This window comes from Labeo rohita, chromosome 21 (genome assembly GCF_022985175.1).
Source record: "Labeo rohita strain BAU-BD-2019 chromosome 21, IGBB_LRoh.1.0, whole genome shotgun sequence".
Classification (NCBI taxonomy): domain Eukaryota; kingdom Metazoa; phylum Chordata; class Actinopteri; order Cypriniformes; family Cyprinidae; genus Labeo; species Labeo rohita.
The window spans coordinates 5,812,641-5,956,819 of NC_066889.1; the positions used below are offsets into that span (position 1 = coordinate 5,812,641).

At 35.8% G+C, this 144,179-nt stretch overlaps 5 protein-coding genes and 2 long non-coding RNA genes across 10 annotated transcripts in view; 2 read left to right on the top strand and 5 right to left on the bottom strand.

The window, feature by feature from the left end:
* Positions 1-14,143: 14,143 nt before the first annotated feature.
* LOC127152995 (uncharacterized) lies at positions 14,144-31,437 on the top strand. Of its 2 annotated transcripts, XR_007825158.1 has the most exons (5): positions 14,144-14,338; positions 22,628-22,826; positions 26,677-28,234; positions 29,914-30,015; positions 30,096-31,437. It is a non-coding gene; the product is annotated as an uncharacterized LOC127152995 (long non-coding RNA). The 2 variants fall into 2 exon arrangements; XR_007825159.1 differs by lacking the exons at positions 14,144-14,338; positions 22,628-22,826 and having other exon boundaries at positions 26,590-28,234.
* Positions 24,643-26,336, bottom strand: LOC127152996 (uncharacterized). The gene is made up of 3 exons (XR_007825160.1): positions 25,976-26,336; positions 24,888-24,959; positions 24,643-24,708 (listed from the first exon to the last, which is right to left on the bottom strand). It is a non-coding gene; the product is annotated as an uncharacterized LOC127152996 (long non-coding RNA).
* Positions 31,438-36,616: 5,179 nt separating the features above from the next.
* traf4b (tnf receptor-associated factor 4b) lies at positions 36,617-56,259 on the bottom strand. Of its 3 annotated transcripts, none has more exons than XM_051093905.1 (7): positions 55,843-56,259; positions 52,533-52,579; positions 41,762-41,856; positions 39,971-40,132; positions 39,681-39,842; positions 39,439-39,594; positions 36,617-37,483 (listed from the first exon to the last, which is right to left on the bottom strand). In XM_051093905.1, the coding sequence occupies exons 1-7, from the start codon at positions 55,983-55,985 to the stop codon at positions 36,824-36,826; spliced, it is 1,425 nt and encodes a 474-aa protein (XP_050949862.1). In that variant the 5' UTR covers positions 55,986-56,259; the 3' UTR covers positions 36,617-36,823. The 3 variants fall into 3 exon arrangements, with proteins under 3 accessions (XP_050949862.1, XP_050949861.1, XP_050949863.1); XM_051093904.1 differs by having other exon boundaries at positions 41,762-41,866; positions 52,533-52,584; positions 55,843-56,258; XM_051093906.1 differs by having other exon boundaries at positions 52,533-52,584; positions 55,843-55,905.
* Positions 56,260-57,268: 1,009 nt separating this feature from the next.
* aldh3a2b (aldehyde dehydrogenase 3 family, member A2b) lies at positions 57,269-67,482 on the bottom strand. The gene is made up of 11 exons (XM_051093903.1): positions 67,323-67,482; positions 66,051-66,213; positions 65,709-65,940; positions 64,695-64,780; positions 61,000-61,208; positions 60,801-60,918; positions 60,560-60,701; positions 60,242-60,408; positions 60,056-60,155; positions 59,673-59,911; positions 57,269-58,259 (listed from the first exon to the last, which is right to left on the bottom strand). Exons 2-11 carry the CDS (start codon positions 66,210-66,212, stop codon positions 58,242-58,244), a joined length of 1,473 nt encoding a protein of 490 aa, XP_050949860.1. The 5' UTR covers position 66,213; positions 67,323-67,482; the 3' UTR covers positions 57,269-58,241.
* Positions 67,483-78,057: 10,575 nt separating this feature from the next.
* Positions 78,058-95,988, bottom strand: vtnb (vitronectin b). Its single transcript, XM_051093907.1, has 9 exons — positions 95,822-95,988; positions 95,608-95,727; positions 91,583-91,801; positions 91,354-91,493; positions 86,074-86,230; positions 80,443-80,592; positions 80,135-80,363; positions 79,896-80,053; positions 78,058-78,452 (listed from the first exon to the last, which is right to left on the bottom strand). Exons 1-9 carry the CDS (start codon positions 95,874-95,876, stop codon positions 78,331-78,333), a joined length of 1,350 nt encoding a protein of 449 aa, XP_050949864.1. The 5' UTR covers positions 95,877-95,988; the 3' UTR covers positions 78,058-78,330.
* An 11,665-nt stretch (positions 95,989-107,653) lies between these two features.
* Positions 107,654-121,035, top strand: slc13a2 (solute carrier family 13 member 2). Its single transcript, XM_051093910.1, has 12 exons — positions 107,654-107,822; positions 109,689-109,817; positions 112,424-112,560; positions 112,648-112,880; positions 114,656-114,839; positions 116,454-116,576; positions 116,681-116,890; positions 116,986-117,116; positions 117,208-117,353; positions 119,877-120,038; positions 120,186-120,323; positions 120,434-121,035. The coding sequence occupies exons 1-12, from the start codon at positions 107,721-107,723 to the stop codon at positions 120,569-120,571; spliced, it is 1,833 nt and encodes a 610-aa protein (XP_050949867.1). The 5' UTR covers positions 107,654-107,720; the 3' UTR covers positions 120,572-121,035.
* Positions 121,036-123,485: 2,450 nt separating this feature from the next.
* Positions 123,486-144,179, bottom strand: part of unc119b (unc-119 homolog b (C. elegans)) — a 25,221-nt gene continuing 4,527 nt past the window's right edge. Inside the window, exons 2-5 of the mRNA XM_051093908.1 lie at positions 131,621-131,734; positions 129,365-129,464; positions 128,096-128,268; positions 123,486-124,559 (exon numbers count right to left, since the gene is read on the bottom strand). Of these exons, the coding sequence (XP_050949865.1) occupies positions 124,447-124,559; positions 128,096-128,268; positions 129,365-129,464; positions 131,621-131,734 (500 nt within the window). The 3' untranslated portion in view covers positions 123,486-124,446. The remainder of the gene's footprint in view (positions 124,560-128,095; positions 128,269-129,364; positions 129,465-131,620; positions 131,735-144,179) is intronic.

Below are 144,179 nucleotides of genomic sequence, written 5' to 3' on the forward strand. Positions count from 1 at the left end.
TAAATATGTGATTTTACAGCAGTTTAATGCTGTCAAAAAAAAAAAAAAAAAAAAAAAACTTGAGCTTCTTTAGAAAGCAATATTATTTACACACTCACACCACTGGACTTTTATTAATAAAATAGCTGAATCACTACATTATCTTTCTCAGCAACAAGAGGGCAAAAGTCGCTGTTGACTAATATTAAATGATTTCCAACTTTCATCTTACCTCCCTGTCTTTTTAACGTTGAACTAATACTTTGTGATGAATTCACGCTCTGCTTCTGTGAACAGTAGAACCCGCCTACTTTTTTTTTATCCTAACAACAAGTGCTGCATAATGAAGTGCATCAGATAAGTGCAAGAATTTTAAATATTGGTGGTTATGTCCCTTATAGGTCACAATATAGGTCACGTGTGATTCGACCCGGAAGCTAATCAGTACTGCCAAGTCTGTGCTTTTATATATATAACGTGATACTTGGCTCCTGAAATGCGAATTTTGCCAGGGGAACACTGACAAAAAAACACGTATTTTACCGGGAGAACCCCTAAAGGGCAATTGGGCTAGTTTTGGGCTACGTTTGAGTAGGAATTGTTTTGAAAACCTGGAAATCGTGGTTAATATTTGTTTCCGGTTGGTCGTAGCTACGACACCAAGTTATTTTTCAACAACAGTGTTCATGATAATAGCTGATTAATTGTTCTTTTACAACATCTGTTATTAAACAGTTTGGAACACATTGTTGACACAATGGTAAGGCAAAGCTTCAAGTTTTTTAAAAGATCATTTGCGTTATAACATTACATATTTTATATACTCTAAACTCTAAAGTTCTTTTACGATAATAAAATAATGCTTCTCATTAAATAAGGGCAACATCTGTTGCATATTTGCTCAAGAAGACTCTGTGGACAGACGTACTCTCTTGACACAAGAGGCTGTGGCTGATGAACTGTCATCTAGTCAATCTCAGGTATATCATTATACATTTTAGGAGTACGAAAAATGCACAACCTCTTTTAATGCCTGTATGAATGTTTCAGATTTCCATCCAGTGTACAGAGAATCCTCAGGGTCGAGACGGAATAGTGCTGTTTGACACGGAAGCCTTTCCCATGGTCAGCATCCTCTGTCCGATCAGTGTAGAAGATCTTCCTGACAGATCTTCCTGAAATTAACAGCAGTAGATCTCTGCAGATCCCCTCATCAGTTAATCAGGGATATTTTGAATTTGAAAGCTTCACAAAAAGTTGTTTTCTGTATAATTTGGTCATGAAAATGTTGTGAAAAATTTAATAAAGACATCTTTTCTGCTCAACAAGGCTGTGTTTACATACATAACATAAAACACAGTAATATGATGAAATATTATTTCTATTAAAAATAGTGTTTTTCTATTTTAATATACTTTAAAATAGAATTTATTCCTGTGATGTAAAGCTGAATTATCAGTGTCATTACTCCAGTCTTCAGTGTCACATGATCTTCAGAAATCATTCTATGCTGGTTTATTATCAATGTTGGAAACAGTTGTGTTGCTTAATATTTTTTTTTTGGAATCTGTGTTTATTTTTTTTGTTTGATGAAAAAAACGTTAAAAAGAACAGGATTTATTTCAAATAGAAATCTTAACAATATTCACTACTTTTCAAAATTTGTTGTCAGTAATTTTTTATTTTTCTTTCTTTGTTTTTTTTTTTTAATAAATGCTGTTCTTTTTAACTTTTGATTCATCAAAAAATTTTGAAAAAAGTATCACAAGTTCCAAAAAAATATTAAGTAGCACAACTGTTTCCAACACTGACAATAAATCAGTATATTTGAATGATTTCTGAAGGATTGTGTGACACTGAAGACAATGACTGATGAAAATTCAGCTTTGCATTCCAGAAATAAATTATATTTTAAAGTATATTAAAACAGAAAACTGTTATTTTTAATAGCATTAATATTTCATAACATTGTTTTTCTCTGTATTTTCGCTCAAATAAATGGAACTTTGATGAGCATAAGAGACTTCTTAAAAAAAAACAAACATCAAAAATCTTAGTATTCCCGAACTTTTGAACGGCTATATATATACAGGTGCATCTCAATAAATTAGAATGTTGTGGAAAAGTCAGTAATTCAACTCAAATTGTGAAACTCATGTATTGAATAAATTCAGTGCACACAGACTGAAGTAGTTTAAGCCTTTGGCTCTTTTAATTGTGATGATTTTGGCTCACATTTAACAAAAACCCACCAATTCTTTATCTCAACAAATTAGAGTATGGTACATGCCAATCAGCTAATCAACTCAAAACACCTGCAAAGGTTTCCTGAGCCTTCAAAATGGTCTCTCAGTTTGGTTCACTAGGCTACACAGTCATGGGAAAGACTGCTGATCTGACAGTTGTCCAGAAGACAATCATTCACACCCTTCACAAGGAGGGTAAGCTACAAACATTCATTGCCAAAGAAGCTGCCTGTTCACAGAGTGCTGCATCCAAGCATGTTAACAGAAAGTTGAGTGGAAGGAAAAAGTGTGGATGAAAAAGATGCACAACCAACCGAGAGAGCCGCAGCCTTGAGAGGCTTGTCAAGCAAAATCGATTCAAGAATTTGGGCGAACTTCACAAGGAATGGACTGAGGCTGGGATCAAGGCATCAAGAGCCACCACACACAGACGTGTGAAGGAATTTGGCTACAGTTGTCACATTCCTCTTGTTAAGCCAGTGGTTCTCAATCCTGGTCCTGGGGGCCCCCTGCTCTGCACATTTTGCATGTCTCTCTTATTTAACACACCTGATTGAGATCATCAGCTCATTAGTTCAGTTCATGGATCTCTCTCCTAATGAGTTGATGATCTCAATCAGGTGTGTGAAATAAGGGAGACATGCAAAATGTGCAGAGCAGGGGGCCCCCAGGACCAGGATTGAGAACCACTGTGTTAAGCCACTCCTGAACCATAGACAACGTCAGAGGCGTCTTACCTGGGCTAAGGAGAGGAAGAAATGGACTGTTGCCCAGTGGTCTAAAGTCCTCTTTGCAGATGAGAGCAAGTTTTGTATTTCATTTGGAAACCAAGGTCCTAGAGTCTGGAGGAAGAGTGGAGAAGATCAGTCCAAGTTGCTTGAAGTCCAGTGCTAAGTTATCACAGTCTGTGATGATTTGGGGTGCAATGTCATCTGCTGGTGTTGGTCCACTGTGTTTTTTGAAAACCTGCACCCGTTTACCAAGAAATTTTAGAGCACTTCATGCTTCCTTCTGCTGACCAACTTTTTAAAGATGCTGATTTAATTTTCCAGCAGGATTTGGCACCTGTCCACACTGCCAAAAGCACCAAAAGTTGGTTAGATGACCATGGTGTTGGTGTGCTTGACTGGCCAGCAAACTCACCAGACCTGAACCCCATAGAGAATCTATGGGGTATTGTCAAGAGGAAAATGAGGTTCAAGAGACAAAAAAAAAAAAAATGTAGATAATACATAAAAGATATTTACAAACAGTCCACAAGACCAAAAAATAGCTGAAATTATTAAATAACCCCATTTAAAAGTTTGTGAATCCTTGGTTCTTAATACTTTGTGTGGTACCTGGATGATCTACAACAGTTTTTTTGTTTTGTGATGGTTGTTCATTAGTCTCTTGTTTGTTCTGAACAGTTAAACTGAGCACTATTCTTCAGAAAAATCCTTTTGAAAAAAACATTTGAACAGGATAAAGATGTCCAATTTTTTTCTTATTTGTTGAAATATCTTTTTCCCCCATTTAGTACTGCTCTTCGGAAGCAACAGAAGATATTTGCATGTTTCCCAGGAAGACAAATTAAGTACAATTTACCTTGATCTTTAAATTCAAACAGTTTTCACCCCCGACTCTACCAAACATAAAAAATGATTTTGTTAGGGCAGCTGAGGCACAAACCTTACACTGGGTGTAAGGCTAATTATATTGTTAAGCTCAAACACAACTATTAAAAAAGGTTCACTGATACTCCAGAAGGAAACATGATGTATTAAGAGCTGGGGGGTGAAAACGTTTTTAATTTTTCTCCCGGGAAACATGCAAATATCTTCTGTTGCTTCCGAAGGGCAGTGCTAAAAAAAAAAAAAAAAAAAAAAAAAAAGAAATATATATATATATATATAAAAATTGGACATTTTTATCCTGTTCAAAAGTTTTCACCCCCTGTCTCTTAATGCATTGTTTCTCTCTAATATGTATGAATATTGCATAGTTATTTAGAGTCAGTTGTTTTATTTGTGATGATAATAATGCAATGAAACATGCCAGTTTGTGCGGTCATAATTTTTTGCTATGCTGTCATACAAAGAAATTATAAACACATGAGAGGGACAAACAACATAGAATGTAATCAGTTTTTAGCCATTTACATATTTTTAAGACACTGAAAAAAGAACAAATGTCAGGGCATGTCAAAACTTCTTCAGGGTCCCAAAACACCCTCAGACCCCAGAGGGTTAAGAGCTGGGAGGTAAAAACCTTTTGAATTTGTCTTCCAGGAAACATGCAAACATATTCTGTTGCTTCCGAAGGGCAGTGCTAAATTAAAAAAATAAAAATAAAAAAATAAAAGTTTTCACCCCCTGTCTCTTAATGCATTGTTTCCCTCTAATATGTATGAATTATGCATAGTTATTTAGAGTCAATTGTTTTATTTGTGATGATAATAATACAGTGAAACATGCCAGTTTGTGCGGTCATAATTTTTTGCTATGCTGTCATACAAAGAAATTATAAACACATGAGAGGGACAAACAACATACTAATAACAGATTATGTTATAATCAATATGCTAATATTGCCAATTTAATGATTTTGTCACTAGATTTAGTAAAATATAAATATAAAATATAAATACTTGAACTAAAAAAAAGTTTATATATATATATATATATAATTTTTTTTTTTAGTTCAAGTATTTTTATCAGTACTGTGTGCCTTTACCCCATGCTGGTGGGCCTTTTACCCTGTGTGTGGGGTTAAATGCCCCCCTTGCCACCTCATACATTTATGAGATTTTTTAACAAAATAAACAACTTGTATGATTTATTTTCACACAAAATATGTTGCTCCATAAATGTTCAATACTAACATATGTATTTTTCTGCAATTATTATTAAAGTTCAATAAATTGTATCCATTTGGAAAATTACTAACTTCTCATTGGTGGGCCACAACTGAAAGTGGGTGGGTCCATGCCCACCCATAGTTTCGCTACTGATTGCAGTCTTTAAAAAAATGACTGAAAACAGCTCTTCCTGTGCCATTTGATCAAGTAGCCTTTTTGCATTTAAAAACACACAACTACACTAGTTAAACAGTTGTTGGACCCTATTGACTTCCATGGATAAAAAATACTGTGAAAGTCAGCTGTTTGGTTTTACAGATTCTTCCAAGTATCTTTGTTTGTGTTCCGTATGAGAACATTACAGTTCAAATTCAGTTCCTAAATGAAAAATAATCTCTCTCCCCTGCTCCTGAATTATCTGCACAGCTATTTAGCATAGTTTTAACACTGGATGCCCTTGACACAGCTCAGCACTGAGAGTGCACTAATTCATGCTACCCCAGTTGAAGCAACCATACAAAAGGTTTAAATAATGTTTGATGTTTAACAAGCTGTGTATATGATGCAAAGAGTGACGCATTAATCATATAAGCAAACCAATATGAGAATACGCATTTTGTGATAACATGTTATAAGTGATAAAAGGGATTTTACATAAGCTACATTTACTTTTCAGTAAACAATTCATTTCATGAGGTTTGGGAGGAAATCCACAACCATTTTATCTGGAGGCTGATGCAGCTAAGACAGCACACGCATGTGGTTTTCTGTTTGTTCCACTCAATCAGCATAACCATACTTTTGGACTGGCTTCTCTGAATACTGCATTTCAAACCACTCTGTGGTTACTGGGGGTTATATTTTACATATCTAGCAGTTTGCAACACACATAACTTCTGTTATGGCACACTACAGGCACACGCACTGAAGTGCACATTTCTAACAAGATAAGTGTGAGCCATATTGGCTCAGGCACACATAACTTCTAAAGGTCATTCGTTAAATTAACCTAAGGCTAAGGCATCCAGTCAAACACTGCTAAGCCACTAGCTAAATAATTCTGTTAGACAAGAATGGGTGGGTGTGGCCTTCTTGAGGTGTCATCCCACACTGCAGTCTTAGGGCACTATGAGTGAAACAGACAGAAAGATGTCATAAAAGGTCTTGATACTGTGCTGGATATTGTGACATTCATATCTTACTTTAAAAGAAGGGTTTTTTTGTTTGTTTGTTTAAACACTTTTGCGTTTGCACTTTTTCCAGCCTTGGTTCTTGGTTCAGTTTTCCTATAGGGATTTTTTATTAAAAGGCTTTGCTAACAAACAAAACCTACCATATATGACATGAGTCAGAACATTATTACAAACTTTGATTTGAAGCAAAAACATGTTTGATAGCGTTGATGAGGGAAAGAACTACAAGAACTACAAGATTTGCAAAAGACTATCAAATTGTGAATGTGACTTTTACTTCCAGGACCCAGCTGTTGCAATCTATAGTATATTTTTTTCCTCTGTATTTTTTCTTCAAATCATAATAATAATAATAATAATAATAATACATTCTAAACTTATGATAAGTTTAAATCAAGGAGTGAATTTGGGAAAACTTGAATAAATTATGACAATTGAAGAAATTAAATCCTACGTGTCTACTTTAAGACTGCTTGGAAAAAATGTGACTTTGGCTCTCTAACTGATTAACTAATGTGAAACCGAACTGTCTGTGACATCCACAATGACGCAGTATGTGCTCAGCTGAGAGAAAGGCTTGACATTAGAATCAGCTATCAGAATATGTTTGCTGTTTGAGCGTGCCGAAAGGGGTACTAAAGAGCTCAAAAGAGAGGCTGAAGTGCGGGGGTGAGCACGCTATTAAGTGCAACAAATGCCTAGCTTTCAACAATCGCTGCAACTCATGCAACAGGTGGAATCACTTTGTCAAGTGTTGTAGGTCTAAGCCTCAAAATAAAGGTGGATGGATGGCGCCATCTAGTGGAGCTAGCGAAAAAAATCTACACAGAGTAAATTAAGTGAGGTCCACCAAGAGTATTTTCATTGTAAACGTGTGGACCTGCTTGCAAACAAATGAGAAATTTCACCACTCTCTCAACAACCAGTAATAAGCAGGTCAAGGTCAATAAGCATAGTGGATAGAAATGTTAAAAGTTTGTTAGGCTTACCTGACAACATGAGGTTAAATCTCATACAACTCAGCCCCGAAGTACATGCTGTACAACAGCAGGCTCCCGAGATGAGTGATTATGAGGATTTGTATTGTAGCTTCATGGGTCATGTATCACATGAGCCTGGATGAATCAGTGCGTCCTGCTGTGTGCCCCCAGAAGGATTCCACTGGCTACTGGGCATCATCTCACCAGTGGAGGAGGATACCACTTGTGTGTCTGCCATCTCAGCTACAGTCAAAAAGGATGGTACGATACACATATGCATAGACCCTGTGCATCTTAATAAGGCTGAGGCCTCATCACCTGTTAAAGACTGTCGAGCAAGTGATCGCTGATATGCCACAGGTCTTCAGCATTTTTTAAGCAAAATACGGATTCTGGCAGATTTCTCTGGACAAGGAATCATCGAGACTCATAACTTTTATGACATCGTTCAGAAGGTACACATTTCTAAACTGGAAGTGAAGTCTTTCAGAGATGTATGGAACAGCTCTTCTCTGGGCAGCCTTGTGAAATAGTCATGGATGACATCTTGATCTGGGGCTCTTCTGTTGAGGAACACAACAAATGCCTTAAATGTGTGCAAGACCATGTCACAGCCATCAACATGCAGCTGAATCCGACAAAATGTTGTTTCAGGGTCGCAGAGGTGCCGTACGTAGGCCACCTTCTCACAGGCAGAGGTGTCAAGCCTGACCCAGAAAAAACCAAGGCCATCCACCAGAAGTCAAAGTGTGCAAGTGACCAATTAACTTTCAAAATTCATACACCGTTACAGTGAGATAACAGCTCCCCTTTGTCAACTTCTGCATCAAGATGCAGAATGGCATTGGACTGAACAACATGCTGCTGCTGTGGACACACTCAAGGGACACCTGACAAGTTCACCTGTCTTACAGTATTTTGATGTGCACAAGCCAGTGACTGTCTTCAGGATGGCAGGCTTGTTGCACTCACATCGAGATCTCTCACTGACACTGAAGCGCGCTATGCACAGATTGAGAAAGAACTCCTGGGACTAGTCTTTGCCTGTGTAAATTTCCATGATTATATCTATGGCCGCCCAGTGACTGATGAGAAAACCTTTGCAACTTCACCAGATACCAGACAGTCCATGGTCTATCACAGCAGCTGACATATTCGAGTGGTCAGGCAAGCATTACCTTGTCTTAGTGGACTCATACTCTGGATGGTGGGAGTTCGATGCCCTTCTGAATCTTTCCAGTAACATTGTGATCAGGCAATTGAAATGGCACTTTGCTGTTCATGGGATTTCCCACCAGCTGATGACAGACAATGCAACATCATTTTCAAGCAGGGAATTCAAGAATTTTGCTCACCTGTGGGACTTTCAGCATGTCACAAGCAGTCCCAATTATCCGAGATCCAGTGGATTGGCAGAGAGCGTGGTGTCAGGCCTGTAAAGTATCTCCTTGGGAAGTGTGCACGTAATGACTGATGCAGCCTTGCTTAACCTGCACAACACCCCTAGGGATGGTTTGCCTTCCTCAGCGCAATGTCTACTGTCCCAATGCACCAGGTCTCTGATCCGCATGACACCATCCCAGCTCACACAGAGAGTTGAGCTTAATGTTCAGGCATTTTTTTTGCACTCTGACAAAAAGGGAAGATAAGCCATGAGAAATCTGCCAGATGCCTTTCACTTCTGGAGCCTGGGCAGACAGTAAGGATGGAAACAACCTGTGGGTTTGACAAACTGGCCACAGTTTCTGGAAAGGCTCTCCAACCCAACAGTTATATTGTCCAGTCTAATGGTAAGGCTTAGGTGAGGAACTGTCGCCACTGACAGTTCCAAGCAAGAGGATCCAGACTTTTTAGGTTCAAAGAATTTGTCACACACTGAGTGTTTATGCAGCATGCCATGTTCGTGGCCTAATGATTAGAGAGTTGGACTTGTAACCCAAAGGTCATGGCACCCCCAACTGCTCCCCCGGGTGCTGCAGCATTGGCGGCCCACTGCTCCGGGTTTGTGTTCCCAGTGTGCGTGTGTTTTTTCACTTCTCACTGCTGTGCGTGTGCGCTTGGATGGGTGAAATGCAGAGCACAGATTCCAAGTATGGGTCACCATACTTGGCCATACATCACGTCTTTTTTTTTTCCTTCTTTTTTCCTTCAAAAGTTAAATGTTACTGATGTTTATTTCTATGCTGCACCCTTTTCTTTATTTTCACTGCTTTATGTTCGGTTTCTGTTTGAAAAAAAAAAAAAAAAAGCTGAAGGGAACGCAATCACGATTATTTACACATCATTATGGGCTACTTCACTGATGACCTCTGTGATATTCACAAGTTACTGCACCATTATAAAGTATGTTCAAATCACTCAAATATTAAATTATATTAATATGATCTTTGATAACTAAGCCAGCTGCACTGAACATCTACTTCTTTAACAACTTTCCAAATGATTTTATTACATTCCTCAACAAAGTTTATCTTCTCAACATCAGGTTCAGTACATTAATTAAAGGGTCTGTATCCCTGTTGTTGTATTGAACTTATATATATAAGTTCAATACAAAATGTAAAATGTAAAGTATAAAATGTAAAAAGTTTTTTAAATCCTGGGTTAGGTTAGGGAGTCCTGACCTTTAAAAGTTTACTTAAAGTGTATCACCAGAGCATTAAACTGGGGAACATAGGAGCTTTTTATGTGTTCCTTATATGCCTTATAAATCTGGGGAACATACTGTGAGACCCTGGGAACATATGCCGGGTATGCTTCAACTGCCACCAGTCTGCCACTCAAATAACTGCAATATTGGCTGACACATAAAAACAGTCAGTGACTCACTCATTTTACTACTGGTGTAACAATGTAAATCCCAGTGTTGTTGGACAGTATACAGTGCATCCGGGAAATATTTTTTACATTTTGTTATATTACAGCCTTATTACAAAATGGATTGAATTCATTATTTTCCCACAAATTCTACAAACAATAACCCATAATGTCTATGTGAAAGAAGTTTGTTTGAAATCTTTGCAAATTATTTAAAAATAAAAAACAAACAAACAAGCAAACACATGTACATAAGTATTTGCAGCCTTTGCCATGACACTCAAAATTGAGCTTGGGTGCATTCTGTTTCCACTGATCATCCTTGAGATGTTTCTACAACTTGTTTGGAGTCCACCTGTCATAAATTCAGTTGACTGGACTTGGAAAAGACACACACCTGTCTATATAAGGTCCCACAGTTAACAGTGCAAGTCAGAGCATAAACCAAGCCATGAAGTACAAGGAATTGTCTGTAGACCTCCAAGACAGGATTGTATCGAGGCATAGATCTGGGGACGGGTACAGAAAAATTTCTGCAGCATTGAATGTCCCAGTGAGCACAGTGGCCTCCATCATCCATAAATGGAAGAAGTTTGGAACCACCAGGACTCTTCCTAGAGTGGGTCGCTCAGCCAAACTGAGAGATCAGGGGAGAAGGGTCTTAGTCAGGGAGGTGACCAGGAACCCAAAGGTCACTCTGAAAGAGCTCCAGCATTTCTCTGTGGAAAGAGGAGAACCTTCCAGAAGAACAACCATCTCTGCAGCACTCCACCAATCAGGCCTACATGGTAGATTGGCCAAACAGAAGCCACTCCTCAATAAAAGGGACATGACAGCACACCTGGAGTTCACCAAAAGGCACCTGAAGGACTCTTAGACCATAAGAAACAAAATTCTCTGGTATGATGAAACAAAGATTGAACTCTTTGGCCTGAATGACAAGCGTCATGTCTGGAGGAAACCAGGCCTCCGCTCATCACCTGGCCAATACCATCCCTACAGTGAAGCATGGTGGTGGCAGCATAATGCTGTAGGGATGTTTTTCAGCGGCAGGAACTGAAAGAGTAGTCAGGATCGAGGGAAAGATGAATCCAGCAATGTACAGAGACATCTTTGATGCAAACCTTCTCCAGACCGCTCTGGACCTCAGAATGGGGTGATGGTTCATTTTTTAACAGGACAAAGACCCTAAGCACACTGCCAAGATAACAGAGGAGCGGTTACAGGACATCTCTGTGAATGTCCTTGAGTGGCCCAGTCAGAGTCCAGACTTGAACCCTCTTAAATATCTCTGGAGAGATCAGAAAATGGCTGAAAACCAATGCTCCCCATTCAACCTGATGGAGCTTGAGAGGTCCTGCAAAGAATAGGAGAAACTGCCCAAAAATAGGTGTGGAGTTGGTGCCCAAGGTGCTTCAACATAGTATTGAGCAAAGGCTATGAATACTTATTGAATGTTCATGTGATTTTTCTTTTCCCCTTTTTTTATTTTTTCATAAATTTGTGAAGATTTCAAACAAACTTCTTTCACATTGTCATTATGGGGTATTGTTTGTAGAATTTTGAGGACAATAATGAATTTAATCCATTTTGGAAGACTGTAACATAGCAAAATGTGGAAAAAGTGAAGCGCTGTGAATACTTTCCGGATGCACTGTAATTACCCTTCTTCCATCCTCTTTAGGATTCAGTCTTTTGACTTTCCTTTGAATCAGACTAATTATAAAATGTGTACATTAAATTATTGAACATTAATGATCTCTTCAATACATTTAAGTTGGTTCTGTTTTGTTCTTGGTTATCATTGCACTTCCTGCTCTTTTCAATGCCGGACTGCACTGATGCGCAGGGAGTTCAGAACAGAACCATACCACCAATCCAAACTGTAGGGTAATTGTCAGTCATCTTTGACGATAGTGGTCCTGACAGAAATCCATGTTCAGTAGTGTGGAAGCAAAATATTTAACAGGTACTTTTGTTTGAAGTAATGTGAAGAATTTGACATGAAGGAATAAAGCAAAGCCAGTATTAATGTCCACTAAATTACAAGTTATAAATTAAGTTACCTAATTAGATTTTTTGGCACAGTTAAAAATTAGGTATATAATTTTGGCACCACTAAATTCCCCAAACAGAACTGTAGAAATGAGTAGTGTAGTTTAGTACAATTACTAAATGGAAAGCTGTTATTATGCTAGCTTTGTCTGATGCTAATGTGAGTATATTGCTAAAAGATGACTGAATGAATGACCACTGAAACGAAGATGAACGATGTCCTTTTTTTACAGCTTTTTATTTGTTACTTTTGGACTGCTCTCTTGGTATTTTGACCTTCTGCCTGATTTCTGGATTTCGCTACTGTTTTTGCCCTGGATATTGCTGTTTGTTTGGAGAGCAACCCTGCCTGTCTGACTACGTTGTGTTTAATAAAGCTCGCAATCGGATCTACTCACGCTTCTCACGAGTCCCGTTACAAGCTGCTTTATAGCAGAATTTAATTTTGTTTGCATTGACACAATATTTTTCTGTTTAACACTGTAAAGCTGCTTTGAAACAAACTGTATAAAGCACTTTTTAAATAAAGTTGACTTGACTTGACATACTCCTGACATACTCCTGTCCAGTTCTCTAGAATGTCTATACTGTAATGCTATAGCATTAATATTTTTAATGAAAGGAATTCATTAGGAATTCAAAGGAATTACCAAAATAACAAAATCCATACATTTGATTTTATTGTGGAACCTGCTAAAAGCAATTGCAGTTTAACAAATCATGTCTCATAGCTGTGACATGAGCTAAGGGACAAACACGTCCAAATGTGACCTTGGACCACAAAACCGTTTATAAGGGTACATTTTTTGAAATTGAGATTTGTTATCTAAAAGCTGATAAATAAATAAGCTTTCCATTGGTTAACAGCATCCATTGGTTAAATAAGCTGTACGACTGTAATGGTTTGTTAGGAAAGGACAATATTTGGCCAAGATACAACTATTTGAAAATCTGGAATCTGACCCATACAGTGTATTGTTGGCTATTGCTACAAATATACCCGTGCGACTTACAACTGGTTTTGTTGTCCATGATCACATATGACAAATCCTGCCGTATTCCACAGCAGCACCATCAGTCAAAAAATAATCACACTATACAAAAATACTGGACAGTGCAAAACAAATAAATAAATGAATGAGTGAGTGAGTGAGTGAGTGCATGCATGCATTACATTAAAGTACCAGTAAGAATTCCAGAAAAAAATCCTTGCATGAAGTAGTGATAGATTGGATAAATGTATGGGATGATGAGATGCTACTGTCTGAAAGCATTAGCTTGGACAGAAACAAACCAATTCAAGTTTATTTGAGCAATTAAATGTGATTATACAAACCTCCTACAACAATAACCTTTTTTTTTTTTTGGTGATTTTTTTAAAATAGTTGATCAAAATTTTTTTGACTCTCCTAATATTCCAAGGAAAGCATGTATGACTTTTTTTCCTTTATTTGAACACAAAAACATAAGTGAAGACTGTGATTTTTCCATGCTGAAGCTTTTAAACTTTTTTAACTTTTAAATTTCTCCGGATTTTAGTCAAGTACTTTACCATGATTACCTTTGTTTTCTAAAATAAATGAACGAATAAATGAAGAAAAAAGAAAAGAAAAGAAAAGAAAAGAAAAGAAAAGAAAAGAAAAAAGAAAAGAGGCTTTATAGTGATTAGGACTATATTAGACCTGGATTAGTTTATTTATAAATTGTTCAGTTTATTTCGTTAAGTTTATTAACCCTGTCCCTGGAGGAACTGAGAATTGATGAATGCTTAGTTTCAGTTGGCAAGAACACATTTTTGGGCATTTCCAGTATTATTTGTCTGAGTTTTGTCATGTGTCTATAACCATCATGTCTGCAGTTTTCTCTGCTCCAGTCACTTTTTTGAAAATCAGGTCTTCTTCTATAATGAATCATCACTTCATAGGAAAGTGCTGAAAAGCTTTTGTGAATGTGGTTTACCAGTGCTCTATATAAGCAATGTGGTTTTGCTTATGCTGTTCCAACCTACTTTTCAAATCATATCAAGTCGTTATTGTTCAGAGGTTTCTAGAACGAGGGAGAACTGTAGACTTGAAAATGAGACAATGAGACTAAAGACTTAATTTCTATAATTTTCCCTATTTTCACAAATTTCTATTATGGATTTGAACTGGATTAAAAATAACTAAATGGACTACTGTTTTGAACCCAGAAAAGACAGCTGGAACATACAACCTATGGATTTTGGCGGTAAGTTCAAGCAGACATAATGCATTTTCAGTCCTGCTATTTCGGAGCAAACTGACTATAGAAATAATTGAAAATTATATGTCAGATTTGATTAATCAGTGTTAGGCATATAGAAGAAGAACCAGTATTACATTAAATTGTGAATTAAACACAGGGGATTTTACAACAATTTAATACTGTGAAAAAAAAAAAAAAAACTTGAGCTGCTTAATAAAACAGGCGTAAGATTGAAAATAATATAAATGTTAGAAATTCTCAAGAAGGGCCTTAGTTCTTTTATTTGTTTTGCATAAATTTAAAAGGGATCAACAATGCCTTAAGTCCCTACAAGGAAAATGCATGTTTTGTCAAACTAGGGCTTGTGAATATCTATATCCTTGTAATTTGTTTTTTAAATATTACATCAATCGATTTTGACTGGGCAATAATTGTACAGTAATCAAAATTCTGTTTTACTTGTTGCTCTTAGCTGGTATGATGTGTTATAATTTATAGGCCACTTTATCATACATGTACTGTGCAATTCACATGTGCTGACTCTGAAGGTACCAAGGTACAATAAGCCCATCTTGTGACTTTACAGTTTGTTTTCCATTTTGTTAAGGGTTTTGTTTTGTTTTGTTTTGTTTAGGTTTTTTTTTTTTTTTTTTGGTTTTTTGGTTTTTTGGTTTATGATTATATTAATTTATTTTCTGTAAAGCACTTTGAATTACCATTTTGTGGTAATTCGCTGCTCTATAAGTACAGCTGGCTTGCTATTGTTGCTTTTAGATGAATAGCTGATGAAAAGTATTAATTCATGAAAAGTTTCTGTCAAGCATACGCCGATCTCAATGTTTTAGTGAATTTCACGTATGGACAAATCCACCCAAATCTTATTGGTCACAAAATAGGTCACATGTGCCATTCAACCCGGAAGGTTAATATTTGTTTCGTTTTGGTCAGTGGCTACGATCGAAGACAAGCAACTAAATAAAAACACCAAGCCATTTTCCAACAACAGCGTTCATCATAATATTTAATTAATTAATTGTTCTTATTCAACATCTGTTATTAAACAACTTGGAACAGATTGTCAGCACAATGGTAAGGCAAAACACTGTGTGCTGACCTGAAGTGTTTTTAAAGAAAATTTGCATTATGACATTAATATTTTATAAACTCTAAATTCTAAAGTTCTGTTACGATAATAATAAAATAATGTTTCTCATTACATAAGGGCAAAATTTGCTGCAAATTTGCTCAAGAACACCCAGTGGAAAAACAAAATCTCTTGACGCAAGAGGCTGTGGTTGATGAGCTGTCATCTAGTCAAGCTAAGGTATATCTTTATATATCGTTGTACAGAATTATTTTAGGAATCTAAAAAATCTCTACACAATCTCTACAAATGCCTGTATGAATATTTCAGATTTCCATCCAGTGTAAGGAAAACTCTGAGGGCCAAGATGGGATGGTGCTGTTTGACACGGAAGCCTTTCCCATGGTCAACATCCTCTGTCCTACCAGTGTAGAAGATCTTCCCGAAGGCCAAAGTTAACAGCAGTAGATCTCTGCAGATCCCCTCATTAGTTATTTTGAGATATTTTGAATTTAAAAGCTTCACAGAATCATTTCTACAAGACTTGTTTTTTTCGCCATAATTTGGTCATGAAAATGTTGTAAAAAGTTGAATTATTAAAAGTTAAAAAGAGCAGTTGGTTATTTTTTTGCAAACCTGCTGTTTTAGTTTGTTCTCAAGACTAGAACTCATATAAAACCACACTCACAAGACACAGTAGTATTGGTGGGCTTCCATCAAACACCATCATACCTTCACAGAGGCCTGCAGCACATCTAAGAAAGCTCATAATTTTATTTTAATTTTAATTTAAATAAATGTAATGAGATTAACAAAAATTAAACCTGACAAATAAATAGAATGAGATCCACATAAATCTTTCACAAAGTTTCACAAGCCTGAATTAAATTCACAAATAAATAAAATGAGATTTGGAAATTAAAAACATCAAAAATCTTTGTGAATTGCGTCCTGTGCATTTGTAGATCACTGCATGCATTTGTGGAACGCTTGCTGTACATTTGTGAATGGGTTTGTGAATAGGTGAATTTGTGGATCGCTACGCACATTTGTGGATTTTGAAACATTTCTAGTGTCAAGATGCTGACAATCCACAAACTCCACCCAAAATGACTTCACTAACATCTACTAATGTAAATCAGATAACAGCCACATTTCTCTGACCAATCGTAACATGTTCTCGCCATAGCCCAGTGGTTCCCAACCACGTTCCTGGAGGCCCCCCAACACTGCATGTTTTCCATTTCTCCTTAATCCAACACACCTGATTCAGATCATCAGCTGAATAGTGGAGACTCCAAGACCTGAAATGGGTGTTTCAGACAAAGGAGAGATGCAAAATGTGCAGTGTTGGAGGGCCTCCGTGAATGTGGTTGGGAAACACTGCCATAGCCGATCACATTTTGCTTTGCAATCAGGGCGGGAGCAGATTCATTTTGCACCCCTGTAGGAAATTGCATTCTATGGACACTCCTATGCACTTATATGGATGCTGAAGTGCTGCTTGTGTGGTTAAAAAAATCCTGTTTCCAAAAGACTGTCGGAGTGTAGGGCTTCTTTATATCTTCGTCAGGATCAGTATTGAATGAGGATAAAGTCAGGATTATACACAATATATGATCATTCACAGATACTGAGCATCATCAGTAATAACCTTGTGACGCGCCCAATGAAAATAGAAATGATTATAATCAGCGATTTTGTCTACACTGAATGAGGCACCGCAACACAATGAAGGACAAAAGATTTGTACATTTTGTTTGATGCGTCCCATTGCAGTTACATCACAGTGTGACAGCGAACAGGAAAGACAGCCCAAGACATGGCACAGTGGCTTGTTTGGGCTTTTAAAGCACAATCATGGTGATAAATATAGGGCCTAATAACATGTACAATATTAAATATGGGCTCAAATGATCATCTAGGTGCCAGCCAGCATCACTCTAAGCATGTACTGGGAATTTGTGAATGGATGATGTAAATAAAAATGTGCATTTACTTTGGATGCTGTTAAGTAACTTTTACAGTCCAGCTAGTAGTTGTGGATCATAATCTATTTTTTTGTCTCACAAGCCTCTTAAAAGTCCTCCTCCCTACTCCTAACACTGTTTGACCCTAAGAGCTTGTAAGGGAAAATACAGTTAAACCCAAAGGGTAGGTGTGTGGAAATGAAGACCAGGAGTCAGAGAGGAAATCAATCGAAGAAGAATTTACTGAAGAAAATAGTTTGCAGTTTCATCAGCAGAAGTCAGCTTCAACACTCTCAGTGGAGTTCGTAGGCTGCTCTGCATACACTCTCAATACAACAGTACTTATACTCTAACAGAGGCCACTAACTACGTCACCACTTAGGTAAAAATTATTCTGGTTGGTCGAAGCATAGATAAACTTAGAAAATCTCCAAACAACATAAGCATATCTTCAGTGATTATTTAGGTGACAAGCAATCAGAGGTCAGAAGCAATAGGTCTCTCCAGGGACCTATTTCTGACCAGCTCTGCGACAGATGACGAACTTCTCCAGGACAGTCTTCTCATCTGAACTCAAAGACAGATACTGACACACACATAGAACACTTATCTGTAGGTTGTCTAGCTCTGGCAAGAATCTTTTCAGTATGGTTTGTCACACATACTATGCAGTCAGCATCTTAGAGGGTAGATACAGAATAAAGGATTCACTTTAATATTTATTATGAAGACACATAAATATCACAGATGTCCTGATCACTCTTCAGTCATGTAGACAGGAGGTCCCAATGACCCCTTGTGACCTGGCACTATGACCCAGAGGAAAAATAGAGCTCAGCGTGTAGAAGGACACTGTTACGCATTCCATTCTTACCATAGTCTATCACTACTAATATGTGTTAAACCTAGATAACTTTATTCAATTATCAAACAATCTTGGAGGTTAATAATAACACAAGAACTAATAATTCATATTATTATGAAGTCCAAGTTTGATCGAGAATTCCACTCCTTCAAGCTCATTTAAAGGAGAACTCCACTTCCAGAACAACAATTTACAAATAATTTACTCACCCCCTTGTCATCCAAGATGTTCATGTCTTTCTGTCTTCAGTCTTAAAGAAATTATGGTTTTTGAGGAAAGCATTTCAGGATTTTTCTGCATATAATGGACTTCATTGGTGCCCGAATTTGAACTTCCAAAATGCAGTTTAAATGCAGCTTTAAATGGTTCTAAATGAGCCCAGCCGAGGAAGAAGGGTCTTAGCAAAACGATTGGTCATTGTTTTCGAAAAATAAAAATTTGTATACTTTTTAAGCACAAAAGCTTGTGTAGCACAGGCTCTCGGATGCATGTCCACGGGTCGTTCTTGAACGTTTTGTTCATTTTGAACGAATCTTTAATGTGACTCGGCAAGAACGAGTCGTCTCTGGGAGTGATTCGTTCAGTCGCACATGCGCAACATCCTATTAGTTTCTGTACTGGAATTAGTTCACCTGTTTTGAGTCTTCGGGTTTTTCGAGTTGTTTGTTCATCTTATGGGGCTGTCACGTGATGCTGATTTGCTAAAATGAACGAAATGACTTGAAAAAAGATTTGTTCATTTTGCTAAACGAGACTCAAAGGTCTGAGTCGGTAAAATGATCCGAACTTCCCATCACTACTACGAATCAAGTCTTCAAATCACCACAAGTTCATCGTCTGTGTACTCCGGCTCAAAAAGGTAGAATATGTCAAAAAACTCCATGTTATTTTCTCCTACAACTTCAGAATCATCTGACATCGTTGTAACTTTTTGTTTGTAAACAGTGTTTGACTTACTTGCACTTTCTTAGTCTTTGCACGTTCACTTTGTAAACACTGAGTCTGTGGTTCCGCCTACGTTCCCCATGACCTTTCGACATGATTCAATAATACGTGAACGTGCATCCCAGAGCCTGTGCTACACAAGTTTTTGTGCTTGAAAAGTATACAAATTTTTATTTTCAGAAAAAAATGACAGATCGTTTCACTAGATAAGACCCTTCTTCCTCGGCTGGGATCGTTTAGAGCCCTTTGAAGCTGCATTTAAACGACATGTTGGAAGTTCAAAATCGAGGCACCAATGAAGACCATTACATGGAGAAAAATTCTGAAATGCTTTTCTCAAAAAACATAATTTCTTCATGACTGAAGACAGAAAGACATGAACATCTTGGATGACATGGGGGTGAGTAAATTATTTGTGAATTGTTGTTCTGGAAGTGGAGTTCTACTTTAAGGGTTAAGATGCTTTGTGAATAACTTTTATCTTTACTAGTATCATCTCTTTAATCTAAAATGAAAACACCCACTTTTCTACAAATTTTCTTAGAATTTTGTCACTAGGAGCAACTCTTTACACTATGAATCTTCAGTCATCTCCTTCAGTGGCTGCCAATATCTGCATCAAATGCAAAGCTCTAATGCCCACAGGACCACTGCTGTCTGCACCCTCTAACATAAGCTTGCTCCTTCAGATTTTCAATTCCTTGTTGTCAGTCAGTGAGCGACTCCTCATTGAACCATGTAGCGTTTGGGCCAATCAGACACACAATTGTTCATTCACGAGTTCACCCTTACATCTAATCTGGTTAAGTAAACAGTAAGCATATTTTGGCGTGCTGTCCTGGGGGAGGGCTCCGAGCCCGGAATATGGCCCGAACCCAGAGAACTCCCCCCATCCCAAGTATAGAATGAGGATAGATTAAGAGTGAGGAGTTGGGGTGAAGGGGGATGCCAAAAAACAGTTGAATGATAGAGGTAAGTCAGCTGTGTGCATATTTATGACTTGTGCTAGTTTGGATGATTAGCTAGACGAGTTGCACCTGTGCCAAATTAGTTGATTATCTGATTGTACTCCTCCCGAATTTTGTTATCAAACATCATTTAGATTTACCAAATCAATTATTCATTAGATTAACAAATCACAGACCCCCTCACCCAATCCACCACACTGGGTGCTAGGACCCTGGTTATTATGGCAACCAGGACACCTCAGCCAGACTTTAGGACTTTTATGACCTAAAAGTATGTAGAGAGAATCTCCCCCTACTTAATTCTTATACTGCTATAGGAAATGACTGCTTTCCTTAATTCTTAGACAAACCTTTCTGTGAATGAACACACATATCCTCAGGTCATTGTGTATATAATTACTGTTCTTCTGTATTGTCTTTTGTATTGTATACTGTTTTATGCATGTCTTATGATAGATAAATAGTTAGTATAACCCCACATATACCATGTTTGGTCTCTTTGAATTCATATTTTGATGATCTAAAAGATGGTGTATATTATATGTTGATATCTATGCAACATGTTAGTGTTTTAAGTAGTTTTGCATCAACACCCAATTGAACTACATATGCAAAATACCATGCTCTGAGACAAAGAGTCGTAAACTTTCCCTCCAAAAAAGAAAGTCACCATTGGCTCTGTGACCATGAGTGACCCGCCTCAGTTAAACATCTTCACAAGCCTTCGCATAACCTTCAAACAGAAGAATCCTTTACAGCAGGGGCGTAGCCAGAAATATGTATTTTTGACAGTACAGTAGAAGACTGGGCATTGTATGTAGAGAGAGTTGAACCAGTACTGTGTAGCCAATGACATCAGGATTAGGGAAAAGTGACCATACTCTTGAGTGTAATGGGGGTGGCACAGTTTAACTGCCCTAGTCAACCCTGCTGAAAAAAAAAAGGCTAAAACTGTTGTGAATGAATGAGACATTTGTCCATGTTTCACTCCATCCCAAATCATGCTAACGGAAAGTGCTTGAGAAACAGTGTCTCTTCGGGAACGGTGTTCCTGCACAACCGGAGGCTGCAGTTTCAGGACCACATTTCTAGGACCCTATAGTTTTTTTTTTTTTTTTTTTTTTTTTGTATTATTTTATTTATTCATTGTATTTATGTATGTATTAGCTTCTTATACTATTTAATAGAGCTTGCTATTGTGTATGTTATTATATTTTAAAGAAATATGTAGTTGGTTAATTGTATACACTTAATTATTGTCCTAACCAACTCCTAACCCTTAACATACCCTTAACATTGGAAATCTGATTGAAATATTCAACCTAATTTATTTAAATATATTCTATATATATTCTGGTTTTAAATTCAGTTTTCTTGTAAAGAAAGACTTGTATCTTTGCGAGACTTCAGTTCATTAGCTGCAGCACAGCCATTCACGTCTGATGTGTGACACGTATAAAGTGCAGTAAACGGTAAAACAATTGCGCTACAAATTAGTGTGTTTATTGGTACATTAATAAATGTAAGATAACTTGAATACAAATGCTAGTTTACAACATTCAGCAGAACAATGAACTGTTTTGCACAGCTAAACAGGCTAAATGGAGATTGCTGACACCGCCTCGAACACAAGTTCACACCAGGTCTTACATTAAAAATAAGATGGAAAGATAAAAAATGAATAGTTTTTGTTTTATGCTTGAATCAGGTCTCCTCTAGATGGCGCTGTCACAAAAAAATAGGGTCTTAGAAGTGCGGTCCTAGAAGTGCGGACCTGAAACTGCAGCCTCCGGTTGTGCAGGAACATACTAGTGGTCTCTTCTGCAGTTCAGTGTGCTTTTAAATAATTTTTTTGTATCGAGCAAGAGACTATACCATGCAGTGTTTCACAACCTTTTTTCTACAGCGGAACAGTTTTGATAAGTAAAAAAAATCCCACAGCACACCACTACAGAAAAAAGAAAGAGAAAGAAAAAAGAAAAAATTCCCCCAATTAAACAAAGCATTGTCAGAGTTGGTATTCTGGCTTTATATGTGATCAGACACTTGCACTCAGTATTTTCAAAATTGATGAATCAAATGGATTTAAGGAGGTTTTTGACGAGCGAATGATGGAGATGTTTTGTCCGTAATTAAAATGGCTGCATCAGAGGCAGTAAATTCAACACAATGCATTTTCATCAATTTAATTGTTCTACAGTTTATTGTAGCAATATGGGCTTTTAGATATTCTTGTTGTTTAGCACATTTGGCCAAAATCTCATGATATGAAAAATGAACATCTATGCACAGGACATTTAAAATGAACAACAGCATATTGGCTACAGCTAGACGGCAAATGCTAAGACTATTCTTTGCTCTTCAAACACACCAAACCATTAGCCTTTACAGTGTTTATAAGTAAAGGAAATGCTGTACTTATTCAAACATTCGTTCTTTCTTTACCCTTGCATTGTGAAGAAGTAGACGTAGACGCCTATCTTTAAGTGGAGTGGAGTGTGTCAAGATGGAACTTGACACAGGACCGGCGCTGTCAATAATATCATCACTACTGTCAACTGTTGAATGAATTAGTGTCCCACTTGTTTACTTTCGAACCTGAAGATGCTCCCACTTTTGACGCAAGGCTTCATGGGACATAGGAAACTTGTGGATACAGGTGAGAAAATTGCACACACTGAAAAACTTATCTTATCAGACAGTAGCATCTAATTTTTCAGAGAAAAATGTGAAAACAAAAGGCAAGTTTTGGATCTGTATGTGCTGAAAAGGGGTGGAGTTCACTTGTTGGATGGGAATGGCTTGGGAGCATTCATCCATATGTTGTATTTGCACACTCTAGTGTTCATGTGATAATTGCAATAGTGCAGTAAAGACGTGTTCAAAATAAGCTCCGATCTGAATGTCGTACTGTTGTGTAAGTATAAAAACATAACATTCTTTATTAATTTTAGAAAACACATTTTAAGGTAACCAAGTTAAAGTACTTGATTAAAATCCTGAGAAATATAGCCTTAAAACTGTGAATGAATTGTTCTTTTGAGATGAATCTGTTCAACAAATCATCCAGTTAATGAACAATTAATTTCTAAATCAGACATCACTACATTTTTTCATGAACTCTCACGGAGGGCTGGAGTGGATGTTTGGATTTACAGTAAACAGTGACTTAGATTTAGATATTGTATGACTTGGAATGAGTCATGTATACCATTTAAGTTACTTTTATGATGCTTTTTGAAGTTGAAAAGCTTCAGCATAAAAAAAACACAGCCTTCATTTTTTGATCTTCGTTTTTGATGAACTATTTTAAAAAATGACACCCAACCCCTTTATTGCCAAGTGTACTTACACACAAGGAATTTGTCTTGGTGACAGAAGCTTCCAGTGAAAAGACAGGATGACAAGTGACAAGACACAAATAACAAAAATAAACAAATGATTAAAAATAAATCTCTTTTAAAAAATACACAATACACATAACCAAACCATTAAAATGCTTAAATAAACTTTAATTGGTTCTTTACTGTCCAAGATAATGTTATCAGACAGTAGCATCACATCATTCCATACATTTATCCAATCTGTCAACACTTCATGCAAGGATTGTTTTCTGCATATTTTCTGCATATTGCAAGGATTGGTAATGTATGGTTGCACTGTTCATTTATTTATTGCACTGTCCAGTATGTAAAGCAGCTCTAATCATCTTATAGCAGTATAGGCCTACTCACATTAGCATCAGACAAATCTAGCATTATAACAACTTCCCATTTAATAATCATGGAAACATATACCCTAATCACTTCTACAATTCCGTTTGGGGAATTTAGTGGTGCAAAAATGATATACTTCATCTTTAACTGTGCAAAGAAATCTAATTAAGTAAACTTCATTTACAACTTGTAAATGAATGGACATTAATACTGGCCTTACTTCATTTCTTCATTTCAAATTTTTCACATTACTTCAAACAAAAGTGTCTGTTAAATATTTTGTTACTGAACATGGATTCTGTCAGGACCACTATCGTCAAAGATGATAAGAGCAGGGAGCGCAACGATAACCCCCTAGCATAAACAGAGCAGAACCAACATAGATGTAATGCTGGTACCATTAATGTTCAATAATTTAATGTACACATTTTAGAATTAGTCTGATTCAAAGGAGAATCAGAAGGCCGAATCCTCACTGGACAAGAGGGGGAGCTGAGGATGGAGGAGGGTAATTAGCTATTCATCTTCCTCCATGTCAACTACAATGCCTTCATCATCAAAATCTGGCTCAGCCTGAGGTTGGAGATGGATGGGGTATGACACCTCATCATGCACAATTTGCCCATGTAGGCCTCTCTGGTTCTCCATGCATTGCACTGAAAGCTGAAAATGCATAATCATTAGTAATAAATCTTAATTCATTCAGACTAATCATTATCCAAGCCCTCTTCTCATTACCTTTACAGGATGATCGATAAATGTATTATCGTCCTTAAAAGTGTCTTCAGAAATCCCTTCTTGGTTGTCCACATACTGGACAGAAACCTTAAAATATCAAATAAGAGAAATGTTTAAAATCACTTCTACAGAATTTCACAACATTTGAGCAAATACAAATTAATTTTAAGATGGCTATCAGTAGACTGAAATTATAAATAACAAGGCAAATAATAACATGGTAAACTAATAATATAACAGAGCACACGCAGGTATAATTTACTTACTCTGAATGTGTTTGTATTATCAAAACCAGCTTCAAGGCGAATCTCTCCACCGTTTTCTGCTTCTGTCACATTCTGTAACACATCCAACAATGATTGAATGATGTTTCTTTAACTTAAGTAAGGAATTACATTGATAAAAACGCCTTTACAAGTTCATACATGCTATGCTTTTAAATGTAAACCCTCCGTCATAATGAGTTACACACTTAACTAACTGTAAAAGGTAATAGAGTTAAGCTAGCTGTCTTTATCACAACTGACAAACTAGATGATGACAGTAATGTTTTCCCTTAATTCACATACCATGGCTTCAGCGACGGAGATAGCGAAAACTGGCACCTAAAACTGCCTTCGATCAGTCAATGTCAGTGTTTGGATCTAAAAAGTTGATGTATCTGACTCTTATCCTTGGAAATTCACATCTATTCAACTTTTACTAGTTTGTAATCATTCTAAATTGTAAAAGCCTCTCTTGGTCCTGCGCCCCAGAAAGTGCGAAATGGCGCCAATTTCATACGACGTCTTTGCGTGTTTACGTCATACTACGTCATGTACGTCATGTCTTCTACATCATGTAGATATGCAACTTGCTTGTTCAGGTGATACATTATGGATACATGTCTTGGCTTTTCAGCTAGTCAATTCCACTTGATACAGTGTTTGAAAAATGTCCAAACATTTTATCTTTAACTGGTCGCTGGGGCAGCACACACATAGGTACAACATATCAACCTCTAAAGGCTGGCCTTTGAGGACACTGCCCTATTGAAAAGCTGAAATTATAGTTTTTGCACATAAAACCATTGATTCATCCGCACAATAGAGCAGTGCTATGGCTCAGTGTATATAAAATCCTCTGCATGTTACATTATTATGATGTTTAACATGTAATTTTAAGTTTCAGCTACAGATAGAGAGCCTAAATCTTGCATGTTTGTCTTTGTACATGCGGCCATGTGCAAATCTGAGATTTTCTTCTCAAAGTTTTAGTAACATGGATCATTTGTATCTACAGTATACTGCCAGTATACTACATATCAATGAACGTCCAGCATGTCCAGACAAAACAATTTAAGTCTGTGTGTTACCTTTCATGTCCTTGTAGACCTTGGTTAACCTTGTAGACTTTGGCTTCATGTGTAAAGCACATTCTCAACTCGAACCTTCATTGTTTAGCAATATGTTGAAGTGATGCAGATGCCAAAAAGACGCATAAGAAATCCAATACAGAAATTAATATGGTATGATAGAAAAATACAAATAAAGCAAAAAAATTATTTGTGAAGATGATTCCAGGGTCACTGCCTGGAAATGGCTGACAGGCTTCAGATATATCTCAGTGATCTGGAAGTGCACAGGACTCCTCCCAAATGTTTGGTAATTCACTCGTATGTACTTTATACATGCTTCAACAAGCCAACCATTTCTTTTAGAAAGTTATAACAACCAAGAAATTAAACAACACTGAACAGCATCAGTTTAAAGGTCATTATGAATTCACTTATGAATTCAAAACTTTGTTTTTTTTTTGGGTTTTTTTTTTTTTACGAACTCCACTTGCAAGTTACAAAAAAAAAGTTAAATTTCCTTTTTATTAGTAAGCTATTATGGGAAGGACATATTTAATAATTAACCTGGATGAAACTGCCTTTCGCTTGGTTGAATGCAAATCTCAAAAATTCAGAGCTGCGCTGAACAGCAATCTTCCTCGTGTTTTATTTATTGCTTAAATAGACTTGCATGCTTTTCGCTTTAATAAACAGTCTGTAATTTGTAATTCTGACTTCAGACTTTTTCCAGATATGGAGCTGGAGCAGCAGATTCTTTCCTTGCCCATCTGTTGCATCCACAGTGGGGAGGTCTGCCGCTGAACCGGACAGAACAAGCTCCTACAGGTGAACAAATGACACACAAATACAAATCTCAGTCATACTTGTACGTATTTGTAAGTACATCTTTGTAGGACTGAATGCATTTTTTATGGCTGCTTAAGTCCTTTGAAAGTGTCTGCATTGTTAGTAGGCTACTGTAGTATGTATAAATGCCAACAATATACAGTGTCGTTTAAATGTTTGGGTTAGTATTTTTTATTTAATTTTATTGATGTATTTATTTAATTTTATTTTTTTGAAGGAAATTGATTCTTTTATTTAGCAAGGGCACATTAAATTGATTGCAAGTTTATAGTAAAATCATTCAAAATGTTACAAAACCCTTCTATTTTATTTAAATGTTTTTCTTTTGAATCTTTCTGTTTACTTAAGAATCTTAAAAACTATTTATCATGATTTCTGAAGTGACACCTGGTGGCCGTGTTTGGTACTGCCTTTCTTTTTTCTTTTTTTTTTTCTTTTTTATTAATCTGTTTCAGTAGTAGGAAACTAGCAGGAAACAAGTAGGAAACTAACTACAATCAGTAGATATGCATATATGCACATAATTATATGTACAGTTATATATGTATGTTTAGTGTACATATTATTACTCAGACCTCAGACTCATATGGTCCAAGAAGCAAAATTAGCATAAAAGGAAGAAAGAAAGAAATTGTTAACTAGCCATTTAGTGTCTAGCCATGCGTTGTCTTGAGATTTTTTATTATTATTATTATTATTATTATTATTACTATTATTATTATTAATACAAAAAAATTACAGAGGAAAAAAAATATACTATGGAGTGCCACCTTCTGGAAATAAAAATCACATTAATTTTCTGCATAGGGATATTGTTTATAATTTGATAGTCTTTTGCAAATCTTGTAGTTCTTCTAGTTCTATCCCTCATTAATGCTATCAAGTACAGTTTTGCATCTTTACGTTTTTGTCTGATTTACAAATGTGTTTTTGCTTCTAATCAAAGTTTGTAATGTTATTCATTCCTTATCTGGTTGGCTGGTTTGGAAATTTCCAGTAACCTTGTTATTTGTTTATGAGTTTTGTAATGTGTTTATGACCATCATGTATGCAGCCTTCTCTGTTTCAGTCACGTTTTTGAAATCAGGTCTTCTTCTAAAATGAATTATCACCTCACAGGAAAGGGCTGAAACCTTGCTTTTGTAGGCTACGTGTGGTTTACTGTGCTCTACATAACAAAAGCAATGCAGTATTGCTATGATGTTCCAACCTACTTTCAAATCATATGAAGTCTTCGTTGGTGTAGGTTTCTAGAATGAGGGAGAACTGTAGACTTGAAAATGAGCACTAAAGTCTTCATTTCTACTGTTTTCCATATTTTCTATTTCACAAATTTCTATTATCATTTGGAATGGATGGAAAATAATTAAATGGACTACTATTTTGAACCCAGAGAAGATAACTGGAACATACAACCTATGGATTTTGGAGGTAAGTTCAAGATATAATACGATATAATGCAAAACATACGAACATAAAAATTACTGTAAATTAAATATCAGATTTGATTAATCGGTGTTAGGCCAATAGAAAAATATAGAAGAATCATTATTGCATTAAACTGTGAATTAAATAGGTGATTTTACAGCTTTTCAATGCTGTGGGGAAAAAAAATCTTTAGTTTCTTTCAGGCGTAAAAATAACAATAATAATAATAGAATATTCTATATTCTAGTAATAGAAATTCTCAAGAAGGTTCTTAGTTAATTTATTTGTTTTGCATGAATTTAAAAAGGGACGAGCAGTCTCTAAACAGAAAATGCACTTTTTTTTAAACTAAGCCTTGTGGATATCTATATCCTTGTAATTTATTTTTTTCAAATATTCCTTCAATTTATTTATTTATTTATTTTTTTTTTTTTTATCTGAGCAACGACTAGACCATAATTATACAAAATTCATAAAGATGTTTTACTTGCTGCTCTTATGCTCTGATATGTTATAATTTATATGCCATGTACTGTGAAATAAACATGTGCTGTGTGTAATACGGTCATACACGGAAGGTACAATAATCCCAACTTGTTTAAAGTTTGTTTTCCATTATGTTTAGGTTTCTGGGGTTTTTTATTTCTTGAGCACATTTTATGATTTTTTAAAATTATTTTCTGTAAAGCACAAGAATAAACATTTTGTATGTAACGCTATTCGACCCGGAAAGGTTAATATTTGTTTCCGGTGGCTACTATCAATGAAAGACAAACCATTTTCCAACAAGAGTGTTTGTCATAATATTTAATTCATTAATTGTTCTTATACCACATCTGTTATTAAACAGCTTGTATCAGACTATCAACACAATGGTAAGGCAAAACTATCATCGCGTGCTGATTTGAAGTGTTTTAAAAGAAAATTGACATCATAACATTACGTATTTTATATACTCTAAATTCTAAAGTTCTGTTACGCTAATAATAAAATAATGTTTCTTATTAAATAAGGGCAAAATTAACAGCAAACTGGCTCAAGAACACCCAGTGGAGAAGCATACTTTCTTGATTGTTTTTGTTTTTGTTTCGTTTTTTTTATTTGAGCAATGACTAGACCATAATTGTACAATAATCATTAAGATGTTTTACTTGCTGCTCTTAGCTGGTATGATATGTTATAATTCATATAATTGATATTATAATTTATAATTTATATTCCATTTTACTGCCATTTACTGTGAAATAAACATGTGCTGTGTGTAATACGGTCAGACTTAGAAGGTACAATAGGCCCAACTAAACATTTTTTTAAGTCTGTTTTCCATTATGTTATTTTTCTTGTGCACATTTTTTGATTTTTTTAAACGTATTTTTTTGTAAAGCACTTTGAATTACTATTTTGTACGCAACCGCATTCGACCCGGAAAGGTTAATATCTGTTTCCGGTTGTTCGACGGCTATGATCGACAGTGTTCATCGTAATATTTAATTAATTGTTCTTATACAACATCTGTTATTAAACAGCTTGTATCTGATTCTCAACACAATGGTAAGGCAAAACTATTGTTGCGTGCTGACCTTGAAGTGTTTTAAAAGAAAATTTGCGTCGTAACATTACATTTTTTATATATTCTTAATTCTGTTATGATAATAATAAAATAATGTTTCTTCCAAAATAAGGGAAAAATTTGCTGCAAATTTGCTCAAGAACACCCAGTGGAGAAATATATTCTTTTGACGCAAGAGGCTCCGATTGATGAGTTTTCATCTAGTCAAGCTAAGGTATATCATTATACAGACAGAATTATTTTATGAATATGAAATATGCACAGTCTCTACAAATGCTTATATGAATATTTCAGATTTCTATCCAGTGTAAGGAGAACTCTGAGGGCCAAGATGGAATTGTGCTGTTTGACACAGAAGCCTTTCCCATGGTCAACATCCTCCGTCCTACCAGTGTAGAAGATCTTCCCGATGGTCAAGGTTAACAGCAGTACCATCATCGGTTATTCAGAGATATTTTGAAGAAAAAAATATATATTTTTTTGTTCTCTTCATAATTTGGTCATGAAAATGTTGTAAAGTGTTGAATTATTAAAAGTTAATTTTTTTTGTAAACCTGCTGTTTTCAAGACTAGAGCTCATATAAAACCACACACAAACGCACAGCAGTATTACTAGGCTTCCACCGAGCACCATCATACCTTCACAGAAGCCTGCAGCACATCTGGGCCCATATTCATAAAGCTTCTAAACATCCACTCAGAGAGCTCCTAATTTAGCTTAAAAAATTTCTAACTAGGGATCTTTATAGAGACAGAATTGTTGCATAATTCCAAATAAATAGATTATTATCCACAAATAAATGTAAAAAGATTAACAAACATTAAACATTGACAAATAAAATAGAATGAGATCCACAAATATCTTATGTCACAAACACAACTTTGGTTGGCATTCATTCGTGAATCGCTGTGTGCGTTTGTGGATTTTGAAACATTTTTTAGTGTCAAGACGCTGACAAATCCACAAATGTGTGGACTTCACCCAAAGTCTACTCAAGCCAATCAGATAACAGCCATTTCGCTGACCAATCGTAGCATGTTCTCACCATAGCCAATCATGTTTTGCTTTAACATCAGAACGGGAACAGGTTCATTTATTCACACTCCTATGAAGAACTGCATTGTATGGACACACTTTCAAATTGAGCTGAACTGCTGTTTGTGTGGTGTAAAATAACAATTTAGGATCATTCACAGATCCAGAGCACCATCAGTAATACCCTTGTGACGTGCCCAAAGCAACCAGAAATCATTATAAGCTGTTGCAGAGCAGCGTGACAGCAAATGGAGCATAAGACACAGCGTAAGCCATGGCGCAATGGGTTATTAAGCTTTTTAAAGCACAATCGCGATAACAAATATACAACAGGGCATAATAACATATGTAATATCAGATATGGGGCCAAATGACAATCTGGCTACCTGCCTTAGCATCACTGCAACCTGTACTGGAGATTTTTGAGTGGACAATGTAATGTAAATAAAACCCTTTTGTGCTGTTAAGTAACGTTTATACAATCAAAACTATGATTCATATGAAATTTTTTTTTGCATGATCAAGTGTTGCAACCAATAAATTGCTCGTCTTACATTTATATACATTTATATTCAACAAACCTGTAAAACAACAACAACAACAAATAAAACACATTTTTTCCTCCCCAAACAATGGCAATAATTTTGTAATACTTTTAATTCATGTTTCAAAATATTATTTATAATGCTTTATACATCATTAGATCCACAGCTGCTCACTGGCCTATATACATAATTTAAACAGCTTAACTGAAAAACTGTGAAATGCTTTTGGCTATTGTGTGATGGCAATTTAAACTATTACACACACTTGCATGTTCATCTTGAGGTTGCAGCCAGTTATATATTAGTCATTTACTTATTGAAGCTTTTCTTTCCATCTTGAATAACATGACAATTCCATAACACATTTGTATCCAGTCATGATTTGAACCATTGTTTCTCTGGCATTTTCAAAGGCGCATAAAATACAATGCTGTGGCTTGGCTTGATACATGGTATAATGGTATAACAAAATCCAATTTTAAACATCTTTTATTGTACCAGTTTTTAAGTTATTTCAGGATCGCACAGGTGGTGAAGCAAAGCGTAACTGGCTATGGCAAGAACATGCTACGATTGTTCAGCAAAGCGTAGCTGTTGTCTGATTGTCTTGAGTAGACAGTGGGTGGAGTCCACACGTTTGTGAATTTGTCAGTGTCTTGAAATCCACAAATGCACAGAAAGCTGTTCACAAAAGCACCAGGAAGAATTCACGAATGCATGCAGTGATCTACAAATGCAAAAGATGCGATTCACAAATGAATGCCAGGCAAAGTTGGGTTCGTGCCCTCTAACCAAAGCTTGCTCCTTTAGATTTTCAATCCCCTGTTGTCAGTCAGTGAGCAACTCCTCATTAAACCATATGAGGTCATTTTCAAACATCCTCACAAGCTTTCGCTTAACCTTCAAACAGAAGAATAATTTATAGCAGGGGTGTTGCCAGAAATATTTAGACTTAAAGAAATATTTAAAAAACTGTATGTCCAATTGGCAACAGAAAATACAGCACAAAGGTTTGATACACAATATTTGTGTATTGTGCATTGATTAACACTATTGTTAATTTAAAAAAATGTACTAATACATTGTAGTAAATGTAACTTGTATCTGTTAACATTTCTACCTTAGCGAACATTAACAAGGACACTCTGTACAACAAAGATACCAAAGACCTTAGAATACCCAAGACCTGTCACTCGTATAGTTTTGAATATAGTACTGCGCATGCGCACTGGCTTATCTGGCCTGAAAAATAAGCTATTTTTAACGGTATACCCGAGAATAAGGAACAGTATTCATGAGGCAGTTCTTGTCAGATTGCATGGGTGATTTCAAATCTGAAATTGAATCGTAAGCTTGGTGAACAGTTTTGGAGAATTTGATGTTTCCCCATTCAAAGATATAGGAGCTGCACTTGCCTGCCCGAGAGGCGTTTCAAAGATGACCGCCGAGTGAAATGACTTTCCTTAAAGGGACTTTGAAAGATACACACTGTAACAAATTTATTGCTCATTATTAATCATAAATGTTAACTAAGGGAAGTTTATTGTAAAGCATTACCTCAAGATTTAATAATCAAGTGTGTCTATAAGTTTGTGTTCAAAAGAGAGTAAACATTAAAGGAGTAGTTCACTTTCAGAATAAAAATTTGAGATAATGTACTCACCCCCTTGTCATCCAAGATGTTCATGTTTTTCTTTCTTCAGTCATAAAGAAATTATGTTTTTTGAGGAAAACATTTCAGGAATGTTCTCCATATGGTGGACTTCCATGGTGCCCACGAGTTTGAACTTCCAAAATGCAGTTTAAATGCAGCTTCAAAGGGCTCTAAACAATCCCGGCCAAGGGAGAAGGGGTATATCTATATTTTCTTAAAAAAAAATGACAGTTTATATACTTTTACCTCAAATGCTCGTCTTGTCTAACGTCCTTTACAAAATGCCCTTTACAAAAAAGGTAAATGCAGAGCGATGTAGAACGATTTTGAAGTTGGAGGAGAAAATGACTTGGGAGTTTTCCGACATACAGTGCACAGAGTAAGCATGCACATCCCAGAGCTAGACAAGATGAGCATTTGAGGTTAAAAAGTATATAAATTGTATTATAAAGCTGCATTTACAGTAAACTGCATTTTGGAAGTTCAAACCCTCGGGGACCATAGAAGTCCATTATTTGTAGAACATTCCTAAAATGCTTTTCTCAAATAACATAATTTCTTTACACCTGAAGAAAGAAAGACATAAACATCTTGGATGACAAAAGGGTGAGTAAATTATCTGAGAAGTTTTTGTTCTGGAAGTGAACTTCTCCTGTGGACCATGTGCGCAGCTGCAAATGTGCAGTTTGTTGTGGTATGCTAATATGATGCTTCAAAGGTGCTTGGCTCAGAAGTTTCTGATCGATAAATTCATCACCCGCAGGTGATCAGTCGGGTTTTATTTGTAGATGGTCTGGATGCATTGCTAAGACTTCTATTTTTTAAAATGACCAACTTCTCATTGGGTGGGCCACAGCTGAAAATGGGTATGCCCATGGGTGGGTAGGAAGTTTTTTGTAAAGTATTACCTCAAGATTTAATCATCAATTGTCCCTTTCAGTTCACAGTTGAAAGTGGGTGGGCCAACTTAGCACTGAAAGTGCACTAATTCATGCAACCCCAGTTGAAGCAACCATACAAACAGTTTAAGTAATGTTTGATGTTTAAGTTGTGTATATGATGCAAGGAGTGACTTACTAAACATATAAGCAAAACTAGCATGAGAATATGCATTTTAAGTCAATAATGACAACAGCAGCAACAGCTTTGTTATGAGGTTACAGCCAAACTTTGCTTGCATGAGAACATGTTTTAAGTGATGAAATGTATTTTACATAAGCTAAACTTAATAATTTCTTTAGGTTTAGGAGGAAAAAAACAACAGTTCTATATGAAGGCTGATGCAGATGAGATAGGACATGCTTTTGCACATTTCCCTGTGGTTTGTTGTTTGTTGCACTCAATCAGCATGACCATACTTTTGGATTGACTTCTCTGAATTCTGTTTTTAAAACCACTGCGTGGTTGCTGGGGCTTTTTTCATCTCCATCAGCTTGCAACATAAAGTCTGCTACTGGCACACACACTGTAGTGCACATTTATAACCAGGTAAGTTTGAACCATATTGGCTCAGGCACACATAGCTTGTGTAGGTCATTAGTTAAATTAACCTAAGGATATGGAACCCATGTAGACATTACTAAGCCAGTAGTTAAATAATTCTGAGATTTGCTAACCTGGAAACACACTAGATTTTATTTATCTGATCAATCAACCAGGAGTTTTGCCCATGATAGTGGCTGAACAAACTCAGAGCTGACAAAACCAAACTAATTTGGCTTTGTTGGTACCATGATGCTGATCATCAACTCTCTCTGTCAATTCAGGTATTGTTCCAGAGTTTTTCCAGAGTTCGAACATGTGCTAATGAAACTGTGACATCAGCAATGAACAGCCAGTCACATGCCTTGAAACTGTGATTCACATCTCATGACAGATGTGAATATTAAAAGATTATATTAAAAGATTAAAATATTAAAAAATATGAAGAATTTAAATACATACATATACATACATACATATTATCTGTATATATTTATATTAATATTAATTTAAAAAAAAAAGCTTAATAATTACTGAACTAAAATGGCTTGTGTAATGGATTAAGGATATGATAATTACATATATATATAAAAAAGCCCACTCTTCATAAACATTGTTATACTGGTTGAAAGTCTCTTCACAGCCTGATAGCAATCAATATCAATATATATGTATATATATATATATATATATGTATACTGTGTGCATAATTATAAGGCACGTTGATATTGATATTCTGGGCATAATTATTAGGCTTCTTTTCTTTTACTTAGAAAGCCAAGAAAGAGATTTAACCCAGACTGACAAGTCAAAAATTATTAAATGCCCAAGAGAAGGATGCAATACTAACGCAATACAAGAATTCGGACAGAGAAATGCTCACTGGGTCAGCACGGTGAGAAAAAAAAATGGTGGAGAAGAAAAGACATGTTAACTGCAAAAGAATTAAGAATTAGGTGTGAAACCATCAGAAACCATTTAGTCTCTAACGCCACCATTTTCCAGAACTGCAACCTACCTGGAGTCTTCAGAACTGCAATGTGTCAGGTTCTCAGAGACTTTGCTTCGGTGAAAAATCCTAAAAAAATGACCCTCACTTATAAAGAATAACAAGCTAAAGCGTTGTGAAATACATGAAGACTGTTTTTTATAGGCTTTATAGACAGATAAGTTGAGAGTGACTCTTGAAGGACCAGCATCAAACCCTCTTATACCACTCTTTCAAGAATTTATCTTCTAAAATCTGGCAGTACATTTTGGAGTTCATTTTAGTCCATCTCTGCAAGTCAGACTTTTTAGGACAGGAGATAGACTAAACATGAACTCCCAAAATGTACTGCCAGATTCTGAAAGATAAATTCTTGAATCAGAAGTACACGAGGATGTTGTGCTGGTCCTTCAAGAGTCACTGTCACCTTATATGTCTATAAAGCCTATTAAAAAACAGTCTTCATGTATTTCACAACACATCAGCATGTTATTCTCATTAAGTGAGGGTAATTTTTTTGGATTTTTTACTCAAGCAAAGTCTCCGAGAACCTGACAAATTGCACTTCTGAAGACTTAGTTCCTGATGGTGTCACACCTAATTCTTCACCTTAATTCTTTTGCAGTTAACATGTGTCTTTTCTTCTCCACCTGTTTTTTCTGACCATGCAAACTGAACAAGCATTTCATTGTCCAATAGTCGTCCCTTAACTTTGCAAATTCTTGTATTGCATTAGTATTGCATTCTTCTCATGGGCATTTAACCATTTTTGACTTTTCAGTCTAAAAAGTTAAATCACTTTTTTGGCTCATTTTATCTGAAAAAAAGAAAATGTGCCTAATAATTATGCACACCTGAATATAAAGAGTTTTTCACTTCCAGCCTTCATGGACAATTCACTTATAAATGATTAAAAACAAAATTACTAGTAGTTATTAGTTATTTTTCGTGTTATTTTTTATTGATGTGGTTTGGAATTGGTAAAATGTGCTTGGAAAAAACTATGACCTGAACACTATACTATATAGAACATATTCTGTATAATAACTCTGTAACATAATTCATAGATTATGAATAGATTACGCATAGTTTCATTTTTAATATCACATTGTTTATTTATTTGAAAAAGAAAAAAAAACTTAAAACCGAAAAATACATGCAAATGACACTGAATTTGTTTTTCTTATCCTTCTCAGTATATACTTATCCTTCATTTGTGCTAAAGCCCTGATTATATTTAAACAAAAAATTATACATCTTTATTTTCAATATAAGCAAAAGGGCCAGAAGTGATCATTTTTCACATTATTTTAGAACTCAAGAGTTCAGTATCTTCTGGACAACATCTATGGTGGCTTTAATGAAAATAGCATTGTCTCTGATATAGTTTCTTTTCTTCATCTCCTCATGGGAGATGAACTTTGGGTAGCCGAAACCCAGCATGCTCTCATCCAGACAGCCCCCACGAACACTTCCCAGAGCTCCAGGTCGTGGCCTCTGGAAGTTCTTCCAGGTGGGATCTGGGATGAAGGTCTCTGTGATGTGCTGAGGTTTGGTGAGTGCCGGGTCGCTCTGATCCAAGAGCGAGAAGGAAACGCGGTAAGGGAAAGGCCACTCCAGCAGCCCATCGTACTCTCCTGGTAGAACTCGAATGTAGACTGACAAGTGAGAGCCCTCGCCACTGCCATTCCCATTAGGAAAGGCGGACACTTGTAGACGGTAACCATAGTTATGGGAATAGAAGGCAGGACTAAACAATTCCAAACTCCCAGAAGTTCTGCTCTTAACTTCCTGTAGCCGTTGGCTGAAGTCTGTGAGCTTCCAGAGCAGCGTGCCATCTCGACTTCCAGAGAGTTCTTCCACTGCACGCCGGAGTTCCCGGAGCTCCAGCCTCTGGCGATTTACCACACCACTAAGAAGAGAGAGGTGGGTGTGCGTGGCTTCCTCGAGGTGTCGTCCCACTGCAGTCTTAGGGCACTATGAGTGGAACAGACAGAAAGATGTCATAAAGGTCTGGATATTCTGATATTCATGTCTTACTTTAAAAAAGGTGGGTTTTTTAGCTATATTTTTTTCTCTGTAGAGTGCAACAATGCTCGTCCACTTTTTCAGCAAGCTTGGTTCCAGAAACATCTTTTCAGTCATTTGTTAACAAGTCATGAACCAAACAAACCAGATATAAGATGAATAGTCCATGTGACATCACTGGTTCAACCTGAATTTTATGAAACTACGAGAATATTTTTTGTGCACCATGAAAACATAAATTCATAAAATTATGGTTGAACCACTGATGTCACATGGACTGTTTTTCAATGTCCTTACTACCTTTCTGGGCCTTGAACATGGTAGTTGCTTTGCTGTCAATGCAGAGTCAGAAAGTTCTCAGATTTAATTAAAAAAATACCTTAATTTGTGTTTCAAAGATGAAGGAAGGCCTTACATGTTTGAAATAACATAAGAGTGTAATAAATAATAACAGAAGTTTCATTTTTGGGTGAACTATCTCTTAAGCAATTGGCAGGCAGTATCAAACTTGTCCACTAGGTGCCACTACAAAACAAATCATGATTTATACAGCTTACAATGTGACAGAATGTCAGTGTGATAACTTAAAGCTGTTAATACAATTACAAAAATGTTTCACATGAAGACAAAAAAAAATTACTTACTCAAAAATTGCTTTAATTATTACTTTAAAAATAGTTTTATCATTTTTATAAATTTCAAATGTTTATATTTAACTAGATGAAATAGTCGAGGTGTAACAATACACTCATTGCACGATTTGGTATACACTACACTACAATATTCTCACAACGTTTTCAAAAAATAGTTCAAATGAGAAGGTTTTATTTTTATTATTATTATTATTGTTATAAAGACATATGACAACCAATTAAGGTACTGCTCATTAACATGCTAATTTTTTAATAGGCTTGTACTTGGTGATGTACTTGGTCTATAATACACAGGTCAATAGTGACACCAGAATAGAAATATTCCTGATTCTACTTAGCTAAAAATAAAGGGTAACACTTTATTTTAAGTACCAATTCTCACTATTAACTAGTTGCTTACTAGAATGCCTATTACTAGCATATTAGCTGTTTATTAGTACTTCTAAAGCACATATTAATGCCTTATTCTGCATTATCACATTTTAGATCCCTTAATCCTACCCCATACCTAAACATTAGCCCTAACTGACTTTTGATGACTTTTGCCACAATAAACTACTAATTTGCGGCTTATTAGTAGTTAGTAAGGTAGTTGTTAAGTTTAGGTACTGGGTAGGATTAGGGATGTAGAATGTAGTCATGCAGAATATGTGCTTTATAAGTACTAATAAATAGTCAATATGTTATGAATAGGCATGCTAATAAGCAACTAGTTAATAGTGAGAATTGTTCCCTATACTAAAGTGTTACCCAACTAATTTACTAACTAATTTATTTAAAATGTATTTTATTTTAAATGTATTATTATTAATAATAATTAATAAACGCGTAAACTTAAATGTGTGAACGTCTAGGTTTACCATATTTGATGTTCCATTACCACATTTGATGTTAAATTAAATGTCAAAATTCCATCTAGGCTGAACTAAATATTATGCATATTGTCACTATCCTCAAAACATTTGTGTAATTCGATATATTGTGATAATTTATTTTTACACCCCTACAAAATAGTTTTGAATTTTAATTTACTAGTTATTGGTGTAATATAAAAAAATAAAAGCATTCTTGTATTGGACATAATTTTAATATCGGTGCATTTCTATTGAAAACTGCGGCGTGTGCTGTCTTTCTTTAAAAGAAATCCCCTAAATACCACCAGTGTCATTCTGTCAGCGCAATGACATGCATACATTGTGCCATTATTTAGCAAATGGCTTTACTGTCTATATTTATAACTGTAGATCATACCTTATGTTTGCAGCCAGCCTCCCTAAATGGGCAAAGCACCATTGCAGTGCTGCATCCTTCCTTCACATGTGCCATTAAAGTCTCTCGAGTGATTCCTGGTGTGCCGCACCTGTTAGGGCACTGCATAGGGAAGCGTGGACACTGCTGCTGATGAGGCTGTGAATATAAAACACCCATGAATGCACTCTCTTCACCATATAATAAATAACTTAATGTAGGATGGCAGCTTACAGTCCACTGACCTGAAGAGTGTCATAGAGGAACTCTTTCTTGCAGTATCTGCAGGGCAGTTTTCGTTTGGGACATTCGGACACAGAGTGCTGGCCCAAGACTCTCCGCACCATACGAGCACCACATTTATTCTCACAGTACACACTCTCTTCTGGACAAACACCCTGGTGATTCTGAATGAGGAAAGAGAGGAACATTAAATATCAAACATGTCAAAGCTGTTAAAAATGGTTCATGTTAATATTAATACATTACCATTGCTATCAAGAACAAATATTAACAAAAAATGCATGTGTCTGACCTCATATGCCTCCCCAGTGAACTCATCCCCACAGTGGTCACAGTGTAGTTTTCTCTTTGCACAGTCATGCTGCATGTGCTCTGGCAGTTCACGTCGCAGCAGCTTCATGGAGCAGCGGTTTGGACATGACACCACGTTAAACTCACACACGGACAAATGGGCCTGGAGGAGCAGTGAAAAACCAGCGTAAGAGTTAGATCTGAATGTCTAATGTTTCTGAGATGTTCACCAAGGCTGCATTTACTTGATCAAAAGTACAGTAAAAACAATACTGAAGTAGTGAAGGTAGTGTATATTGTTGGTATATGTACAGTTAAGGTCAAAAGTTTGCATACCCCTTTCAGAATTACTTAAAATGTTTATTATTTTACCAAAATAAAAGGGATCATACAAAATGCATGTTATTGTTTATTTAGTACTGACCTGAATAAGATATTTCACATAAAAGATGTTTACATGTAAATTGATGTAAAATGAGTCCCTTGTTTGTCCTGAACAGTTAAACTGCCCGTTGTTCTTCAGAAAAATCCTTCAGGTAGCACAAATTCTTTGGTTTTCCATCATTTTTGTGTATTTGAACCCTTTGAGATACATCTTTTCACACTGAGGACAACTGAGGGACTCATATGCTATTATTAGACAAAGTTTAAATGCTCACTGATGCTCCAGAAGGAAACATGATGCATTAAGAATTTGAAGATCAGGGTAAATTTAACTTATTTTGTCTTCTGGGAAACATGTAATGATCTTCTGTAGCCTCTGAAGGGCCGTACTAAATGAAAAAAATATATGAAATGTAGGCAAAATAAGAAAAATGTACACGTGTCCATTCTGTTCAAAAGTTTTCACCCCCTGGCTCTCCCCTGGTTTTTCCTTCTGGAGCATCATTGAGCGTTTGAACCTTCTGTAATAGTTGCATATGAGTTTCTCAGTTGTCCTCAGTGTCAAAAGTTGGATCTCAAAATCATACAGTCATTGTTGGAAAGGGTTCAAATACACAAAAATGCTGGAAAACCAAAGAATTTGTGGGACCTGAAGGATTTTTCTGAAGAACAGCAGGTAGTTTAACTGTTCAGGACAAACAAGGGACTCATGAACAACTATCAATAAACAAAAAAACACAGGGGATCATTCAGGTAACAACTCTGTATTAAGAATCAAGGGGGTGTAAACTTTTGAATCAGGTCATTTTTATAAATTTTCTCTTGTAAATATGTAAACATCTTTTATGTGCAATATCTTATTCAGGTCAGTACTAAATAAACAATAACATGCATTTTGTATGATTCCTGTTATTTTGGTAAAATAACTCTTTAATGATTCTGAAAGAATCAAAAACTTTTGACCTCAACTATACGTAACACATACTTTTTTTTTTTTACACTTGAATAGACATGGTAACATACAATAGCCTACTAATATATGGACATAATCTAAAATGCAAACTCTTTTAAGGGATTTAAGCAGCCATATTGACTTTTGATAAATTTAAAGTGTACTTTCGATTATTTTAATGTGCCCTTGCTGAATAAAAGAATCATTTTCTAAGACATTTTAACGGTAGTGTATATTGTTGGTATTAGTACATACTGTAGTGTACACATCAGTTTTTGTACATTTCAACAGACACGGTAACATACAATAGCCTACCAGAAAATGTATAGCATCTACAATACAAACACTTTTAAGGGACTTCTGGAGCCATAAAGAAATGTATGAAATCCTACAACGATGTATGTTGAAATATGTACAAGTTTGACTAAGATTTGTCTTTGTGTGCCGTTTGTTCACCTGCAGGAGCTTGTTCTGTGCAGTCCAGCGGCAGCCCTCCTCACTGTGGATGCAGCGGATGGGCAGAGAAAGAATCTGCTGCTCCAGCTCCATATCTGGAAAAATCTGCAGTCAGAATTACAAATATATGACTGTTTATTAGTGAAATGTATAAGAACATTTGAAAAGCATGAACGTCTATTTAAACAATAAATAAAACATGAGGAAGATGTTATTCAGTGCAGCTGTGATTACTATCAAAATTGGGCCTGAGATATTGCTTTTACAGTATACAACAATTAACTTATATTTTAGACACAATATTGTCAGTAAGGTCTATTTTTGCTCCTCAAATAAAAATATTTCCAGATTAAGTCAAAACCAAATAAACCGCAGCACACAACAGTGGCGTTCCTGAATGAATTAGTGTTAAATGATTCAATGACTGTTTACACACACTGAGATGAAATTATAATGAGATTGAGGCAATATTGCGATTAAACTTTACCTCTTACCTTGTAGCAATACTTCAATCAAACTGATGCTATTAAGCTCATATCGTAGTAGCCATAATCATGCTAAAATATGTGGTGTACGGCAATTTTAATCGCAATAAACAGGCATGTAAAACACCTTAATCACATTATTTGTGCTTTAACTAAAGTGCACATGTGCTCGGTTGTACACAAATGATGTTATTTGCACAGCTTCATCAATGAACTCAGAATGATATTTAGTTTTTCACCACTTCAAATCGCTTGAATCTATCAACACAACTTGCTGCCACAGGTCATTCCTGTGTTCCCAGGGTACTATGTTCCCCAGGTTTATATGGCACATAAGGAACACAAGACTATGTTATCAGGCTATAAAATATGTTTTAATCACTCAAAGATTCAATTATATCAGCATGGTCTTCGATAACTAAGCCAGCTGCACAGAACATCTACTTCTCCAACTTTCCAAAAGATTTTATTACAGTCCTCAGTCCTCAGTCTATCTTCTCAACATCATGTTTAGGAAATTAATTAGGAAGTCTCTATCTGTGTTGTTCTATTGAACTATTTGGGGGGTTTTTTCGTCCTGGGTTAGGGTTATTAAGTTCTGACCTATAAACGTTTACATAATGTAAATTAATAAAGTATTAAACTGGGAAACTTTCATGTGTTCCTTATGTGCAATAAAAATCTGGGAAACAAAATGTAGGACCCTGGAAACATAGGCATGCTTCCACTGCCACCAGTTTCTGCTTTTTATCTTCATCCAGCAGCATTGCTCTAACATGTCAATGCTCATCACAGCACTGAATAACCATCTAATGCATCCACAGAAATGTGTTTTGCTTTTGAGGTCAGTAGATTAAAACAGTGGCCAGTAACACCTACTGTATATGAGTTCATCATTTATGCTATGCGGTATGTGATTAATGGTGGAAAATATAACCTCATTTCCTTGTGAATAATCAGAAGAATGATAATTGCATGTAAAGAAGAAGGAGTGAAAAAGTTTGTTCATGTCAACTTACTGTAATAAGTCCTCTGATTATTGGAAATAACTGCATTTCTGGTGCACAAATGTAATCAGTGACTCACTCATTTTACTACTGACGTAACAATGAAACAATGTAAAATCAAAGCCAATCAAATTTGAGGAAATAATGTAACTGTTGTACGCAAGACTAATATATTCAGGACTGGTCTGTGGAAGAATTAAAAATACTTTAAGGTTAAGTATGCATATTTTTGGATATTCTATTCCAGTGGTTCTTAACTGTGGTCTTGGGAACTACTGCTATGCACATTTTGTCCATCTTTCTTATCTGACACACTGGCTACATCCCATAGCTGAAAAATACTGTCTCTGCGGCATACGGATGTAGGAAGTCAATAAGGCATGTCCAAATCCAATGATCACAGCACATCCTGTCTGCTGAGATACCTTCATCTGATTGATTTTTTGAAGGCAGCTCAGCATGTACTGTATAATTCACTGCCTTTATTTCTCACTATCCTGTGCATTCAATTCCATTACAGTTGAGCTAAAAAATATAGATGACATCTGAAAGTTGCAACTGGTGGTCAGTGTGTAAATGCATGTTTTTGACCGACCATTCCCAATTTTGATGTCATTTCTAGCTAAACAAATTGTATCGTAGTAATTAAATATTTGCTTAATTGTCACCAAAGTTATTTCTATTTTATTAGAGATCACTAAACTAAAAAAGTACTTTACACTAAAGTTTAATTTCACCTTCCTGAAAAATAATAAATAAATAAAGCAAAAGAAACCATCACAGAATTTGTAATGGTTTTACTGGTTATAATGAGAATTGGTCTCTACTGGTAATTGATTGCCTTCTATTGGTGGATTGGTAAAGGCGAAGTTCACTTCCAGAACAAAAATTTATAGATAATTTACGCACCTCCTTTGTCTTCCAAGATGTTCATGTCTTTTTTCAGTCATAACGAAATTATGTTATTTAAGGAAAACATTTCAGGAATGTTCTCTATATAGTGGACTTCTATGGTGCCCGCAATTTTGAACTTCCAAAATGCAGCTTCAAAGGGCTCAAAACAATACCAGCTGAGGAATAAGGGTCTTATCTAGCAAAACGATTTTATTACTTATTTCTAAAAAAGAAAAAAATTACAATTTGTAAACTTCTTAAACTCAAAATCGCTCGTCTTGTCTAGCTCTGCGATGTGCATGCATACTCTGTACACTACAGTTCAAGACAGTTAGGGTATGTGGAAAAACTCCCATCTCATTTTCTACAAAACTTGGTAACTTCAAAATCACCCTACATCGCTGTTGCACATTTTGCATGTTGCTAGACAAGGCAAGCATTTGAGGTTAAAAAGTATATAAATTGTACATTTTTTTAGTAAATAACCAGTCATTTCGCTAGATAAGACCCTTCTTCCGCAGCTGGGATCGATTAGAGCCCTTTGAAGCTACATTCAAACTGCATTTTAAAAGTTCAAACTTACAGGCACCATGGAAGTCCACTATATGGAGAACATTCCTGAACATTCCTGAAATGTTTTCCTCAAAAAACATCCTAAATCCTAATGGAATATGAATATAAAAAATAAGGTGGATAGGGCAGTGAGGCAACAAATCAGCTGCCCAAGATTTCGGACACAGCCACTAAGTTTAGTTTATGGATCAGTTGCATAAATAAATAAGACATACGAAAAATGTGCAGAGCAGTGGGTTCCCACACCAGGAGCTGAGAACTACTGTTGTATAATTTTGGATAAAATATTAGGGCTGTGTATTGCCAAGAATCTGGCAAAACGATACGTATCACGATACAGGGGTTGTGACACGATATTTTGCGATACACTGCGATATTGTAAGCAAGGCAGTATATTAGGATATTTCTCATTTTAAGAATAGGATATACTTTAAGAAAAGCTGTAATTAAGAACACACCACCATGTGCAAACCTTAGCAAAAAAAACAAAAAAAAACAACAACGTTGTTATTGAACCACTTTTTGTGCAATACAAGTAAAGGGGGAAAATAGAATGCCTGCAGGATTCCTTAGTTAATAAATGTATAAAAGGTAAGCTTTTATAAACAGATCATATATATTTTTAGATCCTGCTTTAAAGGTTTGCAGTTTAAGTTTACAGCTGCAACATACAAAGGCACTGGCATGTTTTAGGATGAATCTGTGCAAGATTCTTTCAGTTGAAACTGCTCAGACTTACATTTTTGTCTGGGACTAAGCTTAAGCCTGATCTGTGAAACCAGGGGACAATGCCATAACATTTTGATCTGAACTTAAGAATTACATCTCCTTAATATCAATGAAAAATAAAGTGCTTGCAAGAATCCTAAAGAAAACAAAATAATTGTAAAACAATAAAATAAATACATGTAGTGAACATTCTCAGAACCTTTTTGTTCTGAGAATTTTACAAGTTTTGGATTCCACAAGTTTTCAGTTTCTATTTATGTTCCGCGTGGAATTGCCCGAGACCACGACGCGAGCACCGCCAATAGTATGTTCCTACACAGCCGGAGGCTGCACTTTCAGGACTGCATTTCTAGGACCCTATTTTTTGTGACAGCGCCATCTAGAGGAGATCTGATTTAAGCATAAAACAAAAACTAATCATTTTTTTTTTTAATCTTTCCATCTTTGTTTTTAATGTTTGAGGCATGTCAGCAATCTCCATTTAGCCTATTTAGCTGTGCAAAACAGATCATTGTTCTGCTGAATGTTATAAACTAACATTTGTATTCAAATAAAATTACATTTATTAATGTACTAATAAACAGTAATTTGTAGCGCACTTGTTTTACCGTTTATTGCACTTTATGTGTGTCACACATCAGACGTGAATCGCTGTGCTGCGGCTAATGAACTGAAGTCTGCAAAAAAGTCTTTCTTTACAAGAAAATGGATTTTAACACCAGAATATATATAGAATATATTGAAATAATTAGGTTAAATATTTCAAACGGGTTACCAATGGGTATGTTAAGGGTTAGGAGTCAGTTAGGAGAGAGAATCCCAGGCTCCATATGTCAAAAATATGATTTATTGCCCATCATAAAAAAATCAACGCAAAAAATTTTATGTATTGTTAAACAATTTTGGTGATATATTTAAAAGAAAAATGTACTAAACGATCGTTAAGCACTAACAAAAAGCAGTCAGACATGTCTGTGTAAAACAAAAGCAAACGATAGTTGTCAAAATCTTGTAACATTAAATTTTTAGGGTTTTTTTACTGATACAAGAGTTAAAGTAAAAGAGTCAGGCATCTAACGCTGATTTAAAACAAAACAAAAAAAAAGTATCAAATGCCATCGTTAAGCAACAGCATAAGATACTTGTCAAAATGTATGTTGTAGTCTAGCATTACAATTTTAAAAAGGTAGTGTTTGTTACAAGTTAAAAAATAAAAAGTCGAACATCTTACGCTGATCTAAAACAAAATAAATCAAAACAAAACAACAAAAGTATTAGACATGTTCTTGTAAAATAGCATCCGGTATTGTCACCATATTACAAATAGATCCTAATCTAATCATGACAAAACTGTATATCGTTGGAAAGGTCTAAGATTCCTAACCAGATATTTGGCCACTGTTTGTGTTACAAATTATGTAGGAAAAGTAATAGATTATGACAAGAGTGCACCTCAAAAATCTACATCATAACAGGAGTTCTGACCTTTGTCACAAAAAAAAAAAAAAGTAAGAAACTTTCTTCACAGGCTTTTTCCCTATCATGTTTTAGAAATTGTAAGAAATTATATATCAATTGAAAACTTAGGATCTCAAAATGTTTCTTTTGAAAACCATTTTAAAATCAGACATTGCATTACCATGGAAAATGTACATCAAATTCATATTACAAAATGTTGCACATCCTTTAACCTACTGAACTTTTTGGCAAAGTTCACAACACCAGTAGACCCAGCTGTACTCACAGGTGTGTACCGTAAATGGTTGGAAAAAATATCTGTTTTGATCACTGAACTTTACCTGACACTGCCCCACAAAAGTTAAAAATGCCAGATCCCCTGCAGAGATTTTCTTTTCTGGCTAGACTACCTGTAATGTCACTGTTTGTTTGTAATGGCAATTTGATCCTTCTCTTCACTACTTCAATCTATGAATGTATATTCATCAATATATTGTTAAAATAAAAGTCTCACTTTACTCGTTTTTGTGTTCTCAGAGTTACATTTTTTAATTTTAATTTAATGATTTTGCATACGCTTTTATCCGAAGTGACTTACAAAGGCGTATGATATACGCAACAAGTCCTAGATAATCCAATGCAGTACAGATCTCTTATCAGTTGAATAAAAAGAAAACCGGTCGATAGAATAAAATGTGCGAGTGTAGACAGAAAATAATTATTGAGAAAAGTTCTTACATGATTTCAAAACGGTACCACCGTGTATATAAAAACAATAATATAATGTAAATATCTCAAATGAAGACAGTGTTTTTATTAAATCAACCAAATTAGCAGAAATATTGACGAATATGAACAAAGAAGCCCGCTAACATGACAACCAAAAAACAAAGCGTACAACGCCATAAGCGTAAGGCCTAACAATTACCATTAGGTGGGAAAATAAGATAAGGATGGTGAGAATGCGGTAAACAAATTCAAATAGAAAGTGTGAACAAAGTCATGCAAACATAAAATTGTTCTGTTTCAAAGTGTAACGCTATGAAAAACTTTGTGGTTTATATCTCACAACGGTGTGACGAGGCCTAGCGTACTAGCATGGATGAAGTCAAGCCGTCTAGCAATTTTAGGTGTACTTAGCAGGGATCAGTCTGTTGTGTTGTTAGGGCACATTGTACTTATTGTCGTTATGAATACTTGTACGCTTATATTAATTTCAATGCTTTAATGAATACATAATTTGTCTTGGTGCGATTCGACGGAATATTTTATTAAAAGATGACACGGTGGACTGTTTGAGTAATGCTCTCATCTGTCACCTTTACTGTCACATTTAAGTTTTCACCGCTTACACGCTGTCACAGTTTTGTTCACGGGGAATGATCAGGATGAGCGAGGAGGTCCAAAACATAGAGTTTTATTTATAATATCCACAGGGAACCAGCAAACACAACGTAACCTGACGGAGTAACAATACATGAAGACAATACAATCACCGACAACCAAACTTGAAACACAACCAAATTTAAATACACAGACAAATCAAGGGGGAGACAGGTACAGACGATTAAACAGTGACGTAATAATTACAAACGGAACAGGAAGGACCAAATAAGGGCATACAGGGAAAAACACACAAAACAGTACAAAAGGTCTGACACACGCATCCCAACCACCCAAACTTGTTGTTATAACCTTCATGCCTGACATGTTTGCAACCGACTAAAAACTAATAAGCTAAACAAACAATGAAGGATCACGAACATTGTTAACGTAAATGAACAACAGACAATAATCACCAATACATGTTCACACAGTGAACTTTATTTAAATGTTTCACTGATAGAAAATGACCCTGAGTTGTTAGAAAAGAAATGACTGATGAAAAGAAAGCAGATGAATCAGTTCTTTGAACCGGTTCATTGAGCCGAACTGTCCAAATGAATCATTTCGCAGAAATGAATCGGACTCTGCATTACCAACACCGATCACAAAAAAAAAAAAAAAAACACGGGAGGAGCGTGTACTTCAGAAAAATTGTGGAAATGTGAGTCTTTTTATATAGGGTATCTTCATGTGCGTATAATCAGAAGTCCAATGATTTTGGGCGCTGCCATGTATGAGTGTTTTAGGATGTGTAACCCCAGCGGCCATGTTTGAAGGCCGAGGTGTATGCTGGGTAATGTAGTTCCCTGACCTGAAAGTCCATAGCGTTTAAGAGAGGTATTAGTTACACGTGTTTAACAACTTTGTAAAAACAAAAACACAAAGAACTGTTAAAACATATTTAGACTAAACAGTTATATTGCAGAATAATACGAGATACGTATGCTAAAAAAGACTTGATGTGTGTGCTGTAATGGAGCAACCGTTGTGAAGCGAGATACCAAATAAACCAAATAAACTGTCTTTATCTTAAGAAAAAGTCAATATGGTCCTGTTCTAGCTGTCTGAATATTCAGTTTCTCCCTCTGTATGTTGCGTGTGGCCAGTATTTTTACAGATTGTTAGCTCATGCCTATATTTTTTGCATGTATGATTGTGTTTTCATGTGTTTGTGTTTGTGTTTTATTTGCATGTATGTTTGCTTTTGCATTTATGTTTGCCATTTTGTGTTTGAGTTTGTATGTATGTTTGTGTTTGCATTTATGTTTTGTGTTTGCATTTGAGTTTGAATGTATGTTTGTGTTTACGTTTGTGTTTTAGTTTGCATGTATGTTTGTGTTTGTGTTTTAGTTGCATGTATGTTTGCGTTTGCATTTACGTTTGCCATTTTGTGTTTGAGTTTGTATGTATGTTTGTGTTCGAGACCAGATGCCATGCAAATCCAGCTGTGTGTTGTAAAAAGGTTCAGTGCACATCCTTTGACCTACTGAACTTTTTGGCAAAGTTCACAACACCAGTAGACCCAGCTGTACTCACAGGTGTGTACCGTAAATGGTTGGAAAAAATATCTGTTTTGATCACTGAACTTTACCTGACACTGCCCCATAAAAGTTAAAAATGCCAGATCCCCTCAATTAGATTGTAAATGAGTCGTAAAAAACCCCAGAAACTATCTTTAGAGTTTTACAACATTGGCTGATCTGATAAGCCATGCATTGCTGATCACAGACCCCACTCACCAACCTCTCTGGTTTATCGGGCTGTGGGATACAAGCTATTTACATTTCGTGTGATGATATTAAGTTTAGACAATTAACTACATGCGCGTGAACGTGTGTTTTAACTACCAGTCTTACGGGGAAGAAAATCAGTGAGGACTCCTCTCTTGTTTTTATTGTGCAGTGTGGAACAAAACATTTGCATTCATCTTGATATTTAACTACCTACATGTACATGTGTGCGTTCAGGTGATATAACAGACCGTAAGGTCTAAAACTGACAAAAATCAAAGAGTGAATAAATAAATTAAATGAATGAAGTGCGAATAACTAAATAAAATAAAATAAAATAAAATAAAGAAACATTTTCCTGTGGCTTAAGAGAAGTTTGTTTGAAAGGAAAACTGGTATGATCTTTAAAATGAAAAACTACTTGTATTAATGTTAAAACGGGAAGAATGCTTTCATCAATTAAGAAATGTCATAGATTTATTAACCCTTTAACTGTCACTCCCATTTTGAACATAGATGTGAAAATGTTAAATATGTTTAAAATCCAAACTTATATTTTTATAATTCATGAATGAAAACATTTTGTAATATGAATTTGATGTACATTTTCCATGGTAATGCAATGTCTGATTTTAAAATGGTTTTCAAAAGAAACATTTTGAGATCCTAAGTTTTCAACTGATATATAATTTTTTTTTTGTGACAAAGGTCAGAACTCCTGTTATGATGTAGATTTTTGAGGTGCACTCTTGTCATAAATTAATCTATTACTTTTCCTACATAATTTGTAACACAAACAGTGGCCAAATATCTATTTAGGAATCTTAGAAATAATATGGTGAAGTAAACTTAGGCGTCCTAGCTGTGCGGATGGTTGACAGTTTAGTAAAAGTCTTTTTTAATTTTAAAATATTTATTTTGTTTAATTCTTTTATCATACATTTGAATCTTTGTGTCGGCCTCTGCTTATGGTGTTAGTGTTGTGTTAGGGGGCGTGGTTTGACAGTTGCGCCCCTAACTTGATTTTGAGTTTAGGCAGCACGGAGACGGATGTATTTTCGTTGAACTGTGTAAGATGTTTGGTTCTTTTCCTTCTCTTTTACTTTAACTCTTGTATCCTTGTACCTTTTTAAAAGTGCAACATTTTTGACAACTATGCTTATGCTTTTTACAAGATGTGTCTGATACTTTTTTTTTTTTGTCTTGTTTTAGATCAGCGTAAGATGTTCGACACCAGTTTGGGTGGGTGGGGGGTGTACAAAAACAGGTGTCCAAACAGGTGTCCAGTTGGGGGGTGGGAGGGCAGGGGGGAGGCATTTTTAATCAGGCAATAAATCATATTTTTGACATATGGTGCCCGGGATTCTCTCTGTTAGGACAATAATTAAGTGTATACAATTAAACAACTACATATTTCTTTAAAAAATAATAATATACAGAATTTAATAGCAAGCACTATTAAACAGAATGAGACGCTTATACATACATATACACAATAAATAAATAAAATAAAATAATACAAAAAAACTATAGGGTCCTAGAAATGCGGTCCTGAAACTGCAGCCTCCGTTTTTTTTTTTTTTTTTTTTTTTTCTGTATTATTTTATTTATTTATTGTATTTATGTATGTATTAGCTTCTTATACTATTTAATAGCATTTGCTATTGTGTATGTTATTATATTTTAAAAAATATGTAGTTGGTTAATTGTATACACTTTTTTTTTATTGTATACATTGTATACACTTAATTATTGTCCTAACCAACACCTAACCCTTAACATACCCTTAACATTGGAAACCCGATTGAAATATTTAACCTAATTTATTTCAATATATTCTATATATATTCTGGTTTTAATTTCAGTTTTCTTGTAAAGAAAGACTTGTATCTTTGCGAGACTTCAGTTCATTAGCTGCAGCACAGCCATTCATGTCTGATGTGTGACACGCATAAAGTGCAGTAAACGGTAAAACAATTGCGCTACAAATTAGTGTGTTTATTGGTACATTAATAAATGTAAGGTAATTAGAATACAAATGCTAGTTTATAGCATTCAGCAGAACAATGAACTGTTTTGCACAGCTAAATAGGCTAAATGGAGATCGCTGACACCGCCTCGAACACAAGTTCACACCAGGTCTTACATTAAAAATAAGATGGAAATATAAAAAATGAATAGTTTTTGTTTTATGCTTGAATCAGGTCTCCTCTAGATGGCGCTGTCACAAAAAATAGGGTCTTAGAAATGCGGTCCTAGAAGTGCGGACCTGAAATTGCAGCCTCCGGTTGTGCAGGAACATACTATTGATGAATCTGCCATGAACCTTGAATGATTTTTTTTAAATATCGATATTCTGTTTTTGAGAATCCATACAGTATCTGCAAACAAAATATCATGATACTCGCGTGTATCGACATTTTCTTACACCCCTATAAAATATCAGAAGAATTCCTTTGGAAGAAATCAGAAGAGATTTGAAACTGTAGCGTTATGATGGTGCACTTACTTTGGCATAATCCAGCGGCAGGTGGTCCTCTGGGCACTTGAATACACCTTTACTATTAAAAAAATTGTGATAAAGTCAGATTTCTGAAAGTTAATTATTCACATACATTCTAAGAGCTATGCTGCATATCTTGGCAAGAGTCACCATGGTAAATGTTTGATATGTGTTCAAAATACAATGCCAACAAATAAAATCTGGTTGTCTGTTACTAGAACATGAATTTACGTATTTTTGCTCTCCTACATAACGGAAAGCTACACTTACACATAAATGTGTTAGAATTTAATTTGCATGTGATTTATCTTTACATTATACAGTATGTGGTGGGTTAAAAAGCAGTTCACAACTGCCACCGATTGATGCCACTATGTTACAAAGCCTAAATGAATCACAGCCAAACTGATTTGACAGGAACTTCAGAATCACCTCCCACACCACAAATTGACGAAGGCCCCTCAGGAGAATGTGAGTGAATCATCCATCTGGGATGGTGACATCCCCCAGCATTCGTTATATGGGGAAGCAGTACGACCGACACAGCACATTAATAGAGCTGTGATCTTTCCATTACGTGTGAAACAGAAGCACATCATTTCAAAATCCTATGGGGAATTTTTCCAAAAGTCCCAAGGAGATTCATAAGAAGATGGAAAATGTGATTGCTGCATTTTTGAGGCAGATCAGAAATGTTGTGCCCCCTCAAGTTTTTCAGTCGAGTGGATTTTAAAAGCATTTTTATGCATTTTATATAATCTCTATTTTGGATAATGAAGTTTGGTCATTGTAGGTCAGATTTGTTGGGGTAAAATTAAATAATTTGCTTTAATTCAAAAATTTGCTTTAAATAAAAAATCATGCCTTTTTTTCTATGCATATAAATAATTGCTGCTAAAAAATGTGCAATGTTTTGAAATTACTTTTTTCATTTTATTTAATTTTATTTTATTTTTTCTCCATTTGGTCATGTCTTCTCTTGTCTAGATCACTGAATGAGTCAGAACTGCAAATGATGCCCTTCAGGCAGATACATGCTATATCATGTTGAAAATACCACAATTTAAAGTCATAAATGAACTATTTTATATTCCTAACAATATTATTTTAAAGTGACATAGAAATCATATGCATCATACACACATTTATGCTCTACATACATGCTGATGGTAATTAACTGTCTAATTAAAAAGCATGTGTTAGTCTGATAGAATGTGAATGGACAAGACCGTCAATCACTATGATAACATCCACAGGATAACACAGGACAATGAGTGTGATTGTTTCACACAGCTCTGTCTTATGACTACGAGACTGAGAAGACAAGACATGGAATGCTAAGAATGGGTCATAACCCAAAACTATGCTAGCTTACAGTTGAGTAATAATACAAAATAAACTGACTCACTGCATACTTTCTTTTCACACTAAATCTTTTAGGATTATAAAACTTCTAAAATTCTCTCTTTCTCTCTCTCTCTATATAAAACTACCAGAAGCATTCTGTAGTATGCAACTTTTAAAAAGTAAAACATGAGAATAACATGTTATTTTATGTTTAAAAAAAAAAAATACTACATTAACCCTGTAGAGACAGAAAGTATTACGAGTGTGTAGCCCAGGGTGTTTTGTGTCACTCTAACATCTTGCTTGGCCTGTTTGGCGTTTGTTTATTACTACTCTGTCAGAGGAGCAATTATTTTAAGTGATACTTTCCGCATAGGCAATGGCCAGAACTAATAAATTATTTAAAAATACACCTATACACATCTTCTATGATTAAAATGTTTTACATTTTTGACCTAAAATGATCTATGAGATCTATCTAAAGACTGAATTGGTAAAAATGAAACTCATGGTAGTATATAAAACCATAAATGTTTCCTCTGTAAGCCCTCTGTAAACTGTGCCCTTCCTCACCCCTGCTCACAATATTTAATAAATACTTTCTTTTTAGAAAGTTTGTTGGATTTTAGATGGTATAATCCGGAGATGTTTCATTTATTTAAAGTAAGAACAGTAGTTTTCTATTTTAATATATTTAAAAATATTTATTCCTCTGACAACAAAACAACAAACTTTTACTATCATTGCTCAAGTCTTCAGTGTCACATGATCCTTCAGAAGTTATTCTAATATGTTAATTTGCTGCTTATTCTCATTCTAAATGTCGTAAGCAGTGTGGCATAATATTTTTGTGAAATCCATGATTCAGGACTTTTCAATGAATCAAAAGTTCAAAAGAAACAGAAAACCTTTGTAATATTACAAATGTCACTGTCGTGCATCCTTGCTGAACAAAAGTATTAATTTCTTTAAAAAGAACGGTAGTATGTACTTTGAAACAAAAATATTAAGCATATGAAAAATACAGGAAAGATTTATATTTATGTGTGTGTATATGTTTGCGTTTATGTACAGGCCTATACAACCACTATACAAAATAATATATTTAATGTAAAATACTTACATTAATAAGTGTTTTATTGTCTTTTTTTTAGGTTTGTTGGATTGTAGATGGTATAATCCGGAGATGTTTAATTTATTTAAAGTAAGAACAGTAATATTGTTAAATATTATTACAATTCAAAATAAGAGTTTTCTATCTTCTGAAAGATCTTCTGAAAGATCTTGTGACACTGAAGACTTGAGCAATGATAGTGAAAATTCAGCTTTGTTGTCAGACAACAAAGCTGAATTTTCACTATCATTGCTCAAGTCTTCAGTGCCACAAGATCTTTCAGAAGTCATTCTGATACGCTAATTTGCTGCTTATTCTTATTCTAAATGTCGTAAGTAGTGCGGCGTAATATGTTTGTGAAATCCATGATTCAGGACTTTTCGATGAATCAAAAGTTCAAAAGTAAACAGAAAACTTTTGTAATATTATAAATGTCACTGTCATTCACCTTTGCTGAATAAAAGTATTAATTTCGTTAAAATAAACGGTAGTGTATACTTTGAAAAATAAATATGAACTATATTAAAAATACAGAAAAGATTTATATTTGTGTGTGTGTGTGTGTGTGTGTGTGTGTGTGTGTACAGGCCTATATAATCACTACATAAAATAATATATTTAATGTAAACTACTTTGAAAGTGTGTTTTATTGTCTCTTTTTTCCAGTTTACTTTCATCTTATCAGTGACACTGGTACTATTATGTTAGCCAGTGTTTTTTTTTTTAAAGATGGCACGTTAAGAACTACAGTGTGCAGGATAAAAATTCACTTTGCATACATTTCCATTAGAATACGAGCAGCCATAGTTTGACCTCGTTTTGATCATTCAAATACAGGTTGGGAATCAGCTTTACCTGAGATAGTCCTGCAGGCAGGTGTCGCAGAATCTGTGTCCGCAGGTGGACACCTGCACGGGGTCCCGCATCGGCTTTTCGCACAGAGGACAATAAAACCTCCTCCTCGGTCGCTCCAGAAACTTTAAATCTAAACCGGGCATAATAGCCTACCTTTGCAGATAACTTCAGACTGCAAACTGGAATAAAACTTTACAAATATTCTTAACGCAAATATGAAGAACACTAGGCTAATCGCTTGTTTATCGATCTAACGCTAAACAACAATCGATCCCTCATGACATTTCTGTCCTCGGTAAAGTACAGCACAGGGAAATGTTTACTCAATCCAACTGTACGGCTACACTTCAGGCCGCCCACAGGAGCGAGAGGAGGAGCCATCCGCCTCTTCAACACTTACACACCTTGCAATGTGGGCAATTTTGCTTTGTTTACGTTTTATTAATATTCTGAATTAGTTTTTTATTTTTACATTTCCGTTTTCCGTAATTTTGTGTAAACTTGAGATATTTTGGTGTGTTTCACAAGTTAGACTTATGTTATTTTTATTACTATTATTTTTAAGAGACTATGCCCATACAGTTTATTAAGTTCCATTTCACTTTATTTTACTACATAATGTACAAAATGCGAAATGTTGCCTTGGTATTTAATGGTATTTTTGGTATTTTTTCTTTCCTCCTCCCCCATTCACCTGTTTTACAATGTTAGCATAGCACAGTCTGTGTTAATGTTGACATTTGATACCGCAACACCTCCCAATGGCTCTCACAGTTCAAAAGCTATGAAAACCATGTCTGAGACATATTCATTTACTGCATTTGCTGTTGATTTGCTATATACATTGTTGAAATCACCCTTACAGTGGGTTGTTTACATTACGTCATAAGTACTGATTCTTGTCTAGAGTGTGTAAATGTACACGTTTTAGACAGTTTCATCGAAACAGGTTTCAAGCCGTAGAACCAGTTTTACTTCCTCGTTCCACAAAGGAATATTCAGGTTGACCTTAGACTCTGTGTAGGCCATATCAGCAGTAAATGCACAGAGTGCATTCGATAAAGCCATGTTGAACTCCATACTGTTTGGAGCCTGTGAAAGATGTATTAACGCTCAGCTATTGCGACTCAGATAACCCGTCTATTCTGTGATGAGTAACTGAAAAGGCTTTTGTTTGCTTTTAAAAATGATTCATTTTAGTTAATCAGTGTCAGTGTGCCAAAGAAAACAGTACATTTAATTGGTGTCAACCACGAGAAGGAGTCCACGTGAGCTTTTGTGTATTTGTGTAGGAGGGCAACAAAGAGCCAGATTAAGAAAAGAATAATACAACTTAAAGAGAAGCAAAAACAAACATGACAAACATTCTTCCATCCACCTGCTACAGACGGTGAGATGCCAGAAGTTACACAAAACCACATGCAGCTGTGTAAAAACAAGTTTATTGTTGCATTAAAAATGATTTCTGTATGTCATAAAATCTCTTTATATCTATGGAATTATTATAAGACACATACAGTATGTTAGGACTAATGGAAATGTGGCAACAGGTGCAGTGATCCTTCAGATACAGAACATACAAATTTCAGCATATATAGAGTAAAACGTCATGTATATTGTATTAACATCTATGGTGTTGTTGATCTGCTTTCTTTACGGAATAGTTCACCAAATTTTGGCACTCACCCTCATGTTGTTGCAAATCCATATGGTTCCCAGTTCCTATTCATGCTTGCATTATATAAAAAAGAGCAGCATAATTATTTTTTAAAATTGCTTCATCTTATTTCATAGAAAATGGAAGCACAGATAGGTCTGGGACATCATGAGGATGAGTAAATGATGACAGAATTTTCATTTTTGAGTAAACTATTTGTTTAAAAATAAAATAACTATATATTCTGTATACACATGAAGCAGTTAGTCAAAACTCTGACTGCAGCACAAACTTGTTAACGGTTGACAAAACTCACATTTAGACTCACATTTAGTTTGAAATGTGCATTTCTTCAAAATGCTGGACTTATTTAAAATAACATATAAGTTACATGTTTTTATACTGCATAAGAGATCTTAATTTCCTTCATTTAAAAACATCCTAGACATGATGGACAGGGTGGCAAGGGTTTTTGAGCTTCATAAAAATAGTGTATTCTAAAACTGACACTGATTAAAGTGCTACAGATATCATAATAATTAGTATTAAAATTGTATGTAAGTTTCAGTGACCTCAAATGCAGCATTGTCATAATGACTGAAATTAACCATGGCCATGATAATAAAACTAAGGCAAAGGAGGGAAGCAGCACTTCAGTAGGAGTTAGTCCACCATCTGACCAAGGTCTTGTGTGGTTATGTGTTCAGGGTGGAGGTAAGATTACTTCATATTATTCACATTCTTAGTCAGTAAAGTATCTCTGTAAAAAAAAAAAAAAAAAAGGCTGTCAGGAAAGGCTCATTTGAAAGGCTCATATGCTTTTTAAATCTGATTGGATTAGTCGTGTACTTTTGCGATATTGGATTTAATTTTATTTGAGTTGCAAATTATTTTTAATATTAACATTAATAAATATTAATATTTATATTAATAATATTAAAATATTAATATTAACATTTTATTAATATTGTATTATTAAAAACATTTTAATATACATTTACACACATTTACATTATACATTTTATTTTGTAATAAAATCATTTAAAATCATATTTACACAGTATATTAAATTAATAAACATTCATATACATGTTTATGTGTATATACTTGGAGAAAGAATTGCTTATTCTGATTATTATTATATAATTAAAACATATTCTATGTGTGTGTGTGTGTGTGTGTGTGTGTGTGTGCGTGTGTGTGTGCGTGTGTGTATGTATATATATTTTTTTTCTTTAATAATATAATAATACATGGAAACCAACTAGTAGCATTTAGATACAATTTTTATTTTGATTATTATTAATAATATATATTGTTACTTTATCATTTATTTTTAACAGTATTAATATATTGGAGAGTATAATGATACAATACAATATAATATAATATAATTTATATTAAACATAAAATTATATTAAATATAAATATATTAATATCTATATTGCTATTGTTGCAGTTTTTTAACACTTTAATATTATAAAATATATTGGAGGAATAATATATATATATATATATATATATATATATATATATATATGAATAATTGCCTATTCTGATTATTGCTATAATATTATTATTATTTAAATTATTATTATTTGTGGTATTTTCAATGATACTAAAATTTCTGTTTTTGATAAAAAAAAGTTATAATATTATAATTTCAATATTATCAATAAATGTATGTATGTATAATATATATATATGTGTGTGTGTGTATATGTATATATGTATATATATTATATATAATATAATATATTATTTATTTATGTATAAAACATATATATATATATATATATATATATATATATATAAAATTTATTATTTAAAACAAAATAATACATGGCAACCAACTAGTAGCATTTAGATTTTGATTTTGATTATTATTAATAATATATGTATTCAACATTTTTTACAAGTATTGTAAAAATGTGTTTTTATGTGTAATAATATAACATAATATAATTTATATGAAATATAAATTTAGTAATAATTTCTATATTGTTCTTTAAAATATTGCATACATGTGTATATACAAATATTCTATTTTTATAAAAACTTCTGTATTTTGCACAAAACAAATGCATGAGTCTAATATGAAAATCTGTGATGTATGATAGTTTTAAAGAACTTATATTTATATTTGTTATACATGGGTATAACAATCTGTTACCTGTACAATCACTGCAGCAAAGATGACCATCAGGGCCAGCAGCATCATGCGGCCCAGGCTGCCGAAGTCGACGTGTTTGAGGATGAAAAAGCGTGCCCAGCCCAACTTATCTACTGTATGTGGTGGGTAACGCATCTTATTCACATTCTCCATCTTCAACTTTTTGATTAGACAGCCACGCAAGTGGCTCAAGTTATCAAAGCCGTGCTTGCCGTGATAGCAGCCCATTCCACTGTTACCTGCAGGGGGAGCCGAAGAGCTGAGCTACAGTCCACACAGCATAGCATGACATGTACTATATACTTCTGCAGCTTCTTTCAGAGACTAGTCAAAATTACTGTTCTACTTATGTAAAAGAAAAACATTTCATTAAAAGAACTCACCAACTCCACCAAAAGGCAAAGAGCTTACTGAGAAGTGCATCAAACAGTCATTGGCCACAACTCCACCACTAGAGGTCTCTGCAATCATGCGCTTGATCAGCTATAATGACAGGACAGTCTTATACAGTTGTCTTAAGTAAAACTTCATCTTTCTTTATACAGCTTGAACAAATAATCAGTTTAAACCTTGTCGTCTGAAGAGAAGATGTACAAGGCAAGGGGTTTCTCTCGCTGGTTGATGAATTTGATGGCTTCATCTGCACCGCTAACTGTCAGGATGGGCAACAGAGGCCCGAAGATCTCCTCCTGCATCACCTTGGCATCCGGCTTCACATCCCGTAAAATTGTTGGACCTGTGAGGAAATGCATGTTGAATAAAATAGAGAGTTAGAAATGTGATACACTGCCATTAAATAAATATATAAAATCAGTTTCATTATCTTCTGAATCGCCGCAGCCAAAAGTGAAATGTGGCTTGTAGTGAGCAATGCAGCTCATTTATACCAATGTAGCAGTCCGACTCGTTGTTTTCACCGCCCACAGCGATGGTACTGCCCTCTAACAATGCCATCAGTCTCTTGAAATGGCGCTGATTAATGATGCGTCCGTAATCCAGACATTTTGTGGGGTCTTCGGTATAGAAATCCTGATCATCACAAAAGAAAGTATGTATTAGCTCATTTGACATTTCATATTGGTAGGTTGCTACCAGGCCCAAACTGTCATTCACAAATAACATACGTACTTTAATATTCTTCTTGAGCTCTTCAATCACTCTGTCTTGCATACTGGGCTCACACAGTATATAATCCGGAGCAATGCAGGTCTGACCACAGTTTAAAAACTTTCCCCATGCAACACGCCTGTAACGTCACAGAGAACATGTATTTAATATCATTTTACAGCTTCAGTACAAACAAACGATTCATTCTGACAAGACCGACCGGCAGGCAATGGCGAGGTCACAGTTACTGTCAATGTAGCACGGGCTCTTTCCGCCCAGCTCCAGAGTGGTAGGGGTTAAGTGTTTAGCAGCAGCCTCCATGATGATTTTACCCACTGTGCCATTTCCAGTGTAGAAGATGTGATCAAAGCGCTGCTTGAGCAACTCTTGGGTCTCTGTCACCCCACCGGTGACAACAGGGTACAACTCCTGAAATTAACATCATTAGAAAGAATTCAAATACTTAGTTAGGTTTACCCCAGCTATTAGTCCTTTTTATTTACTTTAATTTATAAACCACTTTAGGGTGTTTCACACATGAAATAGTTAACCCTTGGATAAACAGAATCTTGTGTTATCTCATCTTAAAAATTAATCCTGTGTATTCATAGGCTGTAGTTTCATACTGTACATTCCTGGGTTAATGTTCTTATTGGCATATTTTTAGCGTTAGTGTCATTGATTGGACAAATGCAGCACACTACAGACCAATTTGGAGTACACGTCACAGTTACATCACTTGCAGCTGCACGCGCATAGTGGTGGAGAAAAACACTGGCAAAAAGTGGAGGGAAATGGGTAAAATACAAGAGAAAAAAATGTATTGTTGTGCCTTTGGATGTCAGAATTGGAATGCAAATCATTTTTATATAATATTATTATCAAAGGTGCCATTTGAAGCTAAATGCATATATTTAAATAGCCAAACTATGTATGAAACCTGCTATGATTACCTTATTATTAAAGCAGAAATTTGATTTAAACAATTTCAACAGTTCATAGGGGACATATTCTATTAGCCCTACAGTTACAGCATGAAATACTATTTAAACCTACAACATTTTACCTTTTGTCTCACAATTCTGACTTTTTTTCTTACAGATAAGTTTATATTTTATAGTCACGAGGGTCAGTTTTTTGAAAATGAGATTTATACATCATCTTAAAGAAATATCTGAATAAATAAGCTTTCCAGTTGATGTACGGTTTGTTAGGATAGGACAATATTTGGCCAAGATTCAACTTGAAAATCTGAGGGTGCAAAAAAATAAAGTTGCACAAATTAAGTTCTTAGCAATGCATATTACTAATCAAAAATTAAGTTTTGAGATATTTACGGAAGCAAATTTACAAAATATCTTCACGGAGCATGATCTTTACTTAATATCCTAATGATTTTTGGCATAAAAGAAAAAATGACCATACAATGTATTGTTGGCTATTGCTACAAATATACCTGTGCTACTTATGAATGGTTTTGCGGTCCAGGGTCACATTTAACACAATAATCGCGAGTTTGTCCATTCTGAGGGGACAAAAAGCTAGAAGTGTGGGATATAAACTCTGAGCCGATGTGAAAAGAGAGAATGACAAGTTATTTTTTCTTTTTAGACTTGTGAATTACCTTTTTTATTCTTTTATTCCATGGCTTCCATAGACCGCTACTTTAAAATGGTCATTTTCTGTCAACAGTTAGGCTCCGCCCACAAAACACGTCATCACTAATAACCCCTTTCACACATACAGTCTTTACTGTTAAAGTACCGTTAAGAGATCATTGTGTGAACAGGACCTTTTTAAAAATACCGGTAAATTTGTTCTTGCAAATTATCGTTATGAGCAGTTGTAACATTTCCAGTCACTTAGCCGTAATGTGATCTGTGTAGGGCTGTCAAACGATTAATCACGATTAATCGCATACAAAATAAAAGTTTGAGTTTGCCTAATAAATGTGTGTGTGCTGTGTGTAATTATTTTGTATATATAAACACAAACACATTCATGTATATATGTAAGAAATATTTGCAAGTATATGTATTTATTATAATTTTTATATAATTGATATTATTTATAAATAAAAATATTTTGTACATAACATATTTTAATCGTTTGACAGCCCTAGATCTGTGTGAGCGCACAATGAGGTAGAGGAAGTAGGAGTTCAGAACGTGCTGACATAAGACGTCTACTCTGGGCCTATCATAACATTCTGACGCAGATGTCGTGTTTACTCCACGCTGTGTAGTTCGGTTTGAAGTCATTTAATACAATGTCTCTGGGCCAAAAGCAGTTGCATAAATGTGAACGTTTCATACATTGCATGAATGAAAACATCCAAAAAAAAACTGACCACGTATTTCCCTAAAATACTAACACAACTGGGAGGCACAGCTGTTTCAAGGTCATTTCTGGTTAATGATGTCACAGAATTGACTGGTATTTTGAAACTGATATATGAATAGTGCTTTACCAGTAAAAAGATGGAACGCCATTGGCTGTGTGAACAGTGCATTTTTGTATTTACCAGTAAAGTTGGTAATTTTATGGCAATTCACTGGTATTACTGTGTGAAAGGGGATAATGTGTTTACACAACAGCTCTAGCATGGTGCATCCTCGCATTATATATTGTTGACTGTACTGCCAAGTTATCCATAACAGATGTTCTGTGCTTCTATGACTAGCCAAAACACATGAATATATGACACAGTCTGTTCTTAAGCATCTAACAGTAACATTGTTACACCACATCATTTCACACTGTACATGTTTGGCACTGCCATGTGGGTTTAAAGGAGAACTCCACTTCCAGAACAAAAATTTACAGATAATGTACTCAACCCCCTTGACATCCAAGATGTTCATGTCTTTCTTTATTTAGTCGTAAAGAAATTAGTCATATGTGTTTTGAGGAAAGCATTTCAGGATTTTTCTCCATGTAATGGACTGATATGGTGCCTCGAGTTTGAACTTTCAAAATGCAGATTAAATGGAGTTTCAAACGATCCCAAATGTGGTTGTAAATGATCCCAGCTGAAGAAGAATGGTCTTATCTAGCAAGGGTCTTATCTCGTTTTTTGTTTTTTTATCATAAAAATAATACAATATACACTTTTTAATGCCATATGCTCGTCTGTCTTGCTTTCCCTGAACTCTGTGTATTCTGGCTCAAGTTAGGGTATGTCAAAAAAACTCCCTCAACTTCAAAATCATCCTATATCACTGTTTTGCCTTTTTTTGTTAAGGGTGCTTGATCATCATTGAATGTTCACTTTGCAAAGACTGGGTCGGTACTTCTGCAGTGACGTAGGATGATTTTGAAATGATTTTTGAAGTTGAGGGAGAAAATACGATTGGAGTTTTTCAACATGTGTCACAGCCGTCTTGAGTCAGAATACACAGATTTCAGGGAGAGCAAGACAAGACAAACATTTGAGACTAAAAAGTATTTAAATTGTATTTTTTTAAATGAAAATAATCAATCGTTTCTCTAGATAGGACCCTTCTTTCCTGCCTGGGATGATTTGCAACCGCATTTGGGATCCTTTGAAGCCGCATTTAAACTGCATTTTGGAAGTTCAAACTCGGGGCACCAAAAATCCTGAAATGTTTTCCTCAAAAAACATAATTTCTTTACGACTGAAGAAAGAAAGACATGAACATCTTGGATGACAAGGGGGTGAGTACATTATCTGTAAATTGTTGTTCTGGAAGTGGGCTTCTCCTTTAACATTGCAAAATCGCTGCTAGCCTTGCTCCAGAGCAGGGTTTCATAACCTTGTGTTAAAAAGTTGTGCTAACCCCACTTTTAAAATACAAGTGTGAAATGTACCTGGGGTTAAAAGTGGGGGTTTAGAATGACAAAAACGCACAGTGTTTTGTTTATTCAGAAAATTATGGAAAAAAGGAATCTTACCTTGTCCAGGTAAAGCGGTATGAGATCCTCCATTACTTTGGAAGTGTGAGAACTGACTTCAGATGGCTTTATTACAGCTGCATTGCCTGCCAACACAGCATTCCTTGTAATATGACAATATTCTAATATTAAATATGTACAGTCATCCTACATCTTTACTAGCAAAACCCTAGCTCTGTAAAGATTGTGTAGATGTATAGCTAAAATAAAAAACAATTTCAACATTAATCACTTCAAATTTATCTCTCTAATTTTAAATAGTTGCAAATATATATTTTTAAATGGTAAAGGGTGACCACATTCTTAAAGACACTGATAACATACAGAGGGATAAAAGCTCAAGCTATCTGTGTATAGTGATAGTGAGTTTAAATCAATTACTGCATTTTACTTCAGTTTTTACATACAGGATTTGCAAATACAGTTAAATAAATAAATAAATAAATTAACAAATAAGTAAATATCATTTTTATGCTTATGTCATGTATATGCCTTCCTGAACTTTACCACAATAATCTAAAATATCAGTGTGAGTTCTTTATGCTAGTGTACTTTGGTCTGTTAGCAAAGGGCAGTGTCACATAAGTAGGACAAAGTACAGTGCAGTGTTATTTTAGTATCATTAAGTATCAATAATTCAAACCTAAAAATAAACAGAAAATCTTTACTTTCTTTAAAAAGTTCTAGTGTAAATAATTAAGAAGCGTTTTAAATTCTTGATTACTTTTGGTCACTGATTAAATCTGATTGGCTCTGAATAAAATGATCATCAGCTTTTACAGACGTTTGTGGAGTTCATGCAGCTTGAGTGTTGCTATTATTAAAGCAAAATGGTTGTTAAAGTGATATATGAAAAGATTAATATAAAAAGCATTAAATTAGAGAAATGCCATACTGGTGGTAACAGACTAAGTCCACATAAGGCCTCTAAACATATGTACAAGCTACATAAAGAATTCATTTATGCTCTAGTCATAATATTTTGCACATTTCTTGTAAATCAATTCAGTATACCTGCTGCTATAGCTCCTATGAGGGGCCCGATGGTGACTGCCCAGGGGTAGTTCCAGGCCCCAATGACCAGCACTACTCCCAGAGGCTCAGGCTGGATGTAGACCTGGTCTGAGATAGTCATCATGCTCTTGCTCACGGGTCGAGGAGCTGCCCATTCTTTCAGATTTCTCACAGCCAGGTTAATCTCGTTTTCCAGACCCAGAGTCTCATACAAAGGAGTTCCACACTCACTCTGTCACCAGATATATACCCAGATCAGTAACTTGAGCAGACAATGTTATATGAACAGAACAATACACAGTTGAACATGAACAGAACAATACAAGTTGATGGGTCACCAACCCTTCTGAGATCTTTTTTGAGACCCTCTGCGATTTCCTTCTGTCGTTCTCTGATAAAACGCAGCAGGTTTTTTAGCTGGGTAATGCGGTACTCCAGCGATTGGCTCCGGCCTGTGAGAAAGGCCTTCCTGGCACGTTCCACTGCTTTCTGCTCTCGAGACATACTGCGAAAGAGGAAGTCATTCATTTCACTCCGGTTATACTTCTGTCATATTTAGGTAAACTTCATGCAATGATCTCATATATTATAAGTAAGCGCCTCAACCAAGTATAAGAGCTGACATCTCAGCCCTTAAAATGTGAATGATGAAACAAACAAATCTTTTTAAAACCGTTTCACAATATCAGAAATCATATGACAGCTCATGACCTTAAACTTTGCATTATGACATGTCTTTGCACTTTAAAAATGTTTTCCTTATCATGCCATAACCACATCTCTTTTTCTGTTTATTTAAAATGGAATGTCTGTCACTCATTATGAGCAATAAATTCAAAAGGGCTGGAAAAGTAATATATATAATATATAATATATATATATATATATATATATATATATATATATAATTTTTGTGTAGTGGGTAACTTTTTTCAACAGAGTAACTAAATAATTAATTTAGAATAATAATAATTGTTTAATTATTAAGTTTTAAAATAATCTTAATATATTGTAATTATTATTTTATTATTGTAGAAGTTACTTGCAATACATTCTAGTAGCTATATAGATACTAATAGATATATAGAAGCAAAATAGATACTAGTAGCTATATAGATGCTACATACTAGTATCCACTGATTTATCTAGTACCTAATAGTTACTAATTAAGTATTATTAAAATAAAACCAGATTATTAAGAAAAAGCGTAGTCATGTGACAGCCTTGATTTCAGTTTGGCAGTAGTGCAGTAGGTTAGAAGTTATGTAACGCACACATAGCGGACTATGAGACTGTCATAGTCATACAGTACGTGCATGCATAAACATAATAACATTATATGTCTTTGCCGTCCATACAGTTTATAGATTCTCATATAACTCGCTCCTGAATACGGTTATATTTAGTTTAGATTCCTAGTATCTCATTGCTATGCGCAGTTGCAATTACACGTTTATAAGATGCTGCAATCCCAGAAGAACAGAGATGAAATGGGTTGAGCTCTTCCTTTTACTACATTGTTGCACGACGTCGCTGCCGTCGGAGCCTAATACTAGGAAATCGATTAATACGCTTTCGAGAATGACAACAAAAAGCCTTAGTTCCGTACTTTACCTTTAGTTATTTCACAGTGCGTCCACCCCTTTCGCTGTATATATTGTGCGCTGTTCAGGTGTAGCGTCCAGATCTGATAGTTCAGTGAAGCTGAAAGATGGTAAACATTAAACAATACTGTTCCGTTAACAGTAGCTACGCAAGCGGAGGGGGCGGAGTTTCGTCCGGAGGCGTGGTCGCAAAGCTTCAAAGCTAACCCGGAGGCAGTGTATTTAGGTACAATCAACACACACTAACAGAGGATTAGGTTACGTTGCATTTGGGTTGCCGGGTCACATGTAAAACTTTAAGAATCATGCTTCTTTTAATGTTAAATTAGAGGGAACATAAAATGGATTTTACTTCTTTTATTGTCTAAAATGTTTTTAAAACATTAATTCTCCATTTAATTTATTCTAGGCTAATTGCAAATGATGGGAAAGTCTAAATTTAACCCAACAGAAAATGGCAAACAATAAGGCAACACTTCAAACTTTTGTCACAAATGTAACCAATATAGTTAAATGTGTGAAACATAAATTAACAAAATTGTAAACTAGTACTAATCTGACAGTAGAGACTACAAAGCGGAAGAATTTGATGATCATATTAAACAATTTTATTCTGCAGTGGTAGCAAATCATTGAGGGTTTTTGTTGGACTTAAGTCATCTATGTTTTTAGTGGTCAGCAGAAAGCAAACAGCTTGCTAATTGGTCACTTTTCATGTCAGTCACTCTAAGCAGTGTCCAGTAGATCACTTGCAAATTATAGTCTGTTGCTGATTCCAAATTACATGACAAAATTGTAATTAGTAACGTAATCCATTACATTACACGTTTTAGGTAATATAATCAGACTACTTTTTGATTACTTTTAGATTACTTTTGACCTAACTCATTCATCACATTATCATAATTTAAACAGGATAATCTTGTACCAAATTGATATCGAAATACAAAGAGAAAGAAAATATATTCCCTTCTTTGTTACTAACAACATAAGTGCATTAAACATAACATTACCACTGAATGATAATTAAAATAAAAATTAATTTGTTCATCAGTAGTTGATGCAATGTTGAAATGTTGAAAAAACACTGGTAACACTTTACAATACGGTGCACAAATAAGCATTAATTCATGCTTAACTAATGCACAGATAATCATGAGTTGATATATAACGCATGAAGAATTAAACTATTTATTAATAATTGCTTTATCAGCAACAAATGAACATTCTTTATGATTCATAGATTAAGTAATCAATAAATTGTTATTAGTTAAATGTGTCATAATGTATTAATTCCCTAATAACGTATTTTATGCACTAATAATGTAAATTCATGTGTTAATTACTACAATGGGTTGAAGCCATGCATTTTATTATCCAGTTGCCTGCTTTAATTAATCATTAGCTAATGATTTGCAAAGATATCATGTTATGGCTTTACTTGTTGAGGCACAGAACTATTAACTAGTTGTTAAGTAATATGTCATTGTGGTTATGGAGTTAGAATTAGTTAGTTAGTCATGTGCCTCAGCAAGTAAAGTCATAACATAATGACATCTTTGCAAATCATTAGGTAATGAGTATTTAAAGCAGACAACTGGAAGTTGAAGTACATAGCTTTGACCACTGTGGTAATTAACATATTAATTTACATCATTAGTTCATAAAATAAGTTATTAGGGAATTAATACATTATGACACATTTAACTAATAACAATTTACTGATTACCTAATCTATGAATCATATAGAATGTTCATTAGTTGCTGAAGTAGTAATCATTAATAAATGGTTTAGTTCTTCATGAATTTTACATTAACTCGTGATTATCTGTGCATTAATTAAGCATGAATTAATGTATATTTGTGCACACGTATTAAGTTACCAAAACACTTCTTAAAATTGCAATGATTTTTGTAAATCCAGTGGTCAGATTCTGTGTGGTCTTTCAATTCCCTGTGTAATTACAGCCACCTGAATAGTGATTGGTCTTTGTGTGATTGTCCCCAAAACTGGAAGACTTATTCAATGTATATAATCGGTGGGCTATTTTAGAAAGGTAAATTCAAAAGATGAAAACGAAGAATTCTGGAGAATCAATAAATTCAGATTAATTTATTGCTATTGTGTGAATAATATGTAATCATTTAATGAATAAAAAAGCAACTGTAGTCTGATTACAAATATATATATATATATATATATATATATATATTTATATATAAATGTGATATGATTCAACTACAAGTACAAGAAGTACTAGTTGTTACATACTAGAGTTGAGTTTTTTAAAAGAAAATTATATTTTTGAAAATCATAAATCTAGATGTGTTAAAAATTTATGGCACATCAAACAGGAAATAAGTAACTTTAAGTGTATGTTGGCCATACAGGATCAGACAGACAAATATACAATGTGCACAAACGTACAAGAGATGAAAAATAATTCAAATTATTTGAGAAATTCTGTTTTTATTTGTAGTGTACATTTAGAATTGAACTTACCAAACTGCTTTTACCACCAGCTGTGAAAATATTTCCACAGCATCAGTGCATATAATCTATCATAGCTCCTTCTCTTTCAGGTGGATCTCTGTGGCATAATTTTGGCTTTGTACCAAAAATTCTTCTCAGTAGCATTATACCTCTAAAGTATGAAAACTGGCCAAACGCCTTGAAATATTTCCCCAAACTGTCAGAATAAATGGTAGATGTTTCCACATCAAACAAAAAGATGGCCTCAGGTGTTTGCGGACTGTGAAAGGAGAGGAACACAGCTGCGATGACACGTCATTAGCACCATTGTGACAGTACTGTGCCCCAGGAGCGGGAAAAGACAGAGGATCCATTGGAAAGAAATTCTATGAAAGCAAACACACATATTCCAACATACCAGGCACATATGCACTCATACGCTAAATAGAGACACACACAAAAATAACTTGGTGGTTCATTACAGTTTCTTAAACTTATGGAAGCATCAGAATTCTGAAATGAATTGCTGAACACAAAAGACGATATTTTTAAGAATGGTAGCCAAACAGTAGCCTTTGACTTCCATAGTATTTTTTCCACACTATGGATGTCAGTGGATACTGCAAACTGTTTTGTTACCAACATTCTTTCATATATTATCTTTTGTGTTTAGCAGAAAAAAGAAAATCATACAGGTTTGGCAAGTCTGGAACAACATGAAGTTGAGTAAATTGGGTGAACTATTAGTTAATTTTAGTTAAATAATTGCATAACCAATGAAACCCAAGTCAGAAAGGTAAATTTACTCTGTGACTTGTACAGGCATATTAATATTTACATATTTAATTGCCCATATTTTAGTTGAAGATAATATCAATAATATACATGCAAATTAAATTATTTCTCTCAACAATTCTATAGGTCTTCATGAAAACCAAAGATGTCTGAAATCTAATTCTATTAATTGTAATACGTTTTACATTTTAAAATAATAATATTAATAACAACATGGCACTTGGGGCCACCTGTCCTAATTCTGTTGGACAAAAAAAAAACTGTCTTGGTTACTTATGGTAACCCTCTTTCCCTGATGGGGGAAATAGGGACATTGTGTCGAAGTTCTGACACTAGGGGTTAGCTTGAGGGCCCAAACAACTCTGACATTATTGAGAAAAGGCCAGTGAAATTTGCATAGCTGGCCGTGGCCAGAATATCCAGGCATAATTAGGCCAGCGTGGCATTTGCTTACTCATTTCGTTTTGAGGAGTCTCAGCTTACTCTCTCAGCAGTTCAGAGTTGTGGCATAAGAGACACAACATCTCCATTCCCTCCATCTGGGACGAGGGTTACCATACGATGTCTAAATTCCCTGTCAGTCTGTAACTTCAATGTTGTGCAGAATTTCCAACACTAGGGGTCCCTATACTATGCGGCACAACTGGCTGAACTGCATTACAAGTCCATGGTGGCGCAAATGCTGACAAGACCAGTGTGTCACAAACAAGACTCCTACCTGAAGGGAGGTGATATGTGGAGATGCATCCTGTGGACTTGCTGAATAGGGTTAGGTTTCTGTGGTGGGCTCCACAGAACAACCAAACACAGTACCTGGTGACAGCAACACACTGTCCAGGTGAAACACAGAGTCCTTAATAGGAACTGAGCAGTGAAAGACATACATATGGGACTACCCCAGAGAGTCACAACAGATGGAGCACTAACCCAATACGAGAGTTCACTCAAGGGATACTTACAAGTAATGGGTTCTGCAGTGAGTTTCTCTGCAAAAATCAGTGAGAGTGCCAGACTAATGGAATGAGTATATCCAGGGTTCATAAGAAAGAGCTGAAACTGAACTCAAAAGCGCACATTATCACCGCAGAGAGGGAAAAGGTGCTAAATGCAAGCTCTACTCCTTATCAGGCTTCTGAATTTAAATGTTATACCCAGAACTCTGGATAAAACTGGTTTTATTCATAGATTATTGAATCTGGTGAAAGTATTAGGTGTAGCCCATTCCGCAGCTCTACAAATGTCTGCTAGTCAGGCATCATTTGCCAAAGCTGACAAAGAAGCAATGCCCTTGGTTGAGTGTGCTGACTCCCAAGGGCATGATAAGTCTCTGGCCTTGAGACAATCCAGTGGGAGATTCTCTATTTAGAGATTGCCTTCTACTTCTGCTGTCCTCCAAAGCAGACAAAGAGCTGTTCAGACGATGTGAAACTCTGTGTGTTCTCTAAATAGATGCACAGGGCACAACCAGGCACAACAGAGAAAGGTCTGGGTCTCCCTCGTCAGGAGGGATAACTTGCAGGGTCACCACTTGGTCCCTAAAGACAATAGTGGGAACCTTGGGCATATATCCAGGTTGTGGTCTCAGGACAACATGAGAGCCTGTCAGCCTGAAATTTAGGCATGTTTCACTGATGGAGAGGGCTTGCAGATCCCCCGCCTTATTGATAGAAGTGAGCACAGTCAAGAAGGCAGTCTTTGAAAGAGAGAGCAAGAGAGGACACTGACTGGAGAGGCTCAAATGGATCTCTCTGTAAGGCCCCTGCCTCTGTCATCGTCGATGCTAAAGTGCCCTTTCGGTCCAATCTAGGTGTCCCCAGACCGTGATTTCCACCATGATCCCCCCAACCTTTAAATCATTGGTCGAAACTTCCTCAAGGCCAGAAGCACAGCCAGCAACTTGAGGCAACTGATATGCCAATGCACACTATGACCTGTTCAGCTCCCCGAAGCTGTATGCATGTTGCACACAGTGCTCCTGCCCAACTTCGAAGCATCCAGTGTTACAACAATGCACCTGAAACAGTGTAGTGTGCGCACATCCAAAAAACTTAGAGAAGGTGCTCAATCACCAGAAAAACCAACAAAAATCGGCACACTGCCATTGCTGCTCTCAAAGTTTATTAAAAATACAATGTTTCGACCGAAAAGGTCTTCGTCAAGTCAGGCAAATAGCAAATAATCAAAGAGGTACACTTTATCATCATTTAGTCAGCATAGTCACACACACCTGATACAACTGATCAAACTAATTACCCAATCAACCAATCAAAAAAAAAAAAGAAATCACAGGAAATCAAGTATATATATAAAACACATAAATCACAAAAAATTCCAACCTTTTGGAGAAAAGAGTATTCAGTGTATAAATGTAAAAAGCTTCCCTCTGTAATAAAATTTGGTTAACGTCACCACCCCTTCTGGGTACTTTTACTTGTTTGATACCTTAATAACGAAGAGTTGTGTTTGAAAACGTTAAAGTGAATGGCAATGGGATTTTTCTGGTCATTCAACCGTATATTACTTGTTCAGATAAACATGTTTTTAAACAACACTTTGTTTTACCTATATATGCCAAACCACAGGGACATTTGATCATATAAATTACGTTTTTAGTATTACACGAAATGATACCCTTAATCTTAAACTGTTTCTGTGAGTGAGGATGACTAAAAAATTACATTGTGCACATTATCCACATCTATAATTCCCCCTACAGGGACCGAAAAGAGATTACTTGGTTGTTCAGACCCTCGGTCAGCTCTCACCACTATTTGCCGTATATTTAGGGCTCGTTTGTACACAATTCGCGGAAGATCTTTACAAAATTGACTCATTGCAGGGTCTGAGCTAAGAATATGCCAGTGTTTTCATACTATGTTTGCAAACTCATTACTTTGAATGATGTTCGAATATTTTCAAATCGTGCCGCCGCTTTTTTAATCCAATTGTTTGTGTAACCTCTCTCATGAAACCTCTGACATAAATCCTTACAATCCTTAAGTGTATCTCTTTGATTATTTGCTATTTGCCCGACCTTAAAAAAGATTGGGACTTGGGCATGAAGCCAGTACTGAAGTGGTCTCATATGCATAAACCCCAGGTCTGTTAAAGAAGCCACTGATGTACATGAGAACCAGAGTTCACAGAGGTTCATCCTTTTGAAATGGCAACAGACCTAGTGCTTCAAAACGTGGGGAGGCAATGTAACTGCGTCCGAACAGGTTTTGATGCTTAAATTCAGTGCCTGATCATCATGACAATGAGGACCATGAACACAAGTATGTGAGTGTATGACCCAGAGAAAAAGAAAATTGCACTTTTATTGACCGTTTGATGGTTCTCAAGTGGCAAGCAGCCGAAGTGATGCATCATCCACCTCCTGTCCCCCCACTGGAAGTGGAGCTAGGCTGGTCAGCAAATTCCTCCTCCCTGGGTCGCCTGTCTCAGGGCTGCTTTGAAGCCTTCTGAGGGTAGCCTGCTGATGAGCTGTTGGTGCCACCTTCCTGCCAGTGGATTGCTGTTGTTTAGGCTTGAGTGCCAATCCAGGCTGCGGGGCCAGTGTACTCCTCACAGGGGAGCATTCCCAGCAATAAGCAGGCAGAAGTTGTTCCTTCGGGAGACTGTGGGGGTTCAGAATCTCACCCATGTCGAGGCAGGATGTGTATATTGGCCTCCATCTGACACGTAACTGTCGAGAATTGCTAAACAAAATTTTCAGTCACCAAAGAGACCAACCTGGGAAATGGGGGGCGTCGACAAAGTGACCTCTCTCAGCATCCCACATCCCCAACAGGTGTTACATGTGGACCATTTGTGTGGACATTGCCGTCCCTAGAGCCTGCGCTGTGACATCCGTAGCCCTTTAGTGTCATTTTTAGACGTGCAGGGTCCTCCATTGATTTCAGTTGTTTTCCTTAATTTAATGGTTTGCATACATTTGTAAAAAATATAAATCTAAATATAAACCTAAACCCAACTTACCCACTTCTGAACAATATAAAACACGTAACAGGCAAATATAAGTACATTTATTAGGTATTTATTGCAGAAACTGACCATAAACAAGCAGTATAAAAGCATTACAAACAAGTTGTGTTGCATTCCGAGTCTTCTGAAGCCATATGATATCTTTATGCGAAGAAGAGAGCAAAACATAAAGTTTTAATCGCTGAAAATGATCCTACTCCGTTAACACGCTCACATCTCATTCAAAAAGATACCCCCGAACATTAGCATGACACAGTCGCTCACGAGACACAAAAGAGCCAATGGCATTTCACAACCAAGGCTGACATAAGGCTTCTTCTGGCAGGCGGCATGTTTTGAACTTATTCAGACTTTACAGCGGACGGAAATGGATCGCGTCTATTCCTCTCACAAATCGTTTTGTCTCAGAAGACTTGGAATATTAATACTTTTTTAATAAATTATGACTGTACCTAGCTGTATCTACCAGTTATTTCTTGTGTTTTATTAACAAATGGTAGGTTTAGGGGCAGGGATTGGGTTATGTGCTCATAAATGTATAAATAATGAAATGTAAATAAAACTTGTGACTGTTTACATTGAAAAATCACAACCCAACATATGCAATAATGGCAATATTATTACCCAATATATAATTTAATCATGACGATAAAATTCCTAGTGCCTTTTGCGTCAGCATCATGACGCCAAGGGTTTCTTATTTAAAGCAATGAAGGACCCTGCATGTCGAAAAATTATGAGGGGTCCTGACCAAGCATCAGCCGGGACCCCAAGAACCAGTCACCCAGCCAAGAGCGCTTGAGGCTGGGTGGAGGAGCCGAGCCCGATGCTTTCAGCTGCCTAGGTAAGCATGGCCACCATCTCGGCTTCGCCTCAGACTGAAATGAAGCACCTGGAAGTGCAGCTCCAGCCGAGTCATTTGCTTCTGATGATTCCAGCCCGCTCCAGATGCTGCGACTGATAGCTCATCCTCCTCAAAAGCCCCAAATAATTAAACAGTTCAGTCTGAGAAATCAAACTTGCGCTGAGACAAGCTTTGTTCTCAAGAGAGAGGCCACTTTATTTATACCTGGATATCCAGGTTGTGGGAAATTATTCAAATGTTGCTCGCCAGTTTTATCTACCTTATCTCAATGATGTCAGAGATTATAGAGGTGATGTACTGTTGGAACTGTTGTGACCGAACTTTAATGTTCAACATAACGCAATTTCATAGATCACTATTTTCCAAGGAATCAATTAAACTTTTTGTTTTGACTGACTTAAATCTCACATGTGTTGATATTTAGGTAAAATGACAAAATTAAAAATAGCACAGCCATTCATCAAAAGTGTTGATATGAGATTTCTTAACTCTAGTTAACATCAGTTATATTAAGGTGAAAGTATGTTAAGCATCATGTGACATTTTGCTATCAGTATTCTTCAGAAAATTTCTTGTTATCACTGAGACTTTACCCATTCAGAACAACCCTCTAATAAAAGTGAGTTAGCTTTTATCAGAGCATATCACTTGCTTGTGCTCTACTTTGAAACTAGGCACTGCCAACTTCAGTTTTTGTCGGTTCTTATGAGAAATTGCTTGCTGTGTTACAATATTGGAAAATCATTTTGAATATAAACAACTGCTAACTGAATAAATATGAATGTAAAGAAAAGCTCACTCAAAAAAGTAGATTCTGTCATTTACACATAGTTGATGTAATAGTTGCCACTGTATTCCATAGTTTGGGAAAAAATACTATAGAAATCAATGGCTATCATCAACAGTTTGGTTACCCACATTTTTTCAAAATGTATTTTTATGTGTGTGTGTGTGTGTACTTGTGTCCCCACAAGGATAGTAAAACCTGAAATTTTTGACATTTGTGGGGACTGGCGTGCTGATTCTTAAATGATTAAAAATAGTAAATGATGTTTATCTGAAAGTGTAAAACATGCAAACATGTTTTCTGTAAGGGGTAGGTTTAGGCTTAGGGTTGGGTTAGGGGATAGACAATATCGTTTTGTCAGTATAACAACTATAGAAGTCTATGGAAAGTCCCCACAGTTCACAAAAACAAACATGTATGTGTGTGTGTGTGTGTGTGTGTGTGTGTTTGTGTTTAACAGAAGAGAAAAATTCTCAGGATGTTAAACAATAAGTGCACTTTGAAGTGTGAAACACAGTAGTTAGCAGGGGTTAACATGTTTAGCCGGTTAGCATGGGCCAGTATCCCCTGCTGGTAAATGCTGAAAGCACATAATTCTGCTACCAAAAGCACTGTCTTAATTGATGACAATTTTAACAGTATCTATATTTCTTGCAATTTTTTCAAACATGCTAGATGTTTAACCAGTTTAACCATTTACTTTTTAAGGGCTTTTAAAATCATTAATAGACTTATTTATTTCCTGTCTGCTAAAATTTTTTACATGTCGCATCTCAAGAAAAGAGCTGGAAGGACTACAAAAGAGAAGAATATTCATTCCAACCTGTACACATTTTGCTGGAGGCAACGGTTGTTTAAATGCAGAAAGCAGATAATTCTGTGGAACTATTGTTATCACTGCAAAAATATCCTGCGATATCCAACACTTCACATGATTTTATTCCTGTCTTAGACAACAGTTGTACAACAGCTTATGATGAACATGTTCAGAAGTGCATGACATTTTCTTTTGCTGTTGGAGTGGTGTTCACATATAGCTCAGCACTCTCACACTCAGTCAGCTCTTAGTGTTGCCCTCCATGAGTGTCACGCTCATTTGTGCCACTAGAGGATGTTATTGTCATCTGGATAGATAGAAGTTGAAGGACATGCAATCAGAGGAACTTCCTCTTCCATATCTTTATAACTAAGCCTACACTTGACCTACCAGCTTGTTTTGAGATACCTAATAGCAGACTGAGAATTTTCATAATTTCTTATAGGATTATGAGAAAATATTTTCCATTAATTTAGCTTGTTCACGGTCTTAGGAAAAATGAATTACACTTCAAGATACTTAAAATGCCTACAGGAGTACATTCGCCTTCTTTGAGGTATGCATCAATCTTTGATTTCTCAAATTCAAGGTTACTTAAAAATTGATTCCTCATTATAAACAGTAATATAATGTAATATCAATAATATACATTTAATGTAATATAAGCAGTTGGCTGATAACAGTTTTTCTGCTTATATTCAGGTATGCATCTCTGTGAAATTAAGTTTCATACATTAGATCATCTGATACATTTTCGAAGTAAATAAATTAATCCATTGTAGACTGAACAACAAATTCTGCATAATAACATAAGGCGAGATCTTTGAATCTTTTTAAAAAATATTTTTAAAAGCTTTTTTTTGCACTTCATACAATATGTTTATTATAAATTGCTGACCAGCATGCTAAACCTGATATTCATCTTGTATTGTACTGCTTTAAGATATGTTTTACAAGTTGTTTAAGATAAGATAAGATGTTTTGAACATAAAACATTACAAATTAAGACAATAACACAATACTGATTGCAGAGTTTATTATTCAGTATTTTCAAACTTGTGAGAAGAATAGTTCATAAGTTCAGTGGAGATCAATGCATCATGTTGAATCATAGTAATAAGGTCTTTAGAAGCTTTATCCTAATGCATGCAAAACTATTGTCTGCATTACTGTAATGTAATACATCTTAGAGAACTATAATAGTGATACTAATGATTAATCCTCACAAATGGTATCTAATTAAGCAATATCATCAAAATCTTCATTATCAATTCAAATATGGAAACCTTGCTTCTTATCTTTTTTCTGACAAGTCCTTTTCTTTACATCCCAACCAATATTTGCCAATGGATCTTGGGTAAGGAGGGTTTACGTAGTCAATCCGTTTGGTCTGCAGGTCCACCCTGTAGTATTTATCTAAAGGTGAAATACCACAATATTAATATGAATGTTAAAAAAAATAAATAAATAAATAAAAAAAAAATACAATATTCAGTAAAAATATTTACCCAAGGCTGCATTTATTTGATCAAAACACATTAAAACAGTAATATTGTCAAATGTTATTGCAATTTAAAATAATAAAAAAATAACTTCAGAAATCAATTTAATATTTTTTTGGAAACTGTGATTAATTTTATTCAGTATTCTTTCATGAATAGAAAGTTAAAAATAGGAAGTTAGAAAATTATAAAATGTCTTTACTGTCAGTTTTGATCAATTTAATGCATCCTTGCTGAATAAAAGAATTAATTTCTTTCTATTTCATACTTTTTTTTTAACAATTTGTCAAATTTATAACCTGCTTTTCATGGTGTAAACGTAAAATTTCCAACCAAATCTGGTCTCATTATTCTAGACTTACCACAGTGAATCAGGAAAAGACAAGAACACAGTTTTGAATTTTTTTTTTAGTAATGTACTTTAAAGGAGAAGTCCACTTCCAGAACAACAATTTACAGATTATGTACTCACCTCCTTGTCATCCAAGATGTTCATGTGTTTCTTTATTCAGTCGTAAAGAAATTATGTTTTTTGAGGAAAAGATTTCAGATTTTTCTCCATATAATGGACTGCTATGGTGCCCCGAGTTTGAACTTCCAAAACGCAGTTTAAATGCAGCTTCAAAGGTCTCTAAATGATCCCAGCTGAGGAAAAAGGGTCTTATAAAAATAATACAATTTATATAATTTTTAATGTCAAACGCTCGTCTTGCTCTTCCCAACCTCTGTTTTTTTCCGGGTGATGACAGTTAAGGTATGTTGAAAAACTCCCATCTCATGTTCTCCCTCAACTTCAAAATCGTCCTATATCGCTGTTTTATCTTTTATGTTAAGGGTGTTTGATCTTCTTTGCAAGACTGGGTCGAAACTTCTGCAGCGATGTAGGATGATTTTGAAATGATTTTTGAAGTTGGGGGAGAAAATACGGTTGGAGTTTTTCAACATATCCTAACTGTCGACCTAGAATACACAGAGTTCAAGGAGAGAAAGACAAGACGAGCGTTTGAGATTAAAAGTATATAAATTGTATTATTTTTATGAAAATAACCAATCGTTTCGCTAGATAAGACCCTTTTTCTTGGCTGGAATCATTTACAACCGCATTTGGGATCGTTTGAAGCCGCATTTAAACTGCATTTTGGAAGTTCAATCTCGGGGCACCATATCAGTCCATTATATGGAGAAAAATCCTGAAATAGTTTCCTCAAAAAACATAATTTCTTTACGACCGAAGAAAGAAAGACACTAACATCTTGGATGACAACGGGGTGAGTACATTATCTGTAAATTGTTGTTCTGAAAGTGGATTTTTCCTTTAAAAAGAGAATGAACAGAACATCATCTTTGTCTGAAGTACCTTTCTTAAAGAAGTAGACATTCTGCACAGGTGTGGCCTTCTCTTGGACAATCTCCACCTCTATGTAGTCGTCCGGATCATAGTTCATGTCAAACAAAGATGGACGTTTTCCACGACCCTTTTTCTGGTTCTTACCACGCTTCTCTGCTCCAAAATACCTAAATAACACACATTTATACATACTTAATTTATACCTTACTGTCAAAAGTCACCTCAACAAACCTCAGTAATTAACAAACCTTTCTTCATAATCCAATCCAAAGTCTTCCCAGAACAGCGAGCGGCTCACTCTGGCTCCTCGACCCCTTGTCTTCTTTCTCCGTCCGGGTCGGCCTCTACCCAGGCTGGTGGCTGGAGATGGTGAGGGACCAGGGCTGACGTACAGCCGGCCCACCATTGCTGCATCTATTGGAGGTTTAATGCCAATCCAGTCTTTGGAAATGAAACGTGGCCCTTTGTGATGCTGAACTGGGTGGACAGGGAATAATTCAGCAAACCAGACATTTATTGAACTCTCTGCTAAAAAAACATATGCACAAAGACTTACTGCCTTGAAAGAGCATAGCAAACAGATTATCCAAGTCACAGTACAGGTTTGTATAGCGTGTGAAGGCAACAGAGGGTGAGGATTTGGTCATGCGGTCACATTCTTCATGGGACGGTTGGTGTTTGAACTCATATTGGTAGTACTGGTCCCCTGTGGGAACAAAGGAAACATTAAATATGGAATAAATCTATTTCATAAGGTGCATAACTATATTTTTTGACCTATAGAGTGCTGCTATAGATGTATTTTTGTAGGCCAACCCTGAAGTTAGTATCATCCCAATTCCATCAACCAAAAAGCCCAATAGGTTTTTTAATTAGCTTTTGGATTAATAAAAAAAAGATGTATAACCAACAAAAGTTTGTTTGTTCGTTATGATGAATGCAAATGAACACTGAATTCTGAAGCCTAAATATAATCGCAAGAAGTAAAAGCTGAACGTAGGCTATAAATAAATTACACCACAGTCATTTGAATTTAGCGTGATCAACATTAATATATCAGCTCTTTCAGACTTTATTTTAAAAACATTTGGTAACACTTTAGTATTCTAGTTGGTTATTAGCATGCCTATTATTAACATATTGGCTGTTTAATTGTACTTATAAAGCACATATTCTACATGACTATATTTTACACCCCTATTCCTACCCAATACCTAAACTTCACAACAACTTTATTAACTATTAATAAGCAGGAAATGAGGAGTTTATTGAGGCAAAATCATAGTTAATGCTTTGTTAATAGCATGAACTGGACCTTAAAAATAAAGTGTGACCAAACATTTTCTCTGAAAGTCTGAGTGACAGTTTGCAAGATTGTGCTCTTATACAGAATGAGGCTTTAAAAGCAAGATAATCTCTGTACTCCTATTTAGTAAAAAGCAGGGTATTACTGATTTTAGTGGACTGAAGTGTTGTGTTAAAAGGGATAGTTCACCCAAAAATGAAAATTACTCACCCTTATGTTGTTTCAAAACCGTAAGACCTTTTTTTAATCTTCTGAACACAAATTAAGATATTTTTGATGATTGGAGAGCTTTTTGACCCTATTTTTGCTTTCTTTACACACAAAAAAGTATTCTCATAGTTTCATAAAATTAAGGATAAACCACTGATATCACATGGACTGTTTTAACAATGTCCTTACTACCTTTCTGGGCCTTGAACGTGGTAGTTGCGTTGCTGTCTATGAAGGGTCAAAAGGCGCTCAGAATTCATAAAAAAACTACTTAATTTGTGTTTTGAGGATGATTGAAGGTCTTCGAAACGACATGAAGGTGAGTTCAGTGTTTTTGTGAACTAATTCTTTAACCACAGACCTTATTTCAGGCATTAAACTAAAAACCCATTCAAAAAAACCTATTAACTTCAGGACAATGAAACCGGAAGTGCTAAAACTTGGGTAACACTTTACTTGGAGACTGACATGACACCTTCATAATCAGTGTTGAGGGTAACGCATTACAAGTAACGCAAGTTACATAATAATATTACTTTTTTCAAGTAACTAGTAAAGTAACGCATTACTTTTGAATTTCTAAGAAAATATATGAGTTACTTTTCAAATAAGTAACGCCAGTTACTTGTTTCCCCATTTATTGATTGACAAGTCTCCTGTTGGGAAATTGGGAGTAAACATTATGTTACTGTATTCTAGACTAAATGTGAACATGCATTAATTCATCTCACTAACAAAAAACAGATTCAGTATAAAAACAGTGAAATGCAAACTCAGAATATGACGCATCTACTGTAGTCTACGTTTTCGCTGTTTTCCCCCTTCATCACACCATAGCTCTTTCCTCCAGCGAAAATGAAGCACATGAATGCATACTTTATAAAACTATCCTGTTGCCATTTTCATTTGAAAATTTAACTTTCAACTGTTTCTAGTGCATGTGGCAAAGAGGTTTGCACACGTCAGCTAAGGAAAGAGGCTTGTACTAGAAATGCAAACAGTAAAATTTTGTATTTGTACAGTAAACAGGTGTGTGTGAGATCAGAAAGACTTGTATTTGGCTTATTCAGCAATCAAATGTTATACCTATCTATACAATACAGTGGAAGATTGCAATAAGTATAGTATACCACCCCTATTAGTCAAACATTTTTTATTTTATTTATCTATTTATTTAAATTTTGTTATTATACCCTCATTGGGGGCTGACCCCCCCTAAAATGAAAATCCTAGAATCGCCCCTGTTGAACATTATAACAATTTGCTTTATTTACCGGCATTATTTATAAATGTAACAATTTTGTGCTTATTTGTGTTTAACCTAAACTACAAGTAGTGTTAATGTAGACGTACATACCGGTAGCCTATCTAAATATGATTTTATAATTTTATGCTATATTGACTTACCTCATTATCCTCCACTATAATGAGCAGCAATAAACTACATTTTGGTATTTTATAATACCTAGTCATACTTCTGTGGATATTTTGGTGAAAGTAACTCAAAAGTAACTTAAAAGTAGTGTAACGCATTACAATTCAGAGTAATACTGTAATGTAACTAGTTACTTTTAAAAGACGGTAACTAGTAATATATAATGTATGACATTTTGGAAGTAACTTGCCCAACACTGTTCATAATCGTGACATGATACATGTCATGAATATGAAGGAGGTTTTTATGCATGTTTATTACTACTGTCGTTAAGTGTCATTTGCTCAGTTATGTCATTTTTAATGCAAAAATGGCATTGTTTGTGATTCCTTTGTTACGACAACTTGACATAAACCAATACATCATAACCTGTCTGTGTCTTCATCATGACAACTTAACATTATCAAGATATCATAACTTTTCATAAATCTGTCATAAACATGACATAGCAGATTCATTATCAAACTTCATAAACTACTTAGCTTTATGGGTCAACATTACATTAAACTATCATGTGGCTGGTTTTGACAGTCATGGGGCCATTATAATTGTGTCATAAATATTTTTCTGACCACATTTTTTCAGTGGTACAAATTGAAGTTACCATTAAAATGTCATTAAGTGCTTATACTCTGTCAAATAATTTTCTAACAGTGTCATTAATATTTTTCTTGACCTCAACTACAGTGGTACAGGTTGAATTTGTCATTAAAATGTCATTAAGTGTTAATACTCTGTCAAATTATTTTATAACAGCATCATGAATATTTTTCATAATGTGTGTATGTGTGTGTATTTTTTTTTTAAGTTTCCTCCAACAGAAGGTCAGATAATGGACAATTTCAAATGTTGTTAAAAAGATTAACTGGTGGTAGAGAAATAAATTCAATCATCCAACAATAATAATAATAATAAATAAATAAAATTTATAAAATTGAATTTTATTGCATTTGGAGAGCGATTCACCCAAAAATTCAAATTAAAACAATACAGTGGTGGGTTAAGTCATGCAGACTTTGATCCATATCACTGCAAAAACAGTTAATTAGCATCCCACACATTTATATTTTCTCAACATGCTTTTTACATCATGAAAAAGTCTACCCAAGACACCACCATAATGGTGTACACCTAACCAGTGGTGCCACTCTATCATGTGAGGAGTACAATTTCCTCTATTACGTCATATGTGACCTTGGACCACAAAACCAGTCATAAGGGTCAATTTTTTTAAATTGAGACTTGTACATAGTCTGAAAGCTGAATAAATAAGCTTTCCATTGATATATGGTTTGTTAGATACAACTATTTGAAAATCTGGAATCTGAGTGTGCAAAAAAATCAAAATATTGAGAAAATCGCCTTAAATTTGTCCAAATGAAGTTCTTAGCAATGCATATCACTAATCAAAAATAAGTTTTTGATATATTTACGGTAGGAAATTTGCTAATATCTTCATGGAACATGATCTTTACCAGGGGCGTTTCTAGGATTTGAAAACATCCAGTGGATGGATGGGAGCTCACGTCATACTCAACTAAGATTTTGTTAGACACAGGTGGGTGAACCTGGATCCTTCTAGAAACTCTGAAAACATCAGATCATGAACTGATCATGTGAGCAAGTCATATTGTGCTTTCGATTTTAGTACATTTGACAGATACTTTGGCAAAGCAATGGCACAAAACAACGTTGTTACACTATGAAAAAATGTAAATAGCGATCACTGCAAATAGGAAACATTTCAAAGTATTAGAACAAAATTACTTTTAACTTTACAAATGTACATTACACAAATCACAAATAAAATAATAAATTTAAACATGTATTTACAGCTGTAACAAATATATATTTGCATGCAAAAATAGGGCCCCATTTGTTTTTGTTTTTTGTTTTTTTTACCAAATTTTTTTTTTTTTTTTTTTTTTTTCTGCTTTAATTTTCTGGATTCCTATTAATAGTTCAATTTAACTGTATTAATAATAAAAAAAAAAAGCATGTCTATTTAATTAAAACAAATTATTAAAATTAATTTATCAAAAGTTAAGTTATGTTTAGGGCCTATGAAATGTTTTATTTTTCCAAATTTGTTTTTGCATGTCTGTTTATTTGAATGCATAAAACAACTTTTATTTATTTCTACAACAGCCTTATGAAATTCTGTGTTGTGTATTTATAAAGGCATAAAATGTTTATCTTTTAATTAATGAAAATTACATTTTATTTTTGGCAAGTAAAGGAGTAGCCTATTATTAAAGTTTAAAAGATGTAAGAAATATTGTGTAAGAAAGTGTTGTAGTACTGTAGGTACCTACATTCTACTAAATGATAGTAATATATTTCTGGCACATCTACAAGCAAAACTGAACTTTTATTTTGACTTTGACCTTTAGATTTCTGAGAGTATATGACCCTGGTTTTACTCAAATGAAACAGTGAAATGCTCACGAAGTACTCTCAGAGCAGTTCTGGATATCTTGTTCATGCCTTTTTTTGGCAGACGCTGAAATCACCGCGAGCGTGATAATATGTGTGTAGACTAATAAAGGAAACATGCTGCACTGTGTGCTGCACCATTCATTCATAAAGAGACACACAGAACATGCAGGATTCATATGATGTTGAAATGTCATTGAATTTGGCCTATAAGTGTTTGCCTTCAGCGGCCCTTGACGAGTCTTAGAATGGGTCTTCTGGAAATACCATCAACCTCTAGCATCTAGACGCCAAGTGTTGCCACATCAGCCGTGATGGTATTGAAAAATAAGTTAAATAAGATCAATTCTTTAATAAGGGTTGTGCTGTATTTTATTTTATTTTTTATTCAATCACTGGAATCCAGTTCTCTTGGACAGTTAATAGACTGATTCTTCTTATCTAGCTTATCTATGCATTTTTATTTCTTCTTTTAATTCATTTCCTTACAACAAAATATTAGTTCACCTTTCATATTTTTCTGTACAAATGTTGTCATATAGTCCAACATATATAGTACATAACATATATAGCTGTCGTATTGTACAACATTGTCTTCGTATTGTCAAGTTGTCATGACAAAGACACTCACAGGTTATGATGCATTAAAAATGACATAACTGAGCGAATGACAGTTGTCATAAACATGCATAAAACCTCCTTCATATTCATGACATGTGTCATGTCATGATTATGAAGGCGTTATGTCAGTCTTATGTACAAAAATACATCATCCTAGTAGCAATCTATTATGACCTTACCTTTAAAAAAATACACTTTTTCCCTCCCGTGATGGCCTGGAGCTGGGATTGCAAATGCAGCATCAATATCATCTGGAATCTTCTCAAAGCCCACGGATATGTCTCTTGGATAATCTTCATCCAAGACATCGCCATCAAAACGCCAGTACTTGTTACCCTGCGATTCAGCATGTAGTGAAATATTAGTAGGACGTTTCAAATATTTTAGTTTTGTCCAAACCAGTTTATTGGTTAGTCATATGTGTGTCTATTGTGATGAATAAACATTGTTTAAAAAAGAAGCATATTATTTTCATTTAGATTAAAATGCATGAAAGGTAATTACATGTTTCTTTTACAATTTTAATGCTTGTTTAAACATGAAATTATTTTTGAAAAAGGTCAAATATATCATGAGCTATTAACACATAATTATCATTATATTTTTGTCACACCACATGTAATTTTACAACCTGAAGTAACCTTGCCTTGTCATAAAAAAGTCCAATTATAGATATTTTTATTGAATTGTTGACCTTGAAACAGTCATGACAGTCTGCAGGGGTCCTGTCTATGACATCACGTCCTGCTTTGTTTTTTTCCCTTGCATATTGGTTGCATTACATAATTGAATTTATACTCCAAATGAATTTTTATGATGGGCACACTCATCATATATGAGGTGTATTCAAGTCATTTTTTTAATTACTAGATCTGGTGCCAGTTGCATAAACTGCTTAGACTAGTCTTAAAAGTTAGTCATCTAATTTTTCATAACTTTGTAAACTACATGAAAAGGTAGATGTAATTTGAACCTGAAAATTAAGACTTATTACCAATTGGTTAACCTTTAGTAAAGCTAGTTTTTTCGACACAGCCTTAATATAATGGCTATGTTTATGCAACTAGGCCCTGGATTTAAAGGGAACATTGTATGGCTTAATATATAACGTGAATGATTTCTCTTACTGAAAAATGTAGTAGAAACCCCATGAAATATTTGTGTTACTTAAAAAATCCACATTGATGTTCCCCATAAAGAATCTAAATGCCCCCTAATATTGCGTGAAACCCACGCTGAAAAACTCCTTCAGTGGCTGCAGCATCATGACAAGCATTGGCTTGTTAACATCGATTGTAGCTCTTTCAGCTCTTTCAGCAGCTGTGGTGTACTAAAAGCTTCAAAGGCATCAGGGCTAAAGTGGAAAGAACACAGATGCGGGTCTTTAGGAAGTTTTATTCATCCACTGGCATCTTCCCATTCTTTTCTCCTCTTCTTATCACTAAGAATGCAGCGAAGACTTACATTGCTTCTCTTGTTGCCCTTTGACTGAAAATTACAAGCTGCATTTTATTTGCGCCCCCCATAGTCCAAAATAAGTATAAAACGATGTGAATTTTTAAAATAGCGTAAATCTTTCATAGGTTTTCTACTACATATTTAATTAAGAGACATCATTTACAATATATTAAGCCATACTATTCTTAAAGGGTTACTCCACCCTAAAATGAAAATTTTGTCATTAATCACTTACCCCTATGTTGTTCCAAACCCGTAAAAGCTTTGTTTGTCTTCAGAACGCAATTTAAGATATTTTGGATGAAAACCGGGAGGATTTTGCTTGTCCCACTGACTGCCAGCTAAATACCACTGTCAAGTACAGAGGATACTATCCAAAATTGCAAAAAAAAAAAAAAAAAAATACTATCCAAAATGACGCTACGGTGATGCGGAGGAGACGATTTGTTGAATATAGTCGTTATTTTTGTTTGCTTTGCATACAAAAAGTATGCTCGTAGCTTCATACAATTATGGTTGAACCACTGATGGCAGATGGACTATTTTGACAACGTCTTTAATATTTTTCTGGGTCTTGACAGTGGTATATACCTGCCAGTCAATAGGACAGTTTCAAACCTCCTGGTTTTCATCCTAAAAATCTTAAATAGTGTTCCGAAAACGAACAAAGCTTTTACGGGTTTGGAATGGCATGGGGGTTAATGACTATAAGATTAATGACAAAATTTACATTTTTTTTATTCCTTTCTGTTATTCACTGCGATGTTGTATCGAGTGTACGACACTAGGGGTCACTCGTGGGAGCCCAAACACCTCTGACAACATCAAGAAAAGGCCAATGAAATTGGGTGTGCAGAATTTGCATAGCTGGCCACGCCCCGGACATCCGGGTATAAATAGGCCAGCATGGTATCTGCTCATTTGTTCTATGCTTCAGAGCTGAATGCAGTGTCTCTCTGTGAGAAGCAGCACCATTCACCTCTTCGTCATTGGATCTATGGCACAAGCAGCGGTCTCTCCCTTCTCAGAAACAGAAAAGTGTTGTGAGAGTTCCCTCACAAGTTCCCTCACAACTGGCGTGGTTGAGATTGTGTGTTAAAAAAAAGGCTTTCCTTTCATGCCATTCTGGTTGTGGCTTACCTCCCCAAACGATCGACACGATCGTTGTGTTCAGTGTTGGGCTATGCTCATGCTGATGCAGCGCTCGTTGATGGTTCATGTTTTGCTTGCGAGAACATGACCGTGGGCGCGCTCTGCACATGAGTCATGTGCTTTTACATGAAGCCGTGGCTCACCTTGACTGCTTCCCATTTCGGTCCTTCTACTTCCGGGTACAAGGCCGCTGCAATGTGTGTTGATGGGGAGCAATAGAAAGCGAAATAAGGTTCCGCCAGGTGAAGATCGGAATTCCGAACCTTCAGGGCTGGATAATAGACATCTGGGAAATGACCGTCACGCTCGTTTCCAGTGCCTGTTTCCCGGAAGTGTACGTAAAAGTTGACGAAATCACAGAAGGCTCTGTTTTCGGCCAGAATGCGATATACTAACTCCTCCTCCTTCACCACCCTTGGTGGGGGTCCAGTAAGGGGGCTTATGTAGGTTCCCCAAGTGGAGAGGGTGATTGCGGTGCACGCCCCACAAAACGCTGCTGCTTGACAAGGCTCCAGTCCAGGGCTTGCACGGTTGGCTTCTCAAACCCCCATTTCCCAGGTCGGTCCAGTTCTTCACGGTGGAAAAAGCAGGCAGAGGCCATCATATATCTTGCCTCAGGCGTGGGTCCGGCTCCAGCCCTGTACCTCCGACAACCCCAACATATTTTTGGCCCAACAGAACCTGGTTCTCTGAGCTTCTGCTCCTATCTTCAATCCCACCCTGGCACATTCCTCTGAGGAACAACCTCCTTTCTCAGGGAAAGGGCACAATCTGGCACCCACACCCAGATCTCTAGAACTTCCATCTATGATTTCTATCCCGCAGTGGTAAGCACCCTTATGCAGGCCAGAGCCCCCTTGACTAGGTGGCTGTACGTCCTGAAAATGCCACTGATGTTCTTCCCAAGAGAAGAACCCACAGAGATGTGGCATCGAATCTGTGCTATCCCTCCTCCAAGGAGGCCTGAATAGGCACCTTTCTGCTTCTACACCCAAGATCCATGTGGCAGCTATATCAGCCAACCATGACTTGGTGGAAGGCAGATCGGGGGAGCACGATTTGTTTCCTTAAAGGTGCCCGGATGTTGAACCCTCCCACTCTGCACCACATCCCCTCTTGAGATCTGTTTGTGGTCCCTCAGGCCTACAGTAAGATCCGTTGAGCCCCTTTAGTCAGTTGGTTTCTGTGCCCTCTCCATGGAGACGGCTTTCCTGACTGTGCATACCTCTGTTAAAGAGCGGGAAATCTTCAAGCCCTCTCCGTCAGCGTTTCGTGCCTGGAATTCGGGCTGGAGAACTCTCATATTGTTCTGAGAACCCGGCCTGAATATGTGCCCTAGGTACCCACCACTCTTATAGAGCATATGTGACCTTGCAAGCTATCCCTTCCCAAGAAGGGGACCCAAACCTGTCTTGTTTTGCCCAGTCCGTACCCTACATATGACACTGAACGTACCCAGAGGTCAGACGTTCTGAACAGCTCTTTGTCTGTTTTGGTGGACAGCAGAAGGAGACTGCTGTCTCCAAAAGAGGATCTCCCACTGGTTTGTGGACACAATTCGAACAGCCTTCCAGGCCAAAGGTCTACCCTGCCCACTGGAAGTCACAGCCAGGGACCAGGGATGCCGCTGCCGCAGCAGCTTGGTAAACAGGGCCTCTCCAACAGACATCTGTAGAGCTGTAGAGCCTACACCTTACACATTCACCGGATTCTCTAATCTGTGAATGGAGCCAGTGTCTTCCAGAGTCCTAAACACAAGCTCTCAGACTCAGGAGACTGGTATGGTGTAAATTTGCTATAGCATTTCCCCCTTAGGGCAATTATGCTTCTTCAGTTCAGTAAGATTCCCCAGGTGAACCCTGAACTACTCCTTCCATCATTCTAGCACATTTCACATAGTCAAGTTTGGCAGAGGAACTTGCTGTTAGAACCTAATACAGGGTAGGTGGCCACATGTGAACTCTTGTATTTGGGTTGGTGCTCCACATGTGTGTATTTTCCAACTATATTCCCTTGAGATGCTTTGTTTCCCCTGAGACAGGCTCTGTCTCCTGGTTCTGAGTTTCGGTAGTCTCTCTTTATGTGGGGCCCACCTCAGAATCCTCCCTATGTAGCACTCCCTTTGTGAGTCCTTAGGTGGATATTCACATGTTACCTCTCCTTTGGGTAGGATATGATCTCTGTCATGGCTTTCTTCCCTTGGGGAGGAACAGCTACTGTCCCAGCGTTCTTGCCAAGATTCTCAGCTGTTTTTCTACTGTTTTTTACTACGAGGAAAGGCTCTGGCTGGTGGGTCTCCAGTGAGAGAGCAGGTCAAATTCTTGGGCATTGGAAGGTCACGAAGTGGTGAGGTACATTTATTCCACACGTTGGCTTGTTGATATCTGCACCCTCGTTCACTCATAACACAGTCCAGCAGTTGTGGTATGTATTAAAGGGACCCCTAGTGTCGTACACTCGACACAACATTCCAGTGAACGACAGAAAGGGAACGTCTAGGAGACATTGTGTCCCTCATGTCACAACTCCGGATTGCTTCTGAGTGGGCTGAAATGCTCTTGACTCCTCAGAACAGAACAAATGAGCAGATGCCACACTGGCTTATTTATACCCGAATGTCCGAGTCGTAGCCAGCTATGTAAATTCTGCATACCCAATTTCACTGACCTTTTCTCAATGTTGTCAGAGGTGTTCGGGCTCCCAGGAGCGACCCCTAGTGTTGTATACTTGACACAATGTCTCTGTCCCTCCATCAGTGAACGAGGGTTACCATACGTAACTGAGACATTCCTTTTATAAATCAGTGTTAAGTCACTGAACCCTTAATATTTAACCTGACATAAACAGACCTTGAATATATATGTTTTTCCCTGGCAGTTGATGCGTGTAAAAGCAGCATCAATGGGACCGGAGATGCCCCACACATCCTTGATGAGTTTAGGATACCCAGGCATGACAGATCTGTCATCTAGCTCAAAGAAATAGTCCCCTGGAACACAATGTAGAAGGCCTTGTGTAATCAGTCTTGACTTAAACTGAGAAAAAGGCATATTGATTGTATTTGGCCTTTAACCTTACCTCTGAACGCATAGATTGAACCATTCTTTAGCTGCATGAAGGCATCAAAGGTGCGGCCGCTACAGGTGACCGCATCTGGATCAGGTGGAACTGTAGAAGACAGAGGAGAGGAACCTGTGGTGGTAAGGGGCAGAGCAGTGGTGGCTGTCACATTTGATACTTCTGTCACAGAGGTGGTCAGATCCTCATCAGGCACATCAAACATGTCACCACGGGAAACTGAGAGAGAAGTTAAAACATTCAATTAGTACACCATTTTCACAATCCTTATTTAAAATGATTTTGTCTTATAAATGTTGCTTTATCTGTTTATATAATATTATGGACTGAATGCAACATAGCCATAATGCAACAGATTGAAGTTAAAAACATGTTAATGATTTAGATGATAATGGATTTGTTTATTACTGACATGCAACTTTTCACTTTACAAGATGATAATTAATGGACTTAAGTCATGTAGATTACTTTTGGATTATTGTGATGTTTTTTATCAGCTGCTTGGATTCTCATTCTGATGGCACCCTTTCACTGCAGAGGATCCACTAGTGAGCAAGTTATGTAATGCTGGATTTTTCCAAATTTGTTTGATGAAGAAACAAACTTATCTACATCCTGGATGGCCTGAAGTTGAGTACATTTTCTGCAAATTTTCATTTTTGGGTGAACTATTCCTTTAAAAGTGAAATGTCTACTTTTGTCACCAAACTGAATTCCAGACACTTTGTACTGTACGTCCTAGTAGGTGGTTTTAACTAAAAGTAACCTAACTTACGTAACCTTTTGTTACTTAACACATTTCCCCACAACAAACAATTTTGCAAGTAATAAAGTTTTATTAGAGGTTAGTGTAGTTGTTTATCAAAAGGGTAGTGTTACTGAAGTGTTACTCAAGCGTTAGATAAGTGATGTGATGTGTGAGGAAAACAAAGAAAATCAAGGTAAATATCACCTGTGAACAGGTATAAACATATAAACAAATGTATTTTTATTTCAAAAGTTTTTTTCTCAATGTGTTTTATTTCGTTTTTTTCTTTTTTTCTTTTTTATGCATATCTATGTGTTTATATTTTATGTTCCATTAAGAAATTGAATTAATTAATTAGATAAGATGGATTAAGCAATCTCTGAGAAAAGCTGCTGAAAGTAGATCGGACCGAGCACCAAAACACACTTGTAGCCAATCAGCAGTAAGGGTAGTCTACACTTATGGTGGGAGAGGTGTCTGTGTTATAGCATGTTTGTAAACTTGGAGGCAGAGCTATCAAGATAGGGGTGCAATCCTACTGGGTAGGGCATGTTTGTTTTGTTGACTTTAACCCTTTAAGACCTGAGGGTAAAATAGGTCATTTTTTACATATTTTGTTTATTTGACTGAAAAATTCTCACAGAATGTGACATTTTCATGTCCAAGTTGTAATTCTTTTCAGAAACAAATGGCTTTCAAAAAATTTTAATTTTTAACCATTAATGTTGTGTGGTGAGTTTTTAAGCCATTTAAATAGACAAAAATAAAATAAAAAAATAAAAAACAGGAATAAATGTTATGATTTTTATTTAGAAAAAAGGAGAGAAATCACGACTGAAAGAATCCAACACTTCGTACTTACAAATTCAACTATATTACATATATACACGTCTTTTTGTGACACTGGGTTGCACCGATTTCATTCAGGAGGCTTTTTTGTTCATACATGCACACATTTACACAAGCATGGATATGCACGATACATTTACACACACACTGACACATTACACCACATGTGACAAAATGTCACTCAGCCTCCTCCCAAGTCTAATCAAAAATCATCCCAGTTGCTTCTTGTGCTGTTTACTCCTCCTTCGCCATGTTTTTGTTTTGTTTCTTTTATTATTTTATGCAATCCAAAACTCTCCATTCAAGTTCTTCCTTCCGGCTCTACTGGAAATCTGCCACAATTTGCTGATGAAGAGCAAGAGATTACTGTAATAAGTATAATTATTTTAATGCAACGTTTGAAGAGTTATAGTAACATGAAGACAGCTTAGTTTGATGCGTCAGTGGTGACACAGGTGGTTTAGAAGGGTTAAATATCAACAAGAGATTGCTTACTCCAGCTTTAATTAATTAATTAATTGGCTTGAAAAGGCCAACTTATGCTAAACATGCTAAAAAAATGCTAATGACGGTAACAAAATGCTAACAATATGCTAATCATGTTAGAAACATGTTAACAACATGTAAATAATGTTAAACATGTTAGAAACATGTTAACGAAATGTTAATCATGCTAGCAAAATGCTAACATTATGTTAATCATAATAAAAACATGCTAGCAAAATGCTAATCATGCTACAAAAATGCTAACAACATGCTAATCATGTTATAAGTTTGCTAACAACATACTAATCATGTTAGAAACATGTTAACAACATGCTAATCATGTACAAAATATGTTAACATGTTATAAGTTTGTTAACAACATGCAAAGAATGTTAAAACAAGTTAGAATCACGACAACTACGTGCTACTCATGCTAGAAAAATGCTAACAACATGCGAATAATGTTAAAACGTTAGCAAAATGTTAATCATGCTACAAACATTCTACAAACATGGTAATTATGTTACATAAATGCTAGCTACATGTTAACCATGCTAACAAAATGCTAATCATGTTAAAAAATGCAAGCTACATGCTGATCATGCTAAAAACATGCTAGCAACATAAGAATAATGGTAAGACATGCCATGATGCTAATCATGCTCAAATGTTAACAACAAGTTTTAAACATGTTAACAACATGATAATTATGCTAAAACATGTTAACAAAACATTAATCATGCTACAAACATGCTGGCAACATGCTAACATGTTAATCATGTTACAAACATTCTATCAACATGTTAATCTTGTTAAAACATGCTAACTACAGGCTAAAAGCTTGTTAATCATGCTTAAACATGTTAGCATGTACATGTTATAACATGTTATAACATGCTATTCATGTTATAAAAATGGTAGCTACATGCTAAAAACATGTTAACAATATGTGAATAATGTTAAAACATGTTAGAAACATGTTAATAACATGTTAATTATGCTAAAACATCCTAGCAAAACATTAATCCTGCTACAAACATGCCAGCAACATGTTAACCATGTTAAAAACATTCTATCAACACGCTAATCTTGTAAAGACATGCTAGCTACAGGCTAAAAACTTGCTCATCATGCTTAAACATGTTAGCAAAACATGCTAATCATGTTAAAAACTTGCTAGCTACATGCTAATCATGTTAAAAACTTGCTAATTATGCTTTTAAAATGCTAGCATTTATCTAATCTAATCTAATCTAATTTATCTAAACTTTCAAATATTAAGCTTTTACAACTGCTGGTAAAGTGAAATCAGGATAAAGTCCACGGGGCCAAAAGTGCCTACACCAAAATTTACACCATTAGATAAGTCAGTGTTGCCATGTAGGGCTATTCCAGCTGCCCAAACAAACACAGCAATGTTTTTAGAGCACCACCTTGTTTACACTTGGAAATCATCCCAGGGTCATTCTTATGTCATACTTATTGTTGTCCCTGTGTAATAAGTTAGAAAAGAAAGTTCCATATATAAATAAAATGTAATAATAATAATAATAATAATAATAATAATAAACTACTAAATTAATAACAAACACTTGAGCTAACAGAACATTCAGTACATTCAAATATAGATAAATATACACCATTGTTCAAAGGTTTGGTGTCAGCAATTTTTTAAAGAAATATTTTTATTTAAAAATGACACATTAAGTTGATTTAAAGAGTCAGTAAAGGCTTGTACAACATTACATTTTTTTATTATTATTTCAAATAAATAAAGTTTTTTTGACTTTCTGTTGAAAGAATCTTGGGGGGAACAGTGCCACAGTTTCCACAAAAAATATCAAGGAGCACAACAATTTTCAACATTGATAGTAATCAGAAATATTTCACAAATGCATCAATAAAAGTTTGACATTTATTACTATTTTAATATACATCTTACCTTTTGTTCGACAAGCGCTGTCAAAATCTGCACAGCAACTTCCATAGTACTTGCACATTCTATCACACTGGCATTTCTTTTTAGGATCAAAGCCACTCTGACAGCGTCCTGTGCATGATTCTTTGGAAAATACAAAAAATGTGCATCTTTTTGAAAGCTCAGTAAGAACAATCCAGCAGTTTAATAATAATGAAAGACCATGTGTGACACTTACCCTCTGCAGCAAAACAAGTCACCAGAATGAGGCACAATAAAATCAGAAATTTCATTTTTAATGGCACATCTGTCAGCAGCGAGTGCCTGAAATGCTGTATGAATAACCAGTGTGAAAGTACGACAGAAAGGACAGCTCAGACATCTGTGCCGATCGATGGCTCCAAAAGTCAACCACCCCCTGTTTGTTTAGTTCGAAAAAAATCAATGATTACTGCAAAATTGTCCTGTTACAACTTGTCCTACATGTTACGATTAATACCTATTAGCTGATTTAAAGTAAGTTTAACAAAGTGTAGCCAAGCAATGTCTGAAATGTATATGGGTAATAGTGAGCATAACTGCAAAAATTGGTTCTGTGTCAGTAGTCTGAACTACTGTTGAGCTGGCAACTATTGATTTCACTGTCTGAGCTTGCTGTGTTTGTGCAGAAATGTCTGTTGCTGAGTCTTTAACAATCTAATGAGACAAATTAGAGATTATTACCATTTAAAACATTTATGCATAAGAGACTTGAGCTATAGTCTCTGTTTGAGGAAGGTCTTCATCCCCACTACTGAAGTATTTGCATCAAATATAAAATACTGTTTAGATACATATGACAAGTGTACTGACCAAGGTGCTGAAATAATTGGAGATAGTAGTATCACAATCATTTCTGTTGTTGGTTTTTTCTTATTTTAATTCTTTATTTTACTGTGCAAGCATTGCAATAATGCACTGATATTCCTCTGATGGTCTATTTTGGGTTTGTTCTAAAACTTTTACTTTTTAATTTAGTAGTGAGAGCATACATTTAGCCTTTGTCACTTAAAGGGGTCATCGGATGCAAAGTTCACTTTTTCGTGTTGTTTGAACATTAATGTGTGTTGTCAGTGTATGTACAAATCTACCCTATCATGATAAAAATCCATGCAGTGGTTTTTAATTAATCTGTAAAAATAATATCCCCTTTTTCAAATTGAGCCATTCTCAGTTGTTTGTTGGTGTGCCGTCACACTGACAGAGGCCGCTCCCACGGTAGTTGATTGACATGAGTGTCTTACCTCAGATCAGCGGTAACAGTCCAGTAACCTCTTTTGTTTCGATGCTGGAGCAAGGATGTAAGATTGTTAGATTGAGCAATTGAGGTGTTGTGTTGCTGGATGTAATAATAAACATAGTGGTCGTCATTTACTCCCGACATCTCAGCAGCTGAAGATGCAGTGGATTACGTTTGTTTGTGAAGGGAATGCAGCTCCCGATCTACATATATCCATCTATGTTCACGTGAATCATCCGTGATCAAGCTTCACTTACAGCAGAAGTGACTATAAGGGTTTTTTTATGAATATTTGCGATCGCCTTTCCTTATAACATGGTAGTTAGGAAGTTTAGCGGCTAAATGCGGCTAAATGAGGCTAAAGTAAACAGGCTCGTCACTCCAAAGAGAGAAGAGAGGGGCGGGGCGAGCAGAGCTCATTTACGTTTAAAGGAACAACCCCTTAGAATGAGATGATTTTTGCAGAGCTCATTTTGACAAGGTATAAAATAAATATATATTTGGGTGATGTAATATTCTGTTCAAATGTCATTAATCACATAATAAGATAACCATTGTCACGAATCTGCTCGGTGTCCTGTTCTCCGCTCACCACCAGATGTCACTCTCACCTCACTTACACACTCTGACTGTTGCACTACACCCCAGACTACATTCCCCATCAGCCATTGCTCTTCTCCCGCGTCCAATCAGAGACCGTATAAAAGCCCCGGTCCTCCCACTTGCAAACCACGGATTGTTCGATTGTATTGTTGTGTTGTTAGCGTTCCCTAGTTTCCAGAGTTCTTAGTCTCCTCGTTCCCGTGTTTGACTTCTCGCCTGGACTATCGTTTACTCTCCCTGGATTATCTGTATTGCTCCCGTTCGCTCCTGTTCGACCCCACGCCTGACTCACGGACTTCTATTGTGCATCGCCCTAATTTACCTGCTTGCTGTTGTCTCGACTGTTGCCTGCTCTACTATGTATCTGTCTCGTCCAAACAATAAAAGCTTGCAAATGGATCCGCTCGCCTCTCGTCTCCTTCATATCGTTACAGAACAATCCGTCACCACAGGATCCAGCAGCTTCACCCCCGGACAATCTTCCGATATGGACACCGACAGAACCCTATACAGAATCAAACAAGGACAGCGTACACTCGATCAACACATCCGTGAGTTTCTAGCCATAGCCAATTATTATTCCACCCTCCCGGACTGCAGTATTATGGAGATTTATTGCGACTGCATTAATGAGCCTCTAAGGGCCAAACTCAGACGCGAGGGTCCGCGCTCATCTCTGGCCGCCTTTTTGAACTTTGCGTTATTGTGTGTGGGCTCGCCGTGTACTGTGGGGGTCGCGAAGGGAGAACGCGACAACGCGGACACGGCAGCCCCGCATCCCGCTCGCAGATTGGTGGTAACGCCAGATCACGACGCCAAAACCAAGTTTTCCGCCTGGATCGCTCGCGAGATGGCGGCCGTGGCGGAGCGCGCCCAAGCTACGATAGCGTCAGCTGAGCCCGTTCACAAAATGGCGGCGACTGCGGTGCCCGTTTGCAAGATGGTGGCGGCGTGCGCTCACAAGATGGCGGCGACGGCGGAGCCCGTACACAAGATGGCGGTGAAAACAGAGCTTCGTCACGTCACAGCTGCCATATCAGAGCTATATAAGGTTGCAGCTGCGTTTCCTGAGTCAAGTCAAGTTTCCAAGTCAAGTCAAGTTGCAGCTGTGTTTCCTGAGTCAAGTCCAGTTTCCGAGTCCAGTCAAGTTGCAGCTGTATTTCCTGAGTCAAGTCAAGTTTCCAAGTCAAGTCAAGTTACGGCTGCTGTTCCAGTGTCAGGTCAAGTTAGAGCTATCGCTCCCATCTCAAGTCAAGGAACAGCCATCTTTCCTAAGCCAAGCACTGTCAAGATGGCTGCCACGCCAGAGCCACTGCACAAGATGGCTGCCACGCCAGAGCCACTGCGCAAGATGGCTGCCACGCCAGAGCCACTGCGCAAGATGGCTGCCACGCCAGAGCCACTGCGCAAGATGGCTGCCACGCCAGAGCCACTGCACAAGATGGCCACTGTCTCCAAGCCACTCCACAAGATGGCCGCCATTCCTGAACCTGTGGTCAGCACCCGGACGCCACCTGTGGTCATGATGGCCCACGTGCTGGACACACCCCTAATGACAGTATGGGCAGCTAAAGTGGCGCTCCTTCATGTCGCGGCGGCTACCCCTGAGTCAAGTCAAGACACAGCTGTCGTTCTCCACGAATCAAGCCTGGTCACAGCTGTTGTTCCTGAGTCAAGCCATGTTGTTCCTGAGTCAAGTCACGTTACAGCTGTTGTTCCCGAGCCAAGCCATGTTGTTCATGAGTCAGGTCCCATTACAGCGGATCTCCATGAGCCAAGCCAGGTTACCGCAGACCCTCATGAGCCAAGTCAAGCTGCTGCTGTTATTTCAGAGCCAAGTCAAGCTTCAGCCGCTGCTCCAGAGCCAAGTCAAGCTTCAGCCGCTGCTCCAGAGTCAAGTCAGGCTACGGCTGTAGCCTCCAGGTCCAGTCAAGCTTCCAGGTCCAGTCAAGCTTCCAAGTCCAGTCAAGCTTCCAAGTCCAGTCAAGCTTCCAAATCCAGTCAAGCTTCCAAGTCCAGTCAAGCTTCCAAGTCCAGCAACGTCAGGGCTGTCGTACCTGCGTCGAGCAACATCAAGGCGGTTGTTCCTGAGTTAAACCGATTTAAAGCTGCGGCCGCTCCTGATTCAAGTAATGTCAAAACTGCTGCTCCTGAGCTGAGTACGGTCAAGACTGAGGTTCTTGTGTCAAGCAAGGTCAGAACGGATCTACACGAGCCAAGTCAAGTCACAGTAGATCTCCATGAGCCTAGTCAGGTCACAGTTGATTTTCACAAGCCAAGTCAGGCCTCAGCCAGTCACCACGAACCAGGTCAAGTCACCGTTGATCCTCATAGGCCAAGTCAAATCGCCGCTGATCTCCAAGAGTCAAGTCAGTTCACTACTGTGCTTCACGAATCAAGTCAAGTCACGGCCAATCTCCACAAACTAAGTCAAACCACAGCTGATCTTCATGAGCCAAAGGAAGTTATTACTGCTGTTCCAGAGCCAAGTCACGTCTCGTCTGACCTTCCAGAACCCCGACACGTCTCGTCTATCTGTCCAGAGCCTCACCATGTCCCGCCTGACGGCCCAGAGTCAAGTCACGTCTCGTCTGAGCGCCCAGAGTCAAGTCGCGTTTCGTTTGACCGCCCAGAGCTTTGTCACATCATGTCTGCCAGTGTGATGGCAACCGCCATCCTCAGCATCTGGGCCGCAAGCTACGCTCCAGAGATCTTGACGACGACTCCAGAAGTCCTGCCCGTCATCAAGTCTGTGCCAGAGGTCTCGTCTGACCTCCCTGAGCCTTGTCACGTCATGTCTGCTAGCGTGCTGGCGATCGCCATTCTCAGTGTGTGGGCTGCACACTCGGCTCCAGAGGTCACATCTGTTCGCCAGCCAACTCCTGCGCTCCCGTCTGATCTCAAGCCTGCTCCAGAGCTCCCGTCTGATCTCAAGCCTGCTCCAAAGCTCCCGTCTGATCTCAAGCCTGCTCCAGAGCTCCCGTCTGATCTCAAGTATGCTCCGGAGGTCCCGCCTGACCACGAGACAGACCCAGAGGCCTCACCAGTCGGAGAAGCCACGCCAATGCCTCCTGAGGTGTCAGCTTCGGCTGTAGATCCTCCTAGGGAAGCGGCGTTCTGCCTCAAACTCTCTGCTTCTCCCCTTATTCTGTCTGCCTCCTCTGTCTCTACTGTTCCTAGGTCCCAGGCCATAACGCAGTTTCCTGCTCCAGAGGTCCCGTTTGGTCTCAAATCTGCTCCAGAGGTCCCGTCTGGTCTCAAGTCTGCACCAGAGGCCTTCCCCATCGGAGAAGCTGCGCCAATGCCTCCAGAGGTGTCGGCGCCTGCCGTAGAACCTTTTATGGAGGGGGCGTTAACCGCTAAACTCTCTGCTTCTCCCTTTCTTCTGTCTGCATCCTCTGTCACTGTTCTCCCCAGGTCCCAGTCCATGATGCAGCCTCCTGTTCCGCCCCGGAGGGCTGCTGCGCCTTCTCCCCCTATTCTGTCTGCCTCCTCTGTCCCTGCTTTCCCCAGGTCCCAGACCGTGACGCAGATTCCTGTTTCGCCCTGGAGGGCTGCTCCGCCTCCTGCTCTGCCTCCGGCTCCGCCCTGGAGGACCGCCCCGCCTCCTGTTCTGCCTCGGAGGGCTCTGGCGTCGCCTGCCCCGCCTCCGGTTCCGCCCTGGAGGGCTCTGGCGTTGCCTGCTCCGCCTCTGGCTCCGCCCTGGAGGGCTCCTGCGCTTCCTGCTCTGCCTCCGGCTCCGCCCTGGAGGGCTCCTGTGCCTCCTGCTCTGCCTCCGGCTCCGCCCTGGAGGGCTCCTGCGCCTCCTGCGCCTCCTGCTCCGCCCTGGAAGGCTCCTGCTCCACCTCCACCCTGGAGGGCTCTTGCTCCGCCTCCGGCCCCACCCTGGAGGGTACTTGCTCTGTCGGTCCTGCCTCAATCTCTGGGCTTCCCACATGGACCTGGTCCTCCAGCCCTCGCCCTGACTCGCTCCCACCCCACCGCTCCCCTGGACTGTTATTCTGTTGGAGCGTCTGGAAGCCGCTCCTTGGGGGGGGGCTATGTCATGAATCTGCTCGGTGTCCTGTTCTTCGCTCACCACCAGATGTCACTCTCACCTCACTTACACACTCTGACTGTTGCACTACACCCCAGACTACATTCCCCATCAGCCATTGCTCTTCTCCCGCGTCCAATCAGAGACCGTATAAAAGCCCCGGTCCTCCCACTTGCAAACCACAGATTGTTAGATTGTATTGTTGTGTTGTTAGCGTTCCCTAGTTTCCAGAGTTCCTAGTCTCCTCGTTCCCGTGTTTGACTTCTCGCCTGGACTATCGTTTACTCTCCCTGGATTATCTGTATTGCTCCCATTCGCTCCTGTTCGACCCCACGCCTGACTCACGGACTTCTATTGTGCATCGCCCTAATTTACCTGCTTGCTGTTGTCTCGACTCTGCCTGCTCTACTATGTATCTGTCTCGTCCAAACAATAAAAGCTTGCAAATGGATCCGCTCGCCTCTCGTCTCCTTCATATCGTTACAACCATGTTATTTAAATGACTACAACACCCTACAAAGACCATATTGAGTGATAATAATTTAAATATTTTTTCCCGGAAATGGGCAGACTAGAATAGATAGCAACACGGAAGCATACAATAAATGATAAAAACTGCAAAACAAAAATTAATAATTAATTCAAAGTTTATTTTAGCCTACTCATAAATGTTCTTGGATTAATTATTAATTTTTATTCAGTGATTGTTCACTGCTATTTATTCTATAGTTTGCCCACTTCCTGGGGGAAACAAAATAAAATAAAATAATATATCTATGATATAATAAAAAATATATATTTTATAATATAATTCAATTTATAATTTATAATTCAAATTATAAATAAATAAATAATTCAGTGACATAATATGTTTTAGCCATATCAAAAGGTCATTAGCATTGGTAAATTTTACCCGCTGGCGGTTTTAGGTAATGACCCGTAGCATTTAAAGTTGTATTTTAAAGTATATTTTTTAACAACAGGGGATTGTAAATAACAAAATTTTAATAAAAGTCAAGTCAAAATTTAAGTAAAAGTCAATGAATAAGAGACTTGGATATTTTACTGAAAAACTGTTTTGTACATCTGAAAAACAGCCATATTTTACCCAGTGTTAAATTTTAATTTAAACATATGCTTTGTACCAAAGACCACGGCATGAGATTTATCTTTGTTAGGTAGTAAATTATTAAAAAAGCAGCCAATCTTGCAAAGCATTAAACCTGATGGGAACATATTTTGAATTTGAGTTAAGTGGGAATTAAAATTATAAATTATAGTATCATCTGCATAAAGATGAACAGAAGAGTGCAAAGGGAAGATCATTTGTAAAAATAGAAAAAAGCAGAAGACCCAATATTGAGCCCTGTGGTACACCTCTTTCTTAAATAAATCAGATTGTTTCTCTGGGATAATCACACATTGTTTTATTTTATGCAAATAAAAATTAAACCATAATAAAGACTATTGGGAAAAAACAGCTGCACACAATTTATCTAATAATAAGTCATGATCAGCTAGACCTTCTTAAGATCGAATTTACTTAATTAGTCAGCTTTGGAAGAGCAGTAGTTGTCGAATAATTAGGCCTAAATATTATTCAGATTGAAATAGCGATAAAATATAATTTCCAAGACACTTTGATAACTGCAATTATAGATTAATTTTTCAAATACTAGGTGTTTTAAAATATAACTGACAGTGATGAAATACTTGCATTCTTTTTAAAACTACATAAACTGTAAAATGTTAATGTAGGTGTCAACTATAATGCACACCTTTTACATTTTTCATCATTAGCATAAACTGTAAATCATATGTTAAAAGTAAAGTTTTTCACTACCCAATAGGTTTAAAAGCAACATTTTTAAAATCACATTTTTAACATATGATTTACATCTGATATATGAGTTGGTTTTGTGACTGTAAGTGATTCTCCTCAAATGCTATTGAGCTAAATTATGGAAAATCTTGCTTTTGAGCCCATTCAGTAGTGAAAAATAGCATTTTTAACATATGATTTACAGTTTATTTTCAAATAATTTTGAACTTATTTTCAAAAATAAGTGGAGTGTTCCTTTAAAAAAATAATTTGGTATTCCTCTTGTACCACTGTCTTCTTTTATGCTAAGAAATAAGTCACCTGGCAGTTCTCTCCAAGTGGTTTCATTGTTGACAGCATTAAGTCTGAGTATGATTCAGTAGGCTATAAAACACTCTTAACTATCAGGAAATTACTTGTTTTTAAAAGTTTTGGTGCTATATACTTACCTGTTGATAAAAATAGCTTTACTACATTTTTTGTTGTTGTTGTTTTAACTTTTGTACTCATTTTTGCAAAACATTTTATTACTTTGATAAGAAAATTTTATTTTGCTAAATAATTTTGACATTCTTCTTTGGTAACTGATCAAGCAGGCTTGTTGGAACATTAAATCTCTAAAGAACTTTAAATGTTTTCTTTAAATCGTTGCCTTAGAATTATAAGGTTCTATCTGACATATTCTTTTTCAGTGACAACTTATTTACATTATGTGATATTTCTTTTGTAAGCTGTGTACATTTTGGGCCTTTTTTTTTAGAAAACAAAAAAAGTTCTATCTATAGAAGTCTATGGAACGCAAAAAACTTTGAAGCTCAATATCTCAAAAGTGCTCAGAATGCTTTATTCTACTCTTTTCCCTTTCTAGCTGTACTTATCCGAACAATGCCTGTTATATGGTATTATGAGCACTTCTGAAGTCGTTTTGCCTCTTTAGGACAAATCGCTTGATGTATTCCCCACCTGTAAGTCGCTTTGGATAAAAGCATCTGCTAAATGAATAAATGTAAATGTAAATGTAAATGTAATGAAATGTTTTATTTAAGTGTTGCTTTTTTGCAGACCAGATCCTAGAAAAGATAGACCGACAGACAGGCTTATAAATAAAGTAGGATTAATGTTATTCCTATTAACCAGTCATTATTATTTGATTTTAGTGGCTATAAACTGAAAAAACCTTATATAAACCTTGTCTTTATTATTATGACTTAAAGTAGATTAAAACAATTGAATTGTTCATTTTTATTATTGCGATTAAGTAGCTTAGTAGATATTTTAGTAAATAATTAGTAATTTCTACTGCAGTAAAGTGGTATCGCAGATAACTCATATCAATTTTGATTCTTGGTATTTCCTGTAAGGCCATAACTTGATGTCCTGCCAAACGTTATTAATCATAAATAGCACAAACTGCAGTGTCTAAATTAGATGACAATGTATAATGAATGGACTTTGTCTTTTATTGAGGTCAAAATCCAAAAGTAGGTCATTGAAAAAGAGATAAAAGTTCAAATTCAGAAACAAGGTAGTTCAGCATTTAAAGTATTATCTTGACTTAACCCATACAGCCATTTCCAAATGAAAGTCCAACTGACTGAAATTGATATGTCATGTAATATCAGTAATCGGAATACCTCAGATGACCTTTCTTTGACTGCGGCAGACCTACAGTCTTTGGTTGGTTTGGTTAGTTTTTTAGGTTAGGGAGGGTGCATGCACTTAGAAACAATAGTTCACGACCTTGAGATTATTTCCAATCAACTGTGACAGAATGATTTGGTGTCTGTTAGACAGCCATAAAGATGACTACAGAGTCTTGCGGCAGCCAAGATCCAGCATCAAAGCTCAATGTACTAAAGAAGATCATTTATAATCATGCTGAACATCTCCATAAAGCTACTGTTATTATGGCATTGTAAAGAGAGAGTATCTAAATACTTTCCGTGTCTAGACTAGGAAACCCTTAGACAAGGATGAAGAACCTGACAGTAACATCTGTGGAAATTACATGCATCATCATATAGGCTGTGAAAGTATTATTAATTATTTGGGCACTGTTAAGGGTTTCTTTGAAAGCTGTCCTCACATACCATAGTACATGCACTCCAAAGGTTAAGTGAGATTACGTAACATGCATGGGGCTTTATCTCTAAGGAACAGACTCTACAGATGGTAAAAAAAAAGTACAAAGCTTTGACGAAATATATATGTTAAACCTTTAGCACATATTAAGCCGTTACAGCCATAATAGATGAAAGAGGCTTTTCATTGCACTGCTCAATGGGCTTTAAAGATGAACAACTCCTATTAATTTAATTTTCAAAGTACGTCCTTAATAATTACAAATAGAGAGTTCAAAGTCTTTAAAGGTTACTAATTAATGCTGATAAAACTGTAAGGTCTCAGTCTGAACCGAATTGAAGATTATCAGGTGTATCACATGCTTGGCTGATAATTTCCTTACTAATCTGAATTTATTACAGTAATCATGCTCAGCACATCATTCTTATGAATGAATCTGGGTTTTATGAAAATTTTGTATGAAACATTCTTTAACCCTCTTTGTGGAAAAGTAAGATCAATTCATATGCTCTTGCAAAAGGCTGTATAAAACTATAACTCTTTAAAGTGAAATTACAGAACTGTAAAAGGCAAAATGTAAAGGCACAAAAAAAGAGGATAAAACAAGAAAATAATAAAAGGCAACACTAAGGTGTAACACTAACCATAGAAAAATACTTGTTGTATGTCTTCTATGCATGTTTTGTATTCTCAACTTATCCCTCCTATTCTAACTACAATACTGCTGTATTACACTGTTATATTTTGTTACATCTCAATAAACACATTGTTATACAGAAAAATACAATATGTTTAAATTGACTGATTTCTCACTATTCGAAACACCCGGTCATCTGTTCCATACATTAACGTATTGTCATTTATTAACAGAAATATGTAAACGTCTGTTCAAAGGTTTGTGGTAGTAAGGTTTTTGAAAGAAGTCTCTCATGTTCACCAAGTACATTTATATGATCAAAAACACGTATTTCATGATCCTTCAGAAATCAGTCTAACATGTTAGTGTTCAAGAAAAATGTGTTATTATACATGTTTAAAACAGTTGGCTGCTTAATATTTTCCTGAAACATTTTTGCACATTTTATTTTCCAAAAGTCATTAATAAATATGAAGCTCAAAAAAGCAGCATTTATTTAAAATAAAAATATTTACTGTCACTCTATCAAAAGCATCCCTGCTAAATTAAAGTGTTCATTTAAAACCCATGCTGACCCCAAACTTTTAAACTGTAGATTGTGCGTTAAACAAGATAACAGTGCAGTGTTTATGCATGTCTGAACATTTTCTTCTGAATTCAGAGAAAGTTTTCACAAGAAATAAAAATCAGCTGTCTCCTACCTGGAATTATTTGCGTTTGTTTTTTTGACAGTCAGTCTACATCCTATTTTATAACTGTAAATAATAACGGCAAGGTTTGGGAATCCAGCAGGAAATGCTGGAGAAAATTCTTTTTGATTCCATAGAAATGGAAAATCTCTCAATTTCTTTGGAATTAAATTCATTAAATAGGTGAGGCCGTCGGTCCATTCTCCGCGGGGTACCAGTTGCACCGCCCTAAGGACGGCCCTGGGCAACCCTTTCCAATAATGTTCAGTGCTCTAACATTCACTTTTAAACCATCTTAAAATGTACATTTTTAATGTTTGTATAAATCAAACATATGAATTTTTATAGTATATAAAAGCTTATTTATAAATAAAAAAGTAACTTAGAATAACAAATGCTGTTAAAAATATATATAAATGATACTTAATGCATTAACTAGTGTTAACAAATTAACTGTTACTGTTAAATCTTTTTGGAACTTCATTTTTACTCTTAAAAAGAAACCCGGAAAAAAAAAACGCATTATCCAAACAACTCACAGGGGAGTGACTTTACAGCCCAGCACAATGATAATTATATTTCCACATGCTCCTGTACTTTTGTGTGTTATTTTCCCAGAAGGGAACTGTAAGAAACATTCTTTACATATCTCTGGTGTAAAATAGACACTTATCGGGTTGACACCTGCTCTTCCATGATGACACTGGCAGTGTGAAAAGTTCAGATATGCTTTTAATAAATCCATTAGTCAGTGGTTCAACAATGCAATGAATTGTAGCTTTAGAAACACCCTCCCCTCCCCTCCCCTCCTTCTTCCCCTTATTCACCCTCCCCTTGTTCACACAGTTAATGTTTAATTTTTCTTATGTGACGACGTCTATAAACACATTGATCATGCTCAACCTCCTCTGCTGCACTCACACCATCAGCATTTCGCTGTCCTCTCCATTCAGCACACACCTGACATCTGCAGCTGAAGGCCGGAAAACATGGCATTGGCACTACGCTGGCTGTGGGTTAACAGAAACTACTTCATCATCTTCATCACCCCCTTTCTTATATTGCCCCTGCCGCTGGTCATCCCAACTCCGGTAAGTGCCTCTCTGCTGAGGCTGAAATATTTAGTAAAAATCTTCTGCAAAGCCCTTGAACATCTTAAGCAAAACTGTCTCTCTATGCATCTACATTTTGTCTGTATGAAGTTATAATAGCCAAATGACTGAAATATGACAATGTGACGTCTGCACAATTTTGAAAAATGCACTGTTCTTATTTATGAACGCTGCGGAACGCTGGACACTCTATTTACACAGCTTGCAGAGGTCATCCTCAAGTCACAAACAAAGAAAATAAAGTCAAGACTCAAGACCAGGTTACTATGCCCTAGAGAGCCTCAGCTGAAAAAATATTGAACTAAACTGGATATTTGACTCAAATACTGATTTTATAAGGTCAATAAAAAGACATCCAAGTGACTAAACTATTCAATGCACTTTATTTTTTGTATTTTTTAAAAGCCCTTACACAAGATAAAATATAAGTTATGCAATCCATCAAATGGCATACTCTTATTAAAATGTTTTAATTTATTAAAATTATTTTTCATACATAAAACCAGACCGTATTGGGAAGTTTAACCCTATAAGCCTACTGTGTCATATTTGATACACAAAATTGCCTCTAAATTACCAACATGATCAAAAACTTTCTGAAAAAACCTGTTGTACACAATCTTTTAATACATGCCTTCTGTCATCCGATAATTTTTTGCAATTTAAAGACCTACTGGTAATAATTTAAAAAATGTCCTTCAAGTTGTGGTACATGTGTCTTTGCTGTGAAATCTTTACTAATTTTTAAATAAGTAAACAATAACTTTTATATTGTTCATATTTTAATATGAACACTTACTGGATTTAAACCATCCAGGATTAGTTGATAATCCAAATATCATATTTAGAAATATGTCTGTGTGTGTGTGTGTATATATATATATATATATATATATATATATATATATTATTGTATCCAATCAAATTTAATTCACATATAAACATATAAACATTATATACCTTACCTGCTACTACATTAAAAAAAAATAATAAATAAATAAATAAAACACAATTTGTTGAGTCAACTTAAAATAATTTGTTACCATGCTGCCTTAAAATTTTAAGTTCAGTCAACTCAAATAAGTTTAGTCAACTTAAAATGTTAAGTTGTACTAAGTGACAACTTATATATTTGAGTTGAGTTAAAAATTTTGGTTTGTTAAACATAACAGCTGGGTAAGTTACCCAGCTACCTTAAAATTTTAGGTTGAATCAACTCAAATATCTAAGCTGTCACTTAGTACAAGATAGATAGATAGATAAAGTGAGTTTAAAAATATCTGGTAAAACCATTACAATAAAATATTGTAACGATGTAATGTCTCATTACATCACATTATAAGTGCCATAAACACTTGATGTATCAAATATGATACTCAACAAAAAGCAAGTCTAAAGGTTCAACAGACTATTACTTTTAAAAAACTTTTTTAAAGACTTTTATTTTCTATGTCAAACTTTACGGGGTAAATAGATTGCACTGCCTTTTCTCTAGTAATAAAATTCCTCCATAAAATGAGACCATCCATAAAAGAAAATGCATTAAAAAATGTTTATAGACGTTTATGATCAAGGGTTGCTTTTATCAGTGTTCTGAGGGCTATAGATGAGTCTAAATAGGTCTTCAGAGATACAGTAGTGACCCCTAGTACCTTCAGGAGATCCAAACTGAATCCCACCCTGTCCTCGTCTAGATGAAAGGATTGCTGCATCTAAGATTGCGTCTTTAATGTATGCATCTCATTGGCATACAATAATTCTCTTCTATAGAAATGTGTGCTACTGCTACTTGAAAAGATGATGTATTCTCTAGTTCACTTACTGTGTGACATTTCTGTTCTTTAGGAGGCAAGATGTGGTTTTGCCATCATTCTGATGGCACTGTACTGGTGTACAGAGTGCATGCCGCTGGCCGTCACTGCCCTGCTGCCTGTCATCCTCTTCCCCTTGATGGGCATTATGGAGTCTGGAAAGGTATCTTATAAAAAAAAAATCCATAATTAGGATTTTGAATCATTATACTGTACCTAAACAAAATGGACAAGCAAACTACTCACACCGTAATCGTTAATATAATTGCGTAATAGTTATCATAAAAGAAGATCACTTATATAATCATCATCACAACCACTAAAGTCACAGAAAACTACTTTAAAAAAACAAAAATGATCACACCGCGGAAGAGACTTACCTTCATCAGCATGAAATCTATTTGTAGAAGCATTATCTCTGATGATTCAAGAACTTTATGGGCCATAAAAGCAGTTTTTATGAACACGCTGGAACATGTCTTCAAACATACTGTAATCTGTCTTTTATATTCCTTATCTTTATGTCTTTTAAGAGAACTGAGTGTTTTTAGGTATTTAGCCTAATTAGCCTGTCAATAAGGAAATACAACCATTGCACACGGCTCAACTTGATCAATGAATGATCTCAGCTGTCTTTTTCAGACTGCCAGCAAATTTTTACACAAAACTGCTGATTAAAAAAATGCAAAATGGCTAATGTTATTTCTAGGACTGGGTAAAAAAAATACTGATGAAAAACCCTTAAAACCCAAGAATTCAATTAGTTCCAGTTAATGAACAGAACAGAACCATGCCTCCCATGCAATAGGGGGTTTGCACTTATGTCACAGTGTGGTCAGTTTCTTGAATGTGCGGCTTTATTGGAGATACTTAGATGTGAACAACAGCATTGATTACATGGTTAATGTACTACTGAATACTTTGTTCTGCCAGTTTATGCTGTCTAAACCATGGATAAAATGTGTGGAAGCTGCTAAATCATATACAGAATGACTTAGTGAGCAGGAAAGGGTGCAATAGTTTGACAAACTAAAGTTGATAGGTGGTAAAGATATGTACGAGCAGTATTAATTGAGATATAGCCTAACATTCCACCTACCTGACTGGAAATGATAAGAACAAAGACAAATGTTGTCAAAATTCTTACCTTGGAAATCCTGGTTCAGTTCCTGGTTCAAATCCTGGCCAACCACAATCGCCTTTTGCTCCTCAGACAGTTTTTTGCACACTTCACCTTAATTTGTTATAACTTTTGGCAGTCTATAGTGCTCTAAATGTTTTTCCCGGTCTGACCGATTAGTACAGCCCAAAACATGACAATGATTGACTATTTTCAGCAGCAATAATCAGAAAAATTTGCATGTTCCATTTGGTTCAGCGGCATTGTTTACGTTCAGTGCCGCCAATATGGATGATTGATGACGCGTTGTGAAAACACTCTATAAATCGCAATAAGCTTTGTGCTTTGTTACTTTTGATATAAAACAGATTTCTGTCAAATTCAAATTCTGTCTATTTTATTACAATATTTAAATAATAAATACCATTTTGGCACTGTTTACTATGTAGCGTCTCAGTTCAAGAGAAGCGGCAGGTGAACGGATCATTGCATCTGCTTAAACAAATTACAGCGCAAAATAAACATGAATAAATAAAGGAAGGTATGTTAAATAAAAGAGCAGGCCTACAACTTATCAAAATCCGTATCTTGTCTCATGCAATCGCTCAGTCAGTGTTTCAATAGCATCAGTATAACAGCTTGTAAACAATAGGTTATGTTATTATGTCCATAAACTTGTTAGTCAGCTAGAAAACATAGTCATTATATTTTTTTATTGTTCTTTTATTTATTTTAATAAATCTGTCACGTTATGACAGCCATCATTTAAATGATTATATTTCTCAAAACAAATTGGAGCGGAAATAGAATTGTAAAGTAATGTAATTGTAAAGTAACTTTAGTATTATAAAAACTTTATTGAGTGTAATTTAAGTCTTTGTATACAACAGTTCATTTTAACTTCCAATATTATAATAGTACCAGCTTACTCTCATGTATATTTTACAGTTTTATTAAGAGATTTTTTTTTCCTTGAGAAAATTTGCCATGTACTGTACCTCATATATATTCAAAATAATCAATAGAATAATAGAATCAATAGAAAACAACGTTTTTGTTAAGTTATTTCTGAGAGGTGAATTTTATACTACTGATTGAAATGTTTACCATTGCGTATGCATTTATGTATACTATTTTGTAACAGTATGTAGTTCCTATACAGTATACAAGAGAGTATTCAACTTAAAAAAGTAAGTGTTCGTGCTGCCTTAAAATTTTATGTTTACTTAACTCAAATATCCACATTTTCATGTAGTACAACTTAACATTACATATTGGCTAAACTTAAAATTTTAAGGCAGTACGAACACTTACTTTTTTAAGTTGAAACAATTTTATTTATTTTTTTACAGTGTATGAGATGGAAAGTAAAATGCTTTTTGCATCCATTTCAAAACTTTACTATTTTCCTGTAAAGGTGTTGCATTTCCCTGAGAAACGTTGCATTCAATTGTTAATCTTTTGCGTTCTCTTGACAAAGTTTTGCAAAAGCAATGGAATAGTTTTACTCCTGTCATCTGCAGCACAAACGTTTCACGTGGGAATAGTTTCGCAAGAGAGCAAAAAAAGAACAGTAAAAAGAGCATTGCTATTTAAACCTAAGCCATGTTGAGCAGAGCTAAATATGTAACTGTTACTTTGTCTTCCAGGTCTGTGTTGAGTATCTAAAGGACACCAACATGCTGTTTATTGGGGGTCTGCTGGTCGCTATAGCTGTTGAACACTGGAATCTCCATAAGCGCATTGCTCTGAGTGTCCTCCTAGTAGTTGGAGTTCGGCCTGCTTTGTAAGATCACACAAATTAAAAACTTCCAGTCTACTATATTTTTGTATCACACACTCACCAGTTTTTCCTGTCTGTTGACTTCTGTAGGTTGATGATGGGGTTCATGATTGTGACAGCCTTCCTCTCCATGTGGATCAGCAATACAGCCACCACAGCCATGATGTTGCCCATTTCTCAAGCTGTTCTTGAACAGCTCAGTGCAACAGAGGCAGATGCTGATGAGAAAGAGATTAGGGGAGGCCGAGATAACCAAGCGTTTGAGTTGGCCGAGGTCAGCATCAAACAACCTATAGACAACATCACTGAAGACAAACCCAACAGTAAGTCTGACATGTTGACAGTTTTTTTAATTATTCTACTGCTCAGCAAATAAACTTGCGAACACTGAATTTAAATTGTTTTATTATTTTATATAGTCAGTGTAGCGTAGTTATCTAAGTGTGGAGTAAGCATCTAGGTTAGATATTGATTTTTCAACTAAACATTTTCAGAGGAAAAAAAACTTTCATTAGACAAATACGCAGTAAAACAATTTGGAAAGTTGTCATTTCATGATCTAGTACCTTTACGTAGTCCATTCCATTGTAACGACTGTAAGCCTCGTTTTCATCCGTGTTCAATTTAATATGGACTCCTGATTAAAGGTGCATTCAAGCCATATCATAATCACCGTAATTCCGAGATACCAACTTGTAAAATGGGTTCACGTCCTCATAGAACGTGTAATTACAACATGTGAACTGGGAATTTTCTAAGAACTGCAGCTTGTACCACCTGACCACCTCAGGTTCATTATGCGCTATGTTTAGGCATTGATAGTAGTGCGATAGTTTCGAGTTCAAGGGTGTGAACAGCTCCAAGTAGAACGTCATATGTTGTCATTTTGAAATTACAGTAATTACGATATGGTGTGAACAAGCATCAGGGGTGTACTATCTTAAATATCTCATAAAGCTCTGAATTCACATGAGTTCAGCAAATGAGGTTCCGTTATGTCATACTGTTTGTGTTTCGAAGCAATTCGAAATTGCGATGGTTTGCCACTAGAAGGTGTTGATATGGTAATTTACAGTGCCTTGCGAAAGTATTCATACCCCTTTATTTTATCACATTTTTAAGGGCATGAATACTTATGCATGTACTTATTTCAGTTTTTTATTTGTAATAAATTTGCAAAGACCTTAAAAACTTTTTTTTTTGCTTTGCCGTTATGGTGTGTGGAGCGTAGACGGATGTGGAAATAAGTCATTTAAAGCAGTTTAACATATCAACATAGCAAAACGGGAAAAAATGAAGGGGTATGAATACTTTCGCAAGGCACAGTAGGTTTAGTTTTTATTTAGTTATTATTATATGTATGTAAAAAAAATTTTAAATATTTGCAAATGGTTTGTAAAGAATCTTTGCATTTGGGCTGTTGCCATTGCCTAGACACCGTTTTGACAATCAGCTGCCAGCATTCGTGTTTCAAATGCTTTCAAGGAATTAATCATTTTGCAAAGCAATCGGTTCAGTTGATCTGACATTTCAAAAAGCTCATTTTGACTGCAATCGATAACTGAGATGCACAGTGGCACCATGCTTTTATATGAAACGAGAGAATGAGATTGTCAACCGAAATGAGTGGACTAAACGTGCGTTCACACCATGTCGTAATTACCATAATTATGAGATTCAAAACTTGTAAAAAGCATTCATGTCCGCATGGAATTTGTAATTGCACCTTATAAACTAGGAATTCTCGGAGCGCTATGACTTGTATCACCTGACTGTTGCAGATTCAGCCTATTTTAGTGTTGATACGAGTCTGAGGATGTGAACAGCACTGATTAGAACATGTTGTGTCATCTCGAAATGACGGTAATTACAACATGGGGTGAACACATCTTTATTCCACTCATTTTAGTGACACTCTCACTCTGTCGTTAAATATAAAAGCATGGTGCCACTTTGCATCTCAGTCATCAGTTGCAGACAAAATGAGCTTTTTGAAACTTCAACATGATATACAGCATTGTCACTATTGACTAATCAGTAGTAATAGCCTAAAGTACAGTCTTAAAACTTACATTCCATCTGTTTTAAATCTTGACAGACAAACCAGATGTGGAGGAAGCAATCAATGTACTTTCTGAACGCAGAAGGAAAGAACGTGAAGCAAAGTACCTTCGTCTCTTTAAAGGAATGAGTCTATCTGTGTGTTACTCCGCCAGCATTGGAGGAACTGCCACCCTAACAGGCACCACACCAAATCTTATTCTCAAGGGCCAAATGGATGAGTACGTTTGTCAAGTATCCTGTTATTTTAACAATTATTTTATCCTGTTTTTAAAAAATGATAATATTTGATAACAATGCATATGTATATACACAGTGCCTTGCAAAAGTATTCATACACCTTCATTTTTTCACATTTTATGTTGCAGCCACATCAATCTACACCCCATACACCATAATGATGACGCAAAAAATGTTTTTTGACAACTTTGCACATTAAAAATAAAGCACTGAAAAAAGGGTACATTGCATAAGTATTAATACCCTTAATTCGGTACTTAGTTGACGCACTTTTACAGCCTTGAGTCTTTTTATGTATGATGCGATGAGTTTTGCACATCTGCATTTGGCAATTATCTGCCATTCTTCTTTTTACTTCTTCACCTCTCAAGCTCTGTCAGCTTGGATGAGAGCTGGCAAACATTTTCAGGTTTCTCCAGAAATGTTTGATTGGTTTCAAGCCCTGGCTACGGCTCAGCCACTCATGGACATTCAAAGACTTGTCTGTAAGCCACTCTTGCTGTGTGCTTAGAGTCATTGTCCTGTTGGAAGGTGAACCTTCTGCCCAGTCTGATGTTCTGAATGCTCTGGACTGAGTTTTCATTAAAGCCATATCAATATTGTGGTGCATTGAGCTTTCCCTCTCCTCTGACGAGTCCCTTAGTCCCTGCCGCTGAAAAACACCTCCACAGCATGAGCCTGCTACCAGCACAAGTTACTTTTTGGATGGTACTCCGCAGGTGAAGAGCAGTGCCTGGTTTCCTACATACATGATGCTTGGAATAGAGGTTCATCAGACCAGAGAATCTTGTTTTCTCTGAGAGTTCTTTAGGTGCTTTGTTGCTTTGAGCTCAACTAGAGTGACCGTCAGGTTCTTACCAAAGCCCTTCTCCATCAATTGCTCAGATTGGCCAGGAGGCCCAACTCCAGGAAGACGCCTAGTCGTTCCTAACTTCTTCCATTATGGATAATGAAGGCTACATGTTTCTGTGAACCTTTAATGCAGCAGAATTTTTTCTGAACTCTTCACCAGATCTGTGGCTTGATGCAATCCTGTTTCTGAGCTCTACATGCAGTTCTTTTGACCTCAGGGCTTGGTTTTTGCTAGACCTTAGACCTTTTAATCTTTTATTGAGAGGTGTGTGCCTCATACTCATTCAAATGAATTCGTTAAATATTGACTTCACTCGATGTGTAGTAACATCTATAAGCAATATGAATGCTCCTGAGCTAAATTTCAGCTGTCCCAGGAATTAATACTTATGCAGTGGAATCATTTCAGGTTTTTTAATGTCTAATAAATTTAACAAACCTGTTTTGTGCTTTGTCGTTATGGTGTATGGAGTGTAGGCCGATATGGGAAAAAAAGTCATTTAAAATTTAAAGCAGTTTAAAACAAGGCTGCAACATTAAAAATGTGAAAAAATTAAAAGGTATGAATACTTTTGCAAGGCTCAGTATATATATATATATATATATATATATATATATATATATATACATAAAAATATATATAAATGAAAAAAACATTAAAATACATAAAAATATGCATGCAGTAATGGAGCCAAATGATACTGGTCAGGTCTCTTCTTACACATATTTTTGCACATTTGCAGCATTTTTCCAGAAAACAATGACGTGATCAACTTTGCCAGCTGGTTTGGTTTTGCCTTTCCTAACATGGTGCTGATGCTTGCACTCTCTTGGTTTTGGCTGCAGTTCATGTACTTAGGTTTTAAGTAAGTAACTTGCATGCTTTACATTAAATTAGACAATGAGTCTATGACATAAAGTAAGTGTTATTAGCTCAATTATTTCAATTTGTGGTGATTTGTTTTTCAGCTTTAAAAAAAAGTTTTGGCTGCGGTTCAAAAAATGAGGGAGACAAAGACGCTTACAGAGTGATGAAGAATGAATACAAGAAGTTGGGCAAGATGTCTTTTGCTGAGGTCGCAGTGCTTGTCATCTTTGTGATCCTGGTGATCTTGTGGTTCACACGAGAACCAGGCTTCATGCCAGGCTGGGCCACTGAGCTCTTTAACCAAGATGGACAGTGAGTAAACTTCACCTAAAAACTGTAATAGCTCACACTTAAAAAAAAGTTGTTCTTCGCATATTAATTTTTATTCTCTATTTTTCTCTGTGAAGATATGTCACCGATGGCACTGTTGCCATTTTCATGTCAACCCTGTTCTTCGTCATTCCATCTCAGTTAAATTGTTCATGTTTGGTGAGTGCAAATGATGAACAAGATGAAGAAGCTGAAGGAGTGGAGGAAGGTAAAGTGCTTCTGCATTCAGAGTATTTGAACGGAACATTGTGCCGTAAGTTTAAACTAGATTTTAAACCTGGACTATCTGTTTTATAAAGAAGGAGAAAAACAGGACAAAAAGGACAAGAAGAAGAAACTGAAGAGTAGTCCTACTCTTCTAAACTGGAAGGTGGTACATGAACGCATGCCCTGGAACATAGTGCTGCTCCTGGGCGGAGGATTTGCCTTGGCAAAAGGAAGTGAGGTAAGATAATGACAGAATAGCAAATGACAATGACAATAAAACTACATTCATTAGTCATTTATATAAAATAAATGATATTCAACATAATTAAAGGGACATCAGATGCAAAATTCACTTTTATATGGTGTTTGCATATAAATGTGTCTTAGCAGCATGTGGACACAACCACCCTACAATTATAAAAAATCTATTCACTTGCTTTTTTAATGCCTCAAAAAAAACCTAGACAGTCTCAATTATCAAGCCATTTGATTTTCTGAGCATTTCTGACATCATACCGCTCAGGCCCCGCCCACAACCACTGACGGACGGTCCCATATTAGCATATATCCACCCCTCAGCCAGCTGTACGATGTCTGCCATTTTCTCCACGCTCGAGCAGCTGTAGTGACAACAATGTCTCGTAAGCAATGCATTTTGTAGTTGGATGTAGAAGTAAACATAGGAGACTTTATTTTACTCAGGATGCAGTGGATTAGTTTTGTTTTTGATGGTAACGTGCCACAGAATACACAATAATACAGAAGAGAGGGGAGGAGTGAGCAGTAGCTCATTATAATTTAAAGAGACATGCACCGAAAGGGGTCGCTGTGCACAGAGCTGTTTTTGACAAGGTAAAAAGATGTTGTTTGACACAACCACTGAGGATTTTAAATCAAGGTATTTTGGAGACATTCCATGAAGACCCTAAAGAATCATACCAACTTGTGGAAAATGGACATCCAATAATCCCTTTAAAAGCTGACTTGTAAAATCCATGTGTAAAATCCTAAATGTTACAAAGGTTACGTTTTGCTGGAGCATCAGCAAACTTCCAAGAGGGAAAAAAACACTATAAAAACAACCTGTTTACAGAAGAAATGTGTGTAGTTTATGGAAAAAACATTGTTAATTATTATTTAATCTACTTATTTTAGTCTCCTAGTTTTTGTTAAAGTACCAAAATAATATTTGAAGGAGCAACTACTGTATTTGAGGGGGTCACTGATTAACTTTTTTAACAGTGAGTCAATAGGGCTTAAAACCACTAATATAATATAATATAATATAATATAATATAATACAGTTATATATTAACTGTATTACAGATCTGGAGCCTCAGCAAATGTACATGGGGGAAAAACCACTATAAAAACAATCTGTTAAACTGTATGTGCATATAATATTTTATGATACAATATAATATAATACGCTGGTTCTCAACCAGCGGGCCGGAGCGGACCACAAGATAATTTAATTTAAAAGATGACTATAAAAAACAACCTGTTAAATTATACAGTTGAGTCAAAAGTTTACATACACCTTGCAGAGTCTGCAAAATGTATTTATAAAAATGAATTTTTAAAAATGACCCTGTTCAAAAGTTTACATACACTTGATTCTTAATACTTTTTCTATTCTTAATCCCTTGTTTGTCCTGAACAGTTAAACTGCCAGCTGTTCTTCAGAAAAATCCTTCAGGTCCCACAAATTCATTTTTATGAATTTTTTATGTTTTTGAATCCTTTCCAATTATGACTGTATGATTTTGAGATGCATTAAGAGCCAGGGGTGTAAACTTTTGATCAATCAATGAATATGAGTACATTTTTCTTATTTTGCCTAAATATCATATTTTTTTCATTCAGTACTGCTCTTCAGAAACTACAGAAGATACATACATGTTTCCCAAAAGACAAAATAAGTTAAATTTACCCTGATCTTCAAATTCAAAAAGTTTTCACTCCCGGCATAATTTTTCCTTGTGGAGCATCAGTGAGTGTTTGAACCTTCTGTAATAGTTGCATATGAGTCCCTCAGTTGTCCTCAGTGTAAAAAGATGGATCTCAAAATAATACAATTATTGCTAGAAAGGGTTCAAATACACAAAAATGCTGAAAAACAGAATTTGTGGGACCTGAAGGATTTTTCTGAAGAACAGCGGGCAAACAAGGGACTCATGAACAACTATCACTAAACCAAAAAACACAGCTGTGGACCATTCAGGTAAAAACACAGTGTTAAGAATCAAGTGTATGTAAACCTTTGAATTTTTATGAATTCCAATATTATTTTCTCTTGTAAATGTCTTTTATGTAAAATATCTTATTCAGGTCAGTACTAAATAAAAAATAAAAAAGCATTTTGTGTGAACGTTTGACCTCAACTGTATATAATATAATATAATATAATATAATATAATATAATATAATGAAATAACTGTATTATATGGCTGGAGCCCCAGCAAACTTCCAAAATGGAAAAACACACTATAAAAACAACCAGTTAAACGATACACACACACTCAACAGCTGTTATTTTTACAGAAGAACATAGTTAATGGGAAAATCACAGTTAATTATTACTTATCTACTTGTTTTAGTTTTAGAAAAGTAGCTTTTTCATCATTACAGCAGAAGAACCAAAATAATATGTGAAGTGGCAACTACTGTACATGAGGGGGTTACTGATTATTTTCTTTAATTTTCATAATATAATATAATATCATGATGTTTGTTTGTTTGTTTTTTAATCTTTGTGTAGGTGTCTGGACTGTCGAAATGGCTGGGTGAAAGTCTGGCCCCTCTAAAGAGCATCCCACCCTTCGCCATCTCTCTGATACTGTGTTTCCTAGTAGGAACATTCACAGAGTGCTCCAGCAATACAGCCACAACCACATTATTCCTGCCCATTCTGGCCTCTATGGTGAGTACATGGCATACAAAGAACATATCTAGCACAGCCTAAATTAGCCTAAATATATCTATCACACATATTCTATGTTGCTGCGTTTTTCAAAAATGTAACTTGCTAATAAATACAGTGCTAATAGTGTGTTGTCTCCATTTTCAGGCCACAACCATTGGGCTCCATCCTCTTTACGTGATGCTGCCCTGCACCATCAGCGCATCGCTGGCTTTCATGCTTCCTGTAGCCACTCCACCCAACGCCATTGCTTTCTCCTACGGCAACCTCAAAGTCTTGGATATGGTATGGTTCAACATTTTGTGGTTCAACTTTTTTTTTTGTTTACATAAGTTTAACTTGAGACACTGTTTATCAAAAAATGAATGGTTAATTGTATTTTCTTTTTTTTGAAGGCAAAGGCAGGCTTCATGCTCAACATCATTGGCATTCTATCCATCAATCTTGGCATCAACACATGGGGAAAGGCCATGTTCAATCTAGGAACCTTTCCCTCATGGGCCAACGCCACAAATGTCACAAGTACACCATGAACATCTTCACATCTACTTCTTTGGTTTCATAAGAGTACTGAAGGGAGAGAGAGAGAGGGGAAAGAAAGCTAATCCAAAAAATACCATCATCAAATGGACAAAAGGGTCAAAGTATGCAGCGCCTGTTCCCTCACCAATGCCCTCTGGAGCAAAAGCTCAGCTTTTCTCAAACCTCCTGACAGTATAAACACTATGTAAGGGGCCCTGTAAGGATTTACAGCTTCTGTTTAGTGTTGAAAATTCTGTATCACTTATTTACATCTTTACATCTTAAGTCACTCAAATATGAGGACTTTGTAAATGTGAGCTGGCTTCCATGTAGTGCTCTTACTACCCCAGTGTGGGTAACATCTCATATAAGTTCTGTTATATACAGAGCTTTGTTTTCTATACATCCTTTGTGGGTTTGGTTTTCACAAGCAGGTTTTCTGGTCATTCATTTGTGCTGGTTCACGAAAATTAAATTAATTTATAGGGTCTGGACAAGACTTTTTATATTTTAGATCCCTTTTTGGATCACACAGTCTATTTAATACATTTTAATACACGGCTGAATTATAAAATCTTAATCTGTTAAGTCACACAGTTCAAGATTTTTAAAAGTAAATACTTGGAAAAAGTCACAGCATTTTCAGAATATGTGCCTTTTCTCAAATAAAACTAATTTTGTGCAGTCTTGTGATGAATTTCATTTACAGCACCTACAGCAACAACATTGTTGGGAATTGATTTCAAGCATTTCAAGCAATCATTTCAGAAAATGTCATTTATATTATTGAAGAAAAAGTGCAATTACAAGGTAAATCTTAGGACCTGCATATATTTTACAGATTTTTTTTCTTTTTAATATATAAATACATATATATATTAGTATATGTTTATTTTAACTCTGATCAAAAATTTAGGACTTCTATTATTTACATTTATTTAAAAAAATAAATAAATAAACAAACTATTTTCTATTTTAATATTGTTAAAAATGTATTATGGCAAGACTGAATTTTTAACAGTCATTACTCCAGTCTTCAGTGTCACATGATCCTTCAGGAATCATTTTAATATACCAATTTGATGCATATGATATTAATAAATTTGGAAAAGTTGTGCTGCTTAATATTTTTGCAGAAACCATGCTAGGATTCTTTGAAGGATACAAATTCAAAAGAACAGCATTTTTTGGAAATCATATTTTTTTAAACATTTATTTCCTTGTTGAATTTTTTTACTGTAATGTGTATAATTTAAATATAACTTTGATATTTAAATTAGGGCTGTCAGTTTAACACTAGCTTAATTAGTTATGAAACATAACAAAATTTAAATATTTTAATGCAGTTAACGCGCTGGCCCCACCCCCAGACCTTTACGTCATCTTATTTCATACAGGCCAGTTGACTGTTCACAAATATGATGCAGGGCAACAACTCCACAAATGCAGTTATGCCCTAAAATGTAAAATATTGGTGCAAAAAATGTCCCTCTATGTCTTTTGTCTCATATTTATATACATCACACAGGCAGCAAGCAATATGACACGAGTTCTGATCGATCACAAGTTCAGTACAACAGTTCAGTACATAAGTAGTTATATATAGTAGTTAGTAGTTATATATAGTATAGTAGTTAAATATAGTAGATATTGTGTTATATTTAAACACATTATGTGTTTTTGCTCAATTTTACAGAGAACATATTACCTTTGAAGCCATAGCAGAATTTTTGCACGTCTCCAACCAATACAGCGCTGTTTCGTTTCTGAATGAATTCACGTTTTGAACAAATTATGTGAATCAATGATTCAAAAGCTTATTCATAAAGACAGCCGTTTACTTCACTCCCGAACGAATCAGTTGTTTGAACAAATCGAATGAATGAATGACTCAAAGACATTTACCGCCACCCGCTGGCAGATTGAGTTTCTCACTTAGAGTATCATTTCATCAAAAAAATAAGAATAAAAAAATTAAAGGAATAGTTCACCAAAACTTTAACAAACTTTTCTTTTGTGGATCATGAAAGAAGGTATTTTGAACACTGTTGGTAACAAAGCTGTTGGTAAACAAATGACTTTCATCGTATGAACCAAAAAAAATACTGAGATGTTTCTCAAATTACCTTCTTTTATGTTCCAGTTGCCGTTGCAGCCTAAATGTTTGTGTGTAATAAATTCTGTGTTGAATCAAATAAAATATTTCTTTCTAACACTATAATTTGTAATGTCTACTTGATACTTTCTCATTTAACACAAAAATAGGTTTAAAAAAATCCTTTGTGGGTATTTTCACAGTCTAATTTATTTTTACAATTTAATTTGATTAATCGAAACAATGTTATTCATTCGGCATTAAAAATTTACAAATTTCAATCGACTGACAGCTCTTACTTAAATATGACTTTGATAGTGCTAAGCACTAAATGAAGAATCTGAAATAAATATAAGAAAATTAAATGCTGTGGGGGGGGAATAAAAAGACAACTTCAATAATTTCAAAAAAATTCAACATATACATTTATTTCTTGTTTATTCCAGACTGGCGTTTGAACTGTCCAAAACATCAGTTTCATTTTCTCCCCCTCAAAATCATTTACAATAAATCACAATCATAAATAAAGCACATATTACATCTGACTAGAATCATTTTTCAAGTTATTCCTCCATTTGACGCGTTTGTAGAAGTCCTTGAAAGCCTCCTTTTTATTCATAAACCAAAAACAGGTTCTGCTAAATGCACTTTTTGCACTATGAATACAAGGATCATAGATACAACACATCCTTGGATACAATGTTAAATCTAACCTCTGCTATGTGCACTAAACAGCCACGAAGGGCCTGGCTTACTGGAATGTGTGAGAAAGGGAATGCTAGATGGAGAGATGAGAAGAGACGCCATCTCTTGATCTCTTTGAACTACTGTTCTTTAGACAGCTCAGAACGGCTATTTCTTTCCTTTTGTTTTATACGAAGACAAAAAGAAACTACACAAACCAGACGTTTGAAATGTCAAGGCTTGATACGTGTGCCGTGTTCCCTTTTCAGTAGGCGTTTTGTCACAACGTTGTTTTATCTACACAACCTCTCATTTGAAGTTACGTACAATCAGAAACTTCACGCAGACCCTCGAATGCAAAAGTTCTTCGTTCCGACAGATCCATGACGGCTGCGCACCATGAACGTTTGAACTGATTTGACTTCATTTTTTGCTTGTTTTTTGTTTTAATCCACACAAATATTCAACATCTCAAAATTAAGCAAGTTTGTTCACGTATCAAAATATATCTAATGCAACACAAATCTATCAATTATGTCAAGGTCTCACCATAAAATCATATCATATTCTATTTAGGATGAAAAGTTCACAAATATCATGAAATATGATGTAGCTTATTCTGACAGGGAAAGAAATACTCATCAACATCAACAATATATAATGGTCTTATCAGTGTTAAACACCCCCCCCCTCTCACACACACGATCATTGAATCAAAACCCACACGCACACACACACACACACACACACACACACACACGTGATGAATAGTAAAACCTAAGTACCATTCACATTACAGTGCCTTGCCCATACAAAACATGGGACTGGAGGGAGTTTGCTCGATATTAGGGTATGTTAGAAAATAAACACTTTAAAATCTATATTTGCTGATGTGAACGATGGCAGTGTGAAATCAGAATAGGATATGTATGCATTGGACGAGACCTTACAATACGACTCTCTAGATCTCAAACACAGGCATGGCGCACTGCAGGCGGTCGTCTATGACACTGATTCAAGGAGGGTGTGACTGCTGGACAAAGACATGTGATTGGTTCTTAGGTCTGTCAGTCAAACTCTCTGCCTCAGTCCCCTCCCGCTGCCATCCTAAGGGCCTCCGCTGTACGAATAATCTGCTTTGTTGTGCATGACCAGCTTGTTGTCCACAAAGTAGAAGCTGTCGGACTGCGTCTCGTAAGGATGGAGGATCATCTCACGTACTGAAATAAAGAGAAAAAAAACACATCAGAGAGCTCAGATTACTATGGATAAAGTGATATACGAATAATGATTCAAGGTTTATTATTTATTAGGATGGGCTTATGATTTATTAAGCTGTTATTTGCTAATACTATATATTCATACAGTGACTACAATATATCTATTCCTCTTAGTGTATCTTTGAATATTAATAGATGAACTTTTTTTCCCCTTTTTAATTTCCTATATTTATTGTTGTTGGGTTATGAAGTCAAAAAAAAAAGATAACAAAAAAGGGTTCATTAAAGCTCAATTAAAAATTAAGGTTGATAGCGTCATTAAAAGAATGAAAAAAAAAAAAAACACATTAAGTATGCAATGCATAATTTGATAGATATATATTAATATAATATATAATTAATATATTTATATTAATATATTTAAAATATATATCTTTTTTTTTTCCTTTGGTAATTATCCACAATTATCCACAATTTAAATTTTTGGATTAATAAATCAAATTTAGGTCTCTCACTTAATTTGAATTGCGATATGGACTAGTGTCTATAAATATTAAAATGCAAAAAGACGGTTTAAAAATGACAACATAAATGCATTAACTTTATCTCCAGAGCTGCTGTGAGAATCACTTAATGTGAATTTTACCGTTTCAGTTGAGAAAATTAGCATCATATCATACTGTATACACACAAAAACTTCCCGGCAACCTGTCAAAAATAAAAGTATGGTTTAACATGTAACAGAAATATATTAATTTTGTATTACTTTTGTACAGTATAATGTAGGTGTTTATATATTCCTATTTCTGGCAAATTTAAATAAAACTATTAAATGTTAAAAATAAATATTACAAAAAGATTAACCACCTAATTGTAAAAAAAAAAAAAAAAAAAAAAAATACAATTATTATTAAAACTTTTTTTAAACAGAATATTCACACAAATTTTCTTCCATCTATTAACTTTAACAGTAATCCTCTGTTTGCTTGGCAAAAAATAAAAGTGTTTAATATTAATTTTATTAAAAATAAATAAATGTTTAATGCCTTCATTTGATTACAAGAACGCACAAGAATCTCTGGGAAAAAAAAAAAAAAAAAAAAAAAAAAAAGATTGTAGGGCCCTTTTGTTCAAAATGTTGAAATTGAGATTTTTGGACTTATTTTTTCATTGAAATAAATGTTTTTGTTATTACACAGAGTAAAGCACCGGGAGAAAAAAGGGTTCTGGGTACTCAGCTCAGCTTTCAAATTCTGTCAATTTGATCACAAAATTTTTCCTTTATGTAAATTTTATATCAAGATTTAAAAGTGAAGGAAGATCGGATAGTATGAAAAAAAAAAAAAAATCAGTATAGCCTAATTTAATGAAACGATTGTCTCTTTATTGTAATTAAAAAGATGATTGAGTTACATGCTGCTTAAACTGAAGTGAATACAGCGATCTGTCACGCTAAATTAAAGAGCGTGAAAAACACATTATTGTAAGACATATTGTTTGTATATCGCTATAAAATTGACAGAATTAAAAAGCTGAGACTTTGGAATATTTCCCGGTGCTCCCAATCCAGGCAATTTGCATGCACAATAGGCTAGAATATAATCTCAAAATATTATAACTTTAATTGCGTAATTGCTACAAATTAATTCTCAAACCATTAATTCTCAACACTGACTTTTTTTCCCCCTTGAAACATTTAGACCCCCCCCCCCCAAAACATTAAATCCCCCCCCTCTCAAAACACTGACTCCCCCCCACCCTTGAAACATTTTTATTTTTTACCCCCTTGAAACACTGATCTTTTTTCCCTATTTGAAACATTGACTTTTTTTCCCCTCTCAATACATTTCAACTCCCACCCACCCCCACCCCCGAAACATTTCGAATCCCCACCCCTCTCAAAACACTGACTTTTTTACCCCTCAAAACATTACCTTTTTTTCTCTAAACATTTTGACCTTTTACCCCTAAACATTCCAACTTTTTTCCTCTAAACATTCCGACTTTTCCTTAAAACATTTCGACTTTTTTTTTTTTTTTTTTTTTTAAAAAAACAAAAAAAACAAAAAAAGTCGAAGAGTATTTCAACTTTTCTTGTAATCTTAGTTTTGTTTTTTTTTACGTGGCACTAAAACACTGTTGCAACTTATTAACTCCATTGTCCCATTCAATTTGAACAGTAGCTCAACACCGAGATGCAGACAAACATTCTGAAAAATTCCATAATAGCATATGCAACTTGCTCTAGGCACATTGGGACTCATTTATCAATCTAACGTAAAAAACAAGTGCAGTTCCAAGTGCACAAATCAATTTACGACAGAGTTCACGTGTGATTCATGAAACGTGTATGCCAACCAATCCCATCGTAAGAAAGAACATACATAAATAAATGTGGCGACTGAAAAAAATCGTCATTTGAATATCACGCCTCTAAAAACACCCTGGTTTTGAAGCCGTCCCCCTAGAGTTTACGACCAGGAGAGACGGCCAAAAAGAGGAAGTAATCTAATGAAAGACAAATTGATCTTACATTAAAAACACCATTTAACCTTATATTTAATCTGCAAACAATGGCATTAATTTATATGTATATCAAATACCAGTAAATATAAAACGAAACATTTATAAACTTGCACACTATGGTCTGGTTTCACAGACAGGGCTTAGACTAAACCAGGATTAGATCATAGTTCAATTAGGGCATTCAAATAATTTTTATAAACATTACTGGTGCATCTTGAGACAAAACAAGTGCACTGACATACTTCAAGATCAATCACTGCAAATTTCTTTCAGTTGAAACAGCTCAGACTTACTTGTCTGGGACAAGGCTTAAGTCTGTGAAACCGGGGGTATATAGATTATTTAGCTCTCCTTAATCCACAACAAACCCTTTAAATTTAACAGTATTACAGAACAAGAATAAAAAAAATTAGTAGCTATACAATTGTATATTAAATTATAAAGTAACAAATTAGGCTATAGTGGCATTCATTATACACAGAAAACTAAAAGCTAAAATGAATATATTGAAAGTGAAATTAAACAGCATCAGGCTCACAAGCCTCTCTCATTCGATAACCAAATGTTCCCATTTTTTGCCATGTAACAATTGGTTGTTAAACTATTAACCATGTAATAAACAAAATAAACAATATCCAAGTAAAACATCACCCTTTATTTTGGCGCTGCATGCTGATTTTACAGCAGACCTTTTAAACTGAGCAGTGTACATTTTATGTTTGGTTGACAGAATTTTAGTTTGATTCATGGCTGAAATGTGTGCGTGTGTGTGAGGCGCCTGCACGATCAGTTAAATTTAATAAAAAAAAGATATAAGAAAACAAAGAAAACAAATACAATTTTTCTTCATTCACAGTCTGCTGTTTATACTGCTATAGGTGCATATAAAGCTAAAGCGCTTCACTGTTTTCCAAGTTTTACATAGAAATGACTGGACGCCCAATTTTCTTCCGTACATTCATTTCATAAATGGGGCCCATTGTCTCTCAGGGATTACATCTGACACTTACTGAGATCCTCTGAGAGTGGCGGGAACTCGTAGATGTGCTCACAGGTGTTCTTGCTGCTGGGGATGCAGAATCCAAACTCAAAGTCAAAGCTCTTCAGCAGCTGTTCGCGGAAATAGTGCCTCTCGATCATCCGGAAGTTATTGATGGGGATGTCCCCTACTGTGAATTCAACACTAAAAACAAGGCAGAGAAGATATTCAGTTGAGAGTTTAAGTTCTTCAGTGTTCATTTCTTTATATAGTTCCTCACTTGAGAAAGTTTAGATGGCTGTTAACGTCAGCCTATTCATTTCCAACCACTGTTCAGCATTCCAATCCCCAGTGTATTATGTGAACCGGATTCATTATTTATAATGAGTAGCTTACTGCATCTACTTCTATATTCTGCCCTTTAGTCTGATGACGAGATGCATTTGACAGGTTTAATTTAGAGAAATGGTTCATGCTCGCTTTGTTCTGATTATTATATCTGACCTCAATAAGCATGCAACTGTTGTTCTAGAATATGAGAGAACTTCACTAATGAATATCAGCTGTCTGCCCTTTCATGTGCTACTGTGTTTATTTTCTAAATATGTAACCTCTTTGCAAGAGAGTACAATATAATAGGACAGCAGCACTACAGTGATGATCTAATCAGGCAAATATCTAATAATATCCTGCATGGGCTCATTTTCAGTAACTTTACCTCACTCAACTGTTTATTTGATCAGATGTTTGAATTTAAAGAACTAATAAATTTTGCAATTATAGGAAAATTGTGCATTAAAGGTCAACACACCTACCCCTTGCTTTTGTAATGTAAGATTTTTAATGTTAAAGACATTACCTCTGCTTACCAAGGCTGAATTTATTTGAGCAAAAAGAAAAAAAGAAAGTTTGGTTACACTTTATTTTAAGGCACCCTTGTTACAGTGTAATAAAACATTTAAGTACGGAGTAATATTAGTTAACCACATGTACGTACCATATAGTTAGGGTTAGGATTAGGGTTTAGGTTTACTTGCATGTAATTATGCATAATGTATTGTTATTTTAACGGGAAGTACATGTAACGTGTAACAAGTACACCTTAAAATAACGTGTTACAGAAAAAAATCTGATTATATTTTTTGTTACTGATCAAAAGATCAGTTTATACAAAATAGAACTCATTTCTAACATTATAAAATGGCTTTACTGTCCTGAATTTAAAAAAAAAAAAAAAAAAAAAAAACACCTTTTGAATGGTAGTGTATATACACTGACTAGTTTTATAAACTCTACTTACGTGGCTCCTACTTGACGTAGCCGTAAGAAAGCCGGCGTAAACTGATAACGTACAAACCGGCCAGCGTTTGGATCAACATCTCTTTTATCCCCTCCTTTATCTGAAAAAATAAAAAATTAAATAAAAAAAATATCACAGTGAAAATCAAAATTGTAAAACAGTTGAGGTAGATGTCTGATAATCATGCATGATGACTAATTGTGTAACCAAGTGTCTTTCTAGGGTTTACTTATTAAAAAGACTAAAGCCAGAGAGACTTCAGACCATTCTTTTTCTTCATTCAAGCTGTCAGTATGGACAGCTGTTTTCTACACCAAATACACATCATACACATTCAGTGCAAAGTTACTGCATGGATCACATCCAAGATCAGTCCATTACAATATTAGATGTTCACCACAGTCATAAAGACACCTGAACAGCTTCAGGATAGTTCCACCTAGTGGTTATAAAAATTAATAATAACTTTTTATAACTCTGGAAATCCTTGGTCAATCATTTTACATTTAACGTTTAATTTTCTCAAAACTTTTGAACTGCTCTGCCTAATATGGGTTTGTTGAATCATCGGATTCTTCAGAAATGTTCATTTGTATCTGTTTTGAAATGTTCAAAACAGTCCTGAAATATTATTTAAGATGTCAAAAGCCAAATGGCCAAAATGCTAGTAATAACATAAATGGTAACCTGATGTTAGCTAACACTTTTTACGGGCAAAAGTTATCTGGTATGATTATTAATGAATTTCATCTGTAACCACACACTCACTTTTTCTGCAGTGTCAAATGTGAAGCCCACAAGTTTGTTTTCTAAAAGGACAGTTAAGCAGTAACCAATTAACTATAAATTTTTCAACATGACCCAAAACATAATAGTAGCTGTCATGCATGTGTGCTCATGTAACAAAGGTTTGAGTACATATACATAACACACACACACACACACACTTGTTTTTATGAATTGTTGGGACTTTTCATAGACTTCTATAGTTTTTATACTTACCAAACAGTATTTTTTATCCCTGAATCCAGTGGTTTCCAAACCGGTCCTGCAAGCACCCCCAATGCTGCACATTTTGTCTCTCATATCTGACACACCCATTTCAGCTCTTGCTGTCTCTACTAATTAGCTGATGAGTTGAATCAGGTGTGATAGATGAGGGAGACACAGAAAATGTGTAGTGTTGGGGGTGCTCGCAGGACCGGTTTGAAAACCACTGCCCTGGAGGCCAGTCCCCACAATGTCAAAAATTTCAGGTTTTACTATTCTTGTGGCATAAACAAGTACACACACACACACACACACACACACACACACACACACACACACAAACATCAACTACATAACGGTGTCAAATAAGAGCATATATTTATGGATGCATGTAAAATGATATTAGTAGCAAGTCTAGAGAACCAAAAGAGAGTGCACCTGACTTGGTCATTTTAGCTGGATACCCACAAGATCTATTAGGTGTGTTCGACTTCATCTACGGCTACAGATGGCGATCAACGAGAGTAGCCGAGAGCAGTCGTGGGCGGAGTTGAAAACAGAGGCGTCAAGTCGGACACTTTCTGCTCTCGTTAGTAAAGCTCTCACGTTGTTTACATGCTCTTTCACAGATGAAGTGAATTAAATGCAATATTTGTCAAATACACAGACTTTTCAAAAGCATTTTCACGAGCAACAGAAACACGTTTCATATACTGCTTAATACAGCGCCATCTGAACAAGAATAATGAACAACATAAACATATACTATTTAAATACTAATAAAGTGGGGTTATATATGCTTTTATCAGTGTTTTATGATAAATGTGACTTAAAATAACATTGTGGCTACAGTAAAAACACTTTTACTTTTTTAAAAACACAGATTTGTCAGCATTATCGAACTTGGGGATGTTTCGAAGAAACACGAAACACATGTGATTGTGGTTATGCGGTGAATCTGGCCAATCGTGAAACAGCTGTGTCGTCATCAGAGCTCCCGCAGCAGCTCTGAAGAAACTGCACCGGCTGAGTCAGCCGGCTGCTCTCGAATTGCTATCACAGTACTTTGATGGCACACGTGACAGTCACGAGGCGTCGGCACCATCTCAAGTCAGACAAAATTTCTAACCGGCATGCACTGCTTCAAGTCAGAATTTGATCGAGCTGCGCAGAGCTGTGTTAAGTTGAACACACCTATTAACTCTCCATAATGCTGATCACATGATTGGAACCAGTAACCTGCTGAAAGTGGCCACTCACACTCACCTGTGGCTGGTGGTTTGGTGATCTCAAAGAGTACTGTTCCTGTTTCCATATCCCTGATCTTGAACCGTGTGAAGTCAATATTGTAAACATTGTCTTCTGGACTACACAGATAGTCTGCAGGAAAAACAAGAAACGAATATAGATTTCACAAACTTAAACATGCCTTAAATGTACAAAATTCCACAAAATTCTGATTGCACAAGACTTATTCAAGAGATTTCTTATGTCCTCACATAAACTTTCCCCTCAGACTTTACCATAAAGACCAAGATGGAATTTCATAATAGGCCACAGCAGTTTTCTCTTGCCTCTGGCTACGCATACAACTTGTCCAACCTTTTAAGAAATGATCTTAGACCACGGCAATAACTTTTCTTAGAAAATGTTACAAGCATGTCCCAGACATGACTGTACATGACTCCTACATAAGAAAACACTGAAGTATCTGCTACAAACACCCATGTAATCATTCACTTAAAGCAGCAGATGTTATATCTACAACCAAATTTGATCTTTCATTGACACCTAAACTTGGGTGTTCCAAGTGGTTTTTAAAAATCACATTGCTACATGGCTGCTAACACCCAGGTGCTTACCTTAGTAAAAAACGGTCAGGATCAGTGTGTTTCAGCAGGGATTTTCACTGTCAACACTGAACCTGCACACATGTAACGTAAACACACGTGCACTCACAGTCCACGCTATTTTTGCTTCAGCACTCCCTGCAACCATGAGAAGTGACAGCGCCAATTAGTGTTTGCTACTCCGTAGGTAGTGCATTGTGGGTATGTTTTGCAAGACGTACCCATGAATTGTACAGATCGGAATTCTGACTCATTCTTAGGCAGTTCATTAGAGATGCCAGAACGACTGTTCCCGTGGGATGTTATTTGACAAATAAATTAGTCCCTGCTTAGACAAACAGAGGCCACATTAAACATTACAAGTCAATGATTCGGTCATCACCCTTATGTTTTACACTGAGCAACGGTAATCAATTAGTATTTTAGGCTAAGAATAGTGATTCATTATTTCCTGTTCAGAGTGCTAAAACAAACTACAGCGTATTTGTATCTCATTTGTAGCTCAATCTTAAAGTGATCAATTGCTAAATGAGCACCAGCTGAACTAGTCTGACCATATATAAATGTCTAAAAGGGGGAAAAACCCTCTGCACAGCATTTAGCTAAGCAGGGACAAACAATAATGCGAGTAAAAACATCACATGCAATTCACCAGGGCTTACACAACAGCAGCATTTAAATTGCAAATGAGCTCTCTATTAAAATGCACAGTTGTTGGCACTTAATATTCAGATTTTTGTGTGTCTGATTTCCTGAGCAGACATTCTGGGAATGATTTGTGAAATTAGGGCTGGATAATGTTATTTCAGTTTCAAAATAAACCCCTTTTAGTCATGATTCTAATTGTGGCTCGCATGGTGTTATTGTGTAGAAATGCATCTTCTGTATAGTAACAACTAATAACATGTTCACCCAAAACTCAGGATGATGTACTGTGTAATTTGTTACAGAGACACTGTAAGAAAAACAGACACTTTAAAACAAAATAAAGGTAACAAAAATAATTCTAAAACACTTCTACAACCAACTGTACTGTATGCTATAAAATTATATTTGTAAAATGGAAATTTACTTAATTTGTGACTATTTTTATCACTCACAGGCAAATGGAAATTTAAATCCACAACACAGAGACATGTTGGAAATTAATTAGACAACAACTGACCTTGTGTTTTATTTAATTAACCCCTCTAAATAAAAATATGGTTATTTCTTCATTTCTATTTGTATGCAAAGTTAAAAAGTCAAACTGTAAAATGTAGTAATGTGCAATGGCATTTTGAGGTAATATAATGTATTTTTAATGTCTTCAGACATGTGTAGGTGATCTAGGACTGGGAAGTGATGCCAACATTTTTTTCCACATCATACAATTTTGATATTTAATCACAGTATTCATTTACCATTAATGAAATGGAAATAAATATAAAGTCAGAATTACGAGACATAAACTCACAATTCTGACTTTTTTTCTCAGAATTGTGACACAGACTTACAATTCTGACTTTTTTCTCAGAATTGCATGATATATACTCACAATTGTGAGAAATGTAGTTATCTTACAATTCTGACTTTTTTTTTCCCCTCGAAGTTCTGACTTTTTTCTCAGAATTGTGACACAAACTTACAATTCTGACCTTTTTTTCCCAGAATTGCATGATATGAACTCAAAGTTGTGAGTTATAAAGTCAGAATTTCGAGACAAACTCACAATTCTGACTTTTTTCCAAAATTGTGTGATATATACTCACAATTGCGAGAAATGTAGTTATCTTGCAATTCTGACTTTTTTTTACGCACAGTTCTGACTTTTCTCAGAATTGCGACACAAACTTCCAATTCTGACTTTTTTACCAGAATTGCGTGATATGAACTCACAGTTGTGAGTTATGAAGTCAGAATTGTGAGTAGGGCTGTCAACGATTAATCGCGATTAATCGCATACAAAATAAAAGTTTGAGTTTGCCTAATATATGTGTGTGTACTGTGTATAATTATTATGCATATATAAATACAAACACATTCATGTATATATTTAAGAAATATTTACAAGCATATGTATTTATTATAATTTTTATATAATTTATATTATATATAAATAAAATCATTTTGTATATTAATAACATATTTTTCATATATATACACATTAATTTGTGTGTATTTATATATACATAATAATTGCACACAGTACACACACATATATTAGGCAGACTTAAACTTATTTTGTATGCGATTAATCGCGATTAATCGTTGACAGCCCTAATTGTGAGATATAAACTCACAACTGTGAGTTATAAAGTCCAATTTTGAGAGGGAAAAAAAAAAGACTGATATATTCTAGGTTTGAGTTTATATCTGACTTAACTCAATTACGTGTTATGAAGTCAGAATTGTTTATATCTCACAATTCCGACTTTATTTCTCAGAATTGTGAGTTTGTCTAGCAATTCTGACTTTATAACTCACAACTGCAAAAAAAAAAATAAATAAAAAATAAAAAAGGCAGAATTGCCAGTCTGTATCATGCAATTCTGAGAAAAGATCTTTGAATTTCAGTATATTAGATGGTAGGTTTTCTCAATTTTTTTCTTTTTTCTTTTTTGCGTGATATGAACTCGCAGTTGCGAGTTGTAAAGTCAGAATTGCGAGACATAAATTCACAATTCTGACTTTTTTCCAGAATTTCCAGAAAGCTCACAAAGTGACTCTGAGTGGGTCTGGTTGGGTTTAGCAACGTGTCTGAACTGTACCGAACAGTAGCACACTGTGGTCATAAAAGTCCTGATATGTGCAAATACCACAAAACCCTATTCATGACACACCAGTTCTTTACCATTCAGAATATGCAAATCCAACTACACATCCATTCTCCATCTATAAAGATCCAGCCTCTGAATATTTTCAATACCGCATCTGTGCAGAATAAGCCCACCATGTAGTATCCCTTAGAGAAGGTGCATTCCCATGGTCACATGCCACAGGTTAGCCCCTCCTCTCTGGACAGTGTACATGTGCTCCCTTAGGAGCCCAGGGCCCAGATTAGGCCCTAAGCAGCTTAAGGCGTCTCAGCGGTGCAAGGGCGGTTTGGGACACGATCAGGAGATTTAAAGGGAAGGCAGGTTTGTGTACCTCTCTCTGCAGCGGTTCGCTGTGATGTAACTACAACTGACCAAACACAGGCCTCAAATCATATGTTTTCCCATACAAAACCTGTTTTGTAATGGTATTTTTCACACAGCACACAAAAACAGACCCTGACCTGGAAATGACTGCATGGAACACCAATTGACCCATAATGCATACATAAGTGAGATCTCTAGAATAAGTTGGTTTCTGGATTTTGAGATGCTGCAATAGTCAGTGTTGGGGAGTAACTAGTTAGATGTAACAGCAATGCGTAATTTAATTAATGCAATCTGTTACAGTTACTGGAGGAAAAAAATGTTTAATGAAATTGCAATTACTTATGGGTTATATCTGAATTCATCAATATTTATTATTTCTTGTTATGATTTTAAATCTGTTTTAATCTCAGAACGATCTTAAAGTAAAACAAGGTGCTAAAGTCTGATTTTGTGGTGGCTCTGCTTTAAAATTATTACAATTTTAATTCAAGAAACGAAGGATTTTGAAAGTTGGTTTGATTGCTTCTGTTGTCCTCATTTGTAAGTCACTTTGGATAAAGGAGTCTGCTAAATGACTAAATGTAGATGTACATTTAGAAAAGTAAGCAAAAAGTAAGCAAATGTAATCAGTTACATTACTTTAATAAAGTAATTGAAATAGTTACTCTGCTTATTAGATTTTAAATAGGGTAAATTCAAATCTGCAACCTATTACACTTCCAAAGTAACCTTACCAACACTGGCAAAAGTATAAACTACTACTACTACTACTACTACTACTACTACTACTACTAATAATAATAATTTCAGCAAAGTATGAATTTGGCTTAAGTGATAAACACTTTACTTTAATAAGCTTTCATTATAAGCATTATTTAACCACAATAGACAAAAAATAAAAAATACTTTAAGAAAAAATAAATAAATAAATAAATAAATAATTTATTACAGTATTTTTCATATAACAAAATCTTAATTTCAAGATTTACCAATACGTTAATACCAATCAAAAGTTGCATTGGTTAGCATTTAATAGACCTGAGCAAACATGAACTAATGACGCACAGTTGTACTTTTAGTAACTAACATTAAAAGACTAATAAATATTGTAACAAATGTATTGTTCACTGTTAGTTAACTAACAGGATCTACTGTAAACCGTTAAAGAAAATTTAATCATGTATTCTGATATCATTTAGTCAGCCAAGATTTTCATAAATCAAACGGTTTCTTTATTTTATCTATTATTATAATAATGATTTTATTTAAATATTGGTATACTGCCAAACATAATAACAGCTTTTTTGCACCCATAAACTGAACCATTTTATTTGCCAAATAAAAATAAATTTTTATACGATGAGTATACAATATAGTTTCTCTTAAAATGACGCAGAGCAAAAGTGTATAAAACATGAAGTCAGTAAACATTACAACTATAGTCATTAAGATGACAATTCAATTCTGCGTTGAATAAAATGTATACAATTTTCCACACAATGATTGGTTATGAAATATGAAACCACTAATGGCATTATTGTTGTGAAACTTGGTGAGATTTGACAGCTATAAATCTCAAAAATGCAAGATTTTCAGATAATATTTACTTAAATTTAAGTCAATATATTAATTCTCTACAGGAGCTGAGGGAAGAACATGGTAAGAGCGTCAAAAGCAGAAAAATGAAACGCAAATGAAAAGGCAAACTAACTGTTGTACAGAAAAATCTTAAGGTGAACACAATGACATCTGTAATAGGACATTCAAAACCTGTCATTGCTTAAATCACAGCTGCATATTCCTGTTTTTAATTCAGATTTCACATGTAGTTTACACACAGGGGTTTGTTACAGCTAGGAAGTGATCCATTTCTATAGAGGTCAGAGGTCAAGGATGCAGTAAACAGTCACACAAAAACACTAGATGATGCATGTTCATTCACTGAAAGATGTTTACAATAAACTGACCGTTAAACCCATTAAGTAATCTGTGCAGTGAATGACAGCGATAGTAATGAGGATTATTGCTGCGATGTAATTCCTCAGTATCCGCTACATAACTGACACCTTCACAGCAACACAAATTAATTTAACATTGACTGCTGTTCACTGACCACAAATGAAGCTTTGTACGAATTCACCTCTCCACCCCATCATGCCATCTGGCTATTCATCCAAGCCAAGAGAGATACAGAGAGTGATGGAGTCTGCACGAGCATGTATAGGAATGTGCAAAGCGGGTACATTAATAAGAGGTGGCCTGTAATCCGCTCGCGGGCACGTCGCCCAGAACAGTGAGGTAATGCACAGAGTAGCAGGTGTGTGTCTATGAGTCTGGAATGAGCCGGTGTCACACTAACATGTCTCACGGTGGGCGGCAGAGACAGAGCGTGCCGGAAGGGTTCTACTCAACAGCTCCTGTAAGCTACACTACAGATTTTCTCTTTAGGAATATAGCCAACATTTTGTCAGAGCCATGGTTTAGGAATTCCAACACTGAATTGTGGTGCTCATGCAAGCAATGCAGCAACACAATTCAGCATGCAACTGTGAATGGTAATGATACTCATACCAGTTATGAGGGGCAAAAGATTTTGGTTAAATTTAACTTAAATGATTAGGCTTAGTTCAATTCTAAAATTAAAATTTCAGATCATTTACTTACCCCTATGTCATCCAACATGTCCATGTCTGTCTTTCTTCTATCAAAAAGAAGTGAAGAAGGTTTTTGAGGAAAACATTACAGGATTTTTCTCCATATATTGGGCTACAGTGGGAAGCCACAATCCCAGCTGAGGAATAAAGGTCTTATCTACCGAAAGGATGGGTCATTTTATTTTAAAAAAAAAAATAAATAAATAAATAAATAAATAAATAAAACATACTTTTTAACCACAAATGCTTGTCTTCCGGTAGTTCTGAGTCCACAACAAACGTGTGTTTACAAATGAGCAAACACCAAGTCAAAATGATAAAACAACAGATGATTTTGAAGTTGGAGGAGAAAATGAGATTGGCTTTTTTGCCCCACCCTACCTTTTTGAACCGGAGCACACAGATGAAGAACTTGATCAATGTGATTACGTAATGTGGAGTTATGGACACAGAGCTAGTGCAAAAGACAAGCATTTGTGGTTAAAGTACAAGCATGTTTAAGTTTTTTTGGGGGGTTTTTTTTTGTTTTTTAGAAAATGGCAGATCATTTTGCTAGATAAGACCCTTATTCCTTGGCTGGGATGATGCAGAGCCCTTTAAAGCTGCATTGAAACAGCAATTTGGACTTTCAACCCGCTGCTCCCATTGAAGCCCACTACATGGTGACAAATTCTGTTTTTTTTTTTCTTCAAAAACCTCAGTTTCCTTTCGACTGAAGAAATAATGACATGAACAACTTGGATGACAATAAAGTATCAGGGAATTTTAACTCTCGAGTGAACTAATCCTTATGATGTCCTTGTTACAATGTAATTACACATTCAAGCACAGAGAAATAACATTATGATGTTAATAATTAACATACAATTAGCATGTACTTACGATAAAGTTTGGCTGGATTAGGGTTTGGTTTAGTGCAAGTTGCACATAATTATGCATAATATACTGTTACTATTGTAAGTAAATGTAATGTGTACATATACAGTTGAGGTCATAAGTTTACATACACCTTGCAGAATCTGCAAAATGTTAATTATTTGACCAAAATAAGAGAAATCATACAAAATTTTTTATTTAGTACTGACCTGAATAAGATATTTCACATAAAAGATGTTTACATATAGTCCACAAGAGAAAACAATAGTTATATACATATAATATATATACACACATACCCGGCTAAAGCATTGTTTTCTTCTGGAGCATCAGTGAGTGTTTAAACTTTCTGTAAAAGTTGCATACAAGTCCCTCAGTTGTCCTCAGTGTGAAAAGATGGATCTCAAAATCATACAGTAAAGGGTTCAAATACACAAAAATGCTGAAAAACCAAATAATTTGTTTGACCTGAAGGATATTTCCGAAGAACAGCAGGCAGTTTGTTCAGGAGAAACAAGGGACTCATGAACAACTACTACTAAACAAAAAAAACAGCTGGGGATCATTCAGGTAACAACAAAGTATTAAGAATCAAGCGTATGTAAACTTTTGAACAAGGTCATTTTAAGTAATAGTTATTAAAACTATTATTTTCTCTTGTGGACTATATGTAGATATCTTTCATGTGAAATATCTTATTCAGGTCAGTACTATTAAATAATAACATTCATTTTGTATGATCTCTCATATTTTGGTAAAACAATTAACACAAATTCTGCAAGGTTTATGTAAACTTTTTACTTTAACTGTATAATACAAACACTGTTTGCTTAAAGAATTCTGTGCTGGTATGGATTGTGAAGATTTAATCTGGTATTAATAATGGCTGATACAGCACAAATATAGAGATGTGTATGAAACTCGATAAAATGAGAAAGTCTGTACTTTTTTGACCTTTAGGCGCAACGTAACCAACTATTTAAAACGTGCTGTGGGTATGCTCATTACCATAATTACTCAACCACAAAGATAACCACCAGATGTTACATTTAAGCAGTCATAAACTCTAAAACAGCTTGCTAACGGTATCATCAGCAAAATAAACCACATCTGATAAGCCTAAAACATGAGTAAAATACAATTCACTAATATACATCACTAATGCAGACATGTAATTCCAATATGTTCCGAGCATGCAAACAAAAGCTTAAACTAGATGTTTCAACATAAGCAATCCTTAACTAGCAATCACTAACTGACATTTTAAATGAATAGATCTAGATAAGTGGTACTGAACTAGTAGACTGTGACCCTAAAACAGGTCACCAGTCTGTTCTGAAAGGGTCAGCTGAGAACCACGGATCTAGATGACACATTCAGTAGTTGCTATGCACAGGACCAGAACATTTGTCATTTTGAAAGCATAAGAAAATTGTGATGGTTTTGCACAGTCTTGCAAGACTTGTTTGCACATGCACTCGAACAGGATGTAAAAAAACCTCAATAGGTACTTGATGTTCTTATCGCACAAACACACATGCACATTGTAGGGCAAGCAAACCTGATAGAGGTCACAAAATTGCACATGTCCGGAAGATTTAGGCTCAGCTTTGTATATGCCCAGCCAAGAAATTCCCTTCATGGGCAGCACAGGCATGACCGCCGTGCCTTTGGCAGTTTTAACATGACCCTGGATCATTCTGCATTAGCATCAAGCAACGCCAGGGTGAGAGGATGGGCCGCTGTAGAAACAAGACCACAATCTACTAGCATGACATAGAAGTGTTTGAAGTGCTGAACAAGAATAGAAAACATGAGTCAAGTAATAAAAGGGCAACAAGAAGTCAGTAAATGCATGTCAGGAAGTAGATGTGTCTTATGTGAACTATGTGCACATGTCCTTTAGCATCATCGCTCTAAACTGAACAAATGTGTCTCTTTAAATAACTGTTCTCTGATTACAGAGCCTGGCTTTATACAAATATGTAAATCTATGTAAATGACTCATATGACAAGTTGGACTGGTTTCTCCAGTTTGTTTCTGTTCTGCTGTATTGCTTTAGTCTATAAAATCTCTGAATTAGCTTTCAGATGTCAGTTTGTCTTAGTGATTCATTGATTTGAACATTACGAAATGTACAAAAAATACAAACTACAGTCAGATATCAAAAATTACAAGCTTAAAGCTCAGCATTATTAGATAGCCAATGCATACAAGAAACAACATTATTACTGGTATTACAAGAATTACAAAAAATATTATATTGTCTTGTATAATATTAAATGATCCAAACTGGTCTTTTTTTATTAAAGTGATATTTCACCAAAAAATGTAAATGACCCTATGATTTACTTACCCTCAAGCAATCCTAGGTGTATATGACTTTCTTCTTCCAGGCGAATACAATAGGAGTTGTATCAAAAAATGTCCTGACACTTCCAAATTTTTTTTAATGCCAGTGAATGGGTGTTGAAATTTTTAGTCCAATAAGGTGCACCCATCCATCATAAAAAGCACTCCACTAGGGATAGACCGATATATCGATTTACCAATACTTTTCCCGATATTTAAGCATTTTACCATAATCGGTTATCGGTTCTGTAATATCGGATTCACCGATAAACGCCGCCAGATCAGCGCATCTGAGGGGAGATGAGACAACAGCAATGGCATACATAGGTAAAGCACTTGCTTAGCTGTAATTAGTAAACTTTATTTAACATAACAGCCATTAATGCACATATTAAATCTGTTACATAAATGCCTGAAATGTAGCTAGTTTGTGCAGCTTTGGAACTAAGAAGAGTCACGTAAGATAATCCGTCCTAATAAACACGTAAATTTGTCTAAATTAAATAATATACAGCATATGTTGGAAATGAAAGCGCTGAATTTAATTCTCTCCGTGTTGTCTACATGCTCAGTAGTTTCGTGAAGTCAGAGTCGGCTAAAATAATCTGTCAAGTCCTGTCCCAATAAAGACTTAACTTTGCCTGAATTAACACAGCCATGAATGAGCGCATGTTGGAAATAAAAGCGCTTAATTGAACTCTCTCCATTGTGTACATCATTAATCTCGTAAAGTCGCTTTCATTTTGCTGTTTACTCACCGGGTTGATGCTCAGGAAATGTTCCAGCACAGCCACCAAATGTACCTTTTTAACAAGATTCACTAGTTTGAAACACACCTAAATTATATTAACATTTACTATATAACCATAATTTTGCTAATACACATCTAAAAATATACAACTCTGTGGAAATTAATTATTTATTATCTCCAAGAGCAATCACAGTTTGAGTATAGTTCTGTGTAAACAGCGCTTGGAATCTAGAACAAAATATTAGTGATTCTGATATAACATACCAGTTTAGAAATGCAATAAAATACAACGTTTTGTTTGTTATATTCCAATATTTCAGAGAACATTATTCAGTGAACTGACTTATCCAGTGAGCTATTCTTCACTCATTATATTAAACAGCTTATAAACCTACTAAAACTGTAGTTCAAAATGTTTTTTGCTTAGTGTTGCAGCTGATGCATTTTATAAATAAAAAAATTAATACAAAGTTTTTATTGTTGTAATATGAAGATTAAGGAGGAAAAATCAAAGTGAAGTATGGACTTACTTCACTCCGTCATTTATTTACTTTATAACAGTAAAAAAAATATTGGTTGTGCATATCGGTTATCGGGCACATAAACATGCAAATAATCGGTATCGGTTATTAAAAAAAAACAAATAAATAAAAAAAAAAAAAATCAATATCGGTCGATCACTACACTCCACACAGCCTTCTGAAGCAAACTGATGCATTTGAGTAAGAAAAATATCTATACATTTATGAACCATAACGCATAACTGTGGTAGAAAGAGCAAAACAAAACACTGGTCACAAATTAGAAGTATAAAACAAAGATTTGTAAACAAAAATTTTGGAGGATTTCGATTAAGCCAAAAGGAGACTTGTTTTCTTTTGCTGTAAACAAAATTTGGTTCTTACTCACCAGAGCTTACGCTATGCTTACGTTCTATGCCATTCGTTTTAACGCCACTCTCTTGGGCATGCGTGTACAAGATTTTGGATATTTTTCTTAAACGCATTGATTCACTGCAGAAGGCCTTCATTAACCCTCCTTTTTATGATGAATGGATGCACTTCATTGTACTATGAAAATCTCAACACCCATTCACTTCCATTATAAAGCTTGGAAAAGGCAGGACAACTCTGATTGTATTTGTCTGAAAGAATAAAGTCATGTACAACATGGATAGTTTGAGGCCGAGTAAATCATGGGGTAATTTAGTAAAACTATATTTAGTGCCCAATCGCATTTAGTGCCCAATGGCTGCAGAAGTACGTACAATACATGTCTCCTAGCATGTTTCCCAACTGCATGCAAATTTCATTATTTGACATGAAAATATCAAATATTAATATGTACAACACATATAGTCAAATTCAACGAGTCTTGTTTTCAATTAGCATACAAACTAACTAGCCTGCCAAACTAACATTTCGTCATCCATGTCCTAAAGTTTGGATATTAAAACACTAATATTAAAAATATGTGATAAAATAGACACGATAATACCATACATTCTATTCAAAACTATTAATCTTCAGATGTCAAAGAGAACACATTTAGTATTACCATTATCATCATATCTGATCAGGCATTACAAACAGCTATCCCTTGGGGTCTAAGGGGGATTGGATTCTGCAGGAGGATTTAATTTTTCACAACACCAGGCCGTGCTAAGGACACTAGGTTGCAAAAGAGTGGTGTACATTTTTAGCACATTAAGCTTGGCAGATTAGCCATCTGGAGTTTAGAGGTGCAGATATAGACGCTAGAAGACACAGGAAATGACAGTGAGAGCAGACAGTGGAGAGCACCAAAAGGACAAGTGATCCCATCAAAACTTACCTGTTTATTTTGTTATATAAACTTCATTAAGTTAACAAAATTTTAAGTTCTGTAACAGGGACTGGGAGCTGAAGTAATCTTAGGTGGACAGGATCAAAATTTATGTTTAGCAGTAATTTCATTTTTGCTGGAGAACACAAAGTTATGTAGTTGATCACATTTGAATGAATGCCAAAATCAAACAGTGCAGAGATTGTAGTTCATGACTAACAGTGAACAAAAAATAAATAAATAAATAAATAAATAAAGTATGATTTTACACACTGAATGCAGTCTTAAGAAAAAACGGCATATCTGATGAATTTAGGAGTAAGGGGCTTTTTTTCGATTTGCTTGTCTGCTACGGGACATTAAATTTGAATTAGAAATGAATACTGGAGAGA

Bases quoted from the DNA above. Each gene is read 5' to 3' on its own strand.
- slc13a2 (XM_051093910.1), top strand. From the start codon at position 107,721: ATGGCATTGGCACTACGCTGGCTGTGGGTTAACAGAAACTACTTCATC. The intron at 112,561-112,647 runs GTAAGATCACAC...TGACTTCTGTAG, and splicing joins GTTGGAGTTCGGCCTGCTTT to GTTGATGATGGGGTTCATGA. The intron at 116,577-116,680 runs GTAAGTAACTTG...TTGTTTTTCAGC, and splicing joins TTCATGTACTTAGGTTTTAA to TTTAAAAAAAAGTTTTGGCT.
- traf4b (XM_051093904.1), bottom strand. From the start codon at position 55,985: ATGCCCGGTTTAGATTTAAAGTTTCTGGAGCGACCGAGGAGGAGGTTT. The intron at 40,133-41,761 runs GTGAACAAACGG...CTGCTCCTCCAG, and splicing joins CACAGAACAAGCTCCTGCAG to GCCCATTTGTCCGTGTGTGA. The intron at 37,484-39,438 runs GTATGATCTACA...TTCCACTCATAG, and splicing joins AGGCTGGCTGCAAACATAAG to TGCCCTAAGACTGCAGTGGG.
- vtnb (XM_051093907.1), bottom strand. From the start codon at position 95,876: ATGAAATTTCTGATTTTATTGTGCCTCATTCTGGTGACTTGTTTTGCT. The intron at 86,231-91,353 runs GTCTGTTTATGT...GCTGAATCGCAG, and splicing joins GAAAAACATATATATTCAAG to GGTAACAAGTACTGGCGTTT. The intron at 80,593-86,073 runs GTAAGGTCATAA...TTGTTCCCACAG, and splicing joins AAAAGTGTATTTTTTTAAAG to GGGACCAGTACTACCAATAT.
- aldh3a2b (XM_051093903.1), bottom strand. From the start codon at position 66,212: ATGTCTCGAGAGCAGAAAGCAGTGGAACGTGCCAGGAAGGCCTTTCTC. The intron at 60,919-60,999 runs GTCGGTCTTGTC...GTGACGTTACAG, and splicing joins GACCTCGCCATTGCCTGCCG to GCGTGTTGCATGGGGAAAGT. The intron at 59,912-60,055 runs GTGAGTTCTTTT...CTCCCCCTGCAG, and splicing joins TTTGCCTTTTGGTGGAGTTG to GTAACAGTGGAATGGGCTGC.